This window comes from Biomphalaria glabrata, chromosome 9, assembly GCF_947242115.1.
Source record: "Biomphalaria glabrata chromosome 9, xgBioGlab47.1, whole genome shotgun sequence".
Taxonomy (NCBI): Eukaryota; Metazoa; Mollusca; class Gastropoda; family Planorbidae; genus Biomphalaria; species Biomphalaria glabrata.
Window position 1 is genome coordinate 8,518,280 of NC_074719.1, and position 121,896 is coordinate 8,640,175.

General features: G+C 35.3%; 4 protein-coding genes across 14 annotated transcripts; 3 read left to right on the top strand and 1 right to left on the bottom strand.

Annotated features, from left to right (window-relative positions):
* Positions 1-12,772: 12,772 nt before the first annotated feature.
* On the top strand, positions 12,773-27,965 carry LOC129928202 (zinc finger protein 493-like). Its single transcript, XM_056041334.1, has 4 exons — positions 12,773-12,909; positions 16,279-16,640; positions 20,644-20,835; positions 24,611-27,965. Exons 2-4 carry the CDS (start codon positions 16,413-16,415, stop codon positions 27,101-27,103), a joined length of 2,913 nt encoding a protein of 970 aa, XP_055897309.1. The 5' UTR covers positions 12,773-12,909; positions 16,279-16,412; the 3' UTR covers positions 27,104-27,965.
* Positions 27,966-35,486: 7,521 nt separating this feature from the next.
* Positions 35,487-76,384, top strand: LOC106071164 (zinc finger protein ZFP2-like). Of its 3 annotated transcripts, none has more exons than XM_056041356.1 (4): positions 35,487-35,634; positions 41,051-41,415; positions 48,348-48,536; positions 76,169-76,384. In XM_056041356.1, exons 2-4 carry the CDS (start codon positions 41,185-41,187, stop codon positions 76,169-76,171), a joined length of 423 nt encoding a protein of 140 aa, XP_055897331.1. In that variant the 5' UTR covers positions 35,487-35,634; positions 41,051-41,184; the 3' UTR covers positions 76,172-76,384. The 3 variants fall into 3 exon arrangements, with proteins under 3 accessions (XP_055897331.1, XP_055897329.1, XP_055897330.1); XM_056041354.1 differs by lacking the exon at positions 76,169-76,384 and adding an exon at positions 51,309-54,129; XM_056041355.1 differs by lacking the exons at positions 35,487-35,634; positions 76,169-76,384 and adding exons at positions 37,832-39,577; positions 51,309-54,129.
* Positions 68,018-92,207, top strand: LOC106075458 (zinc finger protein 235-like). Of its 5 annotated transcripts, XR_008779785.1 has the most exons (5): positions 68,018-68,178; positions 76,525-76,862; positions 80,304-80,489; positions 85,067-87,971; positions 89,086-92,207. XR_008779785.1 is itself a non-coding variant. In XM_056041397.1 (4 exons), exons 2-4 carry the CDS (start codon positions 76,578-76,580, stop codon positions 86,387-86,389), a joined length of 1,794 nt encoding a protein of 597 aa, XP_055897372.1. In that variant the 5' UTR covers positions 68,690-69,491; positions 76,525-76,577; the 3' UTR covers positions 86,390-87,663. The 5 variants fall into 5 exon arrangements, 4 of the variants coding, with proteins under 4 accessions (XP_055897372.1, XP_055897373.1, XP_055897375.1 ...); XM_056041397.1 differs by lacking the exons at positions 68,018-68,178; positions 89,086-92,207 and adding an exon at positions 68,690-69,491 and having other exon boundaries at positions 85,067-87,663; XM_056041398.1 differs by lacking the exons at positions 68,018-68,178; positions 89,086-92,207 and adding an exon at positions 78,551-78,633 and having other exon boundaries at positions 76,723-76,862; positions 85,067-87,663.
* LOC106074882 (zinc finger protein 345-like) lies at positions 88,318-120,343 on the bottom strand. 5 transcript variants are annotated; one of them, XM_056041405.1, is made up of 5 exons: positions 120,204-120,337; positions 116,645-116,989; positions 108,543-108,728; positions 89,177-89,247; positions 88,318-88,731 (listed from the first exon to the last, which is right to left on the bottom strand). In XM_056041405.1, the coding sequence occupies exons 2-4, from the start codon at positions 116,873-116,875 to the stop codon at positions 89,188-89,190; spliced, it is 477 nt and encodes a 158-aa protein (XP_055897380.1). In that variant the 5' UTR covers positions 116,876-116,989; positions 120,204-120,337; the 3' UTR covers positions 88,318-88,731; positions 89,177-89,187. The 5 variants fall into 5 exon arrangements, with proteins under 5 accessions (XP_055897380.1, XP_055897381.1, XP_055897379.1 ...); XM_056041404.1 differs by lacking the exons at positions 88,318-88,731; positions 89,177-89,247 and adding exons at positions 100,453-105,983; positions 120,078-120,105 and having other exon boundaries at positions 120,204-120,343; XM_056041406.1 differs by lacking the exons at positions 88,318-88,731; positions 89,177-89,247 and adding an exon at positions 96,652-97,634.
* Between the last annotated feature and the right edge of the window lie 1,553 nt (positions 120,344-121,896).

Here is a 121,896-nt window from a genome sequence, read left to right on the forward strand (position 1 = left end):
AACAGATTCTATTTCACCACGGTACTGATGGAGTCGGTCAACGTGGCAACCTTCAGCTTGGACCGTGGACTTTTCTGTATCCGGTAGACCACGTCGTTTATTCTTTTTACGACACGGTATGGACCTTCCCAGTCTCTTTGGAGTTTCGGGGATCTGCCTTTTCGTCTCTGTGGGTTATAGAGCCACACGAGATCATTCTCATGGAACCCCGACGTATTGGCCCGTTTGTCATACCTCGTTTTCATCAGGTCACTGTTGGTCTTGATGTTTCTGCGGGCCAATACATGAGCATTCTCCAATCGTCTTCGGAGATTGGTGACATATTCAGTTGAAGACACTGGCGTATCTCTCGGAATCCCAAATAACAGGTCACATGGTAGACGAAGCTCACGACCAAATAACATCTTCGCTGGGGTATATCCTGTGGTGCTATGAACGGATCCTCTGTATGACATGAGGAACATGGGGATATGGCTGTCCCAGTCGTCTTGTCGGTCATCAGTAACCTTAGACAGATGTTGTTCTAGGGTTCTGTTGAATCGCTCCACCATCCCATCAGATTGCGGATGGAGAGCTGTCGTGTGAGTCTTTTCGATGCCAAGTGTCTTGCACATCTCCTGGAAAACTTTGGACTCGAAGTTCCTGCCCTGGTCAGAGTGCAACTCATTAGGTACACCAAAGCGACTGATCCAGTTATCCACGAGTGTTTCGGCCACTGTGATAGCTTCTTGATTTGGTATGGCATAAGCTTCTGGCCATTTGCTGAAATAGTCCATGACTACCAAAATGTATTTGTTTCCTTTCTTGGTTTCAGGAAATGGGCCTGCTACATCTATTGCGATCCTCTCGAATGGAACACCAACATTATACTGTTGCAAAAGACCCCTAGTTTTGCGTCGAGGGCCTTTTGCTGCCGCACATATGTCGCACCTTCGACACCATTCCTCTACATCCTCTCTATATCTGAACCAGTAGAACCGCTGACGAACCTTTTCCAGAGTCTTATTGACACCAAGATGAGATCCGCTAGCGCCATTATGCATCTCTTTCAGTACTTCAGCAACTCTCACCTTCGGTAACATCAGCTGAAGGCGATTGGATGTTCCATCAGCAGATTCCCAAACTCTTTTGATGACACCATTGACCAACGTCAGCGAGTCCCACTGAGCCCAGTACGCCTTGGTGGCTACCCCCTTCTCAGAGATGTCTTTCCAATCTGGCCGTTGTCCATCTTCTTTCCATAGAAGAATGGGAGCCAGATCTTCATCTTGCATCTGGTCCTCTCGAATCCTTTTATCACACCAGGGTCCGGAAACATCTACTCCGAGCCGAAGACAATTGACAGCTACCTCCTTTTCTTCAGCCCTCTTGCAGTGCTTACATTCTGCTTTGCAGGGTCGTCGAGACAGTGCATCAGCATTTTGGTGAATTTGCCCTTTTCGGTGCTTAGTTTCAAATTCATAGGTTTGAAGACGTTCGATCCACCTTGCCACCTGACCTTCAGGGCTCTTAAACGAAAGCAACCATTGCAGAGCTGCGTGATCTGACCTTAAGATAAATTTCTGCCCGTATAGGTACTTGTGGAAATGTTTTATTGCATCCACAGCAGCCAGCAATTCACGTCTCGTCACACAGTAGTTCCTTTCAGCTCTCGATAGGCTTCGACTGAAGTATGCGATGACTCGTTCAGTTTCATCCACCTTTTGGGACAAGACTGCGCCTATTCCAGTGTTGCTTGCATCTGTGTCGAGTATGAATGTCTTCCCTGGAATGGGGTAGGCCAATACTGGTGATGAGGATAGTGTGTTTTTCAGCCTCTCGAAAGCTTCTTGACATTCAGATGTCCAAATAAATGGCCTCTTTTGCTCTGTCAGTTGATGAAGGACCTTACAGATGTTTGAGAAATTTGGCACGAAACGTCGGTAGTATGTACAGAGTCCCAAGAAACTTCCCAGCTCATGGATATTACTTGGCGTAGGCCATCGTTTCACTGCCTCAACTTTGTCAGGGTCAGTGCTGACTCCGTCATTTGACACAATGTGACCAAGGTACTTAACGTTTTTCCTGAATAAGGAACACTTCTTTGGGCTGAGTCTCATTCCCGCACTTCTTATCCGTTGAAATACTTCCTTCAGATTTGCAAGGTGCTCTTCAAAAGTTTTGCCAATGACAATAATGTCATCAAGGTAAACAAGGCATGTAGTCCAATGAAGTCCTCGTAAAACCCTCTCCATCAATCGTTCAAAGGTGGCTGGTGCGTTGCAGAGACCGAATGGCATCACAGTAAATTGCCAGAGGCCATTGCCAGCAGAGAAGGCGGTTTTCTCTCTATCATTGGGATGCATTTCAACTTGCCAATACCCACTCCTTAGGTCGAGAGTAGAAAATACCTGGGACCCTGCAAGCGTGTCCAAAGTATCGTCGATTCTAGGAAGTGGATAACTATCTTTATGTGTGACTTCATTCAGAGCTCTGTAATCTACACAAAATCGCATAGATCCATCCTTCTTCTTTACTAAGACAATAGGCGAACACCAAGGACTATTTGAGGGCTCAATGATTCCTTGCTGCGTCATGCCCTCTATCATGTCCATAGCTTCTTGTTGCTTTGCTAGCGGCAAGCGACGTGGTGGCTGTCGAATCGGTCTGGTGTTTCCAGTGTCTATTCGATGTTGTACCATGTTTGTCCGTCCGCAGTCTGTTTCATCAGATGGCAGAATATCTTCAAACTCAATGATCAACTGTTCCGCTTTGCTGAACTGCTCATCTGATAAATTCACTTTCATTTCTGTCAGGAGCTTGGTAATTTGTGGATTGAAAGGTTTGGTGGAATTAACGATCGTGATATCATTATTACAGTTTCTTATCAGGTCAAGAGTATTACATATTGCGATGGGGCTGTCTTTCTCTAGATGTCTCTCCTGTAGGCCGAGGTTCATGATTCTGACGGGCACCTTTTGATCTTTTCCGACAAGGACCAATGTTTTTCCTACTGCCATTCCGCTGTTGTCATTTTCAATGCCTTCCACTATCGCCGTCATCGTTGCAGTTTGACCATGCTCTAACTTTCCCCAGATAATTGCTTCAGACTGAGCTGGCAAACTTGTATCTTCTGTTAAAAGGATTCTTCTTATTTGACCATTCTCTTCATCTTCATCCCCGAGCAAGGGAATCTCAACATCACCACATTTCAAAGTACCACCTCCGATGTTCAGAGAGAATTCACATTTCTGCATAAAATCGAGCCCAATAATACAGTCATCCGTAATGTTAGCGATCAGAAATTCATGTATAAATGACTGATGCCCGAGCTCAAAGTTTATATTTGTCAGTCCATGTATAGGCATCATCTCTCCACTGGCCGTCTTCAAGGAGTAAGAGTTCACTCTCTTGATTTCGTTCTTTTTGACAATGTCTGGACGAATGACTGAACGTGAGGCACCAGTATCTAGAAGAAAACGGTAATTTCGAGATCCAATTCTACCATTGATGTACAGACTTTTATTCTTCCCTAACACAGCGACTGGAATTATAGTTGCAGGGGCTGTCATGTTCTTGATCGCCGATTTTTGCCCCATAAAACCGGCGAAAGTTAGTTTCCCTGGTAGACATGAGCACCTGACCTTGCATCTGTCTCCGGTCTGTGCTGATACTCTGTTTGTCGGGGAAATCTTCTCGTGCAGTTCCTTTGTAGATGGCCAGGTTCTCCACAATTCCAACAACGTACACTGGTTCTATTCTGTCCTTCTTGCTTCTTATTTGGTCTGCGTTCTTCTAGCACTTCAGTCACCCTTCTGAGAAGTTGTGTAAGATCTTCTTCTTGGACTTCCAGCATACGCCCATGATGGATATTCTTAGAGGCGTCTTTGGCGGCTTCATAGGAGAGGGCGTAGACCAGAGCTTCGCTGGATTTGCGCTTACCACTGATTCTTATTGCCTTCTTCAGTTCTGGATCTCGAATAGCATCAATGAATGCATCAGTGATAATGACGTCCAGAAAGTCTTGTGCTGCTGTTGGATATGCCAAATGAGCAAGACGTTCTATGTCCGCCTCTAGCTCTTGCAAGGTTTCACCGGAGCGTTGTTGTCGGGTTTTCAACTGAACTCTATAAACTTCTTGTAAATGTTCGTCTCCGTAACGGAGCTCCATAGCCTTAACAATGGCAGCGTAATCTTGTTGATTTGTTATTGACTGAAGCAGTTCTGCTGCCTTCCCTCTTAAAGCTAACACCAGAGCAGTCGCTTTCTCTTCTTCAGTGTTCCAGTTATTAACCTTGGCCGCTGCCTCAAACTGTCTTTTGTAAACAGTCCATGAGATGGATCCATCAAACACAGGCGGCTTTATCTTCCCAGAGATTTCGGGCACTAATGTTTTTGTTCTAGTACCCCGTTCCTTACTCAGTTGTTCTTGGACATGAGTCCTTATCTCTTCCATTTCTTTTTCCACAGTGTTGACTCTCTGGTCAATCTTCTCGTTCATAGAGCTCATCAGTTCATTTACGTTTTCATTCATGGCGTTTATTTTCTTGAGGCTCTCCTTCATTAAGTCCATCTGGCCCTGCATGTTACTCAGGACCTCTGTCATATCTGGGTTTAATTCAAATATGTATTCATCTGGATCTTGATCTTCCTCAATAAGGGCCTGTCTTAGGCGTTCTGTTAGTGTTTCTTTGTTACCATTGAGCTGCAGACCTCTCTCACGAAGTTCTTGCCTTAATTCTTTGACCAACAGCTGGTTAAGTAGTTTCCTCAAAGACATTTCAGCCAGAAAACATCCCACTTCTGACACCAATTGTTACGTATTTCTGATTTTCTGGATAAATGTACTAGGCACACAAATAAAAGAAACACTGCAAAGAACTTGACGACTCAACTTTCAGCTTTAAATAACTTTATTGAATTATAACTATAACAATTCGTCACTGTAACATGTAGCGTATACGTCTTACATCGACTGTATCGACTGTAACGGCTCAAGTCCACTCTCTTCTACTGTCTCGCACAGTAGAGAACAGTGTCGACGACTGTACTGCCTCTTTTCACATGAACATCTCTGGTTTATAAAGAGTCCCTAATCGCTTGTCTATTGTTGCAAAAACACTGCCAGTACCCTCTGGAACAACATGGGAGGAAACATCACATCCTGTTGTTGTTTATACATGTCGATTCCAGAGTATGCCTGCTGCAGTGTCATCTCGCCGAGGTCACACGTAGTGACCTCTAACTGTCACTGTTCATTTGTCACAATGCCCCCCTTCGTAAATCTGTTCGTCCTCTGGAACAACACATGAGGCACGTCCCATCCTGTCTTTGTTTACATGCATAGATTCCAGATAACACTCGGTGCTGTGTCATCTCGCCGGGGTCACACATAGTGACCTCTACCTGTCACTGTTCATTCGTAACAATATCAAGAGTGTCCACTAACTTAAAGAAAAGGAATATATATATATATATATATATATATATATATATATATATATATATATATATATATATATATATGAATATGTGTATGCGAGTGTGTATGCGTGTGTATAGATATATATCCCAAGTGATCCCTTTTATATATTTAAAAACCCTGTAACCATATAATTAAAAAAGCTAGTACTCCAAATAATAATAATAATAAAAAAAACAGTGATCGCCCCTTGAAATTGACAAGGGTTAAGACAATTCAAGACAGTACACAATCACGAAGGCCACGCCTTGACCTTGTGACTGTAGAGACTTAAACCAAAGTTTTGATCTACAAAGACGATCGAGTTAGCAGGAGAAAACGAGAGATCTCATTCGATTTTAAAACAGAGAATCATAGCGAAATGGAACATTAGGCCGGCAAGTCAAGGGACGGAAGCACAATAAAGAAACAGGAGTAAACACGTGAAAACCCAAGAAAGGGGAAAGAAGAGTAACTCCAAGAAATAAGAACAAGGGCAGACAAATCAAGAACAAGGTTACGTTTTATGTAAACACTGTTTTTTTTTCTGTTGTTCCTGTATTGAGAATATATCACGACCACATGATATCAAAGCAAACAATTCTTTGTATAAACCCTAACAATTATGTCCATAGTGGCTTCTTTACGAATATTGCAAAAATACCACCACTATCCGTATTGTGCTTACATGTGCGTCTATATGCAAATATATTATTTTTTACTACCTTGCAGACGTTTACTTTCTATACAGACACGGTTCTTCATTTTTAGTTCTTATATTGAGCATCAACATAACCTCATATCTCAACAAGCTTTTGCATCAAATTTTACCAAATTAGTATTTAGTTTCATTTTTTTTTTACATATGTCAAAGTTTTTACTAATGTTAAAAAAAAAAACAAATTCTCCACCACCATTGTCAATATTGCGCATGCTTGTGCAGGCTGCAGAGAAATAATATATTGAAGAGGGGAAGAGGAAAAATAAAAAAAAGGGGGTGGGGGAAATATTCAAGAAAAAAAAAGTAGCCTATATATTTACACATATATATAGATACATATAAAATAAATTTCAGTACGACTCTAATTGGCCCCTGTGACCAAAAAAAAAAAAAAAGCCACAGAGAAATTGTCTCAGAACAGAAACTCCCGACTGACTCTGGCAGACAGGATTTCGACCTTGATGATAAGGAAGTAGTTTTCCAAATCTCAAGGGAGGAAATCAAAAATTGTCATATGAAGGGAGACAACAAAAGAAACAATAAAAATGTTTAAATGACTATGTTCGCATAAGTGTGTACACACATAGATGTGTATGCACGTTTGATAGAAGTTAATATAAAGAACTGGGGCAATGTAGCAAAGCACAAGGGAAACAACCATAAGCAATGTAGACAAAGTGGAAAAAAATGTGACTACGATGTTTATGTTTTAATATCAGTTAAGTTTCTACTTTCACTTTTTGATTGTTTCTATTTAATTACCTATTGTTGACATTCTCACCACATATATTTTAAGAACCTTAAATTTTAAAAATATTCATTATAAGCTATTGGAAAAAAAAAAGCCATATAGAAAGCAATTTAAAACGTTAAAATATTATGACAACCTAAATGTAACTATTTGCATTGCCATGTTTGCAATCATTGTACTTTAAAATGTAATTATTCAATTTGTAAGCTTACCAATAAAATATGCATCTTTTTGTTAATAAAAAAAAAGAAAAAAAAAGCCCAATAAAGAGGCAAATAGGCCCCCCAAAAAGAGGCAATGCCCAAAAACAGAGGCAAAGAAAAGAGGCAAAAGCCCAAGGATTCCTAGAATGTAAACAGCTCAACTGAAGTCAAAAGCTAAAAAGCTGAGGTATCCTAAAAAAAAAAAAAAAAAGTCCACCACCTTGGGGAAAACAAGGCCACGGCTTTACGCTTATCTCCCCTTGACCCGGGGAAATATATACACTCCCGTCACGGGCATTGGTCATAGGCGCCGGGTGTCTGAAGCTACACTCGACACCACATGGGCTGGAATATACTTCATTTTTTCTTCCACCCCTTACCAACGGCTCTCTTTGATCAAGGAGATTATTCACTGGTGTGCCGCGGGAGTTTTCAGAACGCCACAAGTGCAGCGTTACACAGGTCTGTCTACTATTACATTTTTATTTTACGTTGCGATGACACTCCCACTTAGCAGTTCTTGAATTGGTAACGATAATAATAAGCGATGTGTTTCATTTAAATTGTGTAGGTGTATGCTAATAATAACAAATTAGCAATATGCGTTAGTCATTGTTATCCATGGAGAAATACGTTAGCATAAATGAAACAGCGAAAGCGTTAAATGAAAAGCAAGGAACCAAACGAATGTACAAAGAAGATTACATCGGATATAATTTCATATCTTCTGGACCTGAAGAATCTCCACTCCCTTTCTGTCTGATCTGTAATGCAACTCTGTCGAATGGGGGGCTTGTTGCAAGCAAATTGAAGAGACACTTGGAAACAAAACATACGTCTGTAAAAGCGCAACCGAAGGAATACTTGGAAAGTATCAGGTCTCAACAAAATAAACAAGCTAAGAAACTGACTAACTACCTAAAGCTGCCAGAAAAGGGATTGATTGCAAGTTATAAGGTTGCTCAGTTATTAGCAAAACGCAAGAAAGCACACACAGAGAGAGGCTGAATTGTTCATTGCACCAGCTTCAGCAATAGTTGTTGAGACTATCCTTGGACCCGATGCCGCCGAAAATGTAAAAAAAAAAAATTCCTTTGTCAAATGATACTATCTCGCCCAGAATTGAAGACTTATCGTCAGATTTACAAGATCAAATCTGCGAACACTTCGACGTGACTGACGATGAAGTGTCTGCTGTGGTCTCTTCAAGTTGATGAATCCATTGACGTTAGCGGCAATGCCCAGATGCTAGCTTTTATTCGTTTCATAAAGGATGAAAAATGCGTCAACGAATTCTTATTTTGCAAAGACTTACCAACTACGACCAAAGGCGAAGATATTTTCAATGTGGTGAATGAAAACATTTTGCTCTTCAAACTACAGTGGAAAAACTGTGTCAGCGTTTGCACCGATGGTTGTCCTTCATGCAGGGAAATAGAAAAGGACTCGTCACTCTTGTGCGTCAATAAAATCCAAATGTATTAGTTGTTTACTGCATGATCCACAGAGAAGCTCTTGCCTTCAAATCTTTGCCGAAAGATTAGATGACTGTTCGGGATTGTTGTTAACTTCATCAAATATCGACCGCTTACATCCCGACTTTTCTCTCAGACTACAAATGTCTCCTGTATCACACCAACGTTCGTTGGCTCTCCAGGGAAAAAGTGTTGAAGCCTGTCGTCCAACTCAAGGCTGAGCTGATTCGTTCTTGGAGGCTGAAAAAAAAAAGACTTTAAATTTTCTATTCATGACGAGATCTGGTGGGTTAAGGTGGCATTTCTCTCTGATTTATTTGACAAATTAAATTCATTGAATTTAAGTCTTCAAGGACCATCGGAAACCATCATCACGACATCCTCAATACTGAAGTCATTTGGTGAAAAATTGTCTTTGTGTCAAAGTAAGATCTCGAAAGGAGTGTTCGACTGCTTTCCTACTTACAATGAATGTGCTTCAAATAAAGAAATCACCCCCAAAATTCTGGACACTTTGACACACCTGCAGTCAGCATTGCAGCATTACTTTCCAACAGTTGGAAGTAATGAATATGGATGGGTCAGCTATCCATTTGGAAACAATGTAGCTACAAATCTGACAACTGAAGAAGCAGAGCAGCTCATTGATTTAAAAAAAAAAACGATGCAGTTCCTAAGTCAAGTTTTGCCGAGAAAAGCCTAGATGTCTTTTGGATTTCAATCAACAAGTTATATCCTGCAATCAAAGCGATCAAAATAATTCTTCCATTTGCATCATCATTGTTTTGTGAGTTTGGATTTTCAGCACTGACTGAAATCAAGTCTAAGAAAAGAAAGAGACTTCTTACAATAGACGATGAAATGCGAGTTTGTTTGTCGGCTCTGGAGCCTCGATTAGATCGCATTTGCTCTCAAAAACAGGCACATCCTTCACATTAAATGTAATACTTAAAAACAGGTAAAATCTTTTTTTCTTTTTTATTATTAAACAACTTATATAATTATTATTATTATAATATTATTATTATTAATAATTTATTCCTACTTCTAGAGGAATACCTGGTGGTAAGCCGAACTTACTCACAGTTCCACCTTAATTAGTTTGTGTATTTTCTTGCTGAATAATATTATTTGGATTTTGCTTATTTCATTTCTGTTTAATGTGTAGGCTACATTGTGTATTTCTCGCTGTCGTAAGTAAGAAACATAACCATTGCATATGTGCATGTTTATATATTGCATTAACTTATGTTCACAATATTATTGCTACGTTGCTGAATCGATCATTTGACGCAACCTTGTATACAGGGCCGGTCCTAGCAGTTACGGGGCCCTATGCGAAACTGATTGCGCGGGGCCTATTCTGGATAATAAGTGAAAATTAAGATTTTGTATTAGAAAATAAATTTGACTTTGAATTTGATTATTCAAAGTGCAAAATTGCGATCAAATTTAATTTACATAACGAACCTTGTAACCTATGACACATTTAGATGCCAGTGACTGAAAAGTAAATAAGGTATTGGAACTTCTGATTAAGGTGAATATTTGCCAGTGTATTACATTTTATCACACGAAAGCTGACAATGCCTTTTTTTTTCTTTTATCTCGCTTACGATTAGCGTTTTTGTTAATGAATGACACCTATATATGACAATTTTGTTGATTTTTCAGGAGATTTTTATGAGTTTTCTGGAGATTTTTATAAATTTAGGAGATTTCCAGGAATTTTCGTATATATTTTGCAATTTGATGCAAAATGTATATGCTTGTACATCTTATTTGATTTAATCTTTAATCTTGCTAATGTATTGGCACTGCGCTTAGAAAAGAGTTACGAATAATCTCCTCCTTTATCCATTTTATTACGAGAGTTGCGCCCCTTGAATGAACACTCTTCACTCATTCAGTGCGGAGCGTCTATCCCATAGACCAGTGATGCCCAACGTTATACGGCCTGCGGGCCATTTTAATTTCAGACACTCTTTTCGCGGGCCACATTAACAAAAAGATACACAAACATGAAATAGAGAATAGTTGCGATAGACCTTGCAGTCTATAGGGCAGATGATGTTAAGATAATCTATTTGTCCTTTTGACCTACGGTTAACCAGGGTTTCATGTGGCCAGCACAACGACCAACCTCCTTTACTTTCCCCAACTAATGTACGGCACCCATCAGAATTGGGTGGACTCAAAGGCGCACAAAGATCTCGAAATCAAAATCACATTCTTCGACAAGATTCTTACTGGGACCTCGGTTCGGAAGCCAAGCGCTTTACCGCTCAGCCATAGCGCCTCGAAATAAAGATTAACCCATTTAAAATTGTTTTATTACAATTCCCGTGGCTCCAGTAGGTTTACTTACACCCTAAAGCTAATTACGTAACAAGGATTTCACGGGTCTTATAACTAAAAAAGTTTTTCTACTAACTGAAGTGCTTGTAAACATTGTGGTCCTACGCAGCAATTGTTTTCGAAAATGTGCAAGGTTTTAGTAGACAACACGGCATAGAAATCTATTGTATGTATTGCTTGAAATTTGTCAAGAAGGGAAGTCTGGCTTAGAAAGTTCCAGTTGGTGTCACTCTTCAGCAGCAATAGCAATAATTTCACAATCTGCTGCTCTTGTCATTTAGTTTAAGAATGGAGATTTTCACCAACATCGTTCACTCATTTTGCAGTTGTCATGACATAAAGGCGGCACAGCTTCAACTTTTGTTTACAGGACGATTTGATTCTATTACGTGGTAGCCAGCATTTTTTTATGCTTCATTTCTCTTCTTTAAAATTGAGCAACTTTGTAGCCTCCATGACAGCCGACTCACTTTCTTGACTTCTTGGTAAATAATTGAGTCAATCGCTTACTTCTAGGCGTAAATTAGCAATCTTTTTTTAGCGGATCAAACCAACAATGCCACCATATTTTTGTAATGGTTTGTTTTAGAAAGACAATATATATAGCTCCTTTTGTCTCATAAGGCAATGGATGCGCCCAAATGAGTCACTGGTTTTGGCTTAATCTTGAGACAGGGCAGAATCTGGTGTGGCCAATCAAGCCAATTCTAGAACGGCAGACTTTGCCACAATTCATACATCTGATTCAGGGCTAGCGGACAGGGCAGCTTTCTTTTTTTTCCTCTTGATTAAGGCCGCTTTAATTCTTTTGTTCTCAGCGAGGGTTGTCCCAACACGCACAGTCTGTCTCCATGCACTCCGGTCTTTGGCTATGTTTTCCCACATACTTTCGCTGATGCCTGTGGCAATAGATTAGAATGAGTTCCATCAAAGAAAAACTCCTAACATTGAGAAGATAAATTTTTCAACCTTTTCTTTTTTTTTCAACATTTTGTGTCAATCTTTAGGCGGGCCGGTCGGAACCATGTCGCGGGCCGCGGGCCGTAGTTTGGGCATCACTGCCATAGACGGTCTGTCTGCCCCTAAACGCACGGAACGTCTATCCCATAGACCAGCGGTTCTCAACCTTTTATGCTCGGCGTCCCCTTTTTACAATTCCCCCACTCTTCTGCGTCCCCCCCCCCCGCTCACAATACAACAATAGAAAAATAGACAATAACAATTCATTTTTTCGATGGTCTTTGGCCTATGCGAAACGGATCGCGCGTGGCCTAGTCTGGCTAGGGATAAGCATAATGTGAAAAACATTTTTTAAAATTAGAAAATAGGCCTACTTTCGTCTTTGCAATAAATTTTTATCAAATGAAAGCTCGCAATGCCACTTTTTATTTATTGGCACCCCAAAATGTCAATTTCGTCTATTCTTCCGGAGATTTGAATAAATTAAAAAAAAAGATCATGACTATATCGTATATTTTGGCCCTTTCGTGAGATTTCCTGGAGGCCCAGGAAAATCAGAAGGTCGCGAAAACCCTGTTATTTTATATACGTTATAATGGTTTAATTTAATAATGTACACTTTGAATTAGCGCGGGGCCTATGAAAGCGCGAAGCCCACTGCGACCGCATAGGCTGCAGTGGCCTAAGGCCGGCCCTGTCTTTGGCGACCCCTGGCAATTCGTCAATCGCGACCAACAGGTTGAGAACCCCTGCCATAGACGTTTATACCCTACCTTTGTTTTGTTGCATTTTTAAATTAAACTTTTTAACTAGCAACATTGGAACTATTTTTACTTTATAAAAGAGTTCTTCATCCTTTATTTACATAGGAATTAGAAGCTTTTGGCTTTATTGAGACGTACACATTTATTTTTACTTTTTTTACGATTTATAAAAACGTCGCCATGACTACGCTAGTTTTATCACAAATCCAGAGTGGTAATTTCATATACTATATAACGGTAATAATAATACTGATCTGTTGATCTAAAGTACCTAAGTCTAGCTATAATTCTAATTGAATATTTTAGCTATACCCGGCTTACCCGCTACTAGGTAATGTGAACTCATATTGGCAATTGGTTCATGAATCCTCTTTAGGTCACAAGAGTGTAGATCGAGATTGACTAGATCTAAGCTTTTATCTCTAGATTTAGACTCTATATAGATCTACATTATTTGTACATATATCTCTACTGTCTCTAGATCAAAGCTTATGATAAATAAAAAGAAAGTAAATGGTAGATCTCCCCTGAGGAGGTTCTTATATTTTGAACACTCCATCCAATTCTCCTTTTTGAACGGGTCGCTTTATTTTGTTTGTAATTCATTTGTTTTTAGTTTGGAGCTAAAAATGACGTTTTGGGACTGCACATGTCCAATTTTAGATAAGTTACGGTAATTTTATTCCGTTTTTCCGTATGATGATGTAGGTCTAGATCTTAGGTATAATGAATTAGAATTTTTATTGTCCTTCATCTTGTTTTACGCTTTGATCTCTCGCTAGCCTATGTCTTGCACAGGTCTAGTATTAGAATGAAAGATGTTCTAGGCAAATAAAAAGAAGACAAATGTAGATATATATCCCATTGATTCAAATGTACATAATATTTGAGTACATTTGATTGATAGATTTAGTACTGGTGTCTATTGTTATTGGTAGAAATAGTGCAATAGTTTTTCCTTTTCTGACTAAAAAGCCGTGTAAAAATAATAATATAATCAATGATTCATCATCTTTTATTGACTGTTTTATTACATTTCTTTTTCAAAAAGATGTCAATAGTCTAATATGATGTTTCAACAGAAATGCAAAGATCAAAATCTATATTTAGGTCTCAGAAGTTCGAAAGCTGGCATCCATTTTTTTTAGGGTCATATTATTTAGATTATAATTTGTATCTTATATTTAAATAGAAAGATGTTTACATTTTCACATTCTCCATTCATTTACCGTTACTTTGATACCAAATATGTTACTATAGCTTCATTGGTACTTGAATAATAATTTTTTTTTAGGCTTGTTTGGAACATTTTCTTTTTTTTTTCCAAAAACTTTTGGAAATAATAGCTACAAAAGTCTTAATGTATACAAATTAAACATGCGACAATATATATGGCTCCTTTTGTCTCGAAAGGCAATGGATGCGCCCAAATGAGTCACTGGTTTTGGCTTAATCTTGAGACGGGGCAGAATCTGTTGTGGCTAATCAAGCCAATTCTAGAACGGCAGACTTTGCCACAATTCGTACATGTGTATGCCTCTGATTTAGGGCTAGCAGACAGGGCAGCTTTCTTTTTATCCCTCTTGATTAAATCCGCTTCAATTCTTTTGTTCTCAGCAAGGGTTGTCCCAGCACGCACAGTCTGTCTCCATGCACTCCGGTCTTTGGCTATGTTTTCCCACATACTTTCACTGATGCCTGAGGCTCTCATGTCTCGCTTGCAGACATCTCTATATGTTAGTCTTGGGCGGCCCTTGGGTCTGACTTCTTCCACAAGCTCAGCATATAAGATATCTTTCGGGATTCTGCCATCTGGCATGCGGGTGACATGTCCGAGCCAGCGTAATCTTCTTTGTGTCAGGAGAGCATACATGCTGTTCATATTGGCCAATCTTAAAACTTCCTGATTGGAGACATGGTCCCTCCAAGAGATGCCCATTATGCGTCTCAGGCAGCGCAAGTGGAAACTATTCAATCTGTGCTCTTGGTACATGTATGTTGACCAGCTCTCACTGCCATAAAGGAGAGTGCTCACAACACAGGCGTTGTAGACTAGGATTTTGGTCGCTGTGGTCAATTTACCATTTTCCCAGACGCGCTTGGAGAGTTTTGCCAATGCTGTGGTAGCTTTTCCTATCCTTTTTGTCAGCTCAATGTCTAAGTCTAGGTTACTGACAATTGTTGAACCCAAGTAGGTAAATTCCTGCACCACTGAAAGGGTGTGGTTCCCAATTTGTATTATAGGTATTTCTGCGACGTCTTGTGCCAGGATTTCGGTCTTGGAGAGACTTATAGTAAGGTTAAACTCTTGACAAGCAGCTGCTAAGGCGTTCACTAGCTTCTGTAGACCTCCTTGTGAGTGAGATACGAGTGCCGCGTCATCGGCAAACAGCAGCTCCCTTATCAAGATAAGGATACTATCCGGTAAACAATTTGTCAGTGAACGATTTGTCGTGAACCAACCTACAACAAGTTGTCTGTGAGAGAATAGTCGGTGAGCGATATGTTGTGTGAACGAATAGTTGCATGAACAAAAAGTTGTGATCGATTTGTCGGTGAACGAAATGTCAGTGAACGAATTGTCGTGTCCCCTGTCAATATACAGTAATAAGAAATTAAACTTAAAAATACAACAAGTTGTCGGTGAGCGATATGTTGCGTGATTGAATAGTCTCATGAACAAAAAGTCGTGATCAATTTGTTGGTGAACGAAATGTCAGTGAACGAATTGTCGTGTCCCCTGTCAGATCTTTCAGATCTTCTGAAACAGTGCAAAACCACACCCAGCCAACCTCTGAACTAGTCTGTACTACATGAACTGATCTGCAAATGTTGGCAAGAAGGTCCTGAATTTCATTTAAGCTTTTTTTGAGCATCGAGAGTTATATAATCATTTTCCTGTTCTCCTTGCATTATCTTTCTACACCACTTCAAAATATTTTTTGATCTTGGTTTTGTTACACACATCATGTTAGATGCTCTCAAAACATCCATTTTATTTGTTTCAAGGTAATTTGAAAGAGGTGTGGTAAGTTCAAAGACATGTAAGAAAACAAATGCTGTTGTAAAGCATCTTTGAATGCTATGTATTTTGATACTAGGTCTGCTTTTAATACACTATTCTTTGCAAATTTGTCAAGCACTAGAATTTAATACTGATTTAGATAGATAATTGTTTGTTTAAGAGCGACCCGAAGACCTTTTTAAATGCCGCATCTTTGGACCACCATTGTTTTTCTCCTTTTGTATTTAATAATCATCAGTTTAAAGGATCTTTCTTTACATTTACACATACATCTATAAGTTTGTACAAATCTCTAAGACAGCAGCAATGTCATTCAATAATGTAAAGGATTGACACACAAGAAATTGTAACACTTGTTGTTTGTTACCTTCTAGTTCAGGATGTGTGCCTTGCACCACATAGACATTTACTGTGTAGACATTTACTGTGTAGACATTTACTGTGTAGACACTTCTGATAACCATGCTGAACATTTGTTCTATTTTCCTTGAAAGAACTAGTTGTCACCCCTATTTATTTTTTCCTGCGTTACATCAAGATTTCTAATCTAACTTAATCTCTCTCATTTCTTTTTTCTTCAGTAACATTGTTAATGGACCAATTGAAGCATTGTTGAAATCCATGCTGCTAGTAAAAGGTACAAGTAAAGTATCAAATTCAAAAATATTTGTTAATACTGTTATCTGAAGAAGAAGAAGACATCAAAGTATCACTGATGGCTGATATAGAACATGAGTCCAGTCTTGACCTGGGCAATGTAATAAAACATGAGAAGAAAGAAAGTCTTAATGAAATATGTTTGATAACACAGTCATGTGAACTACAAGACATGAAATTGTCACATGTAAAAATTGAAAAGACTGAAGGAGATGTAACTTCTTCTATGCAGCCATTTGAAAACTACAGCCATGATCAAACTTGTAATGTGACCCCATGGTATCAGGTATTTCATTTCTAGTATATAGTAGGTAATACATATAATAAAATAGTTACTAGTATTAGAAAGGTGCACAATGAGTAAAATAACAGAAAGCTAATATAAAATATGCTTATTACATACAGAGAAATCTTAAAGTATTCTTCATCAGCCATACTAGGCAGTCCTTTCATTAATCTCATATTTCATTGGTTTGTATTTTAGTGTAGTTTTACTAAGCTAGAAAGCAATCAAAGTCATACATTTTCAATAATAAGTGAATACATAGTTAGAATATTATCATTATAAGATTATTTAAAGTCATGATATGATAATCTCTAGAGTTGGTCTTCTATTTATTCAGAATAAATTACAAACAAAGAAGTTTATATTACAAATTCTTCTTGCATTTAAGCTTCACACTGGGCTCTATAGCTTTGGTCAGCAACTAAAGCTATCATTTTTTATAGCCGCATCAGACTGTGGACTACATTTGTCTAATGAGTAGTACCACGATGCATTATTTTATATTTACATGAATTACTGCATAGGGGGAGCTGGAAATGGGTAGTACCTTTGATGGTCCAGCATATTGCACCTTTGGTTGGCCTTGCTGGTCACTTTCCAACCCCTAAATCTCTCACATGTGGCTCCTAGGGCCTTGCTCTGGAAAACTGCTTTTGCTGTACTATTTGAGGGCGTGGTGTTTAAACAAAGGCATAGCCGTAGACACTAAAATCAGACTGATGAGCTCACTGATCACCTTCACATTCTTACATGCTTGCGAATCTTGGAAACTGACTGCAGATCTCGAGAGGAGCATCCTAGCAATGGAATTGAGATGCTAAAGAAAGATCCTAGGTATCACTTACAAAGATTGCATCACAAATGAAGAGATTAGAACCAGGATTAATATAGTGATTGGAGCCCACAATGACCTGATCAAAAGATGCAAACTTAAACCATATGGTCATATCACTGGGTCTTCAGGGCTTGCAGGGAGTAGTACCAGGATTTTCTTTTTATTTTTTCAATATGGTCCCTTATAGTAGGAAGAGGGCTTTCGTCCCAGGGTGGAGATTCATTATAGTGTATCAAGGATTCCAGAGTAATTTTTTCAAGTTGGTGTTTCTTTTTTAGGTTTAGAGATTCCTGTATGAAATTGGTCCTTTTGAGACGTTTTTTTCTTGCCAGTTTTGTGGATTTTTGTTATGAGTGGGTGTCTCTACAAGGTTTCCAATTTAGTGAATTGGGAAAGGATTTTTATTTCTCTTCTTTCATCCAGAGAAATCAGGGCAGTGGTTTCCTCCATAGCTCTTATGGGTGTTGTTTTGAATGCTCCTGTCATTATCCTTAGACCATTATTTTTAACCTTGTCTGTTTTTCTTAGGTTTGTTTGGGCTGCTGAGCCCCATGCTGTGGCACCATATTCTAGTACAGGTCTTATGTAACTGGAATACGTCTTTTTCAGGATGTTGTGAATAGCTCCCCCAATCTGTGCCAGCTAATCTTTTCAAGAGGGATAGTCTCTGGATGCCTTTACTCTGTGTTTTATCTATTTATTCTATTTATCTATTTCTATAAACAGAAGTTTCAGTAGTTGAAAATAAAGAAATAAAACATTTTATAAGCTTTTAGTGTTGACAATTATTTATGAAAGAATTTTGTGTCATTATATAATACTCATTAATGATGATGTACAGCTTCTTTATTTAGTGAAACATTTTTTTTATTCAATTATAGTATCTAATTGTTACCTTGGGTGTTTTTAAAAGTTGACAAGTGTTATGGTCGTAGCTCAGCATGGTGTGCATGAATAATGGTGCGAATTTGTGTAATGAATGGAAGGGATGTTTTGTTAAAAGATTTTACACCAAGACAAAGAAGTGAAGAAAGGAGTAAAGATGAGTCAATGGCAATGAGTACCTGTGTGACGGAAGAAACGGAGACAGAGGAAAAGTTTAGATCAATAGAGACAGTGGTAACAGAAAGTAGACAAACATGGAAGGATGTCGCGGTGAATGGAGTTTCTCTCACCATGTGCTGCACCAGTCGTGCTTGTTAAAAAAAAGTGTGGCAACTAAAGATTGTGTGTGGATTATCAACAGTTGAATAAAGTCACAGAATTTGATCCATTTCCAATGCCACAAGCAGAAGAAATGTTTACTAAGCTAAAAAATGTAAAGATTTTTAGCACGTTGGATTTGTCTAGAGGATACTGGCAAGTACCTCTAAAACAAGAAGCTAAACCTTTATCTGCATTTAAGACACCTTCGGGGCATATATCAATGGAATGTGATGAGCTTTGGCTTGGTAAATGCTCCAGCCACGTTTAACAGAATGATGGCCAAATTATTCAGCCATAGAAGAGACACAATTTGTTATTTAGACGATATATGCATTTTTAGTGAGCAATGGGATGAGCATATACAAAGCCTTGAAGTTTTTAAAATTATCAAAGAAAACAATTTAACATTGAAACCAACAAAGATAAAAATTGGTGTCAGTGAAATTTCATTTTTGGGGTATAAGATTAAAAATGAGTGCATTACACCACTGGAAGAAACAGTCTCAAAAATATTGGACATTAAGGTACCAAAGACAAAGAAAACCTAACAATATAGTGTGGACGGAAGAATGTCAAGAAGCACTGGACATAATTAAAACTTTCTTTTCTGGAGCACCGATTTTGAAATTACCTGACAATACTAAGGAATTTATTTTGGCTACGGATGCATCAACCATTGCAATAGGAGGCTGTCTAATGCAAAAATGGAATGGTGTCCCACATCCTGTTTTATATGTGAGTAGAAAACTGACAGCAGCTGAGTTGAAATATGCCACCATTGAAAAGGAAGGACTAGCTATTGTATGGTGTATAACAAAATTAGGGTTTTATCAAAGGGAGCTAAATTTGAACTATGGACGAATCTCGCTCCCATAGCCTTCATTAATACAAATAAACTAGGGAACAACAGAATAGCCAGGTGGGCATTACAACTTATGGATTATAACTTTGAGGTCAGGACAATACCAGGGAAAGACAATGTGATGGCTGACACATTTTCACGGTGTACCTAAGAAGGAAAAGAAATGGAAGTAAGGAAAGCAGCTAGGCCACGTCAATTTTGTTTCTGTTGGTTGGTCAAAAGAATAATGTCAGTAAAATCATTTTGGTGAGAACACAATGAATAGCAGTGTAATGAATAGACATCTATAACAGATTGGAACATTTTGTAAATACACATATTACATGTATATGTAATCGAAGACTGTATGGATTGACGAAGCTTTGTTACATGTGTGAGGTGTCGAGATATTAATATATGATGTTATATTGAGAATTTGATGAAACCATTGTTAGAAATGTAAAATATAGTATTACAGTTACATAGTTAATTATAGTTTATAATTGTGAATTATGAGATTTACTCTGATTGGTTCGTTGGGGAAGTCTGGACATTATACATTGGGATGGATGTAAGTAATTTTGAACCTAAAATAATAAGGTTTTTTTTTGTTGTTGTTGGTTTTTACCTGGTTTAAAAGAATGAGAATTAATGAAGATAATATAATTATATTGAACAGTGGTTTATAATTTTATTTGATATTAAAAAGGCGTTTGATGTACATCGAACTTGGCAAACAAGGGGGGTGTTACGGTAGCGCAGCACGGTGTGCATGAAAAATGGTGCGAATTTGTGTAATGAATGGAAGGGATGTTTAAAAGGGGAAGCCAGGAGAAATTGACAGGAAGAGAAATGAAATGTTCGTATTTACATAACTTGTTGTAATCTTAAAGTATTTATAGAGTAATAACCTGAGAGTATTATTATTTCGAAGAGTCTTGTGTCGTAACAACTAGTATAATTTCAGGGTTTAATTTGTGAAATTAGAAATAAGTAGCACAGCGGAATGTTGGTGCTAATTATTTTCAATGTGGAAATTTGTTTAATATTTACATTCCTATTTATAACAAATATATTTTTTTTAATTAGTAGTTTATGAATTAAATTTCTTTGTCTTACAGGCAGATGATGTTCTAAAGCAGGAGATAAAAATGTCTTGTACTTCTGAAACTTATGAACCATTGTCCTTAGCATCAAGACTACTGGCTATGTCAAAAAAGGCAGACAGAAACTTTTATCCAGTGCCCATCATTTTGCCGAACTTAAAAGTAACTGAACACATATCTGTCGCAGAACTGTCATCAATGAGTGAGGTAAGAGTCTATTGATTTTTTAAAATTAAATGCTAGAAAAGAGATATCTTAGTTTTAACACTACTGGAATCTTTTTGGCTTTGAATATTGGTATATAAAAAAATTAGGAGGCACTGTAACTGAGTAGTAAAGTGTTTTGCTTCTGAACTGAAGAGGGTACGGGTCTGAATCCTGATGTGGACTGGGATTTTAAATTTGGGAATCTTTTGGGGCCTTCTAAGTTCAGCTAAATCTAATGCATACCTGACATTAGTAGGGGAAAATTAAAGAGCTTGGTCGTTGTGCTGGCTATATGACAACCTTGTTAATTGTGAGTTACAGAAACAGATGACCTTTATAGCTTCAGCTCTTTAGCTCTTTAGGATGACTGGTCATTTCATCGTTGGTCACTTCATCTCTGGTCATACCTGATTAAATGTTTTCTTAGTCATTGTGTAATTGTAATGTTAAGGCTTTGTCTTTAAGCATTGATTTAATCTAATTTTAAAATGAATTATGGCTTTTTAATAGCGCTACTTCATAGCATGCTCAAGCGCTTTGGTCCAATCTCATTTGTGGACCAGTGGGGGGAGGAGGTATCTAGGAGAAGGTTATTCCGTTCTGCCTTTAGGTGCTCAGTAAATACAACTCTGCCCAAGTCGGGTGTCGAAGCTTGAGTCCCCTTCATAGGTAGCCAAGCCAAGTTCAAGCGTACTTAGCCTCTTGACCATGTATTTAGAATGTTTTTGGATATATTGAATATGTTATTAAAGTGTTTATAGAGTCCCCCCCTCCTCTTTTCATGCTTGTAGAGAAATGAAATCATATATTATAAAACAGGGTTGTATATCATTATTATCCTGTTTATATTGCGTTATGTAATGATCAAAGGAAGTAGTGGTGGAAATAGGGAAAATCTTTTGAGGGATGAGAACGATTAGATTACTTATGAGCATGCCGCTGATAACTTATCTCTTGATTTTTCAATTCTTATTTAATGTGTCATTCTTTTTGTTATGTACATGAAAATAAAAATATGAAACTAGTAGACCAGCGGTGTAGAATACGATGCTATTTTGCGTGGCCAGTCTTAAGCCACTGCAACCTATGCAGCTGCAGTGGGCCCCCTTTTTCAAAGGATCCACACTTTCATAGGATCCGCGCTAATTCAAGGTGTATAAATTATTAAATTAAACCATTTTATAAATTAAAACTGATTTCCTGCCCTCCTGTCGATTTACCAGGAGCTCCTGGAAATCTCCCGTTATTGCAAAATATATGAAAAAGTCCTTTAAATATAAGGAAATATATAGAAAAAAATTGTCATTTTGAGGTGTCATTCATTATGGAAAACACCAATCCTATTTGGGATAAATAAAAACAGCATTATGCATTAGCCGTAATTGTGTAATCATGTGAAAGAAGCTTCTCGCGCCTCAAACTAATGAAGAATTACTTGAGGTCAACAATTCTTAAAGATAGATTGAAACATTTGGTAATTCTTGCTATTGAGCAGGATCTATTATTATGATATACTGTAAGACTTTGCTACATGCAAGGCTCATGAAGTAATTCTGTACGTAGTAAAGAATGAATAAATGCATAGACAAATTTATTTTCTAATACTCTTAAATTTCACTTATTGTCCGCTTCCCTACCTAAACTTGGCCCCATGAAATCTGTTTCGCATAGGACCCCACAATGCTTAAATCCGCCCCTTCTATTTAGTGACGGGTGAATATACAAGATTACTTGTTCTCTTTCCATGACTTCTTGGTCACAATGGTTAAGTCGGGCGCTGCTATTTAGTGTTTCTAAAATGTTTGTTTGTAAAATGTTTTACATGTTTTGGATGTTCTTCTTAGTCCAAATCTCCTGCAGGACAAAGGTGGATGGGAGCGGGCAGGGTTTGACAGTCCAGCGCGCAAACCGCATGACCAGGCAGCCATCCATAGCGACATGTGAAAACTCAAAAAGCAAAGTCATAATACAAGGAGAACACTCACTGGAATTTAGGATTAAACAAGGATTAAGACAAGGAGACGCACTTTCCTGCATGCTTTTCAATTTAACACTGGAGAGAGTTATAAGAAATATACACATAAACACAAGGGGAACTATTACTAACTACTTCAGGAGAGAAAACATGGGTCCACAACCAACAGGGACGATATACAGCCAACCTCTACAATACCTTGCTTATGCCGATGACATTATTGACTTATGATGACTTATTGGGTAAAGAAACCTCTGACATCGCTAGAGCCTTCATACAACTAGAAGAAGCATCTTGACCAGCAGGACTTGAAGTTAATGACAGTAAAACCAAGTACATCACAATGACAAGAGACAATCAAACAGAGGGACAAAATATCAAAATCAAATACCACGAATTTGAAAACGTCCAAACTTTCAAATATCTAGGAAGTACTATTAATTTCAAAAATGACCTACTAACAGAAATAAAGGAAAGAATAGCAGCAGGCAACAGGGCATTTTATAGCACCCACCATTTACTTAAGAGCAAAACGATTTCAAGGAAAACCAAGAAAATAATATACAAAACCATAATAAGACCAGCAGCAATGTATGGAAGTGAGACCTGGACACTGACAAAGACATCTGAAAATTTACTTAACACTTGGGAAAGAAAAATTCTTAGGAAAATCTATGGTGCCATACAGGATGAAACAGGATGGAGGACACGCACTAACCATGAGATATATCAATTGTATGAAGACCCACCAATAGTGAACGAAATTAAAAAGAACAGACTACGTTGGGCAGGTCACCTTGAAAGAATGACAGACAACAGAGGGGCGAAAATCGTATATAGGCAAAAACCAAAAGGCAGGCGACCCAAAGGCAGACCCCGAATGTGATGGATTGATGATGTGGAAGCAGATCTGAAGCAGCTTGGGTTAGGGCGTGGAGACGAAAGGCCCAGGAGAGATCTGAATGGAAGGATGTGTTAAAGCAGGCCAGAGCCCTCCATGGGCTGTAGCGCCACTGGGATGGATGGATGGATCTTAGTCCAAATCTCCTGCAGGACGAAGTGGGATGGGAGCAGGCAGGGTTTGACAGTCCATCGCGCAAACCGCACGACTAGGCAGCCATCCGTAGCGACATGTGAATACTACTTGTACTCCCCCCCTTTCGTTTTTTCATATAATAACTCTATCCACAGAAATAAGAGTGATCTTTCCTTTACTCTTTTTCTTGTCCAAACTCTTGAGCCATGAAGAGATTTATATATATATTGTTAATTTCACACTTTTTACAATGATTACTGGGTATTTGATGAAAAGTTAGGAACCGCCATTTAGATTGCAAGGTCTGAAAGGGAACTCTTTATATAAAGAAATTCAACTAAATTTATAACAATAATGTTTATAGGAAGTTTTTGGAAGAGGCTAGTCTTAGTCTTATTTGGGATAAGTTTTCTATGATTGTGTTTACAATACAATAATTCACTTTAGATATATTTAATGGCACCAACAATCTTTTAGCCTTGGAAATATACAATGATTAAAATACACTGAAGAAACTTCTTCTAAATTTTTTAGCTGCTTCAGAAAATTATGATGCCTAACTGATTACTGCTTATAATAACTTTACTGCTTATATGCTTGAATTGCAGTGCACAAAATCAATATTCTTCTATTTAATGCCTGTTTAAAAATCACTTTTAGACAACTTTACCTATTCTGTGTATGAGTGGCTCTTTTTTTAAAACTAACAATGTTAAATCGTGCATATTCAAATTGCATTTAATTAATACATTTTTTTTTCATAGATAAAAATCACAAAGCAAGACAAAGAAATGACTTCAACAAATGTATTTGTAAAGGATATGAATGATCATATGGAACAAAGCCTACCCAATGAAACTGTTTCAGATAAGACCAAGAATTCTACGTGCACTGATAATCATCAAATAAATAAACTTTTTACTTGTCAAATTTCTCAAAAAAGGTTTTCTAGCTCTAAAATATTACAAAATCATGAGTTGATTCATGCTGGTGAAAAAACAAATAAATGTCAAATATGTCAGAAAGAATATTTTCATTCTTCCAATTTGAAACGACACCAAGAGACTCATACTGGTGAAAAACCATTTAAATGTCAAATATGTCAGAAAGAATATTTTCATTCTTCTAATTTGAAACAACACCAACAGACTCATACTGGTGAAAAACCATTTAAATGTCAAATATGTCAGAAAGAATATTTTCATTCTTCCAATTTGAAACGACACCAAGAGACTCATACTGGTGAAAAACCATTTAAATGTCAAATATGTGAGAAAGAATATTTTCATTCTTCCAATTTGAAACGACACCAACAGACTCATACTGGTGAAAAACCATTTAAATGTCAAATATGTCAGAAAGGATTTACTCAGTCTTTTAATTTTAAATTCCACCAACGGATTCATACTGGTGAAAAAACATTTAAATGTCAAATATGTGAGAAAGAATATTTTTATTTTTCTAGTTTGAAACAACACCAACAGACTCATACTGGTGAAAAAACATTTAAATGTCAAATATGTCAGAAAGGATTTTCTCAGTCTCAAAGTTTGAAACTACACCAATTGACTCATACTGGTGAAAAACCATTTAAATGTCCAATATGTCAGAAAGGATTTTTCCGTTCTAGTAGTTTGAAGAAACACCAACTGACTCATAATGGTGAAAAACCATTTAAATGTCCAATATGTCAGAAAGGATTTTCTCAGTCTCAAAGTTTGAAACTCCACCAACTGACTCATACTGGTGAAAAGCCATTTAAATGTCCAATATGTCAGAAAGGATTTTGTTATTCTAGTAATTTGAAACAACACCAACTGACTCATACTGGTGAAAAAACATTTAAATGTCAAATATGTCAGAAAGTATTTTCTCAGTCTGGTCTTTTGAAACTACACCAACTGACTCATACTGCTGAAAAACTATTTAAATGTCCAATATGTCAGAAAGGATTTTATAAGCCTATTCATTTGAAAAAACACCAACTTACTCATAATGGTGAAAAACCATTTAAATGTCCAATATGTCAGAAAGGATTTTCTCAGTCTCATAGTTTGAAACTCCACCAACTGTCTCATACTGGTGAACAGCCATTTAAATGTCCAATATGTCAGAAAAGATTTTATCAGTCTAGTCATTTCAAACAACACCAACTGACTCATACTGGTGAAAAACCATTTAAATGTTTAATATGTCAGAAAGGATTTTCTCAGTCTTCTAGTTTGAATTTCCACCAACTGACTCATACTGGTGAAAAGCCATTTAAATGTCCAATATGTCAGAAAGGATTTTATAAGCCTAGTCATTTGAAAAAACACCAACTGACTCATACTGGTGAAAAACCATTTAAATGTTTAATATGTCAGAAAGGATTTTCTCATTCTAGTTATTTGAAGAAACACCAACTGACTCATACTGGTGAACAGCCATTTAAATGTCCAATATGTCAGAAAGGATTTTATCAGTCTAGTAATTTGAAACAACACCAACTGACTCATACTGGTGAAAAACCATTTAAATGTTTAATATGTCAGAAAGGATTTTCTCAGTCTTCTAGTTTGAAACTCCACCAACTGACTCATACTGGTGAAAAGCCATTTAAATGTCCAATATGTCAGAAAGGATTTTATAAGCCTAGTCATTTGAAAAAACACCAGCTGACTCATACTGGTGAAAAACCATTTAAATGTCCAATATGTCAGAAAGGATTTTCTCATTCTAGTTATTTGAAGAAACACCAACTGACTCATAATGGTGAAAAGCCATTTAAATGTCCAATATGTCAGAAAGGATTTTCTCAGTCTCATCATTTGATACAACACCAAGTAGTTCATTCTGGTGAAAAACCATTTAAATGTGACACATGTGGAAAAGGATTATCTAATTCTTCATCTTTAAAAAAACACCAACAGTTTCATTCTGGTGAAAATCCATGTAAATGTTACACATGTGGAAAAGAATTATCTAGTTCTTCATCTTTAAATAAACACCAACTGATTCATTCTGGTGAAAAACTATTTAAATGTCAAATATGTCAGAAAGGATTTACTAACTCTACTCATTTGAAACAACACCAACTGATTCATACTGGCGAAAAACGGTTTAAATGTTTAATGTGTCAGAAAGGATATGCACTTTTATATAATTTGAAAGTCCACCTACAGAGTCATACTGGTGAAAAACCATTTAAATGTGACTCATGTGGAAAAGTATTCTCTTTTGCTTCATATTTGAAAAAACACTGCTTGGTTCATTAAAATGATTTTGGGCTTTGAGAAATCTACCTCCACCACTAGGTATGAAATCACAAAAGCGGGTGATTGGACTATTGTCCTATTATTCAAAATGGATCCCAAATTTTTCCAGCAAGATCCCTTTATTAGTAAACAAAACCTTTCCTCCCCCTGAACAAGTTAAAGAAGCTTTTTAGGCTTTGTCTTTAAGCACTGATTTAATCTAATTTATAAATATGTTTATTTAGAATGGTTTTTTTTTTTGATATATTGGATATGTTATTAAAGTTCCCCCTCCTCTTTTTATACTTGAAGAGAAATGAAATAATATATTATAAAACGGAGTTGTATTTAGTCAAATAGTTTCTTCTTGATGTAACGGATATCAATATTATCCTGTTCATATTGCATATGTAATGATCAAAGGCCAAAGTGTGGTGGAAGTAGAACAAAATCTTATGAGTGATGAGAATGATTAGATTACTTTTTGATCACGCCTCTGATAACTTTCCTTTTGATGGCCATCTCTCAAGATATCTTTACTTGTAAATTGTTCTTTCTTGATTATGAGTGTCATTTCAAACCCAGATGTAATGTTTTATTTATTCTAATAAACGCTGACTTCAAGAAATATGCAACAATGGCCAAGAACTTACAAAGAATGTTGTAAAGCAATACGAATCTATGGATCGTCTTCTGTACCTTCTATCAATAGTCAATCTTATTGATTTTAATTAACCTGCAAAAAAAAAATGTTTTTTTACATTATCTCTATATCTATAGATGTTACATTTGTATATATTTTAATGACATTTTATTCTATTTTTATTTAATGAGTCATTTTTGTTGTCATATAAATGAAAATAAATATATGAAATATTGTTAATGTGATACTTTTTTACAATTGTTACCGAGTATTTGATGAAATGACCAGGAGATGAAATGATTAGGAACAACCATTTAGATCGCAAGGTCTGAAAAGGGACTCTTTATATAAAAAAAATTCAACTTAATTTATAACAATAATGTTTATATGAAGTCATCTATAAAAGTTAGCCACCAAGTGACTCATACTGGTTAAATGTCACATATGTAGAAAAGGATTCTCTAGTGCTTCATATTTGAAACAACACTGCTTGGTTCGTACTAATGAAAAAATCATTTGAATGTCCAAAATGTCAAAATGATTAACTTCCTATTCCATGACTTCGCTTGGAAAGTTTGTAAATATAGTAGGCTATCGAGTTAGGTCTATAAGATAATTTTTATTGATCCAATCAAATGGAAATTCAGTTTGATTACATTGACAAATTCAGCGTAACTACTATCGCAAACAACCCGAAATCACAACATGGCCTAAAGTGTGCCGATGGGCCAAAAAACTCAACTAACCCGAAAACTCATGAAATACGCTAGATTCTAAAATTTTCGCTCAATCACTACAAGAATCTAATGAAGATAATTTTCTCTCAACTGTGAAAAGCTCGCAAATTAGACTAGATTTATTATTATTAGAGCTTTTTTATAGCGCTACTTTCATGCTTATAGCATGCTCAGAGCGCTTTTGGTCCAATCTCATTTGTGGAGCAGTTGGGGGGGGGGGGGTATCTAGGAGTTGGTTTTCCGTGCTGCCTTTACGCGCTCAGTAAATACAACTCTGCCCGTGTCGGGTGTCGAACCTCGAGCCCCCTTCTAGGTAGCCAAGCCAAGTTCAAGCGCGCTTCCACCGCTATTTACGCTAAATCTCTAGAATATAATTCTCTCTCCGCGAATTTTAGTGACTTAGATCAAGACTTTAGATCTACTGTAGATTTAATGAGAATAGTTTGCACACAGCTTTGAAAAGTCCGTAAAAGTTATTTCGACCGTAAAAGCCAGGGAAACTACATAGTTGAAAAAGAAATTCTGCTTGAAAATAAAACTTTAATAGGTCTTATACCTCCTTCACCCAAAAGCCATTATTAAGTAAGCAAATTTCAACTAAACATACAAATAGAACTATTTATTGCAGGCTCTGTTTATGAGGAGGATTTATAAGTTCAGTTAATAAAAGGAAAAAACAACACTTCCTCAAATGCACATTGACTCTAGTTACTATTAGAGTCTAGTATCTTTAAGATTCACACAGGAACTTAAAATGTACATTTACATCACAAAGAATACGCATTATGAAGCCATCTCTAAGAATGTTTATGTAAAACAAGGTTACAAAGACAGTTTTTGTGGAAATTCAAAATCGGCCTCAAAAGTGGTTCACCCAGGCAGGTAAAAGGAAGGTTTCCATATATTCAGAAAGAACATCAGAAGGAAATTCTATCAAACACAAATGACAGAGAAGAATGGAGAAATAAGGTTGACAGATCTTGTGTGGTGCCCCAGCGGTCCAGCTGACTAAAAGATAGGTGAATGTGAAGTTAGATGTGAACTTGGCCTAACTGATGTCCTAAATTGTAATGAATATCTAATTGATCTAACTGTTTTGTAAAGGGTCAATCTCTTATTCAGGTCCTCAAGAAAAAAACACATTTTCGTAAAAGAAAAAAAAAGTTCAATGTACTATCTCTGAACTGCATGTTAGTTAACGCGATAATATTAACAACTACATATTAATTGTTGTTTTAAATTATGTCCAAATTGTATGGATACTAAATAATACTATATATATATATATATATATATATATATATATATATATATATATATATATATATATATATATATATATATATATATATATATATATAGTGTGTTCCGTCCGTTTGTTAGATACATTGTAAAACACTAAAAATTTAGTGAAGAACAAACAGATACAGACGCACAAAACATACTACTAAAACACTGTAAAACATTACACCCATCAGAAAAATAAACGACAAATAGACCCTTTACATTAGAGGAGTTGAGGGCTGCTTTAGACACAACACAAAATAACAAATCTCCTGGCCCAGACGGTTTGACATATGAAATCTATAAAACCTTTTTCTACCAAATAGGACCCCTACTACTAAGACTATACAATGACATGTTAGAAACAGGACAGACGCCTATAGACTTCTTGCATACATCACACTATTACCAAAAAAAAACCCCTGAAAACAACACAACATTTAGTGACTTTAGACCCATTTCCCTTTTAAATGCAGACTATAAACTGCTGACCAAAATGATTCTTTTAAGAGTTAGGCCCCTTATACCCCACCTACTAGGACAAGACCAGTACTGTAGCGGCACCTTCGACATACGGGTCACGGAGGCCACGACTGTAGCAACCCGGAAAAAAATATAGACGAACTGAACAACTTTCTACGAGACATTATATATTACTGTAAAGGCAAAGACTTGAAAGCAGCCCTCAAGTCCATTGATCAAGAAAAAGCTTTCGACAGAATTGACCATGACTACTTATTCAAAATACTAGATTACTCTTTGGGATGACCCCAATAAAAGAAAGACTCCCAACTACAACAGGGTCCAGATATACCTGTGTAATTTGTAATAAAGAAAACCGAAACCCAGAGAAACATTTAGTGAATGTGAGTTGGTTGAGGAAGCAAAAAAAAAACTAGAAGATATTATTGACGCAAACAGTCAGACCTGTGCAAATGTAAATACAGCTATTTTTTTAAATAAAGTACCTAAAGCCATAAATAAAAAACTAAGAGATATCAATGTAATTATTTTATCAGAATATAGAAACCTTATTTGGAATACCTACCTACAAATTGTCTACCATAATAAACTGTATAGCTTAATAAAGTATTATTAGATCACATTTTTAAGAAAATTATTGCTAAAATATAGCGCTAAATAAATATATCAAGAGTGTCCACTAACTTAAAGAAAAGGAAATATATATATATGAATATGTGTATGCGAGTGTGTATGCGTGTGTATAGATATATATCCCAAGTGATCCCTTTTATATATTTAAAAACCCTGTAACCATATAATTAAAAAAGCTAGTACTCCAAATAATAATAATAAAAAAAACAGTGATCGCCCCTTGAAATTGACAAGGGTCAAGACAATTCAAGACAGTACACAATCACGAAGGCCACGCCTTGACCTTGTGACTACCTTGTTGACGTTTACTTTCTATACAGACACGGTTCTTCATTTTTAGTTCTTCTATTGAGCATCAACATAACCTCATATCTCAACAAGCTTTTGCATCAAATTTTTATTGGCCCCTGTGACCAAAAAAAAAAAAAAAAGCCACAGAGAAATTGTCTCAGAACAGAAACTCCCGACTGACTCTGGCAGACAGGATTTCGATCTTGATGATAAGGAAGTAGTTTTCCAAATCTCAAGGGAGGAAATCAAAAATTGTCATATGAAGGGAGACAACAAAAGAAACAATAAAAATGTTTAAATGACTATGTTCGCATAAGTGTGTACACACATAGATGTGTATGCACGTTTGATAGAAGTTAATATAAAGAACTGGCGCAATGTAGCAAAGCACAAGGGAAACAACCATAAGCAATGTAGACAAAGTGGAAAAAAATGTGACTACGATGTTTAAGTTTTAATATCAGTTAAGTTTCTACTTTCACTTTTTGATTGTTTCTATTTAATTACCTATTGTTGACATTCTCACCACATATATTTTAAGAACCTTAAATTTTAAAAATATTCATTATATGCTATTGGAAAAAAAAATGCCATATACAAAGCAATTTAAAACGTTAAAATATTATGACAACCTAAATGTAACTATTTGCATTGCCATGTTTGCAATCATTGTACTTTAAAATGTAATTATTCAATTTGTAAGCTTACCAATAAAATATGCATCTTTTTGTTAATAAAAAAAAAAGAAAAAAAAAGCCCAATAAAGAGGCCGATAGCCCACAAAAAAAGAGGCAATGCCCAAAAACAGAGGCAAAGAAAAGAGGCAAAAGCCCAAGGATTCCTAGGATGTAAACAGCTCGACAACTGAAGTCAAAAGCTAAAAAGCTGAGGTATCCTAAAAAAAAAAGTCCACCACCTTGGGGACAACAGGACCACGACTTTTCGCTTATCTCCCCTTGACCCGGGGCAATATATACACTCCCGTCACGGGCATTGGTCATAGGCACTGGGTGTCTGAAGCTACACTCGACACCACATGGGCTGGAATATACTTCATTTTTTCTTCCACCCCTTACCAACGTCTCTCTTTGATCAAGGAGATTATTCACTGGTGTGCCGCGGGAGTTTTCAGAACGCCACAAGTGCAGCGTTACACAGGTCTGTCTACTATTACATTTTTATTTTACGTTGCGATGACACTCCCACTTAGCAGTTCTTGAATTGGTAACGATAATAATAAGCGATGTGTTTCATTTAAATTGTGTAGGTGTATGCTAATAATAACAAATTAGCAATAAGCCTTATTCGTTGTTATCTATGGAGAAATACGTTAGCAGGAATGAAACGGCGAAAGCGTTCAATGAAAAGCAAGGAACCAAACAAAGGTACAAAGAAGATTACATCGGATATAATTTCATATCTTCTGGACCTGAGGAATCTCCACTCCCTTTCTGTCTGATCTGTAATGCAACTCTGTCGAATGGGGGGCTTGTTGCAAGCAAATTGAAGAGACACTTGGAAACAAAACATCCGTCTGTAAAAGCGCAACCGAAGGAATACTTGGAAAGTATCAGGTCTCAACAAAATAAACAAGCTAAGAAACTGACGAACTACCTAAAGCTGCCAGAAAAGGGATTGATTGCAAGTTATAAGGTTGCTCAGTTATTAGCAAAACGCAAGAAAGCACACACAGAGAGAGGCTGAATTGTTCATTGCACCAGCTTCAGCAATAGTTGCTGAGACTGTCCTTGGACCCGATGCCGACGAAAATGTAAAAAAAAAATCCTTTGTCAAATGATACTATCTCGCCCAGAATTGAAGACTTATCGTCAGATTTACAAGATCAAATCTGCGAACACTTCGACGTGACTGACGATAAAGTGTCTGCTGTGGTCTCTTCAAGTTGATGAATCCATTGACGTTAGCGGCAAAGCCCAGCTGCTAGCATTTATTCGTTTCATAAAGGATGAAAAATGCGTCAACGAATTCTTATTTTGCAAAGACTTACCAACTACGACCAAAGGCGAAGATATTTTCAATGTGGTGAATGAAAACATTTTGCTCTTCAAACTACAGTGGAAAAACTGTGTCAGCGTTTGCACCGATGGTTGTCATTCCATGCAGGGAAATAGAAAAGGACTCGTCACTCTTGTGCGTCAAGAAAATCCAAATGTATTAGTTGTTTACTGCATGATCCACAGAGAAGCTTTTGCCTTCAAATCTTTGCCGAAAGATTAGATGACTGTTCGGGATTGTTGTTAACTTCATCAAATATCGACCCCTTACATCCCGACTTTTCTCTCAGCTCTGTAAAGCAATGAATTCAGACTAAAAATGTCTCCTGTATCACACCAACGTTCGTTGGCTCTCCAGGGAAAAAGTGTTGAAGCCTGTCGTCCAACTCAAGGCTGAGCTGATTCATTCTTGGAGGCTGAAAAAAAAAGACTTTGAATTTTCTATTCATGACGAGATCTGGTGGGTTAAGGTGGCATCGGAAACCATCATCACGACATCCTCAATACTGAAGTCATTCGGTGAAAAATTGTCTTTGTGTCAAAGTAAGATCTCGAAAGGAGTGTTCGACTGCTTTCCTACTTACAATGAATGTGCTTCCAATAAAGAAATCACCCCCAAAATTCTGGACACTTTGACACACCTGCAGTCAGCATTGCAGCATTACTTTCCAACAGTTGGAAGTAATGAATATGGATGGGTCAGCTATCCATTTTGGAAACAATGTAGCTACAAATCTGACAACTGAAGAAGCAGAGCAGCTCATAGATTTAAAAATTGATGCAGTTCTTAAATCAAATTTTGCCGAGAAAATCCTGGATGTGTTTTGGATTTCAATCAACAAGTTATATCCTGCAATCAAAGCGATCAAAATAATTCTTCCATTTGCATCATCATTGTTTTGTGAATTTGTATTTTCAGCACTGACTGAAATCAAGTCTAAGAAAAGAAAGAGACTTCTTACAATAGACGATGAAATGCGAGTTTGTTTGTCGGCTCTGGAGCCTCGATAAGATCGCATTTGCTCTCAAAAACAGGCACACCCTTCACATTAAATGTTATACTTAAAAACAGGCAAAATCTTTTTTATTATTAAACAACTTATATAATTATTATTATTATTATATTATTATTATTATTATTAATTTATTCCTACTGCTAGAGGAATACCTGGTGGTAAGCCGAACTTACTCACAGTTCCACCTTAATTAGTTTGTGTATATTTCTTGCTGGATAATATTATTTGGATTTTGCTTATTTCATTTCTGTTTAATGTGTAGGCTACATTGTGTATTTCTCGCTGTCGTAAGTAAGAAACATAACCATTGCATATGTGCATGTTTATATATTGCATTTCCAGGAATTTTCGTATATATTTTGCAATTTGATGCGAAATGTATATGCTTGTACATCTTATTTAATCTCTAATCTTGCTAATGTATTGGCACTGCGCTTAGAAAAGCGCTATGAATCATCTCCCCCTTTATCCATTTTATTACGAGAGTTGCGCACCTTTAATGGACACTCTTCACTCATTCAGTGTGGAGTGTCTATCCCATAGACGGTCTGTCTGCCCCTAAACGCACGGAACGTCTATGCCCGTCTATTCGATAGACCAGCGGTTATGCTCGGCGTCCCCTTTTTACTATCCCCCCACTCTTCTGCGTCCCCCCCCCCCCCCGCGCTCACACATACAACAATAGAAAAATAGACAATAACAATTCATTTTTTCGATGGTCTTTGGCCTATGCGAAACGGATCGCGCGGGGCCTAGTCTGGCTAGGGATAAGCATAATGTCAAAAACATTTTTTTTTATTAGAAAATAGGCCTACTTTCGTCTTTGCAATAAATTTTTTATCAAATGAAAGCTCGCAATGCCACTTTTTATTTATTGGCACCCCAAAATGTCAATTTCGTCTATTCTTCCGGAGATTTGAATAAATTAAAAAAAAAGATCATGACTTTATCGTATATTTTGGCCCTTTCGTGAGATTTCCTGGAGGCCCAGGAAAATCAGAAGGTCGCGAAAACCCTGTTATTTTATATACGTTATAATGGTTTAATTTAATAATGTACACTTTGAATTAGCGCGGGGCCTATGAAAGCGCGAGGCCCACTGCGACCGCATAGGCTGCAGTGGCCTAAGGCCGGCCCTGTCTTTGGCGACCCCTGGCAATTCGTCAATCGCGACCAACAGGTTGAGAACCCCTGCCATAGACGTTTATACCCTACCTTTGTTTTGTTGCATTTTTAAATTAAACTTTTTAACTAGCAACAGTGGAACTATTTTTACTTTATAAAAGAGTTCTTCATCCTTTGTTTACATAGAAATTAGAAGGTTTCATCATTTGGCTTTATTTAGACTTAGACATTTATTATTACTTTTTTTACGATTTATAAAAACGTCGCCATGACTACGCTAGTTTTATCACAAATCCAGAGTGTTAATTTCATACACTATATAACGGTATATTTAATAATATTATTATAAATAATAATAATTACTTTACTTTAATTAGTCATTTAAAGTCATTAGTATAGTCTTATAGTAATTTAGGAATTTACTATTTAAATTTAGTCATTTTTTTTTAGATTATGATTATCATTATGAATATGATAATGATGTCATTATAATTCATTATATGATGATACTAATGTCTAAATCTATTATTTTCAGTAGGCTAGGTGTAGAGTGTAGATCGAGATTGACTAGATCTAAGCTTTTATCTCTAGATTTAGACTCTATATATACTATATAGATCTACATTATTTGTACATATTATATATATTATATCTCTAGATTCTCTAGATCAAAGCTTATGATAAATAAAAAGAAAGGAAATGGTAGATCTAGAGGAGGTTCTTATATTTTGAACACTCCATCCAATTCTCCTTTTTGAATGGGTCACTTTTCTTTTGTTTGTAATCCATTTGTTTTTATGTTTGGAGCTAAAAACGACGTTTTGGGACTGCACATGTCCAATTTTAGATAAGTTACGGTAATTTTGTTCCGTTTTTCCAAAGCAGATGGCAGTTATTTAGATTCTCAGTAACCATGTATGTAAAGCTGTTGTTTTAACCTCACCCGGCAATTCATACCCATATAAGGGATGAAGGCTAAATTATGAGCCTGTTTAATTGTAGGCTGATGGGCATATCAAAATAAGCTTCCAAACATATTTAGAAAGACATTCCAATCACATTTATACTGTTAGCTGTTAAATAAAATTTAAAAAGGGGGTGTTCAAACAAATAATAATGAATTCAGCTTTTTCTTCTTTTTGAACACAGCAAAATCGTAAAAAGAGATATTATTGGGATTAATAAATCTATTATTTTTTCAATGAATAAACATGACCTAGATCGAGATATCTAGAATATATAACTTATGAATGAAAGAAAAAGTGCAGGCTGCTAATTTGAAGCCAGAGACCATGTCCACTGCAGGTGATCACACCAGCAAATAAGCTGGCGGTGAGGAGAGGTATACACTCAGCGTGTAGTGTCACAAACTATCCAACAGGCAGTGGAGAGAAGGGGGAGAAAGTCATGAAAAGAATTATAAGCATTTATGGGAGGAAGGGGTGTTAAGGTGTCACAAAACGAACATCCAAATTATGAAAACAAGAAGAGGGTCCTTGGATGGGAAATAAAAGAAAGACAGAGAGAAAATACAAGTAGCCTAGTAGAAAATATCATGTTTATTAAATTAAAATAATTAAATTATAGCTCTATAATCTATATAAATTTATTTCTGTCTGTTTCTACACATAGATTATATAGGTATTTAAATAAATAAACTATATATATATTAGGGGTGCACCGGATAGTCCCTCCGGCTCCGGCTTCTGCCGAATATCCGGCATTTTTTACTATCCGGTGCTATTCGGCTCCGGTCGGATATCACTACCGGATAGTAAACCGGATAGTAAAAAGTACATAATTTAATATGCATAAATTGGACCTAGTTCCATTACTGTCTGTTATAGAATGTATTAATGTTTATATGAAAACAAAATAATTTGCTTAAAAATAGAGCCATTATGAATATGCACCAAACATCGTTTATTATAAAGACAAGGCGTGTTAATAACTTAATATAAATAGAGATGAAACTTTACATCATAAATGCGCTTTACATACAGAGCAGCAATGGCTGGCACTTTTTTCAATTTGTCTTGACCTTTGAGTAAGTTAGTTAACATGTTAAAATGCTACATTCCTTGACTACGTCATGCTGACCAGACGTCTGTCTAGCTGTGCGGGTATATCTCCAGAGGTAGAGATGAACAACTCCCACCCCCTTTTATTTGTTTAGTCCATCACATTTAGTTTTTTATGGGTGGGTAACCACAAGTTAAATACGATGGACGTAGGTTTAATGTCAGCGTATTGACACTCTCTAGTGGTTACACCTTTCGAGGGAACTGAGTTTGTTTACTTAGTAGTTAATCTTTATTGGGGGGGGGGGGGGCTGGACTACAAGAGCCACACCTCTAATGTAACCAGGTATATTTCTAGATAAACAACACCCTTCCGATTTTATTAGTTTAGCCCATCACATTGAGTTCATTGATTGACAGGTGACCCCAAGTCAGATACGATGGACGTAAGCACTCTCTAGAGGTCACACGAGGGAACTAGGTTTGTTATTGGGGGGGGGGGAGGGGTGGACTAGACTTTACATTATAAATTCGTATTACATACATAGCAGCGATGTCTGGCACATTTTAAAAGCTTGTCTTGACCTTTGAGTGGTCTTGTAAACACGTAATATTCCTTAACTACGTCACGCTGATAATCTATCTAGATGTGCGAGTATATCTCCAGAGGTAGAGATGAGCACCCCCACCTCCTTTTGTTTGTTTAGTCCATAACATTGAGTTCACGGATAGGCAGCTGACCACATTAAGCCAGATGTCAACGTGTTGACACTTTCTAGAGGTCACATCTTATGAGGGAACTGAGTTTGTTTACTTGGAGTAGAATTTTTATTAGGGGCGGGACTACAAGCCAAATCTCTATAAGGTTAATCTGGTATGAGTTTGTTTATTATGAGATAGGTTGTCAATGAAGGGTCTGGACCACAAACCAAATTGTTAAGACATATTGACACTGTCTAGAGGTCACTAGATGATGACACTAAGTTTGTTAACTTAAAGAGAAATGTAAATTAGAGCGCTGAACTACAGGACACACCCCTACAAGTATTTTGTTACACAAGCCACGGGTATAAAAGTGGCTTGCAAGGGCATTTAGTAAATTAAATAATAATAATAATGGCTGATAAAAAGTCATCACTTATATGGCGTTACTTTAATGTCAAAACGCTCGAAACACCCAGACTTATTCAACGAAATGACTACATTGAAATCAGCATCAAGTAATATCACTGCCTGTGCCAGTACGTCTATAGAGAGAGAGAGAGAGAGAAAGAGAGAGAGAGAGTATATGAGGAAATAGACTATAAATACATATTGCAAAAGTGAATCTACTTCTTTGACTACAATCTAAATAATTTTTAAGTAACACAGATATAATTTATTAGCATTTACATAGTAGTGTTCAACACTGGTGCTCACTGTTCAACTAAAGGAGAAAGCCCAAAAACTGCGTTCAAAATAGGAGCATGAAGTGACCCAATTTATTTTAAAATAAAATCTTGACTATGGGTGGTAATACAAAGTAACACAGCTATTTTTATTGTCCTTTAGTTGCAGAATAAGAATCTGCTTTCAGTTTTTTTGTAAGTTAAACCGTCACCAAATAAAAAAAATAAAATAAAAAATTGACCTAGTTCCCGAAAGTCGGTGTTCAGTTATAAGAATCTACCATACATCAAATAATCATCCACTGTGGGCATTCTGATTCTTTGCCCATTTTCTTTTTTTTTTTTTAGTATTGTTTATCTGTAAAAATCTACAACATCATGGCTATGCTTCATTTTTTTGCTTGTCCAAGACACACCCACAATTTTTACAACTGAAGAAGCTGTTTAATTGTTCTATTTATACTTCTTTGAATATTGAATAGTAATAATGAAGATTTAGATCTTGATCTACATTTAGCATAGGATGAAACAGACTTTGGCATTATTAGCATTTAGAATTAGATTTAGATAGATCTAGTATTGTGACTGTCCTGTCCTTATGCTTAGGCTAAGTCTGGAATGTAGATAAAGGTTGACTGGATCTATGCTTTTATCTTTACACCTGGGTAGATCCCTATAGATCTAAGCCTAAGATAAATGAAAACAACAGAAATGGTAGATCTAAATCCAATATTCATCCACCATGCTGGGCCTTTTCTTGGTATATTTTGTAGCAATTGTTATTTAGTATTGTTTTTCAGTAAAAATCATCACTTTGAATATAGGCCTACTTATACTGGTTCAAGTTGCAATCTCTCTTGTAAGTACTCTTAAAGGTTTACTACTAAATAAAAGTGAAATATAAAACTATTCTAGATCTATAATTTATTACAAAGGAATAGTAATAATGATGTAGGTCTAGATCTTAGGTATAATGAATTAGAATTTTTATTGTCCTTCATCTAGTTAGAGATTTACGCTTTGATCTCTCGCTAGCCTATGTCTTGCACTGGTCTAGTATTAGAATAAAAGTCGGTGAGCGATATGTTGCATGAACGAATAGTCGCATGAACAAAAAGTTGTGATCGATTTGTCGGTGAACGAAATGTCAGTGAACGAATTGTCATGTCCCCTGTCAATATACAGTAATAAGAAATTAATTAAATGCATATATTTTAAAAAATTATTTATCTCTGGAAAATTCAAACAACATATTTATAATCTGCATTTTTTTCTGCATATTCTTAAAATATAAGAGAAACCTGATTCTGTGTATCTAGTCACATAAAGTAATATTCTAGACTAAGTCGTCTTAGTGACACACTGTCACACAGACAGTAAGTTCAGTAAGTGACTGATACTATATATAATATAGATCTAGGATAGATCTATACACTCTTACACCGTGTCATGAAGTTAGTTAGTGCCTTACTTTACTAGACTTAGTCACTCTTCTGTCTCTACTCTCTACTTTCTCTAGACCTTGTGTCTAATTTCTAGATCTAGATCAGTAGATGTCTTGACTATCCAATTACTTGAATTACCCACACACAATGAATGAGCATCGAGAGTTATATAATCATTTTCCTTTTCTCCTTGCATTATCTTTCTACACCACTTCAAAATTTTTTTTGATCTTGGTTTTGTTATAGACATCATATTAGATGCTCTCAAAACATCCATTTTATTTGTTTCAAGGTAATTTGAAAGAGGTTTGGTAAGTTCAAAGACATGTAAGAAAACAAATGCTGTTGTAAAGCATCTTCGAATGCTATGTATTTTGATACTGGGTCTGATTTTAATACACTATTCTTTTCAAATTTGTCAAGCACAAGAATTTAATACTGATTTAGAGAGATAATTGTTTGTTTAAGAGTGACCTGAAGAACTTTTTCAATGCCACATCTTTGGACCACCATTGTTTTTCTCCTTTTGTATTTAATAATCATCAGTTTAAAGTACCTTTCTTTACATTTACACATACATCTATAAGTTTGTACAAATCTCTAAGACAGCAGCAATGTCATTCAATAATGTAAAGGATTGACACACAAGAAATTGTAACACTTTTTGTTTGTTACCTTCTAGTTCAGGATGTGTGCCTTGCACCACACAGACATTTACTGTGTTGACATTTACTGTGTAGACATTTACTGTGTTGACACTTCTGATAACCATGCTGAACATTTGTTTGTTATATTTTCCTTGAAAGAACTAGTTGTCACCCTTATTTATTTTTTCCTGCGTTACATCAAGATTTCTAATCTAACTCTCTCATTTCTTTTTTCTTCAGTAACATTGTTAATGGACCAATTGAAGCATTGTTGAAATCCATGCTGCTAGTAAAAAGTACAAGTAAAGTACCAAATTCAAGAATATTTGTTAATACAGTTATCTGAAGAAGAAGAAGACATCAAAGTATCACTGATGGCTGATATAGAACATGAGTCTAGTCTTGACCCGGGCAATGTAATAAAACATGAGAAGAAAGAAAGTCTTAATGAAATATGTTTGTTAACACAGTCATGTGAACTACAAGACATGAAGTTGTCACATGTAAAAATTGAAAAGACTGAAGGAGATGAAGTAACTTCTTCTATGCAGCCATTTGAAAATTACAGCCATGGTCAAACTTATAATGTAATCCCTGGACATCAGGTATTTCATTTCTAGTTTATAGTAGGTAATACATTTAATAAAATAGTTACTAGTATTAGATCTAGAAAGGTGCACAATGAGTAAAAATAACAGAAAGCTAATATAAAATATGCTTATTACATACAGAGAAATCTTAAAATATTCATTCATCAGCCATACAAGGCAGTCCTTTCATTAATCTCATATTTCATCGGTTTGTATTTTAGTGTAAATTTATTAAGCTGGAAAGCAATCAATATCATACATTTTAAATAATGAGTGAAAGCATAGTTCTAGTACTATTGTGACAAAATTATTTGAAGTCATGTCATGATAATCTCTAGAGTTGGTCTTCTATTTATTCAGAATAAATAACAAACAAAGAAGTTTATATTACAACTTCTTCTTGCATGTAAGCTTCACACTGGGCTCTATAGCTTTGGTCAGCAACTAAAGCTATCATTTGTTTATAGCCGCATCAGACTGTGGACTACATTTGTCTAATGAGTAGTACCACGATGCATTATTTTATATTTACATGAATTACTGCGTAGGGGGAGCTGGAAATGGGTAGTACCTTTGATGGTCCAGCATGTTGCACCTTTGGATGGCCTTACTGGTCACTTTCCAACCCCTAAATCTCTCACATGTGGCTCCTAGGGCCTTGCTCTGGCAAACTGCTTCTGATGGTGGACTGTACCATTTGAGGGGGTGGTGTTTAAACAAAGGCATAGCCGTAGACATTAAAATCAGACTGATGAGCTCACTGATCACCTTCACATTCTTACATGCCTGTGAATCTTGGAAACTGACTGCAGATCTCGAAAGGAGCATCCTAGCAATGGAATTGAGATGCTAAAGTAAGATCCTAGGTATCACTTACAAAGACTGCATCACAAATGAAGAGATTAGAATCAGGATTAATATAGCAATTGGAGCCCACAATGACCTGGTCAAAAGATGCAAACTTAAACCCTATGGTCATATCACTGAGTCTTCAGGACTTGCAGGGAGTAGTACCAGGAAAAAGAAGAGGCAGATAGAGAAAGCAATAGGAAAAAAACATAAAAGGATGCGCAGGCCTGTCATTGAAATCAGTTCTATCCAAGGCAAAAGAGAGAGAGGAATGGGAAAAGATGGTCAACGGATCTTGTGTGGTGCCCCAACAGTTCAACAGACTAAGTGATAGGTGAAGGAAGTTATATTAAGTAGAAATAAGAATGCGAAATGACAAGCTTAAATCTATAATAAAAATTGTTTTGACTGATTTACTAATATTGCAAACTCTTTTGTAAGAATGTGCATAACAATATTAGAACTAAGATTATCAAGGAGTAATGGTTGAAATATAAACTATATACTTCTTCTTCTTCTTTGTTCTCATTGTTATGTTGGAGTGTTCAGATAACTAGACCAATACATGAGATGAACTGCGCAGTGGTTTCCAAATCAGGGAGCTCTCCATATAGTTTTCTTTCTATTGGGGTGATTTGGGGCCAATGTCTTATACGGGCCTCTTGGTAAAGAGAGCAGTTTTGAAGGATGTGGTCGGCATTCTCTGGTGATACCTCACATGGGCAGATTTCATTGGTTCCAATTTTGAGCTTCCGGTACATGTGTTGTCGCATTCTGTTTTCTCATTTATTTTATTTACAATTAATTTCTTCAATTCTTCTGGATAGAGTGCAGAGTTTATTTGTGAGTTAGTTCTCCCACTCTTGGCGAGTGTGTCAGCCTTCTCATTTCCTTCTAGTTGTATATGAGCTGGTATCCATTGAATAACATTTTTTTTTTGCTGTTGTTGTTGAGCTTTGTAAGTGCTGTTATGAGGTTTTTAATATAAGAGGAATAAGAGTTTTGCAAGCTTTGGAGAGTTGTTTTTGCATCAGTTAGAAAGACAATCTGACTGTGTGGGGAACTTGGATGATTTGCTAGCATGGTAGCAGCTAGTGCTAGTGCTTCCCTTTCTGCTCTGTGACTGTCAGAGAGCTCTCCAGTTGCAATGGATTATTCTAGTTTTCCTCCATCTGGCCATTCAATAAGTATTCCAGCTCCTCCATTTGTGGTGGCTTTATGGGATGAGCCATCCATGTAAACTCTGATCCACAGATTGCTAGGATAATTGGTATGTAGAAAACAGTTCACTATTTTCTTGAGCTCTGTTGGTCTGTAATCAGATTTTCTTTTTATGTTTTCAATATGGTCCCTTATAGTAGAAAGAGGGCTTTTGTCTCAGGGTGGAGATTCATTATAGTGTATCGACGATTCCAGAGTAATTTTTTCAAGTTGGTGTTTCTTTTTTAGGTTTAGAGATTCCTGTATGAAATTGGTCCTTTTGAGACATTTTTTTTGTCAGTTTTGTGGATTTTTGTTCTGAGTCGGTGCCTCTCCAATGTTTCCAATTTAGTGAATTGGGAAAGGATTTTTATTTCTCTTCTTTCATCCAGAGAAATCAGGGCAGCGGTTTCCTCCATAGCTCTTATGGGTGTTGTTTTGATTGATTATCCTTAGACCAATATTTTTAACCTTGTCTGTTTTTCTTAGGTTTGTTTGGGCTGCTGAGCCCCCTGCTGTGGCACCATATTCTAGTACAGGTCTCATGTAACTGGTATACATCTTTTTCAGGATGTTGTGATTAGCTCCCCAATCTGTGCCAGCTAATCTTTTCATCTTATCTTATCTTATATAATACAGACGTTACTTCAAAAAAGAAGATGATTACGTCCTACACGTCATACGTTTAGTCATGCATATTAACCAATGACTTAAATTCTGCCAAGTCACTGGTTTTCCTGGCTAGCTCAGGCAACCCTATCCATGCTCTAATAGCACTAGGGAAGAAGGAGTATTTGTACAAATTAGTCCTAGCATATGGGACGAGGAATGTGCCTTTATATTTGTGTCTTTCAGAGTATTTTATTAAATTTTGTTTTTGTATTTGAAGATTATGGTTCAGTGTTTTATGTATAATTGCTACTTTACTTTTGAGTCTTCTGTCATGAAGGCTTTCTAAATTTAGTGATTTTACTAAAGGTGTTACTCTAGTCAAATGTGAATATTCGTTTGTTATGAATCTCACTGCTCTATTTTGTGTCTGTTCCAGTTTCTTAATGTTTTCTTGAGTTGAGGGGTCCCAAACAGAGGATGCATATTCTATTATTGGCCTAACCAAGGTTAAATAACATTTTAGTTTTATGTTCTTATTTGATTTATAGAAATTTCTTTTAATAAACACTAATGCTTTGTTGGATTTTTTTTATAGTTTCATCAATATGTGGATTCCATGACAGTTTTTCATTTATTATAACACCTAGGTATTTTGCATTTTTAGTCTGTGTTACTGGTTTGCCATGAATAAGATGAGTGGAATTAATTTGTTTTAGTTTTTTTGTTACTCTTAACAACTGACATTTTTCTGGGTGGAAAGACATGCTCCAATCTGATTCCCATTTCTGTAATTCATCTAATTCTCTTTGTAAAATATCTGTGACTTGTGTTGTTTTCATTGTTCTATATATTATGCAATCGTCTGCAAATTATCTGACTTTTGTTCCTGAAGTAATGCAATTTGGTAAATCATTTATGTAAATTAAAAATGGTAGTGGACCCAAGACTGTTCCTTGAGGTACACCTGAGTTTACTGTTATCTGTGTTGATTTAGAGCCATTTATTATTACAGTTTGTTCTCTCCCTATCAGAAAATCTTTAATTCACTGATGCAGTGGACCATTAATGCAGAAATATTTTAATTTTTTAAGCATACTATGGTGGTGAACTTTGTCAAAACCTTAGTAAAATCTAGTAAGATAGCATCTATTTGTTCATTATTATCTAAACATTTTGAAAAATCATCAATTAGTTCTATTAGTTGTGTTTCACATGATCTATATTTCCTAAAGCCATGTTGGTATGGGGTGAGGACATTATGTTTGTCTAAGTGGTTTATGATGTTGCTACATATTAAGTGTTCTAGGATTTTACATGTGATGCTGGTCTGTAGTTTCCTGGGTCAGATTTTTCTCCTTTTTTAAATAGGGGGGTGACATTAGCTTCTTTCCAGTCCTTTGGTACTCTGCCCTGGTTAAGCGATGCCTGAAAGAGTATTTTGAACACTGGGGCTAGCTCATTGCTTAGTTCTTTGAGTAATCTAGCTGGAATACCATCAGGTCCAGATGCTTTATTTGGTTTAGTGTTGGCTAATAGATTTTGAATTCCATTTTCTTGTACTACTATATCTTCTATGATGTCTACTTGGTTGAAATTAAGTAATATGTCTTTGTCTCCTGGGGCTGAGAATGCTGATGCAAAATAATTGTGTAGGATGTTTGCTTTAGTTTCATTATCATTATGTATTATGTTATGTTCATCTTTTAATGGCGCTATGCCTGTTGTTTCCATTTTCTTAGACTTAATGTATGACCATACATTGTTTATGTATTCACTCTGCAGCTGTCTGCTTACTTTTTGGGTTAAGTTTTTAATTTTTATATACTTTTTGTAAACTCTTTCTGCCTTAGTTTCTTTAAATTTTCTATATAGGTTTTCCTTCTGTTTAGAAAACTTCTTTAGTCTGTTATTAAACCAGCATTTATTTATTTTGTTTGATGTGTATTTAGTTGGTATATGATTTTCTATAATGCTTTTAATATGGTTTTTAATGAAATTCCAGAGGTCATCGACTGGTTGGTTAATGTCTTTTTCTAATAAGAATGTTTTGTTGAAAGTTTAATCCAGCTTGGTGTAGTTGTGTTAGGTTACATTTATTCCAGAGTAAGATTTTTCTTTTGGGTTTTGTATTGGCTACTGCTTTTATCTGACTGTGTATTTTTAAGATCTCATCGTCTGATAGACCAGGGATAATATCATAATCAACTACTAATCAAGGTCTCTTGGTTAAGAAGAGATCTAATGTGTTGTTTAATCTGGTTGGCTTTTTAATGATTTGATCTAAACTTAGGTTGTCTTTTCTATGAAAAGCTCATTTATGTCCTTAAGGTTTTGGTGTTTATCTATGGTTAGTGTTTTCCAATTTATATCAGGTAGGTTGAAATCACCCATAATCCAAAAAACTGCATTTTTATTTGTCTCTTTAAGTGTAGTAATCTGATTACATAGTTCCTGCATGTATTCTAAACTAGAATTTGGTGGTCTGTAAATGCTGCCTAGTATTAGGGATGTTGAGGTGGTATTAATTTTACAAAATGTTGATTCTATATTTTTTGAGTTAGGTAAGATAATTTCTTCTGCTATAAGAGTGTTTTTTATTGCTAAAAGAACTCCTCCATGATTATCAGCCCTATCTTTTCTAAAAATTTCATAATTACTATTGAAAATTTCTGCATTATAAATTTCAGGATGTAGCCAAGTTTCTGTTCCCGCAATTATGTCTGGTTTCTCACATTCTAATAAAATTTCTAAGTCTGCTGTTTTGTTCCTAAAGCTTTGAAAATGTATTACTAAGGTTTTAAGGTATTTTGGTATGAGGCTGTTGTATTAATTTTAGTAGATTTAGGTTTAACAGGAGTGGATCTGGCTAGTGGTTGGTGAGTTTGGTTTGGGATGGTGTTTAGGATGTTGTATGGGTTAGAAGTGTCCTCATCAAAGGAATCAAACAGTCCTGATGTAAACTGAGGTAACCCACACGGTACACAGTGCCATGATGCGTCTTTGTTGACTAAGGCATAATACACAGGTGTATTCATATGGAGACATGATGCATGGTACCATTCATCGCAGGTGTCACATTGAATGGCTTTCTGTTTCATGGTGCATACTTTTTTGCAGATGTTGCATCTATCTTTAGATCTAGGCCCTGGATTTGACTCTACATCTCCTGCTATTAATATTAACTGTGATAGGTATTTATTTCTGCTGTGTCTGATTGAGAACTTCCATTTGTGATGGGTAATCTTCTTTAATGTTATGGATATGTATGTTAGGTTATTTTTGAAGTTGCATTGATCTAAATTGTGATGATTGATTATGACTGTTGTTTCCTTTTTAAGTTTAGTGTTGACTAAGGTAGATCTAGTTCTGTGTTCAGCTAGTGTGTATTTAGTAATTATTAGGATAAACAGCCAGAGCAATTTTATGATGACTGTTGTTGATTTTAGTTTTTAAAGGTCTAGTCTAAATCTAGTTTAAGGTTTACAATGCCTAAGTTAAGTCTAAGTATAAAGTGAAAGCAAATTTACAATGACAATCAAATCAAATGGATGGCTGCCTGGTCGTGCGGTTTGCACGCTGGACTGTCGTTCGGACTTATCGATGGTCCCGGGTTCAAACCCTGCCCGCTCCCATCCCCCGCCGTCCTGCGGGAGGTTTGGACTAGGAAGTAATTATCTTCAACTCTGAAGGAACATCTGAAATAAGTAAAACATTTTACAAACAACATTTTACAAATGGTTTATTCAAAATATAGATCTAGACTAGATCTAGATCTAATTCTAGATCAATATATTTACATGTATAACTAACTATATAGAATATTACTATTAGTAGTATTAGTAGATGATTAGTAGATCTTCAAGAGGGATAGTCTCTGGATGCCTTTACTCTGTGTTTTATCTATTTATTCTATTTATCTATTTCTATAAACAGAAGTTTCAGTAGTTGAAAATAAAGAAATAAAACATTTTATAAGCTTTTAGTGTTAACAATTATTTATGAAATAATTTTGTGTCATTATATAATACTCATTAATGATGATGTACAGCTTCTTTATTTAGCGAAACATTTTTTTTTTCAATTATAGTATCTAATTGTTATCTTGGGTGTTTTTAAAAGTTGACTAGTATAATTTCAGGGTTTAATTTGTGAAATAAGTAGCACACTGGAATGTTGGTGCTAATTATTTTCAATGTGGAAATTTGTTTAATATTTACATTCCTATTTATAACAAATATTTTTTTTTGTAATTAGTAGTTTATGAATTAAATTTCTTTGTCTTACAGGCAGATGATGTTCTAAAGCAGGAGATAAAAATGTCTTGTACTACTGAAAGTGATGAACCATTGTCCTTAGCATCAAGACTACTGGCTATGTCAAAAAAGGCAGACAGAAACTTTTATCCGGTGCCTATTATTTTGCCGAACTTAAAACTAACTGAACATGTATCTGTCGCAGAACTGTCAATGAGTGAGGTAAGAGACTGTTGATTTTTTAAAATAAAATGCTAGAAAAGAGATATCTTAGTTTTAACACTACTGGAATCTTTTTGGCTTTGAATATTGGTATATAAAAAAATTAGGAGGTACTGTAACTGAGTAGTAAAGTGTTTTGCTTCTGAACTGACGAGGGTACGGGTCTGAATCCTGATGTGGGCTGGGATTTTAAATTTGGGAATCTTTTGGGGGCCTCTAAGTTCAGCTAAATCTAATGCATACCTGACATTAGTAGGGGAAAATTAAAGAGCTTGGTCGTTGTGCTGGCTATATGACAACCTTGTTAATTGTGAGTTACAGAAACAGATGACCTTTATAGCTTCAGCCCTATAGGATGACCGGTCATTTCATCATTGGTCACTTCATCTCTGGTCATACCTGATTAAATATGTTTTCTTAGTCATTGTGTAATTGTAATGTTAAGGCTTTGTCTTTAAGCACTGATTTAATCTAAATTGGAAATAAATGATGGCTTTTTAATAGCGCTACTTCATGCTTATAGCATGCTCAGAGCGCTTTGGTCCAATCTCATTTGTGGACCAGTGGGGGTATCTAGGAGAAGGTTATTCTGTGCTGCCTTTAGGAGCTCAGTAAATACAACTCTGCCCAAGTAGGGTGTCGAAGCTCGAGTCCCCTTCATAGGTAGCCAAACCAAGTTCAAGCGTACTTAGCCTCTTGACCATGTATTTAGAATATTTTTGGATATATTGGATATGTTATTAAAGTGTTTATAGAGTTCCCCCCTCCTCTTTTCATGCTTGTAGAGAAATGAAATCATATATTATAAAACAGGGTTGTATTTAGTCATATTGTTTCTTTTTAATGTAAGGGATATCAATATTATCCTGTTTATATTGCGTTATGTAATGATCAAAGGAAGTAGTGGTGGAAATAGGGAAAATCTTTTGAGAGATGAGAACAATTAGATTACTTATGAGCATGCCGCTGATAACTTATCTCTTGATTTTTCAATTCTTATTTAATGTGTCATTCTTTTTGTTATGTACATGAAAATAAAAATATGAAACTAGTAGACCGGCGGTGTAGAATACGATGCTATTTTGCGTGGCCAGTCTTAAGCCACTGCAACCTATGCAGCCGCAGTGGGCCCCCACTTTCAAAGGATCCACACTTTCATAGGATCCGCACTAATTCAAGGTGTATAAATTATTAAATTAAACCATTTTATAAATTAAAACTGATTTCCTGCCCTCCTGTCGATTTACCAGGAGCTCCTGGAAATCTCCCGTTATTGCAAAATATATGAAAAAGTCCTTTAAATATAAGGAAATATATAGAAAAAAATTGTCATTTTGAGGTGTCATTCATTATGGAAAACACCAATCCTATTTGGGATATATAAAAACAGCATTATGCATTAGCCATAATTGTGTAATCATGTGAAAGAAGCTTCTCGCGCCTCAAACTAATGAAGAATTACTTGTGGTCAACAATTCTTAAAGATAGATTGAAACATATGGTAATTCTTGCTATTGAGCGGGATCTATTATTATGATATACTGTATGACTTTGCTACATGCAAGGCTCGTGAAGTAATTCTATACGTAGTAAAGAATGAATAAATGCATAGACAAATTTATTTTCTAATACTCTTAAATTTCACTTATTGTCCGCTTCCCTACCTAAACTTGGCCCCATGAAATCTGTTTCGCATAGGAGCTTAAATCCGGCCCTTCTATTTAGTGATGGGTGAATATATAAGATTACTTGTTCTCTTTCCATGACTTCTTGGTCACAATGGTTAAGTCGGGCGCTGCTATTTAGTGTTTCTAAAATGTTTGTTTGTAAAATGTTTTACATGTTTTGGATGTTCTTCTTAGTCCAAATCTCCTGCAGGACGAAGGGGGATGGGAGCAGGCAGGGTTTGACAGTCCAACGCGCAAACCACACGACCAGGCAGCCATCTGTAGCAACATGTGAATACTACTTGTACTCCCCCCCTTTCGTTTTTTCATATAATAACTCTATCCACAGAAATAAGAGTGATCTTTCCTTTACTCTTCTTCTTGTCCAAACTCTTGAGCCATGAAGAGAATTATATATATATTGTTAATTTCACACTTTTTACAATGATTACAAGGTATTTGATGAAATGACCAGGAGATAAAATGATTAGGAACCACCATTTAGATCGCAAGGTCTGAAAGGGGACTCTTTATATAAAGAAATTCAACTAAATTTATAACAATAATGTTTATAGGAAGTCATCTATAAAAGTTAGCTAAAAAGGTTTTAAGTTGCTACTTTCTTTTTGACTTAACAAGATGACTATTAATTCTATGTTGCATGTTTCCTTGCTAGCATGCCATGCTTCAGTATGCTCAGGTCCATTCTTTTGTGGACTTTTTGGAAGAGGCTAGTCTTAGTCTTATTTGGGATAAGTTTTCTATGATTGTGTTTACAATACAATAATTCACTTTAGATATATTCAATGGCACCAGCAATCTTTTAGCCTTGGAAATATACAATGATTAAAATACACTGAAGAAACTTCTAAATTTTTTAGCTGCTTCAGAAAATTATAATGCCTAACTGATTACTGCTTATACTAACTTAACTTGAATTGCAGTGCACAAAATCAATATTCTCCTTCTATTTAATACCTGTTTAAAAATCACTTTTAGACAACTTCACCTATTCCGTGTATGAGTGGCATATTCAAATTGCATTTTATTATTAAATTTTTTTTTTTTCAAATTGCATTCTATTATTAAATTTTTTTTTTCATAGATAAAAATCACAAAGCAAGACAAAGAAATGACTTCAACAAATGTATTTGTAAAGGACATGAATGATCATATGGAACAAAGCCTATCCAATGAAACTGTTTCAGATAAGATCAAGAATTCTATGAGCACTGATAATCATCAAATTTGTCAAAAAAGGTTTACTAGCTCTAAAATATTACAAAATCATGAGTTGATTCATGCTGGTGAAAAACCATATAAATGTCAAATTTGTAAGAAAGAATATTTTCATTCTTCCAATTTGAAACGACACCAAGAGACTCATACTGGTGAAAAACCATTTAAATGTCAAATATGTCAGAAAGAATATTTTCATTCTTCTAATTTAAAACAACACCAACAGACTCATACTGGTGAAAAACCATTTAAATGTCAAATATGTCAGAAAGAATATTTTCATTCTTCCAATTTGAAACGACACCAACAGACTCATACTGGTGAAACACCATTTAAATGTCAAATATGTCAGAAAGGATTTTCTCAGTTTTGTAGTTTGAAACTCCACCAACTGACTCATACTGGTGAAAAGCCATTTAAATGTCCAATATGTCAGAAAGGATTTTATAAGCCTAGTCATTTGAATAGACACCAACTGACTCATACTGTTGAAAAAACATTTAAATGTCCAATATGTCAGAAAGGATTTTCTCATTCTAGTTATTTGAAGAAACACCAACTGACTCATAATGGTAAAAAACCATTTAAATGTCCAATATGTCAGAATGGATTTTCTCAGTCTAGTAATTTGAAACAACACCTACTAGTTCATTCTGGTGAAAAACCATTTAAATGTGACACATGTGGAAAAGGATTATCTAGTTCTTCAACTTTAAAAATACACCAACAGATTCATTCTGGTGAAAAAGTATTTAAATGTGACACATGTGGAAAAGGAATATTTAATTCTTCATCTTTAAAAAAACACCAACTGATTCATTCTGGTGAAAAACTATTTAAATGTCAAATATGTCAGAAAGGATTTTCTCAGTCTATTCAATTGAAACGACACCAACTGATTCATACTGGCAAAAAAACATTTAAATGTCAAATATGTCAGAAAGGATTTTCTCAGTCTTATAGTTTGAAACTCCATCAACTGACTCATACTGGTGAAAAGCCATTTAAATGTCCAATATGTCAGAAAGGATTTTATAAGCCTAGTCATTTGAATAGACACCAACTGACTCATACTGTTGAAAAAACATTTAAATGTCCAATATGTCTGAAAGGATTTTCTCATTCTAGTTATTTGAAGAAACACCAACTGACTCATAATGATGAAAAGCCATTTAAATGTCCAATATGTCAGAAAGAATTTTCTCAGTCTAGTAATTTGAAACAACACCAACTGAGTCATACTGTTGAAAAAACATTTAAATGTCCAATATGTCAGAAAGGATTTTCTCATTCTAGTTATTTGAAGAAACACCAACTGATTCATAATGGTGAAAAGCCATTTAAATGTCCAATATGTCAGAAAGGATTTTCTACGTCTAGTAATTTGAGACAACACAAACTAGTTCATTCTGGTGAAAAACCATTTAAATGTGACACATGTGGAAAATTATTATCTAGTTCTACATCTTTAAAAAAGCACCAACTGATTCATTCTGGTGAAAAACTATTTAAATGTGACACATGTGGAAAAGAATTATCTAGTTCTTCATCTTTAAAAAAACACCAACTGATTCATTCTGGTGAAAAACTATTTAAATGTCAAATATGTCAGAAAGGATTTTCTCAGTCTATTCAATTGAAACAACACCAACTGATTCATACTGGCGAAAAAACATTTAAATGTTTAATGTGTCAGAAAGGATTTGCACATTTATATAATTTGAAAGTCCACCTACAGACTCATACTGATGAAAAACCATTTAAATGTGACTCATGTGGAAAAGTATTCTCTCTTTCTTCATATTTGAAAAAACACTGCTTGGTTCATAAAAACGATTTTGGGCTTTGAGAAATCTACCTCCACCACTAGGTATGAAATCACAAAAGCGGGTGATTGGTATATTGTCCTATTATTCTCAATGGATCCCAAATTTTTCCAGCAAGATCCTTTTATTAGTAAACAAAACCTTTCCTCCCCATGAACAAGTTAAAGAAGCTTTTTAGGCTTTGTCTTTAAGCACTGATTTAATCTAATTTATAAATATGTTTATTTAGAATGTTTTTTGATATAATGGATATTGTTATTAAAGTTCCCCCTCCTCTTTTTATACTTGTAGAGAAATGATATAATATATTATAAAACGGATTTGTATTTAGTCAAATAGTTTCTTCTTGATGTAACGGATATCAATATTATCCTGTTCATATTGCGTTATGTAATGATCAAAGGCCAAAGTGTGGTGGAAGTAGAAAAAAATCTTATGAGAGATGAGAATGATTAGATTACTGTTGATCATGCCTCTGATAACTTTTCTTTTGACGGCCATCTCTCAATATATCTTTACTTGTAAATTGTTCTTTCTTGATTATGAGTGTGTCATTTCAAACCCAGATGTAATGTTTTATTTATTCTAATAAACGCTGACTTCAAGAAATTTGCTACAATGGCCAAGAACTTACAAAGAATGTTGTACAGCAATACGAATCTATGGATAGTCTTCTGTACCTTCTATCAATAGTCAATCTTATTGATTTTAATTAACCTGCAAAAAAAAACATTTTTTACATTATCTCTATATCTATAGACGTTACATTTGTATATATTTTTAATGACATTTTATTCTATTTTTATTTAATGAGTCATTCTTGTTGTCGTATAAATGAAAATAAATATATGAAATATTGTTAATTTGATACTTTTTTACAATTGTTACCTAGTATTTGATGAAATGACCACGAGATGAAATGATTAGTGTCACCAGGTTGTTTTAAATATTATGAATGTGGCTGTAGTTATGTTTGATGCTGTGCTACTATTGTCGGTTTATCAATGTAGGCGTGGTGGTGACATTGGGTTCTTGTTATAAATCACAGAATAATGAAATGACGCTGGATATAGCAGACACAAATAAGTTTAATATAACATCACATGGTGAATACGATATACAATTCGACCCAGGAATGGTCAGTATTAATCCAACTGAAATATCACCAACTTAACAACTTAGTAACTATTCTACAACCGACTACTTTAAACATCTAACTCTACTGCTTATATATTAAGTGACTCTATCAAGTGCTTGCTACAAGATCTCTATGTTGACTGACTGCCTTTAACTCTCTGGTTCACCTAAGGTCAAAAGTGTTCACCTTAATGCAACATGAGTTGTGAATAACATTCACAATACAGAAATAACATACACAATATAGAAATAGGGTTTCTACTCTATGGCACCAACTTTGAGGTGGTGACAATTAGGAACAACCATTTAGATCGCAAGGTCTGAAAGGGGACTCTTTATATAAAAAAATTCAACTTAATTTATAACAATAATGTATATATGAAGTCATCTATGAAAGTTAGCCACCAAGTGACTCTTACTGGTTAAAAAGCGTTTAAATGTCACATATGTAGAAAAGGATTCTCTAGTGCTTCATATTTGAAACAACACTGCTTGGTTCGTACTAATGAAAAAATCATTTGAATGTCCAAAATGTCAAAAAGGATTTACTTCCTATTCCAATTTCTAACAGCATGAGTGACTTTGCTTGGCGCTCAGTAAACACAACTTTGCCCGAGTCGGGTGTCGAACCTCGAGCCCCCTTCTAGGTAGCCAAGCCAAGTTCAAGTGCACTTGGCCTCTCGACAACGCTTTCCACCGCTAATTACGCTGAATCTCTTGAATATAGTGAAGATAATTCTCTCAACTGTGATAAGTCCGCGAATTTTAGTGATTAGATATACTTAGATCAAGGCTTTAGATCTACTGTAGATTTAACGATAATATTTTGCACACAGCTTTGAAAAGTCCGTAAAAGTTATTTCGACCGTAAAAGCCAGGGAAACTACATAGTTGAAAAAGAAATTCTGCTTGAAAATAAAACTCTAATAGGTCTTATACCTCCTCCACTCAAAAGCCATTATTAAGTAAGCAAATTTCAACTAAACATACAAATAGAACTATTTATTGCAGGCTCTGTTTATGAGGAGGATTTATAAGTTCAGTTAATAAAAAGAAAAAAAAACACTTCCTCAAATGCACATTGACTCTAGTTACTTATAGAGTCTAGTATCTTTAAGATTCACATAGGAACTTAAATTGTACATTTACATCACAAAGAATACGCATTATGAAGGCATCTCTAAAAATGTTTCTTATGTAAAACAAGGTTACAAAGACAGTTTTTGTGGAAATTCAAAATCGGCCTCAAAAGTGGTCCACCCAGGCAGGTAAAAGGAAGGTTTCAATATATTCAGAAAGAACATCAGAAGGAAATTCTATCAAACACAAATGACAGAGAAGAATGGAGAAATAAGGTTGACAGATCTTGTGTGGTCCCCCAGCGGCCCAGCAGACTAAATGATAGGTGAAAGTGAATGTGAAGTTAGATGTGAACTTGGCCTAACTGATGTCCTAAATTGTAATGAATATCTAATTGATCTAACTGTTGTGTAAAGGGTCAATCTCTTATTCAGGTCCTCAAGAAAAAAAAACAACACATTTTCGTAAAAGAAAAAAAAAGTTCAATGTACTATCTGTCGACTGTATGACAGTTAACGCGATAATATTAACAACTACATATCAATTATTGTTTTAAATTATGTCCAAATTGTATGAAGACTAAATAGATTTTTTTCTCTTAAAAAAAAAGAAAACTTTTTGTGTGTGTAAATATTCTAATTAGTATAACAGAACTTCCATAACTTTGCAATATAAATGGAATATAAAGAAGTTTTGACAAAAAATCTAAAACCATTTGCAGAAATATGTTTAAGATTTGGTAGACCGGCTTTCCCCTTTTAAAGAGCCTCCGTTGTTTGTTACTATTAATAGTGAAAGTTGTAAAAGTGGTGTATTTTTATGAAAAAACTGCTTGCATAAGTAATTTAAAAATTAGATTTTTCGCTTTCAGAAAAAAAAAAAAGCAGTGTTGCATCAGAACTTTAAATGATGCAAAATATTATGGTGTCAGATTTTAACTATCTTTTTTAGTTTATGAGATCTAAACGGGACAGACGAACAGACGTTCCACACAAAACTAATAACGTCTTTTCCCCTTTCGGGGGTCCGCTAAAAATGGAATAGTAACCATTTTTAATATTCTTTACTAAATTTAAAAAAAAAATGGTTGTTTGAGGTTTTGGAATGACAGACAAGTTGTTACTTGATCAAAAGATAACTTTCATTACATTTTCTGTGGACATACCACAGATGATGAAATTGTTTCAGTTCTGAGTGAAATGTTAGCAATATATTTATTTATTCCCAAAATCATGTAACAATAATTGATTTTATAAATGCTAAATTTTTAGTGTTTTACAATGTATCTGACAAACGGACGGAACACACAAATTAATATATATATATCTAGTATTATTTAGTATGCATACAATTTGGACATAATTTAAAACAACAATTAATATGTAGTTGTTGAAATTATCGCGTTAACTAACATGCAGTGGATAGATAGTACATTGAACTTTTTTTTAAATAAATAGGGGTGACAATTAGTTCTTTCAAGGAAAATATAACAAATGTTAGCATGGTTATCAGAAGTGTCTACACAGTAAATGTCTACACAGTAAATGTCAACACAGTAAATGTCTGTGTGGTGCAAGGCACACATCCTGAACTAGAAGGTAACAAACAACAAGTGTTACAATTTCTTGTGTGTTACTCCTTTACATTATTGAATGACATTGCTGCTTTCTTAGAGATTTGTACAAACTTATGGATGTATGTGTAAATGTAAAGAAAGATCCTTTAAACTGATGATTATTAAATACAAAAGGAGAAAAACAATGGTGGTCCAAAGATGCGGCATTAAAAAGGTTTTTAAATATTATTTATATATAACATTTACATTTATCTTTATTTGCAGAAACATTAATTGAATTTGTTTTAAATGAAGATAAAAGAACAAGTAAAGTACCAAATTCAAAAATATTTGTTAATACAGTTATCTGAAGAAGAAGAAGACATCAAAGTATCACTGATTGCTGATATAGAACATGAGTCCAGTCTTGACCTGGCAATGTAATAAAACATGAGAAGAAAGAAAGTCTGAATGAAATATGTTTGTTAACACAGTCATGTGAACTACAAGACATGACATTGTCACATGTAAAAATTGAAAAGACTGAAGGAGATGTAGTAACTTCTTCTATGCAGCCATTTGAAAATTACTGCCATGATCAAACTTATAATGTAATCCTTGGACATCAGGTATTTCATTTCTAGTTTATAGTAGGTAATACATTTAATAAAATAGTTACTAGTATTAGATCTAGAAAGGTGCACAATTAGTAAAAATAACAGAAAGCTAATATAAAATATGTTTATTACATACAGAGAAATCTTAAAATATTCATTCATCAGCTTGTATTTTAGTGTAAATTTATTAAGTTGGAAAGCAATCAATATCATACATTTTAAATAATGAGTGAAAGCATAGTTCTAGTACTATTGTGACAAGATTATTTGAAGTCATGTCATGATAATCTCTAGAGTTGGTCTTCTATTTATTCAGAATAAATAACAAACAAAGAAAGCTTATTGCATTTAAGCTTTACACTGGGCTCTATAGCCTTGGTCAGCAACTAAAGCTATCATTTGTTTATAGCCGCATTAGACTGTGGACTACATTTGTCTAATGAGTATTACCATGAATTACTGCACAGGGGGTGCTGGAAATAGGTAGTACCTTTGATGGTCCAGCATGTTGCACCTTTCCAACCCCTAAATCTCTCACTTGTGGCTCCTAGGGACATGCTCTGGAAAACTGCTTCTGCCCGTGGACTGTACCATGTAAGGGGGTGGTGTTTAAACAAAGGCATAGCCTGGACACTAAAATCAGACTAAATGAGCTCACTGATCACGTCCACATTCTTATATGCTTGCTAATCTTGGAAACTGAGTGCAGATCTCGAGGGAAGCATCCTTGAAATGGAATGGAGATGCTAAAGGAAGATCCTAGTTATCACCTACAGTGAAGATTTGGGGGGTTGGTTGATATTGTTGTAACCCTGTTCCTCTCTGACAAATCATTTTTTTCCACGTGCGAAGTAGGTTGATTTTTGTTTATGCTGTTGAGCGTAAACGACTTTTGTAAGTGTGTAAATGTGTTAAGAAACTTTGGTTATGAGTATGGATTCCTTGACTGAGGATTGAGGATTGTTTTCTATTGTTTTATTAAATCGGGATATGTAAATTTGATTTGAACATTGTGACATTATTTATTTTTATCGAGGATATTGATTGATCATAGTTGGATTGTGTTTCTGCCATGGAAGAGATACCAGTGATCTGAGAATCGGTGAGGTATTTTCTTTAGTTCAATCCCACGTCTTAACAATATGTTTGTTGTGGTTGGTTGGTATTTTGGCTGTGGTTGGTTGGAAGGATGGTGATGGTTGGAAGGATGGTGATGGTTGGATGGATGGGGATGGTGGGCTGGCATGTTGGTTGTGGTTGGTTGGCTAGATGGATAATTTTTGTATATTTGCTTGTGGCTCGTTGTGGTTGAATGGATAGTTGGCTTTTGTTGGTTGACTGTATGTATAGGTGGTTGGCTGGTTGGTTGATATGTTGGCTAAGGTTGTTTGGTAAATTGGTTGTGGTTGGTTGGATGGATGGATGGTTAGTTATGGTTGGGTGGTTGTGGTTGTTTGGCTTGATAGATTTATGATTGGTAAAGGTTGGTAGGTTGGTTGATATGTTGGTTGTGGTTGGTTGAATGACTGATTGGTATTTTGGCTGTGGATAGTTGGATGGTTTGTGATATTTAGCTGGTATGTTGGTTGGCTAGATGTATAGATGTTTTGTTGGATGTGTCACAGGTCAAAAGCTTGCTAACAGTGTCGCTCAATTTTATCACAGCATTTTTTTCCTCAATTATTTCCCCTTTCTAGGCCCAATTTTACCACCTTTTCCTCGCTCAATTTTATCAGAGCATTAGTTATTATTATTTATTTATTTATTTTAATTATTTCTTACTTTTAGGCCCGATATAATCACCAAACCCCACCTTTTCCTCTTCTCAATAGACTGAGTCCATCACCTTGGCGACAACAAGGCCACGACTTTGCACTTATCCCCCCTTGACCGGGGAAAAGGATAAACAAACGCGTACACCACCTGGGCTGGAGTACACTTCATTATTTCTTCCACCCCTTACCCGAGTCTCTCTTTGATCTAGGTATTATTCGTGTCAACACGCCTCTCGATACACCAAGGTGCGACTTTTGTCTCTAGTGAAATTCACCCACGTGAGAGATAATCCTTAGTCTATCGCCTTTCCTGTCTCGTAGTGATCAAACTTATCAGATTGTCACAGGTCAAAAGCTTGCTGACAGAGTCACTCAATTTTATCACAGCATTTTTTTCCCTCAATTATTTCCCCTTTCTAGGCCCAATTTCACCACCTTTTCCTCTTCTCGATAGACCAAGTCCACCACCTTGGGGACAACAAGGCCACGACTTTTCGCTTATCTCCCCTTGACCCGGGGAAATATATACACTCCCGTCACGGGCATCGGTCATAGGCGCCGGGTGTCTGACGCTACAATCGACACCACCTGGGCTGGAATATACTCACCTTGTCATTCCGCCTTCTCGCTGAGAGTCGAGTCTGGACTAATCATTTATTCTCACTTCTAGAGGAATACCTGGTGGTATTCACCTTAATTTTTAATTCACCTTAACACCTTAATTAGTTCGTGTATATTTCTTGCTGGATATTATCATGTGGATTTTGCTTATTTCATTTCTGTTTAATGTGTAGGCTACATTGTGTATTTCTCACTGTGGTAAGTAAGAAACATAACCATTTCATATGTGCATGTTTATATATTGCATTAGCCTATGTTCACAATATTATTGCTACGTTGCTGAATCAATCATTTGACGCAACCTTGTATACAGGGCCGGTCCTAGCAATTGCGGGGCCCTATGCGAAACTGATTGCGCGGGGCCTATTCTGGGTGGGAATAAGGATAATAAGTGAAAATTAAGATTTAGTATTAGAAAATAAATTTGAATTTGAATTTTATTCAAAGTACAAAATTGCGATCAAATTTACTTAACATAACGAATCTTGTAACCTATGACACATTTATATGCTAGTAACTGAAAAAGTAAATAAGGTATTGGAACTTCCGATTAAGGTGTATTATTTTTAGATTGTTACATTTTATCACACGAAAGCTGACAATGCCTTTTTTCTTTTATCGCGCGTAGAATAGGCGTTTTTGTTAATGAATGACACCCATAAATGACAATTTTGTTGATTTTTCTGATTTTTATGAGTTTTGTGGAAATTTTAATAAATTTAGATTTCCAGGAGTTTTTGTATATATTTTGCAATTTGATGCAAAATGTATATGCTTGTACATCTTATTTAATTTTTAATGTTGCTAATGTATTGGCACTGCACTTAGAAAAAGAGTTATGAATTATCTCCCCCTTTATCCATTTTATTACGAGAGTTGCGCACCTTGAATGGACACTATTCACTCATTCAGTGCGGAGTGTCTATCCCATAGACCAGTGATGCCCAGCGTTATACGGCCTGCGGGCCATTTTAATTTCCGACAATCGGGTCGCGGGCCACGTTAACAAAAAAAAAAAAATACAAAAAAGTGAAATAGAGAATTGTTGGGATAGACCTTGCAGCACGGGCGGACTGGCTATATGGGCAAACGGGCAAATGCCCGGTTGGCCGGTACCAAATGGGCCGGTCTGGTCGCGACCAAAGAAAAAAAAATTAAATGCAGACAACTTAAAAAAAAAGTGACAGCAGCAAAACACTAAGACCCGAACACGTTATCTTCTTGTTTTTTTTAATTATTATTACAATTAATTTTGTTTGAAATTCAACAAGAATAAAATTTAAGAATTACACTATACACTGTACGTGTTATCATTTGTAAAACGTTAGACCGTACTTTCTGCTATGCACGTGCGGCATGGCCTTCAACACTACTTTGATGTCTTCAAGACTGTTTGACCTGATCATTTTGCTGGTCGGCATGGGCCTTTGATGACACTCTTATTTTTGTTTTACTCCTTCCCTCACCCGTTTTTTTTTTATGGTTCCATTGAAAGTTAACGAAAAAGAGGGATGGGAGAGGTTAAGTTAGAAAATATTGATATAATGCGTCAAAAGGGGAGACAATTAGCTCGTTAACAAATAGAAGTTAACTTAAACACATACACACAGCCGCGAAATAGCAAACCACCCAACTTATTCATAGCTCAATATGGGTATAACCGTATAAAGCTCTACTTTCTGCGATTTGAAAAGAAAAAAAATAAGTTTCTTGTTGTTTATTTGTAATAACATAGATCTAAAAATACTACACTTAAGGCTTACAAAAAAAAATATTTTATTAAAACATAAATCTAGATCGAAATCGATGCTGGTACCGTTATGATCCTATAACACATAATATGTAGCAACATCATAAACCACTTAGACAAACATAATGTCCTCACACCATACCAACATGGCTTTAGGAAATATAGATCATGTGAAACACAACTAATAGGACTAATTGATGATTTTTCAAAAGGTTTAGATAATAGTGAACAAATACATGCTATCTTAGTAGCTTTTTCTAAGGCTTTTGACAAAGTTAACCACCATAGTTTGCTTAAAAGATTAAAATATTTCGGCATTAATGGTCCACTGCATCAGTGGATTAAAGATTTTCTGATAGGGAGAGAACAAACTGTAATAATAAATGGCTCTAAATCAACACCGATAACAGTAAACTCACGTGTACCTCAAGGAACAGTCTTGGGTCCACTATTATTTTTAATTTACATAAAGGATTTACCAAATTGCATTACTTCAGGAACAAAAGTCAGATTTTTTGCAGACGATTGCATAATATATAGAACAATAAAAACAACACAAGACACAGATATTTTACAAAGAGAATTAGATGAATTACAGAAATGGGAATCAAATTGGAGCATGTCTTTCCACCCAGAAAAATGTCAGTTGTTAAGAGTAACAAAAAAACTAAAACAAATTAATTCCACTTATCTTATTCATGGCAAACCAGTAACACAGACTAAAAACGCAAAATACCTAGGTGTTATAATAAATGAAAAACTATCATGGAATCCACATATTGATGAAACTAAAAAAAATCCAACAAAGCATTAGGATTTATTAAAAGAAATTTCTATAAATCAAATAAGAACATAAAACTAAAATGTTATTTAACCTTGGTTAGGCCAATAATAGAATATGCATCCTCTGTTTGGGACCCCTCAACTCAAGAAAACATTAAGAAACTGGAACAGACACAAAATAGAGCAGTGAGATTCATAACAAACGAATATTCACATTTGACTAGAGTAACACCTTTAGTAAAATCACTAAATTTAGAAAGCCTTCAAGACAGAAGGCTCAAAAGTAAAGTAGCAATCATACATAAAACACTGAACCATAATGTTCAAATACAAAAACAAAATCTAATAAAATACTCTGAAAGACACAAAGATAAAGGCACATTCCTCGTCCCATATGCTAGGACTAATTTGTACAAATACTCCTTCTTCCCTAGTGCTATTAGAGCATGGAATGGGTTGCCTGAGCTAGCCAGGAAAAACAGTGACTTGGCAGAATTTAAGTCATTGGTTAATATGCATGACTAAATGCATGACGCGTAGGACGTAATCATCTTCTTTTTTGAAGTAACGTCTGTATTATATAAGATAAGATAATTTGATTAATGGCAAACTTATGCTTAGTATGAAGTCATTGATGATGAAAATTATTACAATAATTTATATAGCGCTGTCACATCCGATATTTAATGAAAGGAGATTTAGAATCATTTATATTTTAAATAATATATTCATATACAAATCGCGTTTTTGAGAATGTACTAAGACGAAGCAAGAGCTTTTCACATTTAGAAGTACCTCTCTAACCGTTCTGCTTTCTCTTATCTTGTAAAGGAATATATATAGTCCGTCCATCGTAGTTCGATTATGACCACTTTGTCATCCAGGGGGCTGAGGGCTTTGCACTGGGGTTTTATGTCTCCTCGTGTGGCTGGTGAGACCTATTTGAGCCCGGAATGTTCGGCCGCACACTGGGCAGGTTATTCCAGCTGGAGCTAGTGTCATTGGCCTTGCTTTTCTTCTCTGGCGTTTTTCTTCTGCCAGCTTTGTTATCTTTTCCTCAGCAACCTTGGCGCAGGTTTTCACAGCGCGACGTCATGATGCTCTGTCATGTGCCTCTGTCTCCCCAGTGGCTGGGTCTATGCTGAACCCCTTCATAGAAGCTTTGAGGTTTGTCTTTGACAACATTGCGAGCTCTTTCATTCGCTTAGTTGGCCATACAAGAGTCGTTTAGGGATGCGGTGGTCTTCCATTCTGTGCGCCAGTTTTCACAGCGCGACGCCATGATGTTCTGTCATGTGCCTCTGTCTCCCAGGTGGCTGGATCTATGCTGAACGTCTTTCTTTGACCACCTTAAGAGCGCTTTCCTTCGCTTAGTTGACCATACAAGAGTCGTTTAGGGATGCGGTGGTCTTTCATTCTGCATACGTGTCCTGCCCATCGCAGCTGGGACTGCATCAGGATTGTGTGGATGCTTTGCAGACCCGCTCTTTGAAGGACTTCATTATCTGGTATTTTGTCTTGCCATTTGACATTCAGTATTTTTCACAGACATGTCGTGGTAGTGATTCAGTTTCTTTGCTTGTTAACTGTACACTATCCATGTTTCTGAGTCATAGAGCAATGTAAGGAGGACGACGGCTCGATAGACCCCTAGTTTTGTATTTGTGGTGATACCACTTTAAAGGAATGGGTTGCCTGAGTCAGCCAGGAAAACCAATGACTTAGCATATTTTAAGTCACAGATCAATATGCATGACTAGATTGACACATGAAATGCGTAGGACCTAGTTATTTTTATTTTTTTGAAGAAACGTCTGTAATCTATAAGTAATATCAAAAAGTTTGAAACTCATTAAGGCTGCTATTGTAGTGTTTATAGTTTTCAGACTACATACATGTATAAATAGAATACATTATGTAAGCCTACGAAAGCATACATCCAGTTTTCGATGCGTTATCAAACTTTATATATTTTGAATAGAATTTATAGGCTTACACCTATGTTAAAACACATGGGCGTAGCCGAAAGGGGAGGAGTTCAAACCATCACCGGCCTCAGATCTCATTGTCTGAAAGGGAAACTTTACTTACTTCCCCATTGCAGTCAACTTAAGCAAACTACAGTCACCAAATTTCATGAGCGTAGCCAAAAGGGGTTTTGTGGTTCCCCCCCTCCACCTCCAATACAAAAACTAAAGCATTTTACTTTTTTCTACCAGTCGCTGGACTCCACTGAATAGAAGATTTAGTTTTTGATTTTTTAGCGGAAGAATAGCTGGCTAACTGCACTGTGGATACCTCAAAATATGCATTTTTTTAAACTTAAAATAACGTAAATAATGCTTGGATCCGGGGCTTCGCCCTGGACCCCACTGGGGGAGCTTGCAGCGCTCCTCCAGACTCCCTAGCTGTCCCTTGGCGGTGTATACTGCCTTTCACTAATTATAGGGAGTATTCTAGGGTAGAAAAGACGTTTGAAAGAATGAAAGATAAGAATGTAATGAAGATTAATTACATATAGACACACACTAATATATATATAAATTGCGGAGAGGTTTAAAATCCCCCCCACACACACACACCGAAAATATATGACATGGCATTTGTGGGCCGGTTTATATGGTAATGCCCGGGCCGGTTTTGATACCCAATCCGCCCCTGCATTGCAGTCTATATGACAGTGACAGAATATGTGAAGGTCATCTATTTGTTTCATGTGGCCAGCACAACGGCCAACCACCTATACTTTCCCCAACGAATGTACGGCACCCATTAGAATTGGGTGGACTCAGAGGCGCCCATAGATCTCGAAATTAAAATTACAGTCTTGCCAGGATTCTTACTGGGACCTCGGTTCGGAAGCCAAGCGCTCTACCGCTCAGCCACCGCGCCTCGAAATAGAGAATAAACCATTTTAAATTGTTTTATTACAATTCCCGTGGCTCCATTTGGCTTCCGTACACCCATAAGCTAATTACGTAACACGGATTTCAGGTGTTTTATAACTAAAAATGTTTTTCTACTAAAGGTTTCTGTAGAAATATATCGTCTGCATTGCTAGAAATTTCTCAAGAAGCGAAGTCTGGCTTTGTAAGTAAATCAGTTGGTGTCACTTCTCAGCGGCAATAGTAATTATTTCATAATCTGCTGTTTTGTCCTTTAGTTTAAAATGGTTTAATTTAAAATGGAGATTTTCACCAACACCGTCCACTCAATTTGCAGTTGTCATGCCACAAAGGCGGCACAGCTTCAACTTTTTTTTTTGAGGACGATTTTATTCTATCACTGGTAGGAAGCATTTTTTTATGCTACATTTCTATTCTTTAAATGTGAGCAACTCTGTAGCCTCCAAGACAGGCGACTCATTGACTTGACTTCTTGGTAAATATTTTCGTCAATCGCTTACTTCTAGGCGTAAATTAGCGATTTTTTCTTAGTGGCTCAAACCAACAATGCCACCATATTTTTGTAATGGTTTTAGAAAGACAATAGATTAGAATGAATTCCAAGAAAAGTCCTAATAATAAGAAAATAAATTTTTCAACCTTTTCATTTTTCTTTCATTTACTAGATTTTGTACTGATGTTTTGGCGGGCCGGTCGGAACCACGTCGCGGGCCGGATACGGCCCGCGGGCGTAGTTTGGGCATCACTGCCATAGACGGTCTGTCTGCCCCTAAACGCACGGAACGTCTATGAGTCTATTCCCGTCTATCCCATAGACCAGTGATTCCCAAAGTGGTCTATATAGACCCCAGGGGTCTATGAAGACTTCCAAGGGGTCTACGAAAGATAAAAAAAAAAAAATTGGGGGTCTATGAGATGTCCACTGGGGTCTACGATAATAAATTTCATTTCATCAGGTGGCGACTTTAATTTTCACATCCCATTAATGTAATTATTTCCTAAACTAATCCATGATTTGTACCTTAGTTAATCCTTTAAATATGTATCATGCTATTCAAACGAAAAATTGTTGCATTTAATTTCAATACTTATTTCAATAGCTTAATTTTGTCTACATGCAACTAATGTTTAACATAAAGAAAGACGGTACAGAGTTGATTATTTAAAATTGGGATTCACTCTTTCCTTGTCAAATAAGCGGTTTTATGACGATATGAATTACGCTGGAGGATCATTTGAGACAATGCCACCCTGACAAAATAGATAGAGGTTTGTAAAACTTTCGAACACTCAAAGATAAAGTTCAGAATAGACCCACAAAATCCCTCTTCGACATCATAGAGAGAAGATGATGGTTTAATTGTAAGTGTCTTACAACATCTCTTAACAAAAAGGAAAAACCGGAAAACACTACAGGTAAAACATTGATTTTATCAGCCGTTGTAGTTTTAAAAACTGTTTTACACAAACCTACATCAGATATTATTAAAACTATTTCTTGTAGCAACAATACAAATCAATGGTACATTGGTGGCATGAGTTATAAAATTATAAGCTTCTTATGTAATGCATATTGCAAACGACATACATACATTGTTTTCGATCAGTTGTATCACAGGCTTTGACAGAACGTAACGCTGTGTGATTTAAACTGCCTAAGGGTTGCCGGCTCCTTATTTTTAACAGGGTTGACCCACAAAACGTTTCCAGTGTTTGTGTATAGCTGCACGCAGCAGAGGCTTGAATTCAGTTATCCTTCTGCTAGGTGGGCAGCAAGTCAATGCTAATGAACCTTTCCTGCTCAAAGTTACTGGCTTAGGTGTCAGTTACTTACCTTCGCCCTTTCTCCTGTTAGTGAAAACAGTTCTGCGGACTTAATATTTGAGTCACACGTGAAAGATCAAGAAATACACGAGAAACTGCGCTTGCGAAAACTTTTACAATGATACATAAGGCAAATTTATAATTACTTGATTAATTAATATTTAATGTTTGATGATTATATCATAGAACAACAAATTCCTATATGAAACATAATATCCATAGCAATGGATAATAGACGTTCAAAAAAAGGCAACATTTCCAGTGTGTTCGGTAATTCCAGTAATAAATATTAATTGTTATTTTAATTGGTTAAAATTTGAATTTTATGAATACAAAAAGATCTGTAACTTTAAATGTAGCTTTAAATTACTTTTTCATTCTTACACTGACTACAGTTAGAAATTAGTTTAAAAAAATGAAGTTGATGAATTTGCAAAAATGCAATATACCGGGTAAGTTAAGCAGGGGGTCTACCGAAAACCAGAAAACATGGCAAGGGGTCTATGAGATAAAAAAGTTTGGGAACCACTGCCATAGACGTTCATACCCTACCTTTGTTTCGTTGCATTTTTAAATTAAACTTTTTAACTAACAACAGTGGAACTATTTTTACTTTATAAAAGTTCCGGTCGGAACCACGTCGCACGGGGGCCGCAGTTTGGGCATCACTGCCATAGACGGTCTGTCTGCGCCTAAACGCACGGAACGTCTATCCCCGTCTATCCCATAGACGTTCATACCCTACCTTTGTTTCGTTGCATTTTTAAATTAAACTTTTTAACTAACAACAGTGGAACTAGATCTATTTTTACTTTATAAAAGAGTTCTTCATCCTTTGTTTACATAGAAATTAGATCTACAGGTCTAGAAGCTTTTGGCTTTTTTATTTTTACTTTTTTTACGATTAAAAAAAAACGTCGCCATGACTACGCTAGTTTTATCACAAATAATGAAGAATCTGATTTAGATATCTAGATTAGATCCAGCTAGGTCTAAATTTAGCGTATTTAATTATATTTAGATCTATCATCTATTGTCTATTCTAGATCTAGCAATCTAGACAGACTTTTAGTGTCACTTAGTCGACTTAGACTTTCTAGTAATTTACTTAAATACTTAATTAAGTTAATTTAGATCTAAAAAAAAATCTAGATTAATTTAAATCTATTATTAGTATTATTTTCAGTAGGCTAGGTGTTTTGTTGTAAAATGTTTTACATGTTTCGGATGTTCCTTCAGAGTTGAAGATAATTACTTCCTAGTCCAAACCTCTGAACGTCAGTCCAACGCGCAAACCGCACAACCAGGCAGCCAGTGTAGATCGAGATTGACTAGATCTAAGCTTTTATCTCTAGATTTATACTCTAGATCTAGATATATATCTAGATCAAAGCTTATGATAAATAAAAAGAAAGGAAATGGTAGATCTACATCAAATAAGCATCCACTGTGGGCATTCTGATTCTTTGACTTTGACCATTTTCTTTTTTTTTTTTTCTTTTAGTATTGTTTATCTGTAAAAATCTACAACATCATGGCTATGCTTGTCCAAGACACACCCACAATTTTTACAACTGAAGAAGCTTATGATAAATAAAAAGAAAGGAAATGGTAGATCTACATCAAATAAGCATCCACTGTGGGCATTCTGATTCTTTGACTTTGACCATTTTCTTTTTTTTTTTTTTTTCTTTTAGTATTGTTTATCTGTAAAAATCTACAACATCATGGCTATGCTTGTACAAGACACACCCACAATTTTTACAACTGAAGACGCTTTACAATTGTTCTATTTATACTTCTATGAATAGTAATAATGAAGATTTAGATCTTGATCTACATTTACCATAGGATGAAACAGACTTTGACAATATTAGCATTTAGATTTAGATCTAGTATTGTCCTTAGGCTTAGGCTAGGTCTGGAATGTAGATAAAGGTTGACTAGATCTATCAATCTATGCTTTTATCTTTACACCTGGTTAGATCCTTATAGATCTAAGCCTAAGATAAATGAAAACAACAGAAATGGTAGATCTAAATCCAATATTCATCCACCATTCTGGGCCTTTACTTGGTATATTTTGTAGCAATTGTTATTTAGTATTGTTTATCGGTAAAAATCATCACTTTGACTATAGGCCTACTTATACTGGTTCAAGTTGCAATATGTCTTGTAAGTACCGTACTCCAAAAGGTTTACTACTAAATAAAAGTGAAATATAAAACTAGTCTAGATCTATAATTTATTACAAAGGAATAGTAATAATGATCTAGTTCTAGATCTTAGGTATAATGAATTAGAATTTTTATTGTCCTTCAGCTAGTTAGAGATTTACGCTTTGATCTCTCGCTAGCCTATGTCTTGCACTGGTCTAGTATTAGAATGAAAGATGTTCTAGGCAAATAAAAAGAAGACAAATCTAGATAAATATCCCATTGATTCAAATGTACATAATATTTGAGTACATTTGATTGATAGATTTAGTAATGGTATCTATTGTTATTGGTAGAATATTTTTTCCCTTTTCTGACTAAAAAGCCATGTAAAAATAATAATATAGTCAGTGATTCATCATCTTTTATTGACTGTTTTATTACATTTCTTTTTCAAAATGATGTCAATAGTCTAATATGATGTTTCAACAGTTATGCAAAGATCAAAATCTATATTTAGGTCTCAGAAGTTCGAAAGCTGGCATCCATTTTTTTTTTAAAGGGTCGTATTATTTAGATTATAATTTGTATCTTATATTTAAATAGAAAGATGTTTACATTTTCACATTCTCCATTCATTTACCGTTACTTTGATACCAAATATGTTACTATAGCTTCATTGGTACTTGACTAATAAATTTTTTTAGGCTTGTTTGGAACATTTTCTTTTTTTTTTCTAAAAAAGTAGCATTTAAAAAAACAACACTGCACTCAATGAGTTCAATCAAGTTCACTCCATTGTTCATGGCTAACGGCCGTATGTAAATAATTGTATCATGGTCGCTGACCATTGCCCATTTCTCCCCCCCCCCCCTTCTTTCCACTTGTGTTGTTTAATTGAGATTATTATCTCCCTTACTTTGTACATTTTATATTGCTAATATCAGCCATCTATTTTTCCAATCCCATTTTTCATCATCTTCCCATTGAAGTCAAAAAAATTTTTGCTAATCTGACGAATGCACCTCAGTCAAGTGCATTGATAAGATGCATGAGAGACATGTCCTAATTTGTCTTTGTTTATCCGCAGCCTCTCTATTAAGTGCCTAGTATGATGATACTATATCGCTAAAGAGATAGATGCAAACCCTTCCCCCCATCATCATTCTGCCTTGTACATTTATATAAATAAATATTCTTTTGTATCTTTCTTCATTGTTTGTTTTGTTGCGTGCCTGCTCCCTGTATATCTCTGATGGCTCAGTGTGTGGCAAACTCAAAATAATCATCCCCTAAGACATTAAACAAGCCATTCACACACATCATACACGAGGGCCGTCACACAGATATAGGGTCTTAACCGCAGTCATTTCCAAGAAGTACTTGGAGATTTGGGAATAAAACATTCCGAAGTTTGGCACCACAGTAGTATCGATGGCTTAGCAAGGGCAAAGTATTGAGAAGAATATGGAATCTCAAGGAGAAAATCATTAGGTTCCTTGAAGGCTATTGACTGTGACTTTGTGTTACTAATATTTATATTGAATAGTCAAAGACAGACTTTAAGTTTACCATGCACATTATTACAATGGGTTGTTTGCACATGAAATGCATGTGCATGTTAAATCTTTCAAACAAAGCGTTCCCATTTCCTTTGCTGAAAAGTGAAACTATTTCTAGTTTGAAAGTACAAAATTTATTCTTTGATTGTGGACTTTTAAAGCTAATTTTAAAATGTCAAAAACTTGGAACCAGTTTTCAATATTCTCAGCTCACCATTTAGTGCAGGGACTGCTTCAGCTCCAGAGGACATACCTCCAAATAAATTATGAGCTGAAAGAAAAACTTCCATGTAAATTTATGGGTGTCAGAAGCTTACAATTTCTTAAAGCTTTCTACACTTAAAAAATTGGCTTTGCTGCTAAATTTTCACATTTATTGGGCCCACATACCTCTATGAACAAACTTTTTTTCTTTTGTTTGAAACAAAAACAAGTGTAAGAACAGGGCGTTGTTGACTGACTGAAATTTGACATTACCATAGTCACAAGGATAACAAATAGTAAGCTAATTCCACAGTCCCAGAACATTATGCCTGAGTGTAAACAGTTAAAATAACTTCGCATTAAGTACGATTGTCTTTGTGGTATAATGTTGTGATCCAAAAAGACAAAAATTAGAAAAAAATGTGTAAAATTGGTTTTAGAATTCACTTACTCTTGTTTTAATTCCTCAATTGGGAGTGTAGAAAAATGAAATGTATAATACTGTATAAATGTGAATAAAAGGAGATTATACACAGGTAATTTATATATATATATGCGTCCTACCATTCCTAAATTTTAAAAAATGTTAATGTTAACAGATTGAACATGTGTATAGGCAATGTCCAATAAAGTTTTATTACTTCCAGAGGAGTCACTCTGTCTAGCATTCGACTGGGTGTTAACTAGAGTATCCAGATTAATAGATATCTTCCTGGTAGATGTGACAGTCTTAGTTGACATTGCATGATCTAAAGTTCACGTCATGTTAAGAGTTTAAAAGACACGTGGAATTCCTGATGTAGAAAACAAAAATGTAGAATGAAAAGACGAGACTGATTGAATGGTGTAATACTGGGTTCTTGCTTCCTGAAGTACTCTAGACACGTGACAAGACAAACACTAAACGACTGACTCAAGTCCGTTCAGCAGACAACATTAAGTTTGTTAGTGCTACAAGAAATAATAATCCTATCCGCATAACAGCGGTATCAAAAGTATCCAATACGTTAACAACAAATCACGTCCGCATCTCAGCGGGTAACAATAAGAACAATTACTACTAGTGACACTGGAGCTTCAACTATAGATATCCATTGAAATACGAATAATACCTTAATATCCAATAAGCACATTAAAATGTTTGTAAAATGTTTTACATGTTTCGGATGTTCCTTCAGAGTTGAAGATAATTACTTCCTAGTCCAAACCTCCCGCAGGACGACGGGGGATGGGAGCGGGCAGGGTTTGAACCCGGGACCATCGATAAATCTGAACGACAGTCCAGCGTGCAAACCGCACGACCAGGCAGCCATCCAGCCATTATGAAATCGACTCTCAAATATTATTAATCAACAATGACTAGTCCATCGACTTTCATGCTATATGCATATATATACACCAGTCCAGGAAGAAACGTCCAACCTTCCTGAACCGGGAGCAAGACCTTACTAACTTGACTTGACTGAACTCAAAGTCAACTTTTCATTCTACTTCCTGTTTTCTACATCAGGAATTCCACGTGTCTTTTAAACTCTTAACATGACGTGAACTTTAGATCATGCAATGTCAACTAAGACTGTGACAGTAGATGAAAAAAAAAAAGAAAGGGTTAGGTATATTAAAGTTGAAAGTAAAAATGTTATTTATAGTAAAGTGAGGGCCCATTTAATTTTTTCAGCCAGCTTGTAAGATCTCTTTTTTTTCTTTTAAGTATAATTTTTATCACATACTGTCTCATTAAAATATTAACAACAACAACAACAAAATTAAAGAAACTCAGATTAGGCCCGATCTCTAGCAACTTTTTTTTGTGGAAATAATAGCTACAAAAGTCTTAATGTATACAAATTAAACACGCGACACTATATAATATTAACAATATGTTACTATCCAGTGAACGATTTGTTGTGAACCAACCAACAAGTTGTCTGTGAGCGATGTGTTGCGTGAAAGAATAGTCGGGTGAACGAATAATTGCATGAACAAAAATTTATCTGTGAACGAATTGTCGTGTCCCCTGTCAATACACAGTAATAAAAAATTAAACTTAAAAATACATATATTTGAAAAACTATTTATCTCCGGAAAATTCATACTACATATTATATATTTATAATCTGCATTTTTTTTTCTGCATATTCTTAAAATATAAGAGAAACCTGATTTTGCGTATCTAGTCATGTAAACTAATATTCTAGACTAAGTCGTCTTAGTGACACACTGTCACACAGACAGTAAGTTCAGTAAGTGACTGATACTATATATAATATAGATCTAGGATAGATCTATAAACTCTTACACAGTGTCATGAAGTTAGTTAGTGCCTTACTTTACTAGACTTAGTCACTCTTCTGTCTCTACTCTCTACTTTCTCTAGACCTTGTGTCTAATTTCTAGATCTAGATCAGTAGATGTCTTGACTATCCAATTACTTGAACACACAATGAATGAGCTAGATAAAGTAGATTCAGCTAGATGAAATATAAACCCAAACAGAACTCAACAAAACTATAGTCAACATAAGACGATTGATAAGTAGAGATAACTGCCAGCAAAGCCTCTGTATGCGATGGTATCCTCACTGTTCAGATCTTCTGAAACAGTGTAAAACCACACCCAGCCAACCTCTGAACTAGTCTGTACTACACAAACTGATCTGCAAATGTTGGCAAGAAGTCCTGAATTTCATTTAAGCTTTTTTTGAGCATCGAGAGTTATATAATCATTTTCCTGCTCTCCTTGCATTATCTTTCTACACCTCTTAAATTTTTTTTTTTTATCTTGGTTTTGTTATAGACATCATATTAGATGCTCTCAAAACATCCATTTCATTTGTTTCAAGGTAATTTGAAATAGGTGTGGTAAGTTCAAAGACATGTAAGAAAACAAATGTTGTTGTAAAGCATCTTTGAATGCTATGTATTTTGATACGGGGTCTGCTTTTAATACACTATTCTTTTAAAATTTGTCAAGCACTAGAATTTAATACTGATTTAGAGAGATAATTGTTTGTTTAAAAGTGACCTGAACAACTTTTTCAATGCTTCCATTGTTTTTCTCATCAGTTTAAAGTACCTTTCTTTACATTTACACATACATCCATAAGTTTGTTCAAATCTCTAAGACAGCAGTAATGTCATTCAATCTTATCTTAGCTTATAGTAAGGTCATCTTTCTTGTGATTTGGATGAGAGCTCGTCCATTTCTCATTTATTTTATTTACAATTAATTTCTTCAATTCTTCTAGATAGAGTGCAGAGTTTTTTTGTGAGTTAGTTCTCCCACTCTTGGCAAGTGTGTCAGCCTTCTCATTTCCTTCTAGTTGTATATGAGCTGGTATCCATTGAATAACATTTTTTTTTGCTGTTGTTGTTGAGCTTTGTAAGTGCTGTTATGAGGTTTTTAATTTAAGAGGAATCAGAGTTTTGCAAGCTTTGGAGAGTTGTTTTTGCATCAGTTAGAAAGACGATCTGACTGTGTGGGGAACTTGGATCATTTGCTAGCATGGTAGCAGCTAGTGCTAGTGCTTCCCTTTCTGCTCTGTGACTGTCAGAGAGCTCTCCAGTTGCAATGGATTTTTCTAGTTTTCCTCCATCTGGCCATTCGATAAGTATTCCAGCTCCTCCATTTGTGGTGGCTTTATGGGATGAGCCATCCGTGTAAACTCTGATCCACTGATTGCTAGGATAATTGGTATGTAGAAAACAGTTCACTATTTTCTTGAGCTCTGTTGGTCTGTAATCAGATTTTCTTTTTATGTTTTCAATATGGTCCCTTATAGTAGAAAGAGGGCTTTTGTCTCAGGGTGGAGATTCATTATAGTGTATCGACGATTCCAGAGTAATTTTTTCAAGTTGGGGTTTCTTTCTTAGGTTTAGAGATTCCTGTATGAAATTGGTCCTTTTGAGACATTTTTTTTGTCAGTTTTGTGGATTTTTGTTCTGAGTGGGTGCCTCTCCAAGGTTTCCAATTTAGTGAATTGGGAAAGGATTTTTATTTCTCTTCTTTCATCCAGAGAAATCAGGGCAGCGGTTTCCTCCATAGCTCTTATGGGTGTTGTTTTAATTGATTATCCTTAGACCAATATTTTTAACCTTGTCTGTTTTTCTTAGGTTTGTTTGGGCTGCTGAGCCCCATGCTGTGGCACCATATTCTAGTACAGGTCTCATGTAACTGGTATACATCTTTTTCAGGATGTTGTGATTAGCTCCCCAATCTGTGCCAGCTAATCTTTTCATCTTATCTTATCTTATATAATACAGACGTTACTTCAAAAAAGAAGATGATTACGTCCTACACGTCATACGTTTAGTCATGCATATTAACCAATGACTTAAATTCTGCCAAGTCACTGATTTTCCTGGCTAGCTCAGGCAACCCATTCCATGCTCTAATAGCACTAGGGAAGAAGGAGTATTTGTACAAATTTGTCCTAGAATATGGGACGAGGAATGTGCCTTTATATTTGTGTCTTTCAGAGTATTTTATTAAATTTTGTTTTTGTATTTGAAGATTATGGTTCAGTGTTTTATGTATAATTGCTACTTTACTTTTGAGTCTTCTGTCATGAAGGCTTTCTAAATTTAGTGATTTTACTAAAGGTGTTACTCTAGTCATTCAATAATGTAAAGGAGTGACACACAAGAAATTGTAACACTTGTTGTTTGTTACCTTCTAATTCAGGATATGTGCCTTGCACCACACAGACATTTACTGTGTAGACATTTACTGTGTAGACATTTACTGTGTAGACATTTACTGTGTAGACATTTACTGTGTAGACATTTACTGTGTTGACACTTCTGATAACCATGCTGAACATTTGTTCTATTTTCCTTGAAAGAACTAGTTGTCACCCCTATTTATTTTTTCCTGCGTTACATCAAGATTTCTAATCTAACTTAATCTCTCTCATTTCTTTTTCCTTCAGTAACATTGTTAATGGACCAATTGAAGCATTGTTGAAATCCATGCTGCTTGTAGATCAGATAGCAAAAAGTACGGTCTAATGCTTTTGGAAAGATTATGTTTATTTTAAAGCATTACCTGTTAAAGACAAGACTGTGAAATTATTGGTCCAAAAACTGACTTAAAAGTGCTAGGGCATCTGTTGCATGCTTTTATCACTTTTTTTAGTTGACTGCATTGAAAAATATTTTTTTTTTTTTTTTTTTTTGCGATCTGACAGGCCCATTGATACCCATATAGCCAGTCCGCCCCTGTATTTAAGTTTTTTTTTTTTTTAAATATTATTTATATAACATTTACATTTATCTTGATTTGCAGAAAAATTAATTGAATTTGTTCTAAATCAAGACGAAAGAAAAGTAAAGTACCCAATGCAAGAATATTTGTTAATACAGTCATCTGAAGAAGACATTAAAGTGTCACTGATGGCTAATATAGAGCATGAGTCCAGTCTTGACCTGGGCAATGTAATAAAACATGAGAAGAAAGAAAGTCTTAGTGAAGCATGTTTGATAACACAGTCATGTGAACTACAAGACATAAAATTGTCACATGTAAAAATTGAAAAGACTGAAGGAGATGAAGTAACTTCTTCTATGCAGCCATTTGAAAACTACTGCCATGGTCAAACTTGTGCTGTGACCCCAGGATATCAGGTATTTCATTTAATATATAGCAAGTTATACATTTAATAAAATAGTTCATTCTTTTCTTAATAGTATTAGATCAAGACAGACGCACATTGAGTTAAAATATCAGAAAGCTAAAATGTGTATTACATACAAAGAAATCTTACAGTGTTCATTCATCATCCATGCTAGGCAGTCCTATCATTAATCTCATATTTCATTGGTTAGTATCTTAGTGTTAATTTACCAAGCTAGAAAGCAATCAGAGTCATACATTTTCAATAATAAGTGAATAGATAGTTCTATTATTATTGTGATAAGATTATTTAAAGTGATGATATGATAATCTCTAGAGTTGGTCTTCTATTTTATCAGCATAAATAACAAACAAAGTAGTTTATATTTCAAATTTTTCTTGCATTTGAGGTTCACACTGAGCTCAATAGCCTTGGTCAGCAGCCAGTCTAGAAGACAGAAACTGATATAAAAATAATAGCTTTTATTTGTTTATAGCCGCCTCAGATTTCTGCGCCACTGTGGTGAACTACTGGCCAAAAGGCTATTTAGCCAGCATCACCAAAGAAGAAATTAGAAACAGGATTAATGCAGCAATTGAAGCCCACAACGACCTGGTAACTTCTGTCAAAAGATGCAAAATTCCTGGGCCATGTCATAAAATCTTCACTGCTTTAAGGACCTTCCTACAGGGAATAGTACCAGTAAAAAGAAGAGGCAGACAGAGAAAGGGTTTTTAAAAACAACATAAAAGGATGAACATCCCTGTCATTTAAAGCAATGCAAAATGCAAAAAGTAAAGAGAGGATTAGAGAAAGATGGTCAACAGATCTTGTGTGGTGCCCCAACAGTTCAACAGACTAAGGAAGGCATGTCAAACTCGTTAAGGTGTATGGGCCGCATAAAAAACTTACTATAGCCTGAGGGGCCGCAGCCAAAAATCAGTTGCAAAACAGCTTACTAGTTTTATGTAAATTAGAAACAATACAATAGAATACTATAATTAATGGCATACCTGTTCCTTAGTTAGCTAAATTTGTAGTACAATTTGGTAATTAAAAATTACTATGATTGCACATTTTTTTCTTTGTCCTGATGCTTGACATCTTTCTGGGGTACAAGTTTATTAATATCGGGTGGAAGTTTGTTTGCCATTGACACTATAATCATTGACGACAAATTTTGATCAAATAATCTTGAATGGTGAGGTGATTTGTAGCTTTCATTATAGAAAAGAACTTCTCACAGAGATCAGTGCTTGCAAAAATAGCTAGAATTCTGGCTGCAAATTTCCGCAATTCAACGTACCATTTAGGTAAATAACAAAATTTTGGCGCAGCCACTTCTTTATACTTTGCTTTCAACAAAGAATCTAACTGCTATTCTATCAGCTCTAGTTGCACATTACCAGCAGCATTTTCAGAAGCAAATGAAAATGGAGATAAAAACAAAGAAAATTCTTGCTCGTATGAAACGAAGTCATGAAAACGGCCAGTGGAAGCATCTACTAATGATTCCAGGTGTATGACATATTTACCAAATGTTGTAGCCGTATTTAATCTTTTTAGTTCCTGACACGTTGAGAAGTGAGCAAGATTTTCTCTTCATATTAGATATATCCACAGTCCTAATTTTGCTTGAAAGCACTTCACATTATAACACACAGTTGTGACAATGTAGTGTTAACTTTGATTTTTCAGATTCAAGTCTTGCAGGTGACCAGTGAGATCAATTGCTAATGCCAAATCCTGAACCCATTCGTCAGTATGGAAATGTTCAACAGGTTCACCTTTCATGTTCAGAAACAATACAATTTCCTCACGCAGTACAAAAAAATCTCTTCAATTCTTTATAACAGGAGAGCCAGCAAATTTCGTGTCTAATGTCATTCAGAAACATTGAACATTGACGATGATTTAAGCCACTGGCATGAATAAAATTGATAGTGACTGAAAGTAGCTTTGCATCAAAACCATTTCATAATGGTTAGTGATCCATCAGTTGTTAGACTAGCTAGCTTTACCAAAGGTAAATTGTACTGCAATATCACCTGTTATTTCTCAAAAACATCCTCGCTTGTTGTGGCGTTATGCATAGAACAAGTAGCTCCTCAGGTATCTCAAAATTCCTGTCACAGGCCCATATGAATATAGGTGCTGCTACACCAGTTACATCAGTTGACTCATTACGTCAATGAAAATAATTCAAAATCTATTTTGTTCTTTAATTGTTCATGAGAGCTGATTGACATGTCATTTATTCTATCTGCCACAGTGTTCCGAGTTAACGCTATTACTTTGAATACTTTTACTGAATACTTTTACCTTTTCTGGACAAATTACTTCGGCAGCTTTAACGATAATAAGGCTTGTCTTCGAGTTTGAAGTTTAGTGAGGAGTGCAGTATTTCTGTGGCTGCGCAGCCCTAGCTGTGACCTACATATTTTGCCACATCCACCGCAGGTGGTCGATTTAGGTTTTCTTTTCGCCATCTGCGTTTGTCCTCGGCAGTGGATTTTCTTTTGGTCTCAAATGTGTAGCCCGTGGCCTTCGTGAGTGACCTCCAGGTGTCTCGTTCTGAGGCTGCATGCAACCAGGTGCTCTCTTCTATGTCAGCCAAGGAAAGTTGACGCCTAAGCTGGTCTTTGAAGCGTTTCCGTGTGGCGCCTCTGTTACGTCGACCACCTTTTAGCTCACCAAAAAAGACTGCCTTTGGCATATGTTCGTCTCCCATACGAGATACATGTCCTGCCCAGGGTAACTGCCGGACCATGAGAAGTCCCTGTATACTGTCCATACCAGTGTTTGTAAGGACATCGCTGTTTGTTGTGTGGTCTTGCCACTGTATGTCCTTTAATGATACACTCCTTTATAAAATCCCTTTCACTAAATGATTTGCTATGGCTTGCAATTAAGTTTGAAAATGTAACTGGCTTTCACTGCAGACTCAATCTTGTTGTTCAGTTTAACAAATACTGTTTTTTCAATTCAAGTAGCTTGTCATCTTTTATTTTCCAGCATAATAGTTTAACATTATTTTGATAATTTTTAAGGTGGCCATGCGGGCCGCATGCAAGGTGGTCGCGGGCCACATGCGGCCCCCCAAATGCCGTGTTTGACATGCCTAGACTAAGGGATAGGTGAAGATGAAGGAATTTATATTGAGTAGAAATATAAATGTGAAATGACAAGCTTAAATCTACGTCAAAAATCGATTTTGATTGATTTACTAAGAGTGCTTAAAAATATTTGAACTAAGATTATCAAGGAGTTATAAGCTTTTAGTGTCAACCATTATTTAGGAACAAATTTTCTGTCATTAAATAGTGCTCAATGATGAATAAAATACAGCTTCTTTATTTAGTGTAAAAAAAATTTTTTTACAATTATAGTATCTATAACATAAATATTTTTTTTTTTGCAATTTATAAATAAAATTTTCTTTGTCTTACAGGCAGATATTCTAAAGCAGGAGATAAAAATGTCTTGTACTACTGAAAGTGATGAACCATTGTCCTTAGCATCAAGACTACTAGCTATGTCAAAGAAGGCAGACAGAAACTTTTATCCAGTGCCCATCATTTTGCCAAACTTAAAACTGACTGGACACATACCTCTCCCAGAACTGCCATTGAGCGAGGTGAAAGAGTGTTTTTTTTTAATCGTTAGGGGGCTTCTTAGTTCACCCAGATCTAATGCATACCTGACATTAGTAGGGGAAAATTAAAGAGCTTGTTTGTTATGCTGGCTATATGACACCCTTGTTAACCATTAACCATAAGCTACAGAAACAGAAGACCTTAACATCGTCAGCTCTATTAAATCACAAAGTCAGAAAGAAATTCCCCTTAATTTATAATAATAATGCTTTTAAGAAGTCATCTATAAAAGTTAGCGTAACCCTTTATTGCAAACATTTTGAAATAGATCTTTACAAAATTTTTTTTTATTAATGTAATCCTACCACCTATGTAGCAGGTGGTCCCAAAACATGTTTTTTGGGCTAATGAAAGGCCATACTCTTTGCAAGCCTTAGAGAAGCGGGACATTAGTGACTGAAGCTCTTTTTGTGAGTGTGCTACTACCGCTCGTTGTCCGCAAAGAGCATATCTCTTACGAGGGTGGTTCTGATTTTAGTTTTAGCCCTCAGTCTAGCAATATTTAGAAGGGGGACACGACAATTCGTTCACTGACATTTCGTTCACCGACAAATCGTTCACCACTTTTCGTTCACGCGACTATTCGTTCACCAGACATTTCGTTCACCCGACAATTCGTTCACGCGACTATTCGCTCACAGACAACTTGTTCACCGACAACTTGTTCACCGACAGTTGGTTCACGACAAATAGTTCAAGCGAAAAATCGTTCACTAACAATTCGTTCACAGACAAATTGTTCACAGACAAATCGTTCACTGGATATTTCCAAAAACAAAAAATTGCTAGAGATCGAACCTGTAAATTTTTGTTTGTTTGTTGTTAATATTTTGTTAACGCGGACAGTATGTGATAAAAAATTATACTTAAAATAAAAAAGAGATCTTACAAGCAAGCTGAAACATTTAAATGGGACCTCACTTTACTATAGCTAACATTTTTACTTTCAACATGTAGACCTTCTTTTACACTCATGTCCATCATGTAGTCTTGTTCGCCCTATCCATATTTGCTTATCTTCTTAATAGCGGTCCAGATGTTTAATTAACATACCCATTTTATTGATATCTTATTAACAAAAACAAATCTTATCTTATATAATACAGACGTTTCTTAAAAAAAGAAGATGATTACGTCATACGCGTCATGCATTCTGCCAAGTCACTGGTTTTCCTGGCTACTCAGACACACTAGTATTTTTTCCACAATCCTTTCAGTGTTTTTACGAGAGATAATTTAGATTTTTAACAATGGTACTAGATTTGGTACAATATATGGTTTCACTGTTCAACTCTGAACGTCACATACTAGATACAGATCTAAGATTAATACTTATCAATTAAGACATCTACGAAAAAAAACAACTAATTACATATACAACACTAGGAAATATTTTGGTTCCCTATCAAAAAGTTATAATTTATCGCAATACAACAAAATAAAATTGTTTCAATAAATTTGTTATTGAAGTCCAAGCAAATTAGTCTACCAATGGGTGGTCACATATAGAAACAAGTTAACTAAAATAAAAATAAAACAAAACTTCTTTTAAACTTGATGGAAAGTACTATACTAGTGTCTAGTAGATATTTTCAATGTTAACAGATTGAACATGTGTATAGGCAATGTCCAATAAAGTTTTATTACTTCTATAGGAGCCAGTTTGTCTAGCACTCCACTAGGTGTTACCTAGAGTATCCAGATGAATGGGTAGATTCCCGGTAGATGAAAAAAAAAGAGGGGGGTGTAAAGGTATATTAAAGGTGAAAGTAAAAAGGTTACCTATAGTAAAGTGAGGGCCCGTTTACATTTTTCAGCTAGCTTGTAAGATCTCTTTTTTTTTATTTTTCTTTTATTTTAAGTATAATTTTTATCACACACTGTCCTCATTAACAAAATATTAACAACAACAACAACCAAATTAAAGAAACTCGGATTAGACCTGATCTCTAGAAATTTTTTGCATTTGGAAATAATAGCTACAAAAGTTTTAATGTAAATAAATTTAACACGCGACGAAAATATATAAAATTAACAATATGTTACTATCCAGTGAACGATTTGTCTGTGAACAATTTGTCCGTGCCGTGAACGAATAGTCGCGTGAACGATTTGTCGCGTGAACGATTTGTTGTGAACCAACTATCGGTGAACAAGTTGTCTGTGAGCGAATAGTCTGTGAGCGAATAGTCACGTGAACAAATTGTCGGGTGAACGAAATGTCTGGTGAACGAATAGTCGGGTGAACAAAAAGTCGTGAACGATTTGTCGGTGAACGAAATGTCAGTGAACGAATTGTCGTGGAACCATTTAGAAGTTTGCCATCAAATCTGGAATGAAGATAAATGCCTTTGGTGGATTTGTCAAACACGTGGTGAATTAGCATTGAAAAGATTATTTCAAAGAGGGTTGGGGCCAGGACACATCATTGTTTGACTCCGCTTTTTATAATGAAACTTTCAGAGCAGTCGTAGTTGAACTGCACAGTATTCCAATACTAAGACTAAGGCTGCTGTATTGATCCTTACGGAAATGTGTTGTGATTACAAGGACTCTTTTCTCATATAAAGACAACACAACAGAAAGATTCACATAAATACAACACACACAACATAAAGAGTTCATTCAGCGACTACACACAGGCATCTTGGTGCTTTTCATGTTCCCTGATCAACAAGTGGAGGTGATATAGTCTGACCGAGTGAGGTACAAATGAGTTTTTGTACAGTACCGCTCTGCTCTTGTTTTGATTGACAGCAGTTGCCCACTTCGCAATGACCTGACGTAGTTCTGAGGGAGTGGGTGGCCGCTGTGTTCCAAGATTTTTTTGATTTTTCACTTTTGTTCATCAAGTTCCTTTAAATATGGTAAAGTTGTGAGTGTAATTTTTGAAGCCCTTTTTATGATGTTTTTTAGACGTCCTAACAGTTTAGATGAAGCGTTGCCTTGCCAACAAGTTATTCCGTATGTTAGCAGATTTTGTACATTCGCGCTGTAATAAGTCTCTAGGATCTTCTTGTTTAGTTTAAAGCTATTGAGTTTGTATAGAAAAAAGAGTCTCTGGGCTGTTTTTTTTGTCAGAGTTCCAAGGTGGTCTTCCCATGAAAGCTTGATTAATGATAACCTCTACATATTTATATTCTGAAATCTATTATAAGTTCTTTAGTTTTTTGTGACATTCAGTTCTAGAAAGTTGTCAGTGCACCAGTTTGTAAACTCTTCTATCGAGCTTCGATACTGAGTTTTGTCTCCCGAAATAAGACCGACTATGACAGTATCATCAGCGAATTTATTGAGTTTCACTGAGTCATAGATGCTTCTTATGTCATTAGTTTAAAGAGGGTACAGTACAGGAGAAAGTACACAACCTTGTGGAGCACCCATACATAGTTGACGATTTGGTGTTGTATTCATCATATTTTGGTGAAAAGAGACAATAATATTAAGCAGCTTGGCCTACTGTTTGTAAGATTTTAAAGAGGCCTTCTCTGCTGACTAGATCAAGGGCCTTTGTCAGGTCAATGAATGCAATGTTCAAAGGCAAATGTCAGTTTCTAAAATGTGATAGATAAAAAATAATATTTGGAACAGAAGTTTCTAGAAGGTGATAGATATGAGAAATATTTGGTCCTTAAGTTTCAAGGATTCTTGAAAAGATGATTTATAAAGTATAAATTAGGGGAAAGTTGGTAAGTCAAAGTCTTTGGGTTGTTGCAGGTCTTTGAGCAGGTGAAGATCCACGACTTGTTTAGAGTCAAGTTAAAGATAGAAAGTTCAGTATTATAAGTATAAAGTTGAATTAGTATAAATTTGTCTCTGTATAAATGTACAAAGTTGTATCAGTGTAAAGTTGTAGTAGTTAACTACTTTGTAAGTAAGAATATTAGTTTTATGACTTCAGTAGATTGACATTGTTATGTAAAATTAATGCTCATTGGTTATTTATAACTAACAAGTTTTTACTCTTTATGGTTTGAAAGCATGACAATATTAAATCTTATTAATCTGACCTTTCATAAATTGCTTGCAAACCTTTATTAAACCTTTTAGGTTGGGGTGGGGGGGGGGGGGGGAGGAGATTGTATACTAAGTATATTGTAGTCATTATTATACTTTTTTTTTCTAAATTATCATCAATACTTTTAGCACCAAAATAACTGAACTTGATGTATGAATTTAGAAACAAATAAAAACAACACAAAATAGCTGTAGGTATGAATTAAAAAACAAACACACAGAATAACTAAACTATATATGAATTAAGAAACAAAAAAAAAAGGACAAAATAACTTAACTGTATGTAAAAAAAACAACAACTACAAAATAACCAAACTGTATATATGAATTTAGAAAAAAAAAAACATAATAAATAAACTGTAGGTATGGTTTTTAGAAACAAAAAAAAAACAACAATCAGAAACCCTCAAAGTAGCTAAATCTACATGCTTAAACAGCTTTTACCCATTCTGTGTATAAGTTTCTGTTTTTTTTTTGTAATATAATGCTAAATCATGCATATTTAACTTTTATTGTTAATTTTAATTTTTTTTTTCAATAGATAAAAAACATGAAGCAAGAAAAAGAAATGACGTCAACAAATGTATTTCTAAAGGATATGCATGATAATATGGAACCAAGCCTATCTAATGAAACTGTTTTGGACAGGATCAAGAAATCTACATGCACTGATAATCATCAAATAAATAAACTTTTCACTTGCCAAATGTGTCAAAAAGGATTTTCTAGCTCTAAAATATTACAAAATCATGAGTTGATTCATACTGGTGAACAACCATTTAAATGTCAAATATGTCAGAAAGGATTTTCTTGTTCTTTTGATTTGAAGAAACACCAACAGACTCATACTGATGAAAAAACATTTAAATGCCAAATATGTCAGAAAGGATTTTCTAGACCTAGTATTATGAAATACCATCAACAGACTCATACTGGTGAAAAACCATTTAAATGTCAAATATGTCAGAAAGGATTTTCTAGACCTAGTATTATGAAATACCACCAACAGACTCATGCTGGTGAAAAAACATTTAAATGTCAAATATGTCAGAAAGGATTTGTTCATTCTTCTAGTTTGAAACTCCACCAACAGATTCATACTGGTGAAAAACCATTTAAATGTCAAATATGTCTGAAAGGATTTTCTCAATCTATTAATTTGAAGCACCACCAACTGACTCATACTGGTGAAAAACCATTTAAATGTCATATATGTCAGAAAGGACTTTCTCGTTCTTCTGATTTGAAGAAACACCAACTGAATCATACTGGTGAAAAACCGTTTAAGTGTCAAATATGTCAGAAAGGATTTACTAGGTCAAGTCATTTGAAGCGCCATCAACTGATTCATACTGGTGAAAAACCATTTAAATGTCAAATATGTCAGAAAGGATATTATCATTCTTCTCATCTGAAAGAACACCAACACACTCATACTGATGAAAAACCATTTAAATGTCAAATATGTCAGAGAGGATATACTCATTCTTTTCATTTGAAACAACACCAACTGAATCATACTGGTGAAAAACCATTTAAGTGTCAAATATGTCATAAAGGATTTACTAAGTCAAATCATATGAAGCGCCATCAACTGATTCATACTGTTGAAAAAACATTTAAATGTGAAATATGTCAGAAAAGATTTTCTAATTCTTATAGTTTGAAAAAACACCAACAGACTCATACTGGTGAAAAACCATTTAAATGTGCAATATGTCAAAAAGGATTTCCTCATTCTTATAATTTGAAACAACACCAACTCACTCATACTGGTGAAAAACCATTTAAGTGTCAAATATGTCTGAAAGGATTTTCTCAGTTATCTCATTTGAAGCGCCACCAACTGACTCATACTGGTTAAAAACCATTTAAATTTCACATATGTGGAAGAGGATTCTCTAGTGCTTCACATTTGAAACAACACTGCTTGGTTTGTACTTATCATTTGAATGTCCAAAGTGTCAGAAAGGATTTACTTTCTATTCTAATTTCAAACAGCACCAGTTAATTTATTATGGCGAAAGACCATTTAAATGTGACATTTGGAAAAGGAACTTTTAGCATTTTACGTTTGAAACAGCACCACCCAGTTCATTATTTTGAAAACATTCATATGGAAAAAAGAGGGGTTTCTAATTTTTCTGACCATTTGAATATCAAAGAAAGGATTTTCACATCAATGCAAACTGGTTCATAGAAGTTCCCCTTTTCAGACCTTGTGATCTATAGGACAGATGATGTTAAGGTTATCTGCTTCTTTGGCCAATGGTTAAGAGGCAGGGTGTAATGTGGCAAGCGCAATGACCAACTGCCTTTACTTTCCCAACTCAAGTCAGGAACCTGTTGGGTGGTTTGAAGGGCGACCTAAAAATCCAGAAGTTTAAAATCCAACACTTCACCAAAAAGTGAACCCAAGACCCCGGGTTTGGAAGCCAAGCACTTAGCCACCATGCTCCTCAACTGGTTCATACAAGTCAATAAAACTTGTAAAAATTTTCACAAAGGATTTTCTTTGTTTACTTATTGTATTTGAAACAGGATTAATTGGATTTAAATGTGACAGTTTTCGAAAAGATTTGTTACCTTCTCATTTTGGAAAATTCACTTTACAGTTCATATTGGTGAAAAATTACATTAATATTTTAGGGAAATTTGTAACTCTCTTTTTAATATGTCAATTCAACTTCATAGAAACTGGAACTTTCTGGTTGGGTGGGTTTAAAAACCTGGACACAGATCTCAAGAATGGCTTTTTACAATTTTCCTAAAAATTTGACTCTTGTTGTATATCATGACAAAAGAATTACTACCTTGTTGGCCAAAATCTAGCAGATCTATAAATTCCCTAAACACAGATTCTTTCTTACGAGGGATTGGGGAATCTGGTGGGGTAAAAATGATCTAACATTCATCAGTGATTAAGATAAAATAATCAATCCATTTAAGTTGTCAAAGGAGACTTTTTTTTCCTTCTTCCTATTGTTATACACTCTGTTTTTTCATAGTAGTGAGAGACCATTTAAAAGTTAAATAAATTAGACCTATATAAATATAATCATCTAAATGCCTACGGTTCGATCATATTCTTTTAAAATTGTAGAAATATTTATCCATAATAAAATCTGTAATAAGGAATATGTTTCTTATATAAACGTTAATGCACAATAAAAAAAAGAAAGATGTCTAAATTAATACGTATGCTGCTATTTTTGCAATTTAAGGGGACTCCAACCAGACCCTGAACTATTTATACACATGCAACATCTAGCTCTAGATCCACTATTTTTTCTGTAATTAATGTAATTATGATGTAATTAATAAGAGTATATTTATTAATTATATAATAATATACTATTCTATTCAAAACTGCTTCTAGAAATAGTGTATAGTTGTTTATTCACTCTACTGGACACATACCTCTCCCAGAACTGCCATTGAGTGAGGTGAAAGAGTGTTTTTTTTTTAATCTTTAGGGCGTTTCTTAGTTCACCCAGATCTAATGCATACCTGACATTAGTAGGAGAAAATTAAAGAGCTTGTTGGTTGTGCTGGCTATATGACACCCTTGTTAACCATAAGCTACAGAAAAAGAAGAGCTTAACATTTTCAGATCTATACATTACAAAGGGGACCTTTTCATGTAAAGAAATTCTAAATTATAATAATAATGTTTATAGGAAGTCTTCTATACAAGTTGGCCTAAAAGGTGTTTTCTTTTTAGCTACTTTTTTTTCTGTGTTGCATGTTTCTGTGCTGCATGTTTCTGTGCTACTATGCCCTGCTTCAGTATGCTCTGAGCTAATCTTTAGTGGGGGTTTTTCGGAAGAGGCTAGTTTTAGTCTTATTTGGGAGACGTTTTCTGCGATTGTGTTTACAATACCTACAACAAACTAAGATGGGTTGAGGTAGAATTCCGGTGGCAGTCAACATCTAAGGGTCTGACAAGATGTGGAACCATGCATATGCTTAGACTTAGGATTGGCCACACCTACATCAGACACTCCTTTGTGCTAAAGAGAGAAGAGCCCCCACTGTGTCAGTACTGTGAATCTTATCTCACAGTGGAACATATTTTCCTTTATTGTCCCAGATACAGGACAAACACTAAAAAATAACAACTCTTGTCACATACTTTATAAAATTTCACTGGTCCCATTTTTCATGTCTGGATAGCTTATAATAGCTTCTTGTGATAAGGAACATCTGAAACATGCAAAATAAGAAAATTAAAAAAAAGCAAAAAAAAAAATTATCACTTGTGAATCGGTCTATCATTTCTTTCCTTAAACATATCATGAATAGTCATTAGATTCACACTTGGGTGCTCAGAAATTTTTTATCTGCTTCAGAAAATTGAAGTAACTGATTATGGCTTATAGTCTGGGATTGCAGTCTGCAAAAATCAGTATTCTATCCTATTTAATGGCTGTTTAAACACCATGTTTAAATAGCTTTAACCCATTCTGTGTATAAGTGACTAGTTTTTTTAAACTAATAGGGCTCTATATTGTTAAATAATGCGTATTCAAATTTTATTGATAATTTTTTTTCCAATAGATAAAAAAACATGAGGCAAGAAAAAGAAATGACTTCAACAAATGTATTTCTAAAGGACAAACACTAAAAAATAACAACTCTTGTCACATACTTTATAAAATTTCACTGGTCCCATTTTTCATGTCTGGATAGCTTATAATAGCTTCTTGTGATAAGGAACATCTGAAACATGCAAAATAAGAAAATTAAAAAAAAGCACAAAACAAAATAAATTATCACTTGTGAATCGGTCTATCCTTTCTTTCCATAAACATATCATGAACAGTCATTAGATTCACACTTGGGTGCTCAGAAATGTATTTCTAAAGGACATGCATGATCACATGGAAGGGAGCCTATCCAATAAAATTGTTTCAGATAAGCTCAAGAATTCTACTTGCAATGATGATCATCAAATAGATAAACTTTTCACTTGCCAAATTAGTCTAAAAGTATTTTCTAACTCTAAAACATTACAAAATCATGAATTAATTCATTGCTGGTGAAAAAACATTTAAATGTCATGTTTATGAAAAATCATTTTTTTTATACAGGTGACGAACTGTTTAAATCAGTGGTTCCCAAACTTTTTTGTCCCGTAGACCCCTTGCCATGTTTTCTGGTTTTCGGTAGACCCCCTGCTCAACTTGCACATTTTTGAAAATTCATTAACATTTTCTTAAACAAATTTCTAACTGTAGTGAGTTGAAGAGTGAAGGAAAACTTAACTCAAACCTCTGCTGCCTTGCTACTATACCCAAACATGGGAAAGGTCTCGTTGGTCAACCCAAGAAAATATTAAGAACGGTGACTCTTAGCGCCATGTATTCCTGGGCCGTCCCCTCTTTCTCTTTCCTTGGGGGTTTCAGGTTAGGGCTTGCCTTGTTATGTTGGATGCAGACTTGCGAAGTGTGTGACCTATCCATCTCCAGCGTCTCTGAAGGATATCTACTTCAATGAGCTGCTGCTTTGTTCTTTGCCACAGTTCCTCATTCGAGATCTTGTCTGGCCAGCGGATTATAAGAATCTTCCTCAGGCAGGTATTGATGAATACCTTATTTTTTTCATGGTGGTGATGATGGTCTCCGCGATTTGGAAGCAGATGCCAACCAGATGGGCAAGACGTGCGGACAGTTGGAGAGATTCGCCCAGAACCGAGATGCCTGGAGGAAGCTGGTTGTTGGCCTATGCTCAGAAGGAACCACAGGCATAGATGAGCTGAGATGGTGACCATTAGACAGTTTGTAGCACACAGCGCTTGTCAGACCAAACTGTATTTATGTCTTTTGCAATGATTTACATAAGAAGCTTTCAATTTTATAACTCATGCCACCGAAGCGACCTTGAACTGTATTGTCGCTTAAAGAAATGCTTTTAATAATAACAGATGTAGGTTTGTGTAAAATGGCTGGTAAAATCAATGTTGGACCTTTCCTGTTTTCCGTATTTTACTTTAAGTAATGAAATCTTGTAAGACTCTCACAAACCATCATCTTCTCTACATGATGTCGAACAGAGATTTTGTGGGTCTATTTTGAACTTTGAGTGTTCAAAAGTTTTTCAAATCTTAATTTTTGTCAGGGTGGCATTGTATCAAATGATCCTCCAACGTAACTGGTTCATATCATCATAAAAAGTCACATAGGCAACTGCTTGTTTGACAAGGAAGGAAGGAATCCGAATTTTAAATAATTAATGCTGTACTGTCTACATTTCTTTTCTTTTTTTTCTTCTAAATATTAGTTACATGTAGACAAAATTAAGCTATTTAAATAAGTATTGAAATTGATTACAACAATTTTTCGTTTGAATAGCAGGATAAATATTTAAAGGATTAACGAAGGTACACATCATATATTGGTGTATGAAATAATTACATTAATGGAATGTGAACATTAAGTAACTCGACCTGCTTAAATGAAATCTATTATCGTAGACCCCCGTGGACATCTCATAGACCCCCAGTTTATTTTTTTACTTTCGTAGACCCCTTGGAGGTCTTCGTAGACCCTTGGGGTCTATATAGACCACTTTGGGAATCAATGGTTTAAATACTATGTATGCCAACAAAAATTTTCTCATATATCAAATTTGAAACACCACAAAATGATTCATATAGGTGAAACACCATTTAAATGTCAAATATGTCAGAAAGGATTTTCTCAGTCTTGTAGTAAGCGCCACCACCAGTTGGTTCATATTGGTGAAAAATCATTTACCGGTATATGTCAAATATGTGAAAAAGGATTTTCATGCTTTGCTGATTTGAAAAGACACGTTCATACTCTTGAAAAAACATTTAAATGTCAAATATGTCAGAAAGGATTTTCTCATTCTTGTAGTTTGAAGCTCCACCACCTGACTCATCATCATCATTATCATCACTCCTTTGAGTTCCTCATGGAAGATAGGGCCTCGACAAAAACATGCCACCCTCCACGGTCTCTCGCTAGTTTTTTAATGGTTTCCCAGCTCTTCTCAGTCTTCTCTGCTTCTTCAAGTAAACTGACTCATACTGGTGAAAAACCATTTTAATGTCAAATATGTCAGAAAGGATTTCCTTCCCCTGGTAATTTAAAAAGACACCAAATGGTTCATTCTGATGAAAAATCAATTAAATGTCCAATATGTCAGAAAGGAATTTCTGAGTCTTCTAGTTTGGAGCGCCACCAACTGATTCATACTGGTACAAAACTATTTAAATGTCAAATATGTCAGTCAATTCATTTAAAGCACCACCATTTGACTCAAACTGGTGAAAAAAACATTAAAATATCAAATATGTCAAAAAGGATTTTCTTAACCCTAGAATTTAAAAATACCATCACCAGTTGGTTTATACTGGTGAAAACCATTTAAATGCTTAATATGTCAGAAAGGATTTTTGCAGTCTTGTAGTTCGAAGCACCACCAACTGACTTATGATCTATAGGGCAGATGATGTTAAGGTCATCTGTTTCTTGGGCCAACAGTTTACAAGCAGGGTTTCATGTAGCCATCACAATGATGAACTGACCTGGACACCGATCTCAAAAATGTCTCTTATGATTTTCCTAAAAAATTGATTCTCTTTATATATTGTTGGGAAAATAATTGCTAGCTTGTTGGGGATGTTGTTGGGTAAAAAAATGTTTCCTTTTTTTTTTTTTTAAATCTAACATTCATTATTGATTAAGAGAAACTCATAGTCAATCATTTTAAGTTGTCAATGTTGTTGTTTTTTCTTGTTGTTATACATTTTTTTTTCATAGTAATGAAAGAGCATTTAATAGTCAAATATGTCGAAAAAAGGATTGTTAAATCATCATGTGGTTCATAAGAATAAAAACTATTTTGAGTTAAAGGTTTTTCTAGATTTTCATATTTAAAACATTACTAGATGTACCAACTGGAAAAATGAAAAAATGTTATGTATTTCAGAATAAGTTGTTTTTATTTTAAACTTCACATTTGAAAACTTGCCAAATTTTCTAAATACTAAACGAATTGGTTTTCGTTGACAGTTTGTGTGGAAACATAAACTCTAAATCGGGTCCCGAAGTGGTCCGCTACGGCTGCTAAAAAAAAGGCAGGGTTCAGTTTTTTCAGCAAGAATATCAGAAACAATGAACAAAAAACTATCAAGATTAACCCTATCTCAATACAAAAAGAAGAGACGTGCGCGTGTTTAAAGTGCTCCAGATGATATGATACCCCCAGAATAGGGAGATTTAGAAGTGTTAATATTACTTTGTTTATATTCATTTGTATTCAATGAACCGATATATTTAATGTCCATTGCCCTAAACACAACTTTATAGTGTTGAGTGCGTAGGCGTAGCCAAATTATTATTTTTTTTTTTGGGGGGGGGGAAGGGGATTGGGAATTTCTTTCTCCAACCCCCAGCCAAATAAATATAGGCCTATGTGTGTGTGTGTGTGTGTACATAGCTAATCTTTATTACATTCTGACCCTTTATTTGTTCGGAAGACGTTTATTGTACCCGAAAATAGGTTCTTCCTGGAGTTATTGGGAAAATTGTTGACCGCCGCCAAGCACTATTTCTGGTATTAAAAGCCAACACAATGCATATTCTCAGATATCTACAGCAGTGGCGTCGCTAGGGGGTGCGGTGCGAATAACTGTAAACTGACAATTACTCGATACTGGGTTATTGTGCATGACTAAAATACATGACGCGTAGGACGCAATCTTCTTTTTTGAAGTAACGTCTCGGCTCTGTATCATATAAGATAAGAATTAAAAGAAAAATAAACGACAGTGGTCAAATATTGAAACATAATATTCACAGATAATCAATAAATCTTTTATTGTTGACTATTTTCAAGAAATTGTATTGAAATGAAAGTGAAAGTTGTAACTTAATTTAATGTGTAGTTGAAAGTAAGTCTAATATTGGAATATTAAAAGCTGTACGAGGAATATATCTGGATTGAAAAATTGGAAAACAAGAACATCGGGCTACAAATACATTTGACAAGGAAGTCGTTGCTATGATTGATGTAAAGAAGAAAAACAATGGAAGGATATATATTACGGACTGTTTCTATAAAAGCAGAATATTTGACATTTTGTGACTATATTAACATCGAGTCTTTATTAAATCAAGAACTTCCATGAGATGATGGAAATGTTATATAGATAAAACACAAAGCTGAAAGTACATCTGTAATGTTAAAAAGTTTATAAATGTTTTAGCAATCAACATAAAAGATATTTAAGTCACAAAGACTGTAAGCACCTTTGTATTTTGTTTGACATGACACCTGACATAGCAAACGCTGATCAGATTCAGAAGCCATAAAATTTTAAGGGAGACCAAAAAAGCTGATGAGATCAACTTAATATCTTAAAATCTCTAGAATATATATTGACCTCGTAAATTTCGGAGGGTGTTTTAAAATCAAAATCTTCTTACCTATGCTCTTGGAATTTGGGGATTGTCGTTTGCATCTTTTTGTTTTGTCTTATAGAAGAGTGGGATTTAACCACAAAACCCCATTGGCTGCGCTAGGTAAACTGATGGTTAAATATTAAAATCTCACCTAAAATAAACAAAATGAAAGCAAAAAATCTGTCAATAAATTCCGACCCCCCCCCTCCGACCAATGGGTCTTCTTTACTGCTTTTTTCACTTTTTTTTGTTGCAGCCTAAATTCTTTTAGCATATCCACATGAAATTTTTTCAGCCTTGAATCAATATTAATTTCATAATCCACATCACTTATTTTCCTTGTTACCTTTTAAGGACCCAACCATTTCGTGAATAGTACATTCTCCTTATCCTTTAGTAATACCAAAACATCTTGACCTACTTCTAGTTTGGTCAGTTTCCTGTGTTCATTCAACCTAGTCTGTGTTCATTCACCCTAGTCTGTGTTCATTCCCCCTAGTCTGTGTTAGTTCATTGTTATCTAGTACATGTTTACTCACTTCCTCACACGCCTTTATGACCTGATTTCTGGTTTCTGTCACGATAACTTTCTCTATTTCCAACATGTTCTTGTGAACTCTGTAATAAGCAAAACGCCCAAAACAGACAATTATTCCTTTTTATAATTTCTACTAATGAGTGCAATTGGCATTAATGAAAATGGCGTGGGGCGACTCGATATAAGCATTTAATTTCTAGCATATAGAAATTATATTAGTAACTGAATTTTAAATTTTTTATTTTCTTAAATAAAATGCAAAAGAAAAAAGTATTATTTTGTCCAATGGGCGGAAGACGATTGTATAATATGTATCGCCCCTTCCACGAGGTAAAACCCTTTTTCATTTTATATTTACTAATGATAAAAATTGAGATTATAGAGTGTGGTACTACATAATATACAAACGGGTTCAAATATGCTTTAATATTAAACCCTCATTTGCCAAGCGCAGCCAAAAGGGGTTTTGGTTAAAATCTCCCTTCAGTGAGTTTTAAGGTTAAAGCCCTCTCCATGTTTTTTTTTTTTTTTTACTATAAAACCCTCCTAAGTGTCACATAGCATAAACTAGCTAAGTCTATTTTTAGTTCTCGGCAACCATGTCCATAACAATAAGCTCTTGCAGCGAGCATGCTTTCTTAGAAAAGAATTCATTGGCCATAAAAAGTGCAGCGAAGAAAATAGTGAGGTGAATGGCGTGGCTTATTTAAAAATGCAGGGAAGGACAATGAAAGTCAGTGGGGGGGGGGGGGGACCCACCAAAAAAAAAAATCCTGACTACGCCCAGGAACACGCCAGTGATCATAACAGTAGCTAACATAATAGAGCCACGGCACCGGCGAAGCTCCAAACAGGAAGTTACGTCACACCTAGTTTTGTCATGAAGACAATGATCGTCTGTGTCGGCGCGTGTTCAAAGGTACGTAAGAAGAAAGGGAGATTATCGCCACCTGTACCGTACGCGACGTACGGCAGGAGAAAAGAAATGGCTGGGGGCTTAGTTACAGAATATAATACATGGGCACGTTAAACAAAACAAGTGTAATTGAGAAGTAGTTTTTTTTTTTTTTTTGGGGGGGGGGGGGACTCCTTAAATAATAATAGATAAATTAAATAAATAGAAGTATACAGGTGTCTTGTTTCTTCTCGCAGTCAAAAAATCTGGTTAATACTGATGACATTATCCTCTGGTCAATCGGGACGAAAGCTAATCAACTGCAGGCAGCACTACGAGCAGACCTCCATACCATCTCTCTACCCTACGCAAAATGAAAGATTCAGATCAAAGTTTCCCAGACGACCTATTCCCTGTTCAGCCCAGGAATCGACATTATTAAAGTCCCATTCGAGCTCCAACTCGGTGGGCTGCGACTCCAACGTGAAATCACGCCCAATTATCAAGGTGTCACCCTAGATAGAAAATTGTAAATGCACCACCACCTCCAGACGTTGAAAGAAAAAGTTAGTGCTACTCAGAAAAATAGCAAACACAAAGTGAGACGCCAGAGATGACATACTACGCGCACTGTACCTAGGAGCCTTCAGCTCACAAGAGTTCAGCCCTAGAGCTCAAATATTAAGAGAGTTACACGTTTTTCTCAGTCTCTTTTTTGGCCTTCCAAACCTAAAGGACATTTCAAGAGAAACTATAAGACTCCTGGAGATGAAACCTTAGTAAAATCATTCATGTGCAGATAGAGAACACGCTCAATTGTTTTCAAACGTGTCAATAAATGTTTTCATTTTATTTATTTGCGCCGAATGTTGCATTTTATCAAAAAGGGAGGTAAAAACACACACAAAAAATGTACACTTTTAAAGTTAGTAACAAAAGAAATATAAATGATACATATGTCAGGGGCAGGTATGGTGAGAGTGAGTGTGTTTTTTCTTTGTACTATTTAAGTATGAAAGAGTTATATCCCTTTTTTATTTCTTCTCTCATTATTTGTGCTCTTTTGATTTCTAAGTATCATTATTATTCCATGGATTTAGTGTTATTCTGGAGTTGCAGTTAAATATATTTAGTAGTAATTGTTCCTAATTGTATAACAATTATCAAGCCCCTATCGAGCCACAGGAACCAAGTCCAGCCAAGCCTAAAGTGAACCCTGACAACATGCATGCAATATATGTCAAAATGTGGAGAATTTATAGAACCACAAAAATAAATTATTATAACTAATATTTTATTATAATATATCGCTGTACATATAAAATAATATACAATGGTTTACTAAAACTATAAAAAAAGTTAAACTTTAATGAGCTAAAAATATGACACCAGTATAGCAATAAGAACAAGTTACATATTATATTTTAGATATTTCTCACATACAATTATTTATAGAGACTTCTGTAAGTGTATAGCTAGCCAATAGTAGAAAAAAAAGACATACAATCCATAGATTTACTTAGATTTCTACTGTTAAGGCTTCCGCACGGTGTTGATTCTTGGCAATCTGTCTAGTGTAGATCTGACTGGAAGTAACGCTGAACTAAACTAATTCAGTAACACCGGCGAAAGGCCGAAACAATCAAATATGTAGTCGACGCTGATATGTTGTTCTATAAAGATATTTAATTCTCAAGAAGGGAATCGTCTGCTGTCAGCTATGTCCGTAAATCTGTATCTATTCTATTGTACTGAAGTCTTCCACTCTACACGAAGCGTCTTCCTTTTTGCGTCGCTTAGAGCGTTCTTATTTTTTAAAGATCTGTCACGTCACTTGTCGCTAATTAAAACTTTCCCCTTATTCCCGAAACAAATAACTAATTCCTAATCATGTCATAACAACTCCTCCCACTCCCGCTAAAAAAAATTGCCTGTCAATTTTTTAATCTACTGTCTTAGTCTTACAATGTGCAAGGGCCAAAATGTAGGGAAACATAAAAGACAACACAACTTGAGTCTTGATTGCGATTTCAACTTCTCTTTCTGTGTCCACAATCAAGTTCCTCTGAACACATATTTCCCTCAAGTGTCACTAACTGGTACTGTCCAATGTGATGTGCCATAGGTGACCGCAGACATAGTTCGTTTGCGCTGACACTATAGGTGTGTCTATCTATACTTCATCACATCACGTTCCAGAGGTTACACCGCTTTCCCTCACACGTCAGGACAGACAATTGACCTAATATGACAAATTGACATTTATCAATACTCGTTCTCCCACTATACACCTAACGTTCTTTCGGGCATTTACAAGTGTATTTAATTTTCTCTCTCCACTTACTTGTCCCCACACGACCTAACTCTTTACTGATGTATGATCATGATCAAATACAAAGAATAAATTATAAAACTTACTTTTTCGTGATGTAACTACATCCTCGCCTTATAAATGCCTTTTCTATTCATACAAACATACATACAATTCATACATACTACCCGAAATAAATAACCAACATGAGCCAATCTAATAATAACGCAATCGCATATACATTATAACATAATGAGTGAGTCTGGTGTGAATGTACACTTTGGTTTCTTATAGTTATAATGTTTTTTGTTTGGTGTAATGCACAAATTGTAAGACAAATTTCCTTACGGATAATAAAGATTATTATTATTATTATTAAATATCCTATTCAAAGATACCTTAACACAACCTAATATCCGTCTAGTTATGACTACTAGTTAGGTCAATTAATTAAGAATAAACAATTTAAATAAAATCCAACTTATTTACACACTACGGTCTCATAGTGCTATATTTCACAGGCTATCTACACGACTCATACATTTGTTCTCTCCAACTGGAGTTAACATCTCCTCTTACACCACTATAGCCCGCTTGTGGCCTTCTACCTCTGTATGACTTGCGATCCCCGCTACCATAGTCATCTCTTCTATCATCACTGTCGGATACAAACCTGTGCCTCCTATCCGAACTCGCAATCTTCTGTTTAGACTGTTCTGCCCTACTCCAACAGTCTTTAGCGATGTGCCCATGTTTATGGCAGTTAAAACAAATTATGTCCTTTCTAGGTTTGTTTCGCTTCTTGTTGCCATACCTGCTTTTCCAACTTCTAACCTGTTTGTCAGAAGCGGCTCTGACACCTGCTACATTTCCAAGTAAAACATCTCTAGATAACCTCGGCATGGCTACCCCTTCGCAATACCCTGTATATAATGGCGATCGAAGGAACACTTTGCACGCTTCGAACCTCTTAACTGCGCCGTCTGCTAATCTGACTGATTTGGTATATCCTAAATAATCCTTAGATTTCACTAATCCCCCTCGAACCGCGAGTGTACTGCTAGCTGTGTCCCGGATCACATTTACCTGTTTATTATTTATCATGCCTGGATATAATTTGAATCTATCTTCCCCACAATCAACGTAATTAATTTCTTCATCTGGTTCACTATGTCCACTATCACGATCCCTGTCTTGGATGCTCCTTACAAAATTAACCCTATCCGGTGGCCGATTATCCCTCTCTTGTCTACGGTTTTCTTGATTACCTCTCCTATCACTAGTGCCACTATTACCCTGTGCATTTCTATTGCCAGCTCCATTCCCTCTATGTTTCTTACACTGGTATGCCATGTGTCCCTTTTCCTGACAGTTAAAACATGTAACATCCCTAAGGTTTCTATCACCCGCTTTAGGTCTATCTATTCTCCTATCATAACTTTCCCTGCCATTGTTTTCATTTTCCCAGGATCTATCCTTTATGCCATCATAACTATCCCGACCATTGTTCCCACGTTCCCTGGACCTATCATTTCTCCTACCATACTCCCTATCATTACCATCATTTCTCTTTACATAATTTACCAGGTCAATAACTTTTTTGTGGTCGCTAACTGAAAGTGGGTTGTTTGGGTAAGCATTCTTAAAGATCCTAATGATTTCTACCAAGTCTTCAATTACCTTAGGGTTTCTTTCTTTTACAAAGGACTGTAGCTGAGGGTCGCACTTATTGATGAAATTGTCAATCAGAATGAAATTCTTCAACCCCTCGAAGGTATTCTCTACATTCTCGAATCCGAGCCATTTAGTGAAGAAGTCCTTTTCTGAGTTGATGGTTGTCTGCGGATCAACTTGGCTGGATGGATTGTTTTCGTAATACTTTTTTCGGAATGTTGCCGCGTTGTGCCCGTATGAGTTTAGCAGTTCCTTCTTTAGCACCTGATAGCTGTTTTGCATCGAGTGGTCATGGTTTTGGCAAATCGTGAGGGCTTTCCCATGTACGAAGTCCAACAAGATTTCGGACCACTCCTTCTCCTGGACATTAAACTTTGCTAGTTTAATTTCAAATCGTTTCAGATAGTCGCCGATGTCATCTTTGTCTTCCGCAAAAGGCTGTATTTTCTTTTTCATCCATGCGGCGCTACTTTGGCTTTCTATTTTGGCACTATTGTTGCTGTTCCCTTCGGTGGGCACACTTACACCAGCCTCTATCCTCATCTGTTCAACTTGAATTCTCACTTTTCTGTCCGCCTCTTCTTTCTTCTCCCTCTCTACACGTTCCGCCTCTCTAACATTCTCCCGCTCTATGCGATCTGCTTCTTCTTTTCCTTTTCTCTGACTCTTTCAGCTTCTCTGACTAGTTCCCGCTCTCTGCGGTCTGATTCTCTTATCCTCTCCTTCTCTAAGCGTTCTGTTTCTCTTATGGAAGTAACGCTGAACTAAACTAATTCAGTAACACCGGCGAAAGGCCGAAACAATCAAATATGTAGTCGACGCTGATATGTTGTTCTATAAAGATATTTAATTCTCAAGAAGGGAATCGTCTGCTGTCAGCTATGTCCGTAAATCTGTATCTATTCTATTGTACTGAAGTCTTCCACTCTACACGAAGCGTCTTCCTTTTTGCGTCGCTTAGAGCGTTCTTATTTTTTAAAGATCTGTCGCGTCACTTGTCGCTAATTAAAACTTTCCCCTTATTCCCGAAACAAATAACTAATTCCTAATCATGTCATAACACTACACAAAGTGATCTACTTAGCCAAGCAGCTCAATGCTATTTTATTATTTCTTATTGAATTTTTAAACTCTATATACTGATTAGATAAACTCAAAATCTGAACTCTCTTAATTTTTGACATATTCAGTGTCTAAAAAATAAGTCTACATAAAAATATAAGATATACACTGTAATTCCTCAGGCTACCAAATTGTACCATAGAAACATCATTCACGTATATTTGTCATCAATTTCATTATCTGTATGTAGCAAATTTACACTGATAATATTAATCAATCAGTTTAAAGACTTCATAAAAAATGACACACTGAAAGGAACTCTGCTCTATTTAAATCACTAAAATCTGGTAAACATTTATATCTTCGTACGCAAAGTGAGACTTTCTCGTGGTAGATCTAATAAAAATAGCCTATTCCAGGCCTATAATTTTTTTATTTTTTTTTTAAGAGGGAGAAAAGGCGTATTTTCAGAAGATAAACCGTACTCGCGTATTTTCGTGTCCATTTGCGACAAAATGCGCACTAGTAGGTAACTGATGTGAAAATATTTTTCTTTGATATTTAAATGGTCTCTCAGAGTTATGAAAAAAGTGTTGGTGTTTTGTTTTTTTCCACATCAATTAGAAGACTCCTTTATCCCTTTATTCCATACAAATGTCTTGAAAATAATGAACGAGGTGGTGGTGTTTCAAACGTGAAGTGACAGAAATTCCTTTCCCACATATGTGTCATTTAGGGCTTACATGGTCTTTCATCATAATAAATCAACTGGTGCTGTTTGAAATAGGAAAAAATGGTGGCTGAGCGATAAAGTGATTGCCTTCTGAAACGGGGTCCCTGGTTCGAATCCTGGTGAAGACAGGTATTTTTAATTTCGGGATATCTGAGTCCACCAACTGTAATGGGCTCCCGTCGTTAGTTGGGGAAAAGTATAAAGGCAGTTGGTCGCTGTGCTGGCCTCATAACATCCTTATACAGTAGGCAACAGAACCAGATGACCTTTACATGATCTGTCCTAAAGGTCACAAGGTATGAAAGAAAACTGTACTTTACTTTTTTTTTTAACTTAACTTCGTGTTGTTTCAAATAACTAGTCGAATAAAAACCTTTCTGACATATTTTATGAATCAGTTGGTGTTGGTTCAAATTACTAGAATAGAAAATACTTTCTGACATATTTTATGAATCAGTTGGTGTTGGTTCAAATTACTAGAATAGAAAATACTTTCTGACATATTTAACATTTAAACCAGTGATTCCCAAAATGGTCTATATAGACCCCTGGTTGTCTATAAAGACTTCCAGGGGGTCTACGATAATAGGATTTATTTCAGCAGGTCCCGACTATACTTTTTACTTCCCATTCTTTCAGACAATACTATTATTTGTATCTTAGTTAATCCTTTCAATATTTATCTTGCTATTGTAACGTATATGTGTGTTGCTGGTCACTCAGGTGTAGAATCGGGCATTACTATCAATGTGTCGCGTATGCCTTAGAATGCTGGGTTCATGTGTCCACTCAACAAGTAACAAACATGAATAGTATGCAATGACCAGAGTCCAACTTTAGTAGACAATTTTGAGATTTATTCAAAAATACTGCAACTTTATAGTTGTTACACAAAGATAAATCAATTTGAAATATAATTATATTCGCATAACAGCGGTATCAGATATCAACTACACTAAGTCCTCTAGAGTACAAATAAAGTCCGCATCACAGCGGGTACACATATCAATAAACTTCCATAATACGTACCCATCTCTAAATACAAAAAAAAAAAAAACAAGGTTACAAAAGACAGTTTGTGTGGAAACACAAACTCAAAATCGGCCCCCGAAGTGGTCCACCCAAGAAGGCTTCAATATTTTCAGAAAGAACATCCAAATGAAATTATATCCAAAAAAATGAGAGATAAGAATGGAGAAAGAAGGTTAACAGATCTTGTGTAGTGCCCCAACGATCCTAGAGACCAAAGGATAGGTGAAAGTGAATGTAAAGTTAGATGTGAACCTGGCCTAACTAGTTCCCCTTTTAGACCTTGTGGTCTATAGGGCAGATGATGTAAAGTTCATCTGTTTTTGTGGCCTACGGTTAACGAGGGTGTCATGTAACCAGCACAACGACCAACCGCCTTTACTTTTCCCCAACTAATGTCAGGTACCCATTAGAGCTGAGTGGACTGAGAGGCGCCCAAAGATTCCAAAGTTGAAAATCCCAGTCTTCACCAGGATTCGAACCTGGGACCCCTGGTTCGGAAGCCAAGCGCTTTACCGCTCAGCCACCGCGCCTCCCCTGGCCTAACATAATTATAATTTATTTATGTGTTATAATTGATCTAATTGTTTTGAATAGGCTTAATCTCTTATTCGAATCCTTATTCAAATGTCGGATTTTCAATATCTCTTCTAGTTTACGAGATCTAAACAGGACGGACGGACAGACATTTTGCACAAAACTAATAGCGTCTTTTGCCCTTTCGATGGCCGCTAAAAAACAACTACTAGAAATATGTGTACCGACTCAAATCCCATGAGTGACTCTTTCAACTGACCTAAAAGCTACAAGTGACTAAAAGTCCATTTAGTCATTCTTACTTCCTCTTTCTATATCAGATGATTCACATGCCTTTCCTCTTCTTGACCAAAGGTAAGCATATAACAGGCAATGTCAAGCGAGACTGTGACGATATTCAAACGAAAAATTACAGTATTTAATTCCAATACTTATTTAGATTAATATCGTCTGCATGTAACTAATGTATAACGAAATGAAGGTAGACTGTACGCAGCGTTGATTATTTAAAATAAGGCTTCACTCCTTCCTTGTCAAACAATCAGTTGCCTAAGCTCCTATTTATGACGATATAAAACAAGTTACGCTGGCAGACCATCTGAGACAATGCCACCATGACAAAATAGATAACATTTGAAAAACGTTCAAATACTCAATGAAAGAGAACAGACCCAAAAAATCTCTCTTCGACATCATATAGACAAGATGATTGTTTGTAAGAGTCTTACAATATCTCTGATACCTAAAATTTTGATTTTACAAGCTATTGTTGTTTTAAAAACCGTTTTACACAGACCTACATTTAATAATATTAAAAGAATTTCTTTGAGCAACAATACAGTTCAGGGGCACATCGGTGGCATGTGTCGTAAAATAAAGAGCTTCTTATTTATTGTTTTTGAAAACAAAATAGATACAGTTTAAAATAAGCTGCGTCAGAGGCTCTGACAGGGTGTAGCGCTGTCTGCTACAATCTGCCTATGGGTTGCTAACTCCTTATTTTTCCTCAGGGGTGACACACGAAACCATTACCATGTTTGGGGATAGTTGCAATGCAGCAGAGTTTTGAATTCAGTTTCATTTTGCTAAGTGGATAGCAAGCTTTCTGGTTTAGAACTCATATTCGCCCCTTCTGCCGTTAATGATTTGCCGTTAATGAAAACAGTTCTTCGGACTCAATATTTGAGCCACACATGAAACATCAACAAATATAGGAGAAACAGCTCTTTGCATAAGCTTTAACAATGATACACATTTGGCAAATTAATAAATATTTAAAGTTTGAAGGACTACTTCATAGAACAACAAATTCCTATTGGAATCATTAGCAATGGATGATAAACCTGCGAAGAACAATTAACATTTCCAGTGTGTTAGGTGATTCCAGCATATTAATTAATTAATTATTTGTTATTTTAATTGGTTTAAATTTGAATTTCATCAATAATAAAGATAGATCTCTATAACTTAATATGCAGCTTTAAATTACTTTTTCACTTCTCAGCTCACTACAGTAAGAAATTACTTTAAAAAAAAATGATAAATTTGAAAATAATAAATAATAAAAAATAAATAATAAGTTAACCAATGGGTCTACTAACAACCAGAAAAAAAAGGCAGGGGGGTCTACAAGACAAAAAAGTTTGGGAACCACTGATTTAGATGATTTTTCACCAGTATGAACAAGATGGTGTTGTTTCAAATGATATGACAAAGAAAATCCTTTCTGACATAGTTGACATTTAAATGTTTTTTCACCAGTATGAATCAGTCGGTGTTGTTTCAAAGATGAAGGTTTCTATAATTTTTTTCCACATGTGTCACATTTATATGGTTTTTCACCAGTATGAACTAGTTGGTGCTGTTTCAAAAGATAAGATGAAGAAAGACCTTTCTGACATATTGGACATTTAAATGTTTTTTCACCAGTATGAACTAGTTGGTGCTTTCTCAAACTACTAGAGTAAGAAAATCCTTTCTGACATATTTTACATTTAAATGTTTTTTTCACCAGTATGAACATGTTGGTGTTCTTTCAAATGAGTAGAGGTAGAAAATCCTTTCTGACATATTTGACATTTAAACGTTTTTTCACCAGTATGAACTAGTTGGTGTTGTCTCAAATAACTAGAGTAAGAAAATCCTTTCTGACATATTTGACATTTAAATGGTTTTTCACCAGTATGAACAGGTTGGTGTTTTTTCAATTGAGAAGAGGTAGAAAATCCTTTCAGACATACTTGACATTGAAATGGTTTTTCACCAGTATGAGTCAGTTGGTGTTGTTTCAAATGAGTAGAGTTAAAAAATCCTTTCCGACATATTGGACATTTAAATGGTTGTTCACCAGTATGAATCAGTCGGTGTTTTTTCAAATAACTAGACAAACAAAAACCTTTCTGACATACTTGACATTTAAATGGTTTTTCACCAGTATGAACTAGTTGGTGCATTCTCAAACTACTAGAGTAAGAAAATCCTTTCCGACATATTGGACATTTAAATGGTTTTTCACCAGTATGAATCAGTCGGTGTTTTTTCAAATAACTAGACGAAGAAAAACCTTTCTGACATACTTGACATTTAAATGGTTTTTCACCAGTATGAACTAGTTGGTGCTTTCTCAATCTACAAGAGTAAGAAAATCCTCTCTGACATATTTGACATTTAAATGTTTTTTCGCCAGTATGAACTAGTAGGTGTTGTTTCAAAGATGAAAAATTAAATAATTTTTTTCCACATGTGTCACATTTATATGGTTGTTCACCAGTGTGAATCAGTTGGTGTTGTTTCAAATAACTAGACGAAGAAAAACCTTTCTGACATATTTGACATTTAAATGTTTTTTCACCAGTGTGAATCAGTTGGTGTTGTTTCAAAGAACTAGATGAAAAAAAACCTTTCTGACATATTTGACATTTAAATGTTTTTTCACCAGTGTGAATCAGTTGGTGTTGTTTCAAATAACTAGATGAAGAAAAACCTTTCTGACATATTTGACATTTAAATGTTTTTTCACCAGCATGAATCAACTCATGATTTTGTAATATTTTAGAGCTAGAAAAATCTTTTTGACACATTTGGCAAGTGAAAAGTTTATTTATCTGATGATTATCAGTGCAAATAGAATTCTTGATTTTATCTGAAACAATTTCATAGGAAATTCTTGGTTCCATATGATCATGCATGTCCTTTAGGAATACATTTGTTGATGTCATTTCTTTTTCTTGATTTAGGATTTTTATCTATTGGAAAAAAAAAATGCAATTGGAATATGCACGATTTAGAATTATATTAGTTAAAAAAACAACAACAAAAAAAAAAAACAGCCACTTATAAACAGAATGGGTACAAGCTTTTTAAACATGGTTTTGAATTAGAAGGAGATTATTGATTTTGATTACTGCAATCCCAGATTATCACAAGAAGGATGACCCCTATTTTAAACTATTACTACATGTATGTACACAGAAAAGATTTATGTAGATTAAAATAGTTTGTGTTAGTTTTTTTTTGTTTCTAAAATCACACATACAGTTTTATTTATTATGTGTTGATTTTGTTTCTAATTTCATCTATACACTTTAGTTATTTTGTGTTTGTTTTTCTTTTAATTTCATCTATACAATTTAGTTATTTTGTGTTTGTTTTTCTTTTAATTTCATCTATACAATTTAGTTATTTTGTGTTTGTTTTTCTTTTAATTTCATCTATACAGTTTAGTTATTTTGTGTTTGTTTTTCTTTTAAATTCATAATTACAGTTTATTTATTTAATTCTTTTTTATTTAAATATACAGTTTTAGTTTTTTTCGTGGGGTTCTTTTGTTTCTAAATTCATATTTACCATTTAGTTATTTTGTGTTTTTTTTTTTTTTTTCTAAATTCATACATACAGTTTAGTTAATTTGGTGCTAGAAGTATTGATGATAATTTAGAAAAAAAAACAACAAACTTTTTTTCCATTACTACAGTATACTTAGTATAGTATACAATCTCCTCTCCCAACCCCACCCATAAAAAAGTTTAATAAAGTTTTGCAAGCAATCTATGAAAGGTCAGTTTAATAAGACCTACTTTCAAATCATAAAGAGTAAGCAATTGTTTGTAAAAATTAACCAGTGAGTGAAGAAAGAGGTCAGAAAATCTGTTGTGAATGTTAGTTTCTAGAAGGTGATAGATAAGAGAAATATTTGGTTTTGAAGTTTCTAGGATTATAGAAAATATGATTTAAAAAGGTATAAATTAGAGGAAAGTTGGTAAGTTGAAGTCCTTTGGTTGCTGCAGGTCCACAAGTGTTTTTTAGAGTCAAGTTAAAGATAGAAAGTTCAGTTGTTTAAGAATAAAGTTGAATCAGTATAAATTTGTCTCTGTACAAAGTTGTATCAGTGTAAAGTTGTAATAGTTTACTACTGTGTGACTGATAAATATTAGTTGATGATTGTATAATTTCATAAAATTGATAAGAATTTTATGTAAAGTTAATGCTGAATTGAGAATGAATGTGTTTGAAGAAGTTCATTTTTTTTAAAATTTGTAACTGTGTTTTAATCATTTTAAATTTCCCTGGCAAAAGGATTCTGTTTGTACCTTTGAATATATATAAAGTATATATTGTATTGTAAGCATTTTGGCATTTATGAGGTTTTGGCTTATCGCCTCAATGTAACTCATGTCATGCCCATTTAGGGTTACTTCCCCTTTAAATCTAAAGTGCTAAACTAAGTTATTTAAAAAAATGTCCATTCACAATTCAAATACCGGTAGTAAAAATGTATATAATTTTAAAAAATGTATAATAGTAATAATAATAGTTTTATATAGCGCTTTTTTTTATGCTTATAGAATGCTCAGAGTGCTATGGTCGAATCTCATTTGTGAACCAGTGGGCGCTCAGTAAATACAACTTGAACCTCAAGCCCTCTTCCTATGTAGCCAAGCCAAGCTTACTTGAACTTAGCCTCACAATCTTCTAAATAATTATACATTTACAATTACTTTGCCCAATTTTAAATCAAATTTTAGTAGTCAACTCCACTTCTTGGATAAAGCCCAGTATTTTCCAAGGGCCAGCAGAATGATAATAATCAAACAGTATTTTTAAGTTGTCTGCTCCAAAACAATTCACTCTAATATCCTGGTATCTGGGACAATCAAGGAGGATATGTTCCATAGTGAGATAAGAGTCACAGTACTCACACAGTGGAGGCTATTCTCTCTTCAGCACAAAGAGCATGTGATATATGTGTGGCCAATCCTATATCTGAACACACTCCTGCTTCCACACCTTGTAGGACCCTTAATGTGGACTGCAACCTGACATTGGCCACAATCTGTTTTAGCTTGTTGTGGGTATTGTAAATATAATGACAGAAAACATCTCCCAAATAAGACTAAGACTAGCCTCTTCAAAAAAATCCACAAATGAGTTGACCAGAGCACGCTAAAGCAGGGCATAGTAGCATGGAAACATCCATTACAGAATTAATAGTAATCTTGTTCGGTAAAAAAAAAAAGAAAGTAGCAACAAAAAAAAATTTTATGCTAACTTTTATAGATGACTTCCTAAAAGCATTGTTGTTATAAATCAAGTGATATTTCTTTATATAAAAGGGTCCTCTTTCTGACCTTGTGATTTATAGAGCTGACGATGTTAAGGTCTTCTGTGGCTTATGTTTAACAAGGGTGTCATATAGCCAACACAACTAACAAGCTCTTTAATTTTCTCCTACTAATGTCATGTATGCATTAGATCTGGGTAAACTATGAAGCGCACTAAAGATAAAAAAAACCCCACTCTTTCACCTCGCTCAATGGCAGTTCTGGGAGAGGTATGTGTCCAGTCAGTTTTAAGTTTGGCAAAATGATGGGCACTGGATAAAAGTTTCTGTCTGTCTTCTTTGACATAGCCAGTAGCCTTGATGCTAAGGACAATGGTTTATCACTTTCAGTAGTACAAGACATTCTTATCTCCTGCTTTAGAATATCTGCCTGTAAGAGAAAGAAATTTTATTCATCAAATTGCAAAAAAAATAAATATTTATGATATAGATACTATAATTCTTAACAAATTTTTTTTACACTAAATAAAGAATCTGTAATTCATTCATTATTAATGAGCACTATTTAATGACAGAAAATTAGTTCATAAATTATTGTTAACACTAAAAGCTTATAAAATGTTTTATTTCTTCATTTAGAATTAGCTGGGTTTTGACTACTGAAACTACTGTTTATGTATTAAGTTCATATTTCAATCAATACTCCTTAATAATTTTAGTTCAAATATTTTTATGCACTTTCTTAACTTATCTTATATAATACAGACGTTACTTCAAAAAAGAAGATGATTACGTCCTACGCGTCATGCATGTTAACCAATGACTTAAATTCTGCAAAGTCACTGGTTTTCCTGGCTAGCTCAGGAAACCCATTCCATGCTCTAATAGCACTAGGAAAGAAGGAGTATTTGTACAAATTTGTCCTAGCATATGGGATGAGGATTGTGCCTTTATCTTTGTGTCTTTCTGAGTATTTTATTAAATTTTGTTTTTGCATTTGAAGATTATGGTTCAGTGTTTTATGTATAATTGCTACTTTACTTTTGAGTCTTCTGTCCTAAAGGCTTTCTAAATTTAGTGATTTTACTAAAGGTGTTACTCTAATCAAATGTGAATATTTGTTTGTTATGAATCTCACTGCTCTATTTTGTGTCTGTTCCAGTTTCTTAATGTTTTCTTTTCTCTGTCTTCAATAATGGCTTTTCTTTGAGTCTCAAATGTTTGTTTCAAAACTTTTGTGAGAGCTCTCAAACTGTCTCTCTTAGAGACTATCTGCTGCCAGAGAATGCTGCCAGTTACTTTCCTCTATGCCAGTAAGGGCATCTTTATAACTCTTTCCTACTCTAAGCTCCCCAAAGAAAATCACTTTCCGAATGCAGTCGTCTCTCATGTGGGATGTTATTGACAGCATAAAAATTAATAAATAAATGACATTGTGTTCAACTTTTCCTTCTCACACTTCTTTATAAGTATTTTTCTTAGTGGGGGGCACTGGCGGATTTTTTAAAAGAAAAATTACAAAAAGGGGGAGGTAGGCCAAAAAAGGTTGAAGACCACTGGTCTAAGGGATAGATGAAGGGAGTTATATTGAGTAGAAATATGAATTTGAAATGACAAGCTTAAATCAATGTTGAAAATTGATTTGATTGATTTGCTAATATTGCCAATAATAGAATATGCATCCTCCGTTTGGGACCCCTCAACTCAAGAAAACATTAAGAAACTGGAACAGACACAAAATAGAGCAGTGAGATTCATAACAAACGAATATTCACAATTGACTAGAGTAACACCTTTAGTAAAATCACTAATTTTAGAAAGCCTTCAGGACAGAAGACTCAAAAGTAAAGTAGCAATCATACATAAAACACTGAACCATAATCTTCAAATACAAAAATAAAATTTAATAAAATACTCTGAAAGACACAAAGATAAAGGCACATTCCTCGTCCCATATGCTAGGACAAATTTGTACCAGTGGCAGAATTTAAGTCATTGGTTAATATGCATGACTAAATGCATGACGCATAGGATGTAATCATCTTCTTTTTTTGAAGTAATGTCTGTATTATATAAGATAAGATATCTGGTGACCTTAGTCTAAAAGGTCATTAGCCCAGTAGTTTTATGTTAAAACCACCCCCTCACACGTTAAGCAGTTTTCCAGCACATGTGAGAGATTTAAGGGTTGGAAAGGGACCAGTGAGGCCATCCAAAGGTGCAGCATGCTTGACCATCAAAGGTACTACCCCTTTCCAGTGCCCCAATGCAGTAAATAATGTAAATATAAAATAATGCATTGTAGTACTACTCATAAGACAAATGTCATTCACAGTGGCATAGAAGTCTGAGGCGGCCATGAACAAATGATAGCTTTAGTTTTTATATCAGTTTCTCTCTTCTTGACTTGCTGCTGACCAAGGCTATAGAGCTCAGTGTTAACTTAAAATGCAAGAAGAATTTAAATTATAAACTACTTTTTTTGTTATTTATGCTGATAATATAGATCTACTCTAGAGATCTTGGGGGAGCTACCACCTTCTACCAAGCGCGTCCCCAGGTGGCGGATAGGGGAAAGACCCTTAGATATAAGAGTTAGCTGTGAATAGCAAATAAACAGCCGTGGACCAACTGGTTTGCAGTCATGGAGGATGAGGTGAAGTATTCCAGTGGTTAGAATATTTACTAAAAACATCTCAGAAATCCAGGGAAATGATTGCAAAAAGCGAGTATAGGGCACTCTAACTCTAAACCCGGGTAGATGAAACCCGTTAGCTAGGGATAGCGGTTCATCTAGGAGAGAAAACTCCGAAAATAAACACCTGCTGCCTTGCAGATGATCTTGGATGATCAAAGGCTATGGGAGCACACCCAGAAAGAAAAGCAGGCTGAAGTCGGAGTCAATGGGCCTCCTGGCGCATAACACATTGACACGCAACCTCATCTATGTTGGAGTTCAGTAACGATTCTAATAGATGTGGCGTCCTGCCTGTGGAATTCCGCCACGCAGGTAGGGGGGCGGGCTCTCCGCCTCGAAGGAGCCCACACAAGCGAGCTGGTGGTTCTTCTATCTCTGTCTGTGGAGCCAGGAGCAGGGACAAGAAAGTAAATACTACTGGCCAACATTCCAAGACCAAAAGTCTAAAAATCTTACAATGGAACGCAGAGGGCATCCAAAAGAAAAAAGAAGCTCTAAAAATATTTCTGCATGAGAATGAAATTGATGTAGCTTGCATCCAAGAAACTCATTTGAACAGTAATCTTCGTTTCTCCATTAGAGGCTACACCTGCATCAGACAAGATAGAGAAATCAGGCCCAAAGGAGGAATCCTCACCCTCATTAAAAATGACATCCCTACCACAGATATAACTATGCCCAACTCCTCAGAATCAGAAATAATGGGAACTAAGCTAATTCTCCCAGATGGAAATATTAATCTATTTAACTGCTACTTCCCACCAGACAAGGAAATAGAGATTGACCACATACAAATACCTGACCAAGAAGACTGTCTAATCTTAGGAGATATGAATAGTCACTCTCAGAGCTGGGGATACCCAGACCTAAATGCCAGGGGAGAAGAAATTGAAGAATGGCAAGCAGAGAACAGACTTATCTTGCTTAATAAACCTGAGCTCAAGAGCCTGGCTAACATCAACCACTCCAGATCTAGCCTTTGCAACTGACAACTTATCCAAAAAGTGCACCAGAGAAGTTGCAGACCAGCTAGCCACCAGTGACCACAGACCCATATTGATCAGTATCGATACCTCCTTCAAAATATCAGAAAACTCCACCATCCCCAGATGGAACTACAAAAAAGCCAACTGGCACCTATTCTCAAAGCTCAAAGACCTATACACAACTTCAATAAACTGCAAATCAAATCAGGTTAATAAGTCATTCTCAGCTTTCTCCAAATCAATCCTCCTAGCAGCAAAGGAATCAATTCCTAGAGGAGCAAGAAAAGATTATATCCCCAACTGGTCTGATCACCTTCAACAGCTCCACAATGCCACTATTGAAGCCAGAAACACAGTAGAAAATAACCCTTGTATAGAAAATAACATAAATCTAAAAGCAGCTAACGCAGTTTTCAGGAAAAATTACCTTTCCGCCATGAGGAAAAGTTGGCATGAAAAAACAGAACAACTAAACGTAGATAGAGATGGCCACAAACTCTGGCGTATAGCCAAATGTCTCAACCAGGAAGAAAACAGAACAACTCCTATAGTAATAGAAAAGGACAACAAACCCCTGAAAGGCCAAGAAGCAGCAAATGAATTCATTAAGTTTTTTCCAAAGCGTAGGACAAATACAAATTAATGAAAGTAGAAATAAAGATGTAAACTCAGAAATCCAAGATAAAATTAAAGAAAACAATCCAGCTTACTCCTTGGGAATGACCACTAATCTTAAAATGAAGGAACTAGATGAATCCCTAAAAGTCCTCAAACCAAAACAAGCCCCGGGCCCAGACAAAATATCAAATGACATGCTTCTTCACTTGGGTCCTCAAGCCAAAAGAAAACTGCTACAAATATTCAATGCTAGCTGGAAATCTGGCAGAATTCCAAACATCTGGAAAAAAGCCATTATGATCCCTATACTAAAGCACGGCAAACCAAGAAATAAAATCCCATCAGCCTCACTAGCTGTACTTGCAAACTGATGGAAAGAGTGATAAATAGAAGGCTGACATGGATCCTTCAGTCAAATAACCTACTCACTGAAGCCCAGGCTGGCTTTAGAAAAGGCAGATCAACAGAAGATCAAATCGTCTTCATCACACAAGAAATAGAAGAGGGCTTTCAAGAAAAGAAACCAACAACAATTGTGTGGGTTGACTTAGAAAAAGCATTTGACAAAGTCTGGGAACAAGGTCTCTTGCTCAAGCTAATCCAGCATCACATATCCCACAGAATGTACAACTGGATAAAGAAATACCTAAATAATAGAAAAGCCTTAGTTTGCATGCAAGGACAAAGAAGCCACACAGTGGGTATAGAAAATGGCGTCCCCCAAGGAGGAGTCCTATCCCCAACACTTTTCCTAATATTCATAAACGATCTAAATCAAAACCTACCAAGAAAAGTTAAAAGCAGCATGTATGCAGATAACCTTGCCTTAATTAGCACAGAAGAATATGTAGGAACATCGAAATTTCGATTACAAGATGCTCTCGATAAACTCAATAATTGGTCAAAAGACTGGGGCATGTCCATCAACACAAAAAAGACAACATATACCATATTCTCACTGTCAACAAAACAACAAACAATAAAATTAACATTAGATAAGGAAGCTTTAGAAAAAAATGACAGCCCTACATATCTTGGAGTCACCTATGACCCCAGACTAACCTGGAAAAACCAAATAGATAAAACACAGAGTAAAGGCATCCAGAGACTATCCCTCTTGAAAAAATTAGCTGGCACAGATTGGGGAGCTAATCACAACATCCTGAAAAAGACCTATACCAGTTACGTAAGACCTGTACTAGAATATGGTGCCACAGCATGGGGCTCAGCAGCCCAAACCAACCTAAGAAAAATAGATAAGGTTCAAAATATTGGTCTAAGGATAATGACAGGAGCAATCAAAACAACCCCCATAAGAGCTATGGAGGAAACCGCTGCCCTGATCTCTCTGGATGAAAGAAGAGAAATAAAAATCCTTTCTAAATTCACTAAATTGGAAACCTTGGAGAGGCACGCAATAAGAACAAAAATCCACAAAACTGGCATAAAAAACCGTCTCAAAAGGACCAATTTCATACAGGAATCTCTAAACCTTAAAAAGAAACACCAGCTTGAAAAAATTACTCTGGAATCCTCGATACACTATAATGAATCTCCACCCTGGGATGAAAGCCCTCTTCCTACTATAAGGGACCATATTGAAAACTGAAAATCTGATTACAGACCAACAGAGCTCAAGGAAATAGTGAACTGTTTTCTACATACCAATTACCCTAGCAATCAGTGGATCAGAGTTTACACGGATGGCTCATCCCATAAAGCCACCACAAATGGAGGAGCTGGAATACTTATCGAATGGCCAGAATGGAGGAAAACTAGAAAAATCCATTGCAACTGGAGAGCTCTCTGACAGTCACAGAGCAGAAAGGGAAGCACTAGCACTTGCTGCTACCTTGCTAGCTAATCATCCAAGTTCCCCTCACAGTCAGATTGTCTTTCTAACAGACGCGAAAACAACCCTCCAAAGCTTGCAAAACTCTGATTCCCCTTATATTAAAAACCTCAGAACAGCACTTACAAAGCTCAACAACAACAGCAAAAAAACTGTTATTCAATGGATACCAGCTCACATACAACTAGCAGGAAATGAGAAGGCTGACACACTCACCAAGAGTGGGAGAACAAACTCACAAGTAAACTCTGCACTCTATCCAGAAGAAATGAAGAAATTAATTGTAGATAAAATAAATGAGAAATGGACGAGCTCCCATCCAAATCACAAGAAAGATGACGCTTACTATAAGCTATCCCGACAAGACCAACGTCTAATCTTTCGACTCAGGACCAGACACAACAGAATGCGACAACATATGTACCGGAAGCTCAAAATTGGAACCAGTGAAATCTGCGCATGTGGAGTATCACCAGAAAATGCCGAAACCACGTCCTCCAAAACTGCTCTCTCTACCAAGAGGCCCGTATAAGACATCGGCCCCAAATTACCCCAATAGAAAGAAAACTATATGGAGAGCTCCCTGATTTGGAAACCACTGCGCAGTTCATCTCATGTATTGGTCTAGTCATATGAACACTCCAACATAACAATGAGAACGATGAAGAAGAAGAAGAAGTACTCTAGAGATTATCATATCATGACTTTAAATGGTTCTACGACAATTCTTTCACTTACATTTCATTCACAGACAAATCAATCACACTATTTTATTCACTGACAAATCATTCATGACATTTCATTCATCGACAAATTGTTAATGCCTTTTTGTTCCCCCAAAAATTAGTGAACCCGACTATTCATTCACCCAACATATCTCTCACTGACAATTCGTTCACCGAAAAATAGTTCATAGACAAATCGTTCACTGGATAGTAACATATTGTTAATATTATATATTCTCGTAGAGTGTTTAATTTGTTTACATTAAAACTTTTGTAGCCATTATTTAAAAAATTTTTTTTTTGAATCTGAGTTTCTTTGTCAATTTTTTTCAAAATTCTTTGTTCATTGTTTACTTTATAGTGGAAATGTCTAATAGGCATGTTAAGTTTGTTGAAGACAATTTTTTTTTTAAATAAATAAACAACATAATTAAATAAAAATATATTTAAAAAATATTTTTAAATTAAAAAAAAAAAATGTTACCAATGTTTTGCAAACTTGTAGATCAATGTAAAAAAAACAATAACTTAAATTGTCAATGAACCATTTCTCCTTTTATAAGTAAAGGTTCCCTGTCTGATAAAGTTGTAGTACTTCTACAGCCGCCATTCAGCCCTCAACTAGGTGATAACTAGAATATCCAGTTTAATGGGTAGATAGGAAAGCCCTAAAGAGTGTTAACCATAATAAAATGATAGAATAGGTATGTTAATTAAACATCTGGACTACTATTAAAAAGATAAGCAATTGTGGGTGGAGCAAACAAGACTACAAGACATGAGTGTAAAAGAAGGCCTCCTTGACAAAAGTGAAGATGCCGCCTATACGTAAGTGAGGGTCCATTTAAATTTTTTAACTAGCTTGTTGTTAAATCAGATATTTTTAAGTATAATTTTTATCACATACAATGAAAATATATAATACTAACAACATGAACATTTGTCATCGAACAAGTTGCCTGTGAGCAAGTTGTCAGGTGAACCAATAGTCCTGTGAACAAATTGTCGGTTGAACTTATTGTCAGGTGAACCAATAGTCTTGTGAACTCATTGTCAGTTGAACTAATTGTAAGGCGAATGAATAGTCATGTGTATGAATTGTCGGGTGAAAAAAAGTCGTAAACAATTTGTCATTGAAGAAATGTCTGTGAACAAATTGTCATATCTCCACTTTAAATAATTGTATCACAATAGTAGTAGAACTATGTATTCACTTATTATTTAAAATGTATGACTTTAATTGCTTTCTAGCATAGTAAATTAACACTAAAATACAAACCAATGAAATATGAGATTTATGATAGGACTGCTGAATGAACACTGTAAGATTTCTCTATGCAATACACATTTTAATCTAGCTTTCTGTAATTTTTACTCATTGTGTGTCTTTCTAGATCTAATACTAGTAAGAACAGAATTAACTATTTTATTAAATGTATTACCTACTGTATACTAGAAATGAAATACCTGATGTCCAGGGATTACATTACAAGTTTGATCATGGCAATTGTTTTCAAATGGCTGCATAGAAGAAGATACTTCATCTTCTTCAGTCTTTTCAATTTTTACATTTGACAAGTTCACGTCTTGTAGTTCACATGACTGTGTTATCAAACATATTTCATTAAGACTTTCTTTCTTCTCATGTTTTATTACATTGCACAGGTCAAGATTGGATTCATGCTCTAAATCAGCCATCAGTGACACTTTGATGTCTTCTTCTTCTGATGATGACTTTATTAACAAATATTCTTGAACTGGGTAATTTACTTTTTCCTTTGTTTTGATTTAGAACAAATTCAATTAATTTTTCTGCAAATAAAGATAAATAAAATGTGAATGTTATATAAATAATTTAAAAAAAAAAAACTTAAAAAAAGTGGGTAGACTAGTTATATGGGTATCAATGGGCCGGTCGGCCTGCAAAAAAAACAAAAAAACCCAACAATTTATTATTTTTTAATGCAGTCAACTTTCTTTTAAAAAGTGATAGCAGCATGAAACAGATGCCCGAGCACTTTAAATTTATTTTATTTTTGGACAAATAATTTCACTTGAAATTTAACAACTTCAACACTGCTTTAATGTCTTTGAGGTTGTATATGGCCTAATCATTTTACTGGCTGGCATGGATGTTTAATGGCACTCCCATTTGTTTTTGCTCCTTCCCTCCCCCATCTCCCCAATGTTACTGAAAAAAAGAGGAATGAGAGAGATTTTAGGAGATTTTAATAGTGCTATAAGCCCTACCTCCCCCGTCTTTTAATTGGTTCATTAACAATGTTACTGAAGGAAAAAGAAATGAGAGAGATTAAGTTAGATTAGAAACATTGATGTAACGCAGGAAAAAATAAATAGGGGTGACAATTAGTTCTTTCAAGGAAAATATAATAAATGTTCAGCATGGTTATCAGAAGTGTCTACACAGTAAATGTCAACACAGTAAATGTCAACACAGTAAATGTCTACACAGGAAATGTCTGTGTGGTGCAAGGCACACATCCTGAACTAGAAGGTAACAAACAACAAGTGTTACAATTTCTTGTGTGTCACTCCTTTACATTATTGAATGACATTGCTGCTGTCTTTGAGATTTGTACAAACTTATAGATGTATGTGTAAATGTAAAGAAAGGTGCTTTAAACTGATGATTATTAAATACAAAAGGAGAAAAACAATGGTGATCCAAAGATGCGGCATTGAAAAAGTTCTTTGGATCTCTCTTAAGCAAACAATTATCTCTCTAAATCAGTATTAAATTCTAGTGCTTGACAAATTTGAAAAAGAATAGTGTATTAAAGGCAGACCCAGTATCAAAATACATAGCTAAAATCATAAACAAATACTTTGCATCAGCAGTCTCGGCCCCAGGAGACAAAGACGTATTACTTAATTTGAACCAAGTAGACAACATAGGAGATATAGAAATACAAAAAAAAAAGGAATTTAATAACTATTAGCCAACATCAAACCTAATAAAGCATCTGGACCTGATGATATTCCAGCTAGATTACTCAAAGAACTAAGCAATGAACTAGTACCAGTGTTCAATATACTTTTTCAGGCATCTCTTTACCAGTGCAGGACTCAAGGGACCAAAGGACTGGAAAGAAGCTAATGTCACCCCTGTATTTAAAAAAGGAGAAAAATCTGACCAAGGAAACTACAGACCAGTATCACTTACCAGCATCACACGTAAAATCCTATAACACATAATATGTAGCGACATCATAAACCACAAAAATAATGTCCTTACTCCATACCAACATGGCTTTAGGAAATATAGATCATGTGAAACACAACTAATAGGACTAATTGATGATTTTTCAAAAGGTTTAGATAACAAATAGATGATTGATATCTTACTAGATTTTTCTAAGGCTTTTGACAAAGTTCACCACCATAGTTTGGCTAAAACAATTAAAATATTTTGGCATTGATGGTTCATTGCATCAGTGGATTAAAGATTTTCTGATAGGGAGAGAACAAACTGTAAATAATAAATGGCTTTAAATCAACACCAATAGCAGTAAACTCAGGTGTACATCATGGAACAATTTAAGTTCCACTACTATTTTAAATTTACATTTAATAAACAATTAAATACCAATTTACATTAGTTCAGGAACAAGTCAGATTATTTGCAGACAATTGCATAATATATAGAACAATAAAAACAACACAAGATACAGAAATTTTACAAAGAGAATTAGATGAATTACAGAAATGGGAATCAAATTGGAGCATGTCTTTCCACCCAGAAAAATGTCAGTTGTTAAGAGCAACAAAAAAACTAAAACAAATTAATTCCATTTATCTTATTCATGGAAAACCAGTAACACAGACTAAAAACGCAAAATACCTAGGTGTTATAATAAATGAAAAACTGTCATGGAATCCCCATATTGATGAAACTATCAAAAAATCAAACAAAGCATTAGGGTTTATATTAAAAGAAATTTCTGTAATGAACTACGCAGTGGTTTTTAAATCAGGGAGCTCTCCATATAATTTTCTTTCTATTGGGGGTGCTGAAGTCAGAGTCAATGGGCCTCCTGGTGCATAACAAATTGACAACCTCATCCTCATCTATAAATAAAAAAGAACATAAAACTAAAATGTTATTTAACCTTGGTAAGGCCAATAATAGAATATATTTATGCATCCTCTGTTTGGGACCACTTAAGAAAACATTAAGAAACTGAAACAGACACAAAATAGAGCAGTGAGGTTCATAACAAATGAATATATATACACATTTGACCAGAATAAAACCTTTAGTAAAATCATTAAATTTAGAAAGTCTTCAGGATAGAAGACTCAAAAGTAAAGTAGCAATTATAGTAATTATATGTAAAACACTGAACCATAAACTTCAAATACAAAAGCAAAATTAATTAAATACTCAGAAAGACACAAAGATTTAGGCACATTCATCGTTTCATATGGTAGGACAAATTTGTACAAATGCTCCTTCTTCCCTAGTGCTATTAGAGTTATTAGAGCATGGAATGGGTTGCCTGAGCTAGCCAAGAAAACCAGTGATTTGGCGGAATACAAGTCATTTGTTAATATGCATGACTGAATGCATGACGCGTAGGACATAATCATCTTTTTTGAAGTTTACAATGAAGTTTACATCGTATGTATATTCATGTTGTAGATCTATATATAATTATATAAGATAAGATAGCATTTAATATTATTGATTTAAACTTTAGATGATTTATAACATTTGAGTTATTTGTTTTCTTTTACATGTCTTTCAACTTACCAAACCTCTTTCAAATTACCTTTAAACAAATGAAATTGATGTTCTGAGAGCATATAACATGGTGTGTGTAACAAACCAAGATAAAAAAAAAATGCAAGTCTAAGTGGTGTACCCCGAATACCGTACCGTGTAGAGACACTGTAGTGTAGATGACCTAGAAAGTAAGAAAGCAAATGCAAGGAAAACATGAAAATGGTTTATATTATTTATTATATTATAACTCTCAAAAAAGCCTTAAATGAAATTCAGGACCTTTTTGCCAACATCTATATATTATATTAGGTAATTGAGTTCTGTAAGTAGATCTAGATCTAGATATTAATATAAATATAATAGTAAATCTCTGTATTATTAATATAGGTATTAAGTAAACATATTGATCTCCCTTATTTATTTTGAACTTTTAATAACTTTTTTTAAAGAGAGTTTTTGTGCTCTTATGCTGTCAACTTATGTTGTTTTTTTTTTACGTTTATTTGCTGAAATAAAGGTCAAAATAAAACGTTAACAATATAATTTGAGCTTATTTCTTCTCTTTTTTTTCTTCTTATCAAATTATGAAAATAAAAAACATAGATCTGTATGTCTATATATGGTTAACAATAAGATCTATAGATAATAATCTATTACGTCACCAAGAAACGCGAAATATTGATTTAAAAAAACAACTAGATGCATGCATATCTTCAGTAGGCCTACATGTTTAATTATTTTTCTTTTGAACAAAATTATACTTTATGACTTTGAGATCTATTTATATATATCTATAGTTCTTGTCTCACTACATTCTAATACTAGACATAAACCCAACATGAAGTGTTTTTTTTTCTAAATCTGGTGAATGTGATATCGTGAAGGGGCCTGGATCCAGGATGTGACGATTCCACAGAGCATACCCAGGGCACAGTCCACTTTAAGCTTTCTACTGCAGAAAAGTTCCATTTGGAGAGCTCTATGGATGGCGGAGAATGGACCATTGGCCAACCCCACCTTGTCCCATGGATATTCCGGTTACAGTCTTCAGACCTAGATGTTTCCTTTTATGTCAGTATTGGAGAAAATTGCCAAGACCGAAAACTCCCTTAAAATGCGGGGACTATATATTTATATATTTAAAAAAAGCCTGAGGAAACACCCAGCCTACACTAAATGCCAAGGAATTTAACGAAAAATCCATACGAGCTCAGACGTCGCCTCGTAAAAGGTCTGCGCATGGCAGTTTCTTCCAGGACTGCCTGTGATAAGTCAGCTACTGGAAATAAAAAACAGACTAGCAGCAAACACCTAAACCTTTTGCAACTCAACATCTTAGGCCTACAAAACAAGACAACAGAACTCCAACACATACTCAAGAAGCATGATATACACATAGCGCTATTGCAAGAAACACTACTGCCCAAGAAAAAAATAAACATCACAGGCTACACACAGTACAGATGCCTTTGCACCAAATGCCAGGGAATTATGACCCTCATAAGAAACGACACACAAGCCACAGTAAAACAAATACAGAACAATACAGACATCGACACGCAGGAAATACTTCTTTGGAGAGGAGGAACAAAGTACACCATCAAAAACTACTATTGCCCACCATCATCAACAGCAGAAATAGACATACAACTACCACACTACACAAGGACAATAATAGCTGGCGACTTCAATGCACACACACCTTCCCTAGGCTACCCACACTACAACAAGCGGGGCAAAGAAATAGAGGATGTAACAAATGCCTCTAACCTACACCTTCTGCAAAACAAAACTACACCTCCAACTTTCCTCCACAGAGCACACAACACAACTAGCAGACCTGACCTAACTTTTATCTCTACAGACATTACCGACTCTTCTAAAATAACAGTACTTGAAGACATAGGTAGTGACCACAGGCCTATACTCCTCAATATTGGAACGCCAGGTAGATACCAATCCAACAAAACAA

Excerpts from the sequence above, each read along its gene's own strand:
- LOC106075458 (XM_056041397.1), top strand. The coding sequence starts at position 76,578 with ATGCAAGAATATTTGTTAATACAGTCATCTGAAGAAGACATTAAAGTG. Across the intron at positions 76,863-80,303 it reads CTGTGACCCCAGGATATCAG|GCAGATATTCTAAAGCAGGA; the intron begins GTATTTCATTTA and ends TTTGTCTTACAG. Across the intron at positions 80,490-85,066 it reads CAGAACTGCCATTGAGCGAG|ATAAAAAACATGAAGCAAGA; the intron begins GTGAAAGAGTGT and ends TTTTTTCAATAG.
- LOC129928202 (XM_056041334.1), top strand. The coding sequence starts at position 16,413 with ATGGCTGATATAGAACATGAGTCCAGTCTTGACCTGGGCAATGTAATA. Across the intron at positions 16,641-20,643 it reads ATGTGACCCCATGGTATCAG|GCAGATGATGTTCTAAAGCA; the intron begins GTATTTCATTTC and ends TTTGTCTTACAG. Across the intron at positions 20,836-24,610 it reads AACTGTCATCAATGAGTGAG|ATAAAAATCACAAAGCAAGA; the intron begins GTAAGAGTCTAT and ends TTTTTTTCATAG.
- LOC106071164 (XM_056041354.1), top strand. The coding sequence starts at position 41,185 with ATGGCTGATATAGAACATGAGTCTAGTCTTGACCCGGGCAATGTAATA. Across the intron at positions 41,416-48,347 it reads ATGTAATCCCTGGACATCAG|GCAGATGATGTTCTAAAGCA; the intron begins GTATTTCATTTC and ends TTTGTCTTACAG. Across the intron at positions 48,537-51,308 it reads CAGAACTGTCAATGAGTGAG|ATAAAAATCACAAAGCAAGA; the intron begins GTAAGAGACTGT and ends TTTTTTTCATAG.
- LOC106074882 (XM_056041404.1), bottom strand. The coding sequence starts at position 116,875 with ATGGCTGATTTAGAGCATGAATCCAATCTTGACCTGTGCAATGTAATA. Across the intron at positions 108,729-116,644 it reads ATGTAATCCCTGGACATCAG|GCAGATATTCTAAAGCAGGA; the intron begins GTATTTCATTTC and ends TTTCTCTTACAG. Across the intron at positions 105,984-108,542 it reads CAGAACTGCCATTGAGCGAG|ATAAAAATCCTAAATCAAGA; the intron begins GTGAAAGAGTGG and ends TTTTTCCAATAG.